The following is a 144,179-nucleotide window of genomic DNA, read 5'->3' as shown; positions in this document are numbered from 1 at the left end:
TATTCTAGAATCAGTTCCCCACTTCTCTTTGTTGGTGCAGTGGTAGGCTCTTTGCTTGGGCTGAGAGAAGTTGTGGGTTTGACTCTGAGGCAAGGCCCATGGACTTTGTATGGCTGCATGTAATTGCTTAGTCCAATGGACTGTGTTGCCTATGAGTTTGCATTGGATTGATAGTCCAGATACAGTCTTTTGCATTTGTTTGGCCATGTTGTGTGCGCAGTCACTAGGATTATGTGAATTAATGTAGAGATAGTTTGTTACTTCTCTGTGTTGGTGTAGTGGTAGGCTCTTTGCTTGGGCTGCGAGAGTTTGTGGGTTTGACTCTGAGGCAAGGCCCATGGACTTTGTATGACTACATGTAATTGTGTAGTCCAGTGGACTGTGTTCCCTATGAGTTTCCAATGGATTGAGAGGCCAGGTACTGTGTTTGGCCATGTTGTGTGCGCAGTTACTAGGATTATGTGAATTAATGTAGAATAAGATTCCCACTTCTCTGTGTTGGTGTAGTGGTAGGCTCTTTGCTTGGTCTACGAGAGGTTGGGAGTTCAAATCTGAGGCAAGGCCCATGGACTTTGTAGGGCTGCATGTAATTGCTTTGTCCAATGGACTGTGTTGCCTATGAGATTCCATTAGATTGATAGGCCAGATACAGTTTTTTGCTTTTGTTTGGCAATGTTGTGTGCGCAGTCACTAGAATTATGTGAATTAATGTAGAATCAGTTTCCCACTTCTCTGTGTTGGTGTAGTGGTAGGCTCTTTACTTGGGCTGTGAGAGGTTTTGGGTTTGACTCTGAGGCAAGGCGCATGGACTTTGTATGGCTGCATGTAATTGCTTAGTTCAATGGACTGTGTGGCAGTATTTTTTGGCTATCATTATAGCTTATTAAAAACAGAGCAGGAGGGTGTCCTGCACAGGTGCTAGAAATAGCTTGGCACCAGTGGGACACTAATGGAAGTCCAACAGCCACTTTTAGGATGCCATTAAGTTCACTCAGTGTTTGCTAGTATAATGGCTTAGTAACAATGAGTTTGAGTGTGCAATGCAGGTAGATGTGCTGCAAATATCTTTGCATTAGTGGTATAATACAGAAGTCCAACAGCCACTTTTAGGATGCCACTAAGTTCACTCAGTGTTTGCTAGTATAATGGCTTAGTAACAATGAGTTTGAGTGTGTAATGCAGGTAGACGTGCTGCAAATATCTTTGCACTAGTGGGACAATACAGAAGTCCAACAGCCACTTTTAGGATGCCACTAAGTTCACTCAGTGTTTGCTAGTATAATGGCTTAGTAACAATGAGTTTGAGTGTGCAATGCAGGCAGACGTGCTGCAAATATCTTTGCATTAGTGGGATAATACAGAAGTCCAACAGCCACTTTTAGGATGCCACTAAGTTCACTCAGTGTTTGCTAGTATAATGGCTTAGTAACAATGAGTTTGAGTGTGCAATGCAGGTAGACGTGCTGCAAATATCATTGCACTAGTGGGACAATACAGAAGTCTAACAGCCAAGTTTAGGATGCCACTAAGTTCACTCAGTGTTTGCTAGTATAATGGCTTAGTAACAATGAGTTTGAGTGTGCAATGCAGGCAGACGTGCTGCAAATATCTTTGCACTAGTGGGACAATACAGAAGTCCAACAGCCACGTTTAGGATGCCACTAAGTTCACTCAGTGTTTGCTATTATAATGGCTTAGTAACAATGAGCTTGAGTGTGCAAAGTGCAGGAGGGTACAGTGGCAGGGTTGTGGGTCTCTGGGTAGAGGAAAGAAAGCCTGCCTTTCTATCCCTCCTAATGGGGAAATGCAGCGAGGAAATCCCTGACCTTAGCTACACAGACGCTGTCATCTTGTGTAGCTGTTAAACTCTGTTTTCACGGACCTGTCACCTATGGCTCTAACCCTGCCGATATTAGCCCTTAAAAGGACTGATAGAAATTGCTATCCCTATTCTGTACAGCGCTGTGTATAGAGCGTACACAGCAGTATCGGAGATAGGAGCTGCTCCAGCGGTGTCTGACACCAAGCATGCAGAAGGCAGATAATGGCGTGCTGGAGGAAAATGTCCGTTTTTATAATGCAGGGACATGTGACATGGACATCCTATCACACATGCCATTGCTTCTCTGGCTAAAAGTCCACTTAGCTGTGTGTGTGTCTGGGATAGGCTGACATGCTGGCCCGCCCCACTACACGCGCGCGCTTAGGGAAGGAAGACAAGGAAAAGAAAAAAAAAAATGGCGATCGCCATTATACATACAGCAGTGATCTGAATGCGCTGTTCCCGCACACTATACACTGAAATTTCATAATAGTGTGAGTCACAGAGTGACTTACACTATTACAGCAGAAAGCCAGCTAGGAATTAGCTGGTCATTTTACTGCTAGAACCGTTCTCGAACGTATCTAGAACTATCGAGCTTTAGCAAAAAGCTCGAGTTCTAGTTCGATCTAGAACAGCCCCCAAAATCACTCGAGCCGCGAACTGGGGAACCTCGAACCGCGAACCGCGCTCAACTCTACTAGTGACGCCGCACACAACATGGCCAAACAAAAGCAAAAGACAGTACCTGGCCTTTCAATCCAATGGAAACTCATAGACAACACAGTCCATTGGACTGTTCAATTACGCGCAGCCATACAAAGTCCATTGGAGCTTGGATCAGAGTCGAACCCCCAACTTCTCACAGCCTAAGCAAAGAGCCTAAAACTACATCAACACAGAAAAGTAGGAAACTGACTTTACAATAATTCACATAATCCTCGTGACTGCGCACACAACATGGCCAAACAAAAGCAAAAGACAGTACCTGGCCTATCAATCCAATGGAAAATCATAGGCAACACAGTCCATTGGACTAGGCAATTACATGCAGCCATACAAAGTTTATGCGCCTTGCCTCAGAGTCATACCCACAACCTCTCGCAGCCCAAACAAAGAGCCTACCACAACACAAAAAACATAGAAGTGGGAAACTAATTCTACATTAATTCAGATAATCCTAGTGACTGCGCACACAAAATGGCCAAACAAAAGCAAAAAACAATACTTGGCCTCGCAATCCAATGGAAAATCAAAGGCAAAACAGTCCATTGGACTAGGCAATTACATGCAGCCATGCAAAGTCCATTGGCCTTGCCTTAAAGTCGAATCCACAACCTCTCGTAGCCCAAGCAAAGAGACTACCACTACACCAACACAGAGAAATGAGAAATTGATTTTACATTAATTCACATAATCCTAGTGACTGCGCACACAACATGGCCAAACAAAAGCAAAAGATAATACCTGGCCTATCAATCCAATGGAAACTCATAGGCAACACAGTCCATTGGACTAAACAATTACATGCAGCCATACTAAGTCCATAGGCCTTGCCTCAGATTCGAACCCACAACCTCTCGTAACCCAAGAAAAGAGCCAACCACTACACCAACACAGAGAAGAGGGAAACTTACTCTACATTAATTCACATAATCCTAGTGACTGCGCACACAACATGGCCAAAAAAAATGCAAAAGACAGTACCTAGCTTGTCAATCCAATGGAAACTCATAGGAAACACAGTCCATTGGACTAGGCAATTACATGCAACCATTCAAATTCCATGGGCATTGCCTCAGAGTCAAACCCACAACCTCTCGTAGCCCAAGCAAAGAGGCTACAACTACACCAACACAGAGAAGTGGGAAACTGATTCTACAATAATTCACATAGTCCTAGTGACTGCGCACTCAACATGGCCAAACAAAAGCAAAAAAAAGAACCTGGCCTATCAATCCAATGGAAACTCATCGGCAACACAGTCCATTGGACTAGGCAATTACATGCAGCCATACAAAGTCCATGGGCCTTGCCTCAGAGACAATCCCACAACCTCTCGTAGCCCCAAGCAAAGAGCCTACCTCTACACCAACACAGAGAAATGGCAAACTGGCTCTACATTAATTCACATAATCCTAGTGACTACGCACACAACATGGCCAAGCAAAAGACAGTACTTGGCCTATCAATCCAATGGAAACTTATAGGCAACACAGTCCATTGGACTAGGCAATTACATGCAGCCATATAAAGTCCATGGGCCTTGCCTCATTGTCGAACCCACAAACTCTCATAGCCCAAGCAAATAGCCTACCACTACGCCGACACAGAGAAGTGGGAAATTAAATATACAATAATTCACATAGTCCTAGTGACTGCACACACAACATGGCAAAACAAAAGCAAAAGACAGTACCTTGCCTATCAATCCAATGGAAACTCATAGGCAACACAGTCCATTGGACTAGGCAATTACATGCAGCCATACAAAGTCCATGGGCCTTTCCTCAGAGTCGAACCCACAACCTCTCGTAGCCCAAGCAAAGAGCCCACCACTACACAAACTCAGAGAATTGGGAAACTGATTCTACATTAACTGTTTCCCACTTCTCTGTGTTGGTGTAGTGGAAGGCTCTTTGCTTGTGCTACGAAGAGGTTGTGTGTTCGACTCTGAGACAAGGCCCTTGGACTTTGTATGGCTGCATGTAATTGCCTCGCCCAATGAAATGTGTTGCCTATGAGTTTCCATTGGTTTGATAGGACAGGTACTGTCTTTTGCTTTTGTTTGGCCATGTTGTGTGCGCAGTCACTAGGATTATGTGAATTATTGTAGAGTCAGTTTCACACTTCTCTGTGTTGGTGTAGGGGTAGGCTCTTTGCTTGGGCTGTGAGAGTTTGTGGGTTCCACTCTGAGGCAAGGCCAATGGACTTTGTATGGCTGCATGTAGTTGCTTAGTCCAGTGGACTGTGTTACCCATGAGTTACCATTGGATTAATAGGCCAGGTAATGTCTTTTGCTTTCGTTTGGCCATGTTGTGTGCGCAGTCACTAGGATTATGAGAATTACATTAATCATTATCCCACTTCTCTGTGTTGGTGTAGTGGTAGGCTCTTTGCTTGGGCTGTGAGAGTTTGTGGGTTCCACTCTGAGGCAAGGCCCATGGACTTGGTATGGCTGCATGTAATTGCTTAGTCCAGTGGACTGTGTTGCCTATGAGTTTCAATTGGATTGATAGGTTAGGTACAGTCTTTTGCTTTTGTTTGGCCATGTTGTGTGCGCAGTCACTAAGTATATGTGAATTATTGTAGAATCAGTTCCCCACTTCTCTTTGTTGGTGCAGTGGTAGGGTCTTTGCTTGGGCTGAGAGAAGTTGTGGGTTTGACTCTGAGGCAAGGCCCATGGACTTTGTATGGCTGCATGTAATTGCTTAGTCCAATGGACTGTGTTGCTTATGAGTTTGCATTGGATTGATAGTCCAGGTACAGTCTTTTGCATTTGTTTGGCCTTGTTGTGTGTGCAGCCACTGGGATTATGTGAATTATTGTAAAGTTAAATTCCCACTTCTCTTTGTTGGTGTAGTGGTAGGCTCTTTGCTTGTTCATCGAGAGGTTGTGGGTTGGACACTGAGGCAAGGCCCATGAACTTTGTATGGCTGCATGTAATTGCCTAGTCCAATGGACTGTGTTGCTTATGAGTTTTTATTTGATTGATAGGCTAGGTACTGTCTTTTGCTTTTGTTTGGCCATGTTGTGTGCGCAGTCACTAGGATTATGTGAATTAATGTAGAGATAGTTTGTTACTTCTCTGTGTTGGTGTAGTGGTAGGCTCTTTGCTTGGGCTGCGAGAGTTTGTGGGTTTGACTCTGAGGCAAGGCCCATGGTCTTTGTATGACTACATGTAATTGTGTAGTCCAGTGGACTGTGTTCCCTATGAGTTTCCATTGGATTGAGAGGCCAGGTACTGTGTTTGGCCATGTTGTGTGCGCAGTTACTAGGATTATGTGAATTAATGTAGAATAAGATTCCTACTTCTCTGTGTTGGTGTAGTGGTAGGCTCTTTCCTTGGTCTATGAGAGGTTGGGAGTTCGAATCTGAGGCAAGGCCCATGGACTTTGTAGGGCTGCATGTAATTGCTTTGTCCAATGGACTGTGTTGCCTATGAGTTTCCATTGGATTGTAAGGGCAGGTACTGTCTTTTGCTTTTGTTTGGCCATGTTGTGTGCGCAGTCACTAGGATTATGTGAATTAATGTAGCATTAGTTTCCTACTTGTGTTGGTGTAGTGGTAGGCTCTTTCCTTGGGCTTTGAGAGGTTGTGTGTTTGTCTCTGAGGCAAGGCCTATGAACTTTGTTTGGCTGCATGTAGTTGCATAGTCCAATGGACAGTGTTGGCTATGAGATTTTATTGGATTGATAGGCCAGGTACTGTCTTTTGCTTTTGTTTGGCCATGTTGTGTGCGCAGTCACTAGGATTATGTGAATTAATGAAGAATCAGTTTCCCACTTCTCTGTGTTGGTGTAGTGGTAGGCTCTTTGCTTGTGCTGTGAGAGGTTGTGGGTTTGACTCTGAGGCAAGGCCTATGGACTTTGTATGGCTGCAAGTAATTGACCTTCCTCTTGACCACTGAGGAAGGATTCTCCGGTCATGATGGTATACCATATCCCCCCCAACTTAACCTAATAAATAACACACCGACTGCACGCGACCTTGGTTAAACAAATTGGCCACAGCAGCCTTTATTACCTATTATTAACATTCTACCACCAGGGGGCGCCGTCCAACGGGCGACCCCAAACAAATAATAATAGGTAACACATAAATAATACACTGTACAAGTTCCCTATGTAGGCCCGGTCCAGAAACCCTTTCCTACACCAAATCCCTGGCTGCAACACTCCGACCCAGAGATGAGGAATTAATCACCCCACGGATTAATACCCCCCAAACTTTGCAGAACCCCGTGCCTGCAATTTACCGGAACCCGGAGACAGCATACCAAGACAGTACCTCTCGGTCCAACCACCAATCCCTTACAACCGCCTCTGGACCAGACCTACCCCCGCCACAGGACAGGACACGTGACACCTTACGTGGCCTGGACCTGCCACACACCCAAGGCTTGCTCCACACCCTCACACAAACCCAAGGCCCATAGATCTGAACCAATGTCATTAAGGTGAACCCCATCACCCCTCCTAAACTGCCACTTCGGCGACTCCAGATCTACATGCCATACCAGAACACCGCCGTTTCTTCTCACAAAACGAGCAATTACCCTGTTCACTTGAGCCCGGGCGCGATTTAGCTTCTCAACTGACCGCGCCTCCCTCCACACCAATCTGACCACACCACTATCAAACCCGGACACTTAGTCCATAAATGTAATAAATCAATCTTAATGTCCCGGGACGCCCGCGCACCCAAGTCATTCCCCCCCCTCGTGTAAAACCAACACGTTCGGAGGTCTATCTACCCTACAATAATACTCAAACTCCGGCACGACCCGGCTCCATTCCATGCCCCGCACGCCGATCCACTTGACCGACGCCACTGATCTTTCCAGGCTAGAGTTGAGCGCGGTTCGTGGTTCGAGGTTCTCCAGTTCTAGGCTCGAGTGATTTTGGGGCCTGTTCTAGATCGAACTAGAACTCGAGCTTTTTGCAAAAGCTCGATAGTTCTAGAAACGTTCGAGAACGATTCTAGCAGCAAAAAACCAGCTAAATCCTAGCTTGGTTTCTGCTGTAATAGTGTAAGTCACTCTGTGAATCACACTATTATGACATTTCAGTGTATAGTGTGCGAGAACAGCGCCTTCAGATCACTGCTGTTTCTATAATGGCGATCGCCATTTTTTTTTTTTTTTCCTTGTCCTCCTTCCCTAAGCGCGCGCGTGTAGTGGGGCGGGCCAGCATGTCAGCCAATCCCAGACACACACACAGCTAAGTGGACTTTTAGCCAGAGAAGCAACGGCATGTGTGATAGGATGTCCATGTCACATGTCCCTGCATTATAAAACCGGACATTTTCCTCCAGGACGCCATTATCTCTTCTGCGTCTTTGGTGTCAGACATCACTGTCGCAGCTCCATCCTCCTGAGTCCTATCGCCGATACAGCTGTATGCGCTGCATACACAGCGTTAGACAGAGCACTTTCTAGCAGTCCTTTCAAGGGCTCAAACCGGCAGGGTCAGAGAGCCATAGGTGACAGGTCCTGAAAACAGCAACAGCGTCTGTGTAGCCAAGGTCAGGGATTTCCTCCCTGCATTTCACCATTAGGAGGGAATAGAAAGGCAGGCTTCCATTCCTCTACCCATACCCACAATCCTGGCACTGTACCCTCCTGTCCTCTGCACACTCCAACTCATTATAACTAAGCCATTATACTGGCAAACACTCAGTGTACCTAGTGGCATCCTATCTGTGGCTATTGGACTTTGCTATAGTCCCACTAGTGCAAAGACATTTGCAGAGAACGTCTGCCTGCATTGCAGACTCCAACTCTTTTTAACTAAGCCATTATACTAGCAAACAGTCAGTGTACCTAGTGGCATCCTAAACGTGGCTATTGTACTTTTGTCTATTCACACTATTGTAAAGATATTTGCAGCACGTCTGCCTGCATTGCACACTCCAACTTTTTTAAACTAAGCCATTATACTAGCAAACAGTCAGTGTACCTACTGGCATCCTAAACGTGGCTATTGTACTTTTGTCTATTCACACTATTGTAAAGATATTTGCAGCACGTCTGCCTGCATTGCACACTCCAACTTTTTTAAACTAAGCCATTATACTAGCAAACAGTCAGTGTACCTACTGGCATCCTAAACGTGGCTATTGTACTTTTGTCTATTCACACTATTGTAAAGATATTTGCAGCACGTCTGCCTGCATTGCACACTCCAACTTTTTTAAACTAAGCCATTATACTAGCAAACACTCAGTGTACCTAGTGGCATCCTAAACGTGGCTATTGTACTTTTGTCTAGTCACACTACTGCAAATCTATGTGCAGCACCTCTGCATGACACCCTCCTGCTCTGTTTTTAATAAGCTATAATGATAGCACAAAATACTGCCATTTAGTGGCATCATAGAACTGGCTGTTGTATTCCATTAGTGCCCGACTGGTGACAAGCTATTTCTAGCACCTCTGCATGACACCCTCCTGCTCTGTTTTTAATAAGCTATAATGATAGCACAAAATACTGCCATTTAGTGGCATCATAGAACTGGCTGTTGTATTCCATTAGTGCCCCACTGGTGACAAGCTATTTATAGCACCTCTACATGACACCCTCATGCACATTTTGCTACGCTAATGTTATAGCAAACTCATGGAATTCATTGCTGCATTTGATAATTCGGAGGGATAGAAAGTCAGGCTTCCTTTAGCTTTTCCTTCTGTTCATAGACAGCATCTCCAAGATCAATTTCCCCTCCACGTCTAAGTGTGGAGAGGCAGCTAGTGCGCATGCGTGTGCCGATTTACCCCAGCTGCAGCATAATTACAGTGTTTCGCCTAGTGAGTATGCTCAGCCTGACTGTGTTATTCCTGACGCTAAGTCTTCTTTTCGGGATACAGCGCATGCTCCCACACTAAGTGTGAAAAGCCTCTTTGCACATGTTCTTGCATTCTGTGCCGGGTCTAAGTCCGGTTTTGTGCCTAGACACCATGCTAAAGCTGATAGTCTTTTTTCAGAGACTGTATTTCATGCTACTGAGCATGCTCAGGCACTTCCTGCATCAGAGACTAGGTCCGGTAATGAACTCTTTGGCCCTGGCCCTGATGTGGTGGTCCCATATAGACCACAGGGCATCAGGTGTCCTCCCAAATGGCTTGCAGAGGCCCACCCCTATGACTTGTAACCGCATTATTGATGGTCAGACGATGACTGGTGAGGTGTTTGGGTCATGGCAGCCATGAGGTCATCATTGAAGTTGCGGTTCCAAATAGGACGCTAGTTATGCCACTCATGACGTGTCACTCTACTTTTGTCTCCAGGAGGTGCATTGTGGTTCACCCTGGTTTGGGGCGGACCCAGGTTATAAAAGGGGCTGGAGCTAACAAGGAGGTGCGCAGTCTTCTATTATGCTCCGAAAGAGCACACCTCCATGTGTTGAGCCCATTGCGGCTTTAGGCCAGAGGTAGGCAGGGATAGGGTGTCGATGCAGGCCGCCACCTCAGTTGGTAACGCAGAACGGTTAAGACCAGCTCCTGTCCTACCAGTCCTGCTTGTGCAGCCCAGTGGCATTAACAGGCCTGCTGCTGCTGATGCGCCTGCTGTCCACAGGTGTGCCCCTACGCACACGGTCAGCGTACTCAATGGCCCCTGTGTTGTTAACAGGGAGTTCCTGGGCTGGGTGGGCATGTGGACCCTGTGACGCTAACAGGGCTCACAGTCTCCAGATCCGAATGGCGTCTAACTCGGTTCAGGCTACTATTAGTTTCATAGCCACACAGCTCTGTATCCTCCACCAAACCTTCCAGTTGCCATCCTCTCCTTTTCCAACTGGGAGCACGGTGCACACTGACTGCTGATGGGGATATATACCTTTCTCTTTCTTTTCTTATTAATTTTCGTTATATAGCGGTAACATAGTATATACCACTTTATCCAAATCTGCCAGTCCCACTGTAACAGATGGTGTTTCTTCAGCAAATGTTACTGTTGCTTAACCACCAAATCCACGGACCAAAACTTTTTTCCCCTTTCCAACACACCTGTTCCCCTTTCCACCAGCATCTGTCCTTTTTCAACTCATTTTGGTATATGACCAAAAGTGCAACTCTGCAGGGACACCGTACTCAACGCCATCTCAGCACAGCAGCCAGCCCTCGGTCCCTCAGATGTGGACAAGTAAAAGACCATTTCTTCCTATCCATGACAAAGCGTTGAGATTCACTCTGTGCAGCACTGGTGTTTAGTGGAAAAGCAGATCTAAGATTGCGTACCACATTGTGCAGATACTCCTGTATACGTGCGTCCATTTCTATGGCAGGAATTATTTCGCCAAATTTTGTCTTGTACCGGGGATCTAACAGTGTGGCAACCCAGTATTCTGGATTACTTTGAATTCGTACAATCCGAGGGTCATGTTGTAGGTAGTGCAGCAAGAAGGCGCTCATGTGCCTTGTGCATCCAGGAGGACCAAGTCCTTGGTGTGTTGGTGGCAGAGAGGTGAGAATCGTGCCTCCTTCCTCTGCCCTCTCCCCACAACCTCGCACAACCGAAATGTGAGCAAGCTCTCACTCATCTGCTGAGTCTTCCATGCCCATCGCCAGTTCCTCCTCCATTTCTTCATGGGCTCCTGCACTTTCATCAACACTTTTTGCTGATACTATGCGCCCTTGTTAATCCCTCTCCCTCACCATGAATGCCGCATAGGTGCCGCTGACCATCTGGACCTCGTAGATCTTGTTATCCCTTCTGCATATGACTCCTCCTGTACTTCCTCCCCTTCCTCTTGTCCCAACACCTGACTCCGAATAATAATTACAGTGTGCTCCATCATGTAGATGACCAGAATTGTCACGCTGAGAATGACATTGCCAGTGGTAAACATCTTCGTCGACATTTGTAAACTGTGTAGCAGGGTGCATAGGTCCTTGATCTGACACCACTCCAGCAGCGTGATCTGCACCACCTCTTGATCAAGTTATCCCAGGCTCTATGTCTTACCGTATTTCAGCAGGGCTCTGCGGTGCTGCCACACACGCTGCAACATGTGCAGATTCCAATTCCTGCGTGTCGGAACATCGCATTTCCGGCGTTTAACTGCCAGACCCTAAGACTTCCGGAGTGATGAAAGTTGTTGAGCTGCTGTGGGCGCACGATGGAAGTGAGCACATAGCGAGCGTGCCCGCTGCACAAGGCCATGTAGGCCGTGATGGTGTTTTAAAAATTGCTGGAGAATTCGGTTCAACACGTGAGCCATACAAGGCACGTGTGTCACATTGCCCTGAGGATGGCCCGCAGCCAGGTTTGCATCATTGCCGCACACGGCTGTTAAGTCACCAACGGAGTCCGCTCCGTCAATTTGTACTCCGGTCGCCAGGTGACAACGTGTTCCTTTCATGAATAGTGCTGATGATGGGAGAGGAGTCGATGCCAGCGGCGCAGGTGGACGCAGGTTATGCTCACCCACTGGGCTGCATTACCTTGACAGATGCAGAATCTCTGGCTGAATGTAGCTGGTGGGTATCTCACAGATGAAATACCATCATTCAGCTACAACCAATGGGAAGACACCACACCCTTTTTTATGCCCATCCTGTCTGCAGACCACTGCCAGACATAGCTATGACCTCAGGTTACTTTTACCCCCAGTTCAGTTTTATGATTTTGTGTGCTTGTTACCTGACTACTTTTCCTGCTTGCTGTTTATGTACCTTGTTGGCCGATATAGGCTCTGTTGCCCCTTTTTTGTAATATGATTTATTTTCCTGAGGAAGGAGACGGAGATGTCTCTGAAACGCGTAGAATTATGAAATAAAGGAAATCTTTTTCATCTACAACATCAGTGGTTTTTAGCGCGGCATTTAAACCGGTTTTCTCTTTACCTGACCTATATTTGTTTTCTGATTAAGTCCTGGCCGTCCCATTCTGTTCCTGTTCCTCAATTAATGTTTTGACCCTGCCTGACTACTATTCTCTGGAACTGCAGCCTTCCACAGGTATTAATCACCTTTGGCCCTGTGCAATTCCTAATCCCTGTATAGGGGTTAAAGGGTTTCAGGGTTCTAGGGGTCCTGCTTGGTGAGTGGCTTCCCTCTAGCCTATCATTAACAGCCCATCTGAGTGTGTGGATCAAGGAAGGCGTTACACCGTGCTCTCTGCAGAAGGCCATGTGGTCCAGGATAGTGCTTTAAAAATTGCTGGACAACCAGGTTCAACACGTGAAACACACAAGCCATGTGTGTCACATTGTCACAGCGAAGGGCCGCACCCATGTTTGCATCATTGTCGCACCCGGCCTTCCCTGGCTGCTGGTTGAGTGGAGACAATCTTTGATGAAACTCGGTATCCAGAGCTAACCGTCCACAACTTCTCAGCGGTGTGACTCACATTTCCCATACATTTCAAAGTAAAACTTTTACCGCCTGATGGCATTGAGCTCTGCTGCCAGCATAGTAAGGAGGTGTGTGGTAGTGCTTGTGCGCAGTTACAAGGAAGGGTGGCCTGACCACACCGGGTTTGCGCCAAGGTGGAGGACCCACACGAGGTTGAAGAGGCCGAAGCAGTGTATTAACTTCTACATACAGAAGAAGGATTGAAAAAACTCGTGGGGACGGCAAGACTTGGACAGCAGACCCTTCTCCATCTCTCACCATAGTTTGCCAGTGCCCAGTCAGTGACATGTAATGACCCTGTCTATGCTTACTGGTCCAAGTATCTGTGTTGAAATGCACCCTGTCGCACACAGAGTTTCTCAAGGAAGTGGTGATGTTGTGTGCGACATGCTGGTGTAGCGCGGGCATGCTGTTCTTGGAGAAGCAGTGGTGATTGGGCATCTTGTACTGGATCACAGCGACAGACATAAGGTCTCTAAAATCCTGTGTGTCCACTAGGCGGAAAGGCAGCATTTCGGTAGCCAACAGCTTACAGAGGGATAGAGTCAACCTCTTCGCTTTGTCATGGGTCGCAGGAAGTGGCCTTTTATTTGACCACATCTGAGGGACAGAGATCTGGCTGCTGTGTGTAGACGGTGTTGAGTAGGGTGTCCCTGGAAAAATGCAGGTTTGTGAGGAAAGTGCAGGCGGAGACATGATGTTGCCTTCATCCAAAGTTGGTGCTATCGATGTCTGAGAGAGCTGTACACACTCACTTGTTTCCCCTTCCAAAACAACTGACGACCTACCAAGCAAACTGCCTGTTGCGGTTACAGTGGTGGAAGTTGTGGGTGGAAAAACAGGTGTGACAGCTGTCCCCACAGTCCTAGAAGATGACGAGCGCGCGGATGCACTGGAAGGGGCAGGCGGTGGATGGTTCGCTCCGCTAGGCCGCATTGCAGCACGGTGAGCTTCCCACCGGGCCATATGATATTTATTCATGTGACGATTCATGGAAGAAGTTGTCAAACTGCTGAGGTTTTGACCTCTACTAAGAGAACCATGACAAATTTTACAGATCACATAATTTGGGCGATCTTTTTCTATGTCAAAAAAGGACCAGGCTAGGCAAGGCTTAGAGGCCATGCGACCTGTTGATCCACCCCGAATAATGCTCAGAGGCAGAGTGGTGGCTGAGGATGCAGTTGTAGACGTGCTACCAGTGGTCCGACTCTGTCCAGGAAGGCGCAAGGTAACTTCGTCGTCGGTTGCATCCTCCTCCACCGCCTCTGTTGACCTCCTCGAGTGTCTGACTGTGGGTTGACAGTAGGTGGGATCTAGAACTTCATCATCAATTGTTGTGTTTGCACTCCCCTCCCCCTCAGACCGAGCCTCTTCTTGCCCTGACCGAATATTTAAGTTGTCATCCCAATCGGGTATCTGCGTCTCATCTTCATCAGTATGTTCCTCATTGTCTATAACCACAGGTGTTGGAAAGGCAGCATTTTGGAAGGCAACAGTTTGCAGATGCTGAAAGTCAACCTCCAAGCCATGTCATGCCCTTCTAAAAGCATGTAAAACACAGCGAGGGGACTCCAACCACAGTCTCCCTCGTTGCCACTAATTGGGCCACACACACCCCACTTGACTGGCATCGGTTGAGCCCCCTTTTGAAAAAGAAAAAGATGCTTTGCATGAAGCACTCTCAAAAATACGCGTGCCTTTCCCGTCCCCTGGCTGACCCAGGGGAAGAAAAGTCCTCTGAGAGCCATGACTTGTTCATCTTGGTTCTTTTAGAAACACAGCGAGGGGACTCCAACCACAGTCTCCCTCGTTTCCACTAACTGGGCCACACACACCCCACTTGACTGGCATCAGTTGACCCAATTTTCAAGATGAAAAAGATGCTTTGCATGAAGCACTCTCAAAAATACGCGTGCCTTTCCCGTCCCCTGGCTGACCCAGGGGAAGAAAAGTCCTCTGAGAGCCATGACTTGTTCATCTTGGTTCTTTTAGAAACACAACGAGGGGACTCCAACCACAGTCTCCCTAGTTGCCACTAATTGGGCCACACACACCCCACTTGACTGGCATCAGTTGACCCCCCTTTTGAAAAAGAAAAAGATGCTTTGTATGAAGCACTCTCAAAAATACGCGTGCCTTTCCCGTCCCCTGGCTGACCCAGGGGAAGAAAAGTCCTCTGAGAGCCATGACTTGTTCATCTTGGTTCTTTTAGAAACACAGCGAGGGGACTCCAACCACAGTCTCCCTCGTTTCCACTAACTGGGCCACACACACCCCACTTGACTGGCATCGGTTGACCCCCCTTTTAAAAAAGAAAAAGATGCTTTGCATGAAGCACTCTCAAAAATACGCGTGCCTTTCCCGTCCCCTGGCTGACCCAGGGGAAGAAAAGTCCTCTGAGAGCCATGACTTGTTCATCTTGGTTCTTTTAGAAACACAGCGAGGGGACTCCAACCACAGTCTCCTTCGTTGCCACTAACTGGGCCACACACACCCCACTTGACTGGCATCGGTTGAGCCCCCTTTTGAAAAAGAAAAAGATGCTTTGCATGAAGCACTCTCAAAAATACGCGTGCCTTTCCCGTCCCCTGGCTGACCCAGGGGAAGAAAAGTCCTCTGAGAGCCATGACTTGTTCATCTTGGTTCGTTTAGAAACACAGCGAGGGGACTCCAACCACAGTCTCCCTCGTTTCCACTAACTGGGCCACACACACCCCACTTGACTGGCATCAGTTGACCCAATTTTCAAGATGAAAAAGATGCTTTGCATGAAGCACTCTCAAAAATACGCGTGCCTTTCCCGTCCCCTGGCTGACCCAGGGGAAGAAAAGTCCTCTGAGAGCCATGACTTGTTCATCTTGGTTCTTTTAGAAACACAGCGAGGGGACTCCAACCACAGTCTCCTTCGTTGCCACTAACTGGGCCACACACACCCCACTTGACTGGCATCGGTTGAGCCCCCTTTTGAAAAAGAAAAAGATGCTTTGCATGAAGCACTCTCAAAAATACGCGTGCCTTTCCCGTCCCCTGGCTGACCCAGGGGAAGAAAAGTCCTCTGAGAGCCATGTCCACATTGTCAGTGGACAGACATGTGTGCTTATCTGCCAGCAGACTCCCAGCAGCACTGAAGACAGGTTCTGAGAGAACGCTGGCTGCAGGACACGACAAGATCCCCAAGGCGTACGTGGCGAGCTCAGGCAATTTATCAAGATTGGAAGCCTAAAATGAGCAGGGCTCAAGTTGCACAATAATGGAATCGATGTTTCCTTGCATATACTCATATATCTGTGTGTCCTCCTCTTTTTCCTTGTCCAGCTCTTTTGTTTTCGCATGAGTATATGTCCTTGTCACTTTCCCATGTGTTGTGAGTTGTTTGTCACCTTTTGGACACCTTTGAGGGTGTTTTCTAGGTGTTTTTCTGTGTTTGTGGTTGCCTGCCATTGTTTCCTATGCAGTTCGAGTTCGGTTCGTCGAACGTTCGACGAGCCGAACTCGAACGGGACCTCCGTTCGGCGAACCGGCCTCGAGCCGAACCGGGACCGGTTCGCTCATCTCTAGTCCAGGCCCAGCTGCCGACCATTCGGGCGAGCGTCGGCCCGACGAGCCCCCCAGAACACGAAAGAGTGCCTTAGAATCCATATCAGGCAACTTCCTACAATAAAGGAAACAATTTTAATAAACAAAATATCACCACTCCCCAATACACGCAAAGGAACAATCAACCAACGGCAAACCAACCGACTCAATCACATCCCTCAACGAGACAACAACTGTGGGCGCACATAACCCTTAAAACGAGAGGACTCCCAACGACCAATCCGTCTCACCATGTCATCTCCCAGGCCCCAACGCGAAGCCTCCGTAGCTGCCCCGATCCTGAAGGAATGGGACCCAAAATCCTCCGGGCACTCCCCCGCCCAGCGCAAACAACTTCGCAACACTGCCACAAACTGGTAACGAGACAACCACCTACCATCCTCGTGCCGTAACAGCGGGCCCGGAAGACCGCCCAGCAAACTGCAAAACTTGCTCACCACCTGCACCGGGCACAACTCCTCCCCTGGCACCGCATACAGCACAACCAACCTGCCTCGACCAATCTGGTCCGTTTTTGACCGCCGAAGCCGACACTCCACTCTCTGTCCCACTACTGCCACGTCCTCAGACAGCAAACCACCCCCTTTTTCCCTGGATAGGCTTACCAATTCCCCGATTCTAAAAGCCCCAAAAAAGGCTAACACAAAAGCAGTTCCAAAAAGCACCCTCTCATACCCTGAGACACAAATTACCCTCAAACCATCCACCAACCGCTGTAACAACTCAAATGAAATGGGCCGCCTAGTGTCCCGTTCCTTCACCCCTTTTCGAAAACCTTTCAAGGCCTGACGCAACCGAAAATCCCGTGACACGTCTCGCTTGCCCCTGACCTTCAACCAAAAGGCAACAGCCGCCACCCTAAGGGCTACCGCCGATGCCGATCTCCCGGCCCTAAAATCCTCACTCACCAACGCCAGTAGTGCCAATAAATAATCCGCTCGCCCATTACCAAACATCTCACCTAACACTACCTGCCACTCAACCCACACTTTAGCATAACGGCACCAAGTCACCTCAGTCACCGAATTCCGAATCAAACCCATAATCACTGCCTCACCAGGCTCCACAAGTCCTCTGGGCACACCGCTCCGATCTCGTCCGCCCCCGGCATCAACTCCCGAAACCTGCGAAACTGAAAACGAGATAAAGCGTCAGCCACCCCATTGTCAACCCCCGGTACATGTTTTGCCACCACATGAATGTTCCACAGTAAGCATTTGAGCACCAAATGCCGCAGATACGCCACCACAGGCCCAGACTTTGCTGACAAGCTGTTAATTGCATGCACGACCACCTGATTGTCGCAATGAAAACACACTTTCCGTCCAGAAAATTGTGACCCCCACAACTCCACCGCCACCACGATTGGGAACAACTCCAGCAGAGCCAGATTTTTAACCAGGCCACCCCGCCGCCATTCCTCAGGCCACCTCCCGACACACCAGTGCCCTTGAAAAATTGCGCCGAAACCCACCGACCCGGCCGCATCCGTATACAGTTCCAGCGCACCGTTGGGCACCACCTTCTTCAACCACAAAGCTCGGCCGTTAAAACGCCGCAAAAAGACATCCCAAACCACCAAATCTTCCTTGATCTCCCGCGTGACCCGCACAAAGTGCCCTGGGGATCGTACACCCGCTGTAGCAGTAGCCAACCTCCTAGCGAACACACGCCCCATCGGCATAATCCTGCACGCAAAATTCAGCTTCCCCAGGAACGACTGCACCACCTTAAGCCGCACTTTCTTTGCCGCCAGCATTGCTGCTACTGCGCTCCGCAAATCCGCAATTTTTCCTTCCGGCAACCTACACTCCATCGCCAAAGAGTCAATTTCAATCCCCAGGAATCGCATAACCGGCGCCGGCCCCTCAGTTTTTTCCCGCGCCAAAGGTATCCCAAAACGATCAGCCACCTTCTGCAAGGTAAACAACAAACCAGCGCAAACCATGGAACCCGCTGGCCCAACACAAAGAAAGTCATCCAAGTAATGGATAATTGAGGACAAGCCGGACACGTCCCGCACCACCCACTCGACAAAGGAACTAAACGCCTCAAAATACGAACAAGAAATTGAACAACCCATAGGCAAACAACGATCAACATAAAACTTCCCCCCCCACCAGCAACCCAGAAGATGCTGGCTCTCCGGATGCACCGGCAACAAACGAAACGCCGATTCCACATCCGCCTTTGCCATCAACGCACCACGCCCCGCCGCCCGCACCAAGTCTAGCGCCTTGTCAAACGAGACGTAATACACTGCCGACAATGCCGGCTCAATGCCGTCATTCACAGACGGCCCTTCCGGAAATGAAAGATGGTGAATGAGCCGAAATTTGTTCGGCTCCTTCTTCGGCACCACCCCCAATGGAGATACCACCAGATTACTGCACGGCGGGCTCACAAATGGGCCCCCCATCCTACCCAGCTCAACCTCTTTTCCCAATTTTTCACCCACCACCTCAGGGTGGTCCCTCGCCGACCGCAAATTACGACACACCGGAGGCAGTGCCTCAACCGCTGACGGAATCTGAAAACCATACAAAAAACCACCAAGCAAAAGTGACGCCGCTGCCCCGTCCGGATACCTATTTAAAAACGGCGCCATCGCCTCTATTTTCACTGGCGTCCTCCCTTTTACCAGATCCGTCCCCGGCCTTGCACCTCCCTTTTTTAAAACACTTGGACAAACTATGTCCCCCCCCGCAGCCGGAGCACTCATGCTTAAACCTACACGCTGCACCAAATTTGCACTGGCCTTCATTAAATTGCCAGGCCTTCATTAAGTTCCCGTTCCCCCGACAGCGCCACGAAAGGGCTGACTCGGGGCCGCCATTAGACGCATCCACAAGGAAATATCCTTGTGGTCCCACCGCATATTTGGCCGCAACGCCTTCCTCTGCCTAAACTGCTCGTCATACCGCAGCCACGCCAAACCCCCGTACGTGCGATACGCCTCCCCAATAGCATCCATATAGCCGAAAAGGGCCGAGCAGTGCTCTGACTCCTTTTCCCCTATCACGCTAGCCAAAATTGCAAATGCCTGCAACCAATTAGAAAAGGAACGAGGGATGAGCCTATAACGGCGCTTTTCTTCCTCCTCCTTTTCTTTCTTGGAATCGCTCGGCCTGACCTTGTCCAGGTTAAATTTTTCCAGGGGTAGCAGGGAAAATATCTCCACATACTCCCCTTTCCAAATTTTGTCCCTCACTTCTTTTTTGAGGTGCGCCCCCCGCGGCCCCTCAAAGCACACATACACCTCGCTCTTAGCCCTGTCATCCAGCCGCACCACCTCATCCTCCTTTTCCTTCTCTACCACTTTCTCACCTACAGACTCAACTACTCCGCTAACTGCCGCTGCCCCCACCGGCGCGCGCCTCGCTGCCGACCGCCGCCGCGCTATCCGCCGCCGACCCCGTCCAGGCCGCCGCAGCCGCCGGTGCTCGCGCTAGTCCCTGCAGCAGCCCCAACAACTGACTAAGCAAAGCTGACCCCTCCGGCGCTGCCGTGCCCGCAGCCGCCTCCCCAACACCAGCGCCGTAATCAATGCCGAATCCACGGCCAGCTCACCTGACCGTGACGTAGAGATGGAAAACGGTTCCGCGATGTCAGCCGCCAGCTGCTCCTCTGATTCGTCACTTGACCGGATGGCTACCTCTTCTTCCTCGCTGTAGTCGTCCCTACCGGTCCCGCTCCAGAGGACGCAGCCGATGCGTCCCCTCCACCACGGCCACCCTCCTGGGCCGCCGCGTGGGCACTGGTGGTCGACATCCGTCGCTTGCTGTGCGGCGACAGCCCACGAGACCGTCCTGTCCCCTGGGCCGCCGCTGACCGAGGCCTCTTCCTGGAGGAGCCGCTCCCCGGACTCAGCGGGCTCCCCACAGTCGTTCCTCGCCCTCCAGGGCCTCTGACCGGAACCTCCCGCTGGGTCCACCCCCGCCCGGGGGAGACCGCGGCCGCCGGGCGCAGTGCAGCTGATCTGAGGGACCTGTCAGTCACCGCCGGGCTCCCGCCGTCCCCCCTACTCTCCCCAGCCTCGCAGGTATCCGGGTGGCGCCTGCCCACACCGGTCCCCCTGCTGGCTGCCTGCGCCCGGCTCCCCCACGGTCCTTGGTGGGTACTGCCGGCCTCATTTCTCTGCCGGGCACGGTCCTGTGTATTTGCTGCCGCCGGGACGTGCCCCACCGCCGGGGGCCTGGCGTCCAGAGCGGGCCCCAGGCTGGACACGCCCCCGATCCCGGGCTGCCGCCGGCCTGGAAAATTGAGCCCGAGGCCTGGGACCGGAAGTAGGCCCCAGGCCGGGCCCGCCTCCATCCTGGCCGCCGCTGGCCTCACATCGTCGCCGGGCTCGCTCCCGGCCGGGAAACGCCGCAGGGGTTCGGACTCCAGCCCGAGGCCGGAGAGCGGAAGAAGGCCCCGGGCTGGCTATGCCCCCTTCTCGGCCGCCGCGGCCTCGCCGGAGATTCCTCCCGGCGGTCGGGGCAGACGCTGGGAGCTGCCGCTGCCCGCCCCGCCGCGGAGGGTCCCGAGGGGGGCTCTCGCTGTGCCTCCTTGCCCCCCCTGCACCTGGAAAATATCGGAAGGGGGGCCTGGAACGCCGCCCGCGTCTAGGGGGGGAGCAAGGGGCAGGTGCCGACGGGGAAGCCCAGGCAGCCCTGACGTGGGACTGCACTGCCTGAGCCCCGTGCACCGCCATCGCCGCTCTGAGGAGCCTATCGAGCTCCTGGAGATCCGCCATTCTGGGTGCTGGGTCTGAATCCTTCGCCGTCCGGAATCACAGAGGAAGGTAAGACCCCTCCCCTATAGCTTATATACTCCCCCCCCTCCCCTATAGGGACCCTTTTCCACCAATCCCCTACGATGTCCCATAATCCCCTTATTTCACTTTATTAACCCCCTCACTCCCTCCCTTCCCGTTGGTCATGTCGCCCCTCCCCCCTATGGGGTCCATGGCTTTCTTTGCTTGGGCTGCGAGAGGTTGTGGGTTCGACTCTGAGGCACGGCCCATGAACTTTGTATGGCTGCATGTTATTGCCTAGTCCAATGGACTGTGTTACCTATGCGTTTCTATTGGATTGATAGGCCAGGTACTGTCTTTTGCATTTGTTTGGCAAAGGTTGTGTGCGCAGTCACTAGGATTATGTGAATTAATGTAGAGTCAGTTTCCTACTTCTCTGTGTTGGTGTAGTGGTAGGCTCTTTGCTTGGGCTGCGAGAGGTTGTGGGATTGACTCTGAGGCAAGGCCCACGGACTTTGTATGGCTGCATGTAATTGCCAAGTCCAATGGACTGTGTTACCTATAAGTTTCCATTGGCTTGATAAGCCAGGTACTGTCCTTTGCTTTTGTTTGGCCATGTTGTGTGCGCAGTCACTATGATTATGTGAATTAAAGTAGAGTGAGATTTCCACTTTTTTGTGTTGGTGTAGTGGTAGGCTCTTTGCTTGGGCTGCGGGAGGTTGTGGGTTCGACTCTGAGGCAAGGCCCATTGACTTTGTATGGCTGCATGTAATTGCCTAGTCCAATGGACTGTGTTGCCTATGAGTTTCCATTGGCTTGATAGGACAGGTAGTGCCTTTTGCTTTTGTTTGGCCATGTTGTGTGTGCAGTCACTAGGATTATGTGAATTATTGTAGAGTAATTTCCCACTTCTCTGTGTTGATGAAGTGGTAGGCTCTTTGCTTGGGTTACGGTAGGTTGAGAGTTCGTCTCTGAGGCAAGGCCCATGGACTTTGTGTAGCTGCATGTAATTTCCAAGTTCAATGGACTATGTTGCCAATGAATTTCCATTGGATTGATAGGCCAGATACTGTCTTTTGCTTTTGTTTGGCCATGTTGTGTGCGCAGTCACTAGGATTATGTGAATTAATGTAGAGCCAGCTTCCCATTTCTCTGTGTTGGTGTAGTGGAAGGCTCTTTGCTTAGGCTACGAGAGGTTATGGGTTCGACTCTGAGGCAAGGCCTATGGACTTTGTATGGCTGCATGTAATTGCCTAGTCCAATGGACTGTGTTACCTATGAGTGCCCATTGGATTGGTAGGCCAGGTACTGTCTTTTGCTTTTGTTTGGCCACATTGTGTGCGCAGTCATTAGGATTATGTGAATTAATGTAGAATCAGTCTTCCACTTCTTTGTGTTGGTGTAGTGGTAGGCTCTTTGCTTTGGCTGGCAGAGTTTCTGGGTTTGACTCTGAGGCAAGGCCCCAGGACTTTGTATGGCTGTCCAATGGACTGTGTTGCCTAGAAATTTCCATTGGATTGATAGGCCAGAGCCAGTCTTTTGTTTGGCCATGTTGTGTGCGCAGTCACTAGGAATATATGAATTAATGTAGAGTCATTTTCCCACTTCTCTGTGTCGGTGTAGTGGTAGGCTCTTTGCTTGGGCTACTAGAGGTTGTAGGGTCGAATCTGAGGCAATGCCTATGGACTTTGTATGGCTGCATGTAATTGCCTAGTCCAATGGACTATGTTGCCTATGAAAATCCATTGGATTGATAGGCCAGGTCCTGGCTTTGGCTTTTGTTTAGCCATATTGTGTGCGCAGTCACTAGGATTATGTGAATTAATGTAGAATCAGTTTACCACTTCTCTGTGCTGGTGTAGTGGTAGGCTGTTTGCTTGGGCTGTGAGAGGATGTGGGTTTGACTCTGTGGCAAGGCCCATGGATTTTGTATGGTTGCATGTAATTGTCTAGTCCAATGGACTGCGTTGCCTATGAGTTTCCATTGGATTGATAGGCCAGGTCCTGGCTTTGGCTTTTGTTTAGCCATATTGTGTGCGCAGTCACTAGGATTATGTGAATTAATGTAGAGTCAGTTTACCACTTCTCTATGTTGGTGTAGTGGTAGGCTCTTTGCTTGGGCTATGAGAGGTTTTAGGTTTGACTCTGAGGCAATGCCAATGGACTTTGTATGGCTGCATGTAATTGCCTAGTCCAATGGACTGTGTTGCCTATGAGTTTTCAATGGATTGATGTTAAAAAATATACTCTTAAATATATTTTTCTTCAAAAACGTAAAAGCGCATGAAAGAAATAACTTCAAAAATGTAAAAAATAAATGTATTTTATCTATTTAAAATGGTTGCCAGGGTTCAGTTACAGAAAGGAAAAAAAATATACTTCATTAGCTTACGGAAAAGAGTTCGATTAGTCCATACTGATCAATAGAAAATCTTCATCCTTCTCTCCTTGGATTCTGAATGGTAAGGCAGGGGTGATATATATTGTAGCTTTTCAGCATGTGTTCATTTTGCAGCCTGGAAGGCTTCTGGGACAGTAGGCGACGTGCAGGAGCAGGAGTAGCCCCCTCCATCGTGTGTTATATGACAACTGTCCAATACATATAGGGTGTTTCAACTGAACACAGTTCCATATGACATAATCACTAGAAGCTTCCAGAAGGAAGAATATATATATAACTAGGTACCATGCTTATGTCAGCATCTATTCATACTTAATACAGATACCTTATTATTTATTTCTTATAAAAACTTTATCAATAAACTATGCCCTCCAACATAAACAGAACTGTGAACATATATGTCCGACTATAAAATATTTGATAACTAGATGTATTAATTTTAATGTTTTTACAATTCCCCCTTAAAGCGGGTGAATTATTAATTATTATTAATGAAACCCCGAAAATTAATTAATACATCATTAAAATAACAAATCTTCTTTCCTTATTTGGCGATAAAGGATTAATATCAATAATAATGATGAATAATAATCAATTTGCATTATTCATGTTGTAAGTTCAATAATATAATAATGTGGATTCATGTTATGGTAGGCCGTGACTGATTAATCATATAAAAAATATATAATTATACTTCGCTAGACCTAAAAAGATGCAAAACAAATCTTGTCACCATATGATGTCCTCTGGCTTGATGTCTTCTTATCTCCGATGTAATCTGGCATAAACACAGTCTCTTAGAAATAAATCCTTTGATAAAAGATGAATGGTTACCAATTTAATACAGTACCGTATTGCGTTTATCATCGTTAGATCAAGTCCATAAACTTTATTCTTTATTACAAAGTCCATAGCCAATGTTGATAAACCACAGTTCATGAGTGTAGCAGAATAGCATCAGTCTTTGTTGTCTGTGCAGGGTAATTTACATTAGTCACCTTTATCCTTCGTGCTGCCTGTTGTCAAATCCTGGAACAGATGTTAAGAGGTTCTTGGTCAGCACGACAGGGGTTAACTTTAACATGTCATTGCTCTCCTTAGTAACTGTAGTGAGGTCTTAAGGCACAGACCATGTGTCAGGGTTATCCATCCTGGAACCATAAGATCACTGTGTTTCTGAGGTCCCGCAGTGGTAAGTGTATTGTTTGTAACACTGTCTTATTTAAGACGTTACCTTTTGGACCGTTAAGTTTCAGCCTTTTAAACCGTTTTGTAGAATTCCTTTTAGCTTTAGAAAAATTAATAAAAGTCTTTTATCTTCTGTAATCTTGATTGAAGACTGATTCATTCCCTAAACTAGATACCAAATATGGCAATAACTATCACTAATAATGTCACAGCGTATCATAACTCTAATACTATAATACCATGTCATTATTATTATCGTAGAAGTATTAATATAATTGATACTTAGAATGATAAAATAATACTGCATAATGGTATAGACAATAGTATTCTCATGTAATAACCTTTTTTGTCATTGGTGTAATTACCTTTCCAAACCCAGAGGTAGCAATGTGTTGAATGTAACCAAAATGTAATATAAAATATGAAATAATATAATGTGTACCTATAACGTGTACCATATTATAAATATGAAAGGCAACAATGTGGCTTATTTAGTTAGATCATTTGTAAAATTATAAACCAAAGCAAATAACCTTTTAGGAAAAACTGGATGATACCATCAAAACACAATAATACCCATTATAAATTATTATTGATTAAAAATATAATATATATATTATTTGTAAATATATATATGAAGGTAAACCTAGATATACCTCGATCTTCCATCTTTATTACTCTAATTTAATTTATTTGATTTGTCTATTATTTATTAAATAACCTACTATATAAGAAAATGTGTAACTATAAGTAATATTTCATCCTTATTGTGTTAACATACTAATATAAGAATAATGTATTACTAGGAAGTAAATAATTGTATATATTGATGAAGGAAGTATTCTTTTCTTCCAAAAAAGTGGAACTTTCCCTTTTAATATGATTCATATTTAATAAAGTAATATTCTTATATTAGATATTACTTAACTAAATATTGAAGTGTTTTCTCAATTGAGATATTTAACATTTTGAAGGAAAAATTTGAATATTAAATAAAAATAATTAATATAAAAAATAGGAATAAAAGGAAAAATGAAAATTGGAATAAAAATAAAAATTGAAATAAAAATAAGGTCTTCTATGTATATAACACCTGTCTTTAATAATACATAACCTTAATATTACCAGTATCTTATAGGATTTCCATACCTATCATATCAGTAACCTATAAAAATAATTAAGTCATGTAACTTTGCAAATAATACTCTTCTCTTAGTATATAAATGCATTATGATATACTTCAAATATATATTTTTTTTATTCCCAATTTTTCCTTTGTACTTGAAATATTAATTATTAAAGTATTCTGTAGACACATATATTAATCAAATATAAATGTGTGATTGAGACCAAACCTTTTTCTTTTAATATCATCAATATGATGTTATAAAAAATTAATATGTCAAGATTAAATTAAATTAAAATTTATGTTGTATATCTTCAAGACCATATTATAAATATCACTTCCATATTTGAAAAGAAAAATGATTACCAATCTGTGTATCAATAAAAAGAAGTAAGTAACACAAACCTGTATAAAAATGAAAACGTTAAAACCTTATTCTAGAATGTAATTCTTCAGAATAAACCCTTTAATAAGGATCCTAACATCTCTATACTAAAGAAATATGTCTATGAATAAGATATATTCTGTATAAATTCCTTCATTATTTATACTTATGTACTATAACTTATTTATTCTAATAATATACATACATATTATAACCTCGAAGTTAAAACAAAAATTCCTTTTTTTTTTCTTTTGGAAGCTTCAAAGACCTCTTAACTAAGTAATTGACATCGGCAGCTGCTCAGACAATCAATCATTCATAGACACATCTATGCCCACAAGACTGTCATGGTTCTTTTAACATATACTTCTACATAGAAACAGTGAAAGACACAAATCCCTGTTTTTCCAATTTTCCTATGCGCATTTCAAAATATGATACTAATATGAATAATTGTATTCATTCCATATACTCATGAGTGACAGGTACCTTTGATAGTCACATACTATACATGTGACCATAGGACAGACATTTATTATTATTACCTTTAGTAATTCAAGTGTCACATGCTTTGGTTACGTGCAAAGAACATTCCATTCCAAAACAGCAAGCAGTTTTACTCCACTCCAAAACTCAGATTACATTTCTAATAACTCTAAAGAAAATATATATTCATAAAAGAAATGTTAAACTAATGGTCCTCTGGCAATTTGTACCTGAGAAAATAATAATTCTTCTTCTTCTTATTATTATTATTATTATTATTATTAATCATGCTTTCGCGATTAACCTTACACAATAAGATACAGGTTACCTGATTGAGGACAAGAACAAATGTATAAATAAAAAGTTAATACTTCATCAATCTGCTTTACTGATAAATTCTGAGGGAAATAAAAGAATAAAATTATTATCATATTTATGATACAAATGAAACACTTAAAATCAGTTACTTTCTCTTATTATTAGATTTTAAATATTATTATTCATATACAGAGATCAAATTATTAATTTATAACATTAAACTATCATTTAACTAAATGAAAATATGAATTTGATTATAATATCACTACTTTTAATATATATATATGTAATGCATAGATTCACTGTATATGAATAATCATGATTATCAAATAGCAAAATTACTTTATCTAGAAAACCCCTTTTATCAAGCTAAAACCCAAACCTCAATTTTTTCAAGATCCGATCTATTACAGTAATTTCCAGAAAATTGGAATGGAAATTATTTTGTAACCCAATTTTTCTCCTTAAATGAGAAAGAATGTCTCTCTCTGAAAAACCACCCAGCTGTCGCTGGCTGTCAAATTCTCTGGACAACATTTTTTCTTCTTTCAATAGTAACCCGGGGAGAGAATCTGCACAAGACACCTGTTTCTGTCTTTCAAAACTTTTACTCATCATTTGTCTGGGATCATCAATATCTGATCCTGTGACCAATCCCTTCACTGGAGACAAGGGAACCAAAGGTTTTTCCTGTGGAAAAAGATTTTTAGATGATAATAATTGTGATGGATTGTATGGTTTGTAACACGTATGCAATTTCCTGCGAATTTCATACATTCTGTCACAGAAATATCTGGATCTGGGGGACACTGTTGGCTTTTCACAGAATCTCTCCCTTTTTTGTGTTGGTTTTTCAGAATTAATTAATTTCTGTTTTGATTGACTTTGGTGATTGCTAACAAAATCGATAAATGTGGTACATTCGAATAGGGACTTTTTATTTAATGCCACCATACAGGCTGCATTATCAAAGAAATTAAATTTCCTTATGAATGTGGAAATTAAAGATTTTAATCTGACATTTGGAATGACCGCCCTATATAATTGTTCAAAAACGGACATAAATGAGAATGTACTTTCATTCTCTTCAATTTGTAATTCCTTTAACATCTCATAATCTCGATTCGCATCATTTCTTTCACAAAAGATGAGATTTTTCAGTCTTATGATATCGTTATCATTTGAACAATCAAATGTCTCATTGTCAGAAGACTTTTTTAATGCCAATTGTCTGAAAAAATCCTGAGGTATCCATATACGGAGTAACTGAGTCTTCTCACTATTGGTTCAATTCAATTTTTCAACGGAGCTTTCAAATATCTCTGAATTTCTGCAAACATGTATTTTAGGATTATATGCGGGAATTAATTTGCATAAGTCCAATAGACTCTTTCTAAGTTTAATCCCTAACTTAGTCTGTTCTATTTTTAGAAACTGATCGTCGCCATTTTCTCTCTGCACGTGTCTTTCTCTGTCAACTTTCTGCACGTCTCCCACTCTGGCTCCTCCCCCTTCTGGCTTCTCTACGTCATTTCCTGCTTCTTTCCCAGTGTCCTGAAAATCACCTTGAATACACGGCACATGTCTGCCGCCATTGTCAAGATTCTGATTTGCAAAATTACAGTCTAAATCTGACTTTTCATTTGCAACATTACAGTCAGAATTCACAATATCACTGACTGACATTCCAGGTTCTAAGCAGTCTTTGGATTTCTCTATCACTGACTTTCCTGACAATTCAGGTTGTCTATTTCCACCATTTTTACATTTTTCTATGATTAACTTGTGAAATTCATAGACTAAATCACAGACATTTCTGATTTTCTGTTTCTCTCTATTAAAAGACCTTGCACATTCTATACGTGAATTCTCAAGTTCACACTCCCCATAAAGGCTTACCCATAACTCTTCCACATTAGAAATATCTGAATAAGTGAACTGAAGTTTACTTTGCTTAACATATGAAAAGATAAAATCCATTTTCTTACCTGAAATGATCAGATGATCTTATGGATGATCCTCTAAGACTTGATTCACCTTGTTCAGCACGTCCAATACTTCTTTTGGACTGACTTATTCTTTCTTGCTCAAAGATACGTCAAAAGTTAACTTCTGTGGCTTTATAAAGTCTTTAAAGTTCATTTAAAAAAACATTCATGCAACTTGACTTATACGTATTTCCTAGGTTCTGCGTGATTTTTATAAATTGTCAATTCCCTGTCACTTTGCAGGAGGCATATGTCTCTGTCCTCCCTTATGCAAAGTGAAGGAAGAAATACAAAAATTAAAAAACACGAATGGCTGGCTCACCAAAATGTTAAAAAATATACTCTTAAATATATTTTTCTTCAAATACGTAAAAGCGCATGAAAGAAAGAACTTCAAAAATGTAAAAAATAAATGTATTTTATCTATTTAAAATGGTTGCCAGGGTTCAGTTACAGAAAGGAAAAATAATATACTATAATAATAATATTAGCTTACGGAAAAGAGTTCGATTAGTCCATAATGATAAAAAGAAAATCTTCATCCATCTCTCCTTGGATTCTGAATGGTAAGGCAGGGGAGATATACCGTAACTTTTCAGCATGTCTTCATTTTGCAGCCTGGAAGGCGTCTGGGACAGTAGGCGACGTGCAGGAGCAGGAGCAGCCCCCTCCATCGTGTGTTATATGACAACTGTCCAATCCACCATATAGGGTGTTTCAACTGAACACAGTTCCATATGACATAATCACTAGAAGCTTCCAGAAGGAAGAATATATATATAACTAGGTACCATGCTTATGTCAGCATCTATCCATACTTAATACAGATACCTTATTATTTATTTCTTATAAAAACTTTATCAATAAACTATGCCCTCCAACATAAACAGAACTGTGAACATATATGTCCTACTATAAAATATTTGATAACTAGATGTATTAAATTTTATGTTTTTACAATTGATAAGCCAGGTACTGTCTTTTGCTTTTGTTTGGCCATGTTGTGTGCGCAGTCACTTGGATTATGTGAATTAATGTAGAGATAGTTTCCCACTTCTCTGTGTTGGTGTAGTGGTAGGCTCTTTGCTTGGGCAACGAGAGGTTGTGGGTTCAACACTGAGGCAAAGCCAAAGGACTTTGTATGGCTGCATGTAATTGCCTAGTTCAATGGATTGTGTTAGCTATGAGTTTTCATTGGATTGATAGGCCAGGTACTGTGTTTTGTTTTTTGTTTGGCCATGTTGTTTGAGCAGTCACTAGGATTATGTGAATTAATGTAGAGTCAGTTTCCAACTTCTCTGTGTTGGTGTAGTGGTAGGCTCTTTGCTTAGGCTGCGAAAGATTGAGGGTTAGACTCTGAGGCAAGGCCCTTGGACTTTGTATGGCTGCATGTAATTACCTAGTCCAATGGATTGTGTTGGCTATGAGATTTTATTGGATTGATAGGCCAGGTACTGTCTTTTGCTTTTGTTTGGCCATGTTGTGTGCGCAGTCACTAGGATTATGTGAATTAATGTAGAGTCAGTTTCCAACTTCTCTGTGTTGGTGTAGTGGTAGGCTCTTTGCTTGCGCTGCGGGAGGTTGTGGGTTTGACTTTGAGGCAAGGCCCATGGACTTTGTATGGCTCCATGTAATTGCATAGTCCAATTGGCTGTGTTGCATATGAGTTTCCATTGGATTGATAGGCCAGGTACTGTCTTTTGCTTTTGTTTGGCCATGTTGTGTGCGCAGTCACTTGTATTATGTGAATTAATGTAGAGATAGTTCCCCACTTCTCTGTGTTGGTGTAGTTGTAGGCTTTTTGCTTGGGCTGCAATAGGTTGTGGGTTTGACTCTGAGCCAAGGCCCATTGACTTTGCATGGCTGCATGTAATTTTCTGGTCCAATGGACTGTGTTGCCCATGAGTTTCTGATGGATTGATAGGCCAAGTACTGTCTTTTGCTTTTGTTTGGCCATGTTGTGTGCGCAGTCACCAGGATTATGTGAATTAATGTAGAATCATTTTCCCATTTCTCTGTGTTGGTGTAGTGGTAGGCTCTTTGCTTGAGCTACGAGAGGTTGTAGGTTTGGCTCTGAGGCAAGGCCTATGGACTTTGTATGGCTGCATGTAATTGCCTATTCCAATGGACTGTGTTGCATATGAGTTTCCATTGGATTGATAGGCCAGGTTCTGTCATTTGCTTTTGTTTGGCCATGTTGTGTGCGCAGTCACCAGGATTATGTGAATTATTTTAGAGTCAGTTTCCCACTTCTCTGTGTTGGTGTAGTGGTAGGCTCTTTCCTTGGGCTGTGAGAGGTTGTGGGTTTGACTCTGAGGCAAGGCCTATGGATTTTGTATGGTTGCATATAATTGCCTAGTCCAATGGACATTGTTACTTATGAGTTTCCATTGGATTGATAGGCCAGGTTCTGTCTTTTGCTTTTGTTTGGCCATGTTGTGTGCGCAGTCACTAGGATTATGTGAATTAATGTCGAATCAGTTACCCACTTCTCTGTGTTGGTGTAGAGGTAGGCTCTTTGCTTGGTCTACGAGAGGTTGTGGGTTTGACTCTGAGGCAAGGCCCATGGACTTTGTATGGCTGCATGTAATTGCCTAGTCCAATGGACTGGGTTGCCTGTAAGTTTCCATTGGATAAATAGGCCAGGTACTGTCTTTTGCTTTCGTTTGGCCATGTTGTGTGCGCAGTCACTAGGATTATGTGAATTAATGTAGAGTCAGTTTCCCACTTATCTGTGTTGGTGTAGTGGTAGGCTCTTTGCTTAAGCTGTGAGAGGTTGTGGGTTCGACTCTGAGGCAAGGCCCATGGACTTTGTATGGCTGCATGTAAATGCTTAGTCCAAATGTCTGTGTTGCCTATGAGTTTCCATTGGATTGATAGGCCAGGGACAGCATTTTGCTTTTGTTTGGCCATGTTGTGTGCGCAGTCCCTAGGACCACTACACCAACACAGAGACTTTTAGTCAGAGAAGCAACGGCATGTGTGATAGGATGTCCATGTCACATGTCCCTGCATTATAAAACCGGACATTTTCCTCCAGCACGCCATTATCTGCCTTCTGCGTCCTTGGTGTCAGTCATCACTGGCGCAGCTCCTATCGCCGATAGTGCTGTGTACGCTCCATACACAGCGCTGTACAGCATAGGGATAGCACTTTCTATCAGTCCTTTTAAGGGCTCATACCGGCAGGGTCAGAGCCATAGGTGACAGGTCCGTGAAAACAGAGTTTAACAGCTACACAAGATGACAGCGTCTGTGTAGCTAAGGTCAGGGATTTCCTCGCTGCATTTCCCCATTAGGAGGGATAGAAATGCAGGCTTCCTTTCCTCTACCCAGAGACCCACAACCCTGCCACTGTACCCTCCTGCCCTTTGCCCACTCAAACTCATTGTAACTAAGCCATTATACTAGCAAACACTGAGTGAACTTAGTGGCATCCTAAACGTGGCTATTGGACTTCTGTATAGTCCCACTGGTGCAAAGATATTTGCAGCACGTCTGCCTGCATTGCACACTCAAACTCATTGTTACTAAGCCATTACACTAGCAAACACTGAGTGAACTTAGTGGCATCCTAAACGTGGCTATTGGACTTCTGTATTGTCCCACTAGTGCAAAGATATTTGCAGCACGTCTGCCTGCATTGCACACTCAAACTCATTGTTACTAAGCCATTATAGTAGCAAACACTGAGTGAACTTAGTGGCATCCTAAACGTGGCTATTGGACTTCTGTATTGTCCCACTAGTGCAAAGATATTTGCAGCACGTCTGCCTGCATTGCAGACTCAAACTCATTGTTACTAAGCCATTATACTAGCAAGTTATGCTGCCAGTTTAAGGGCCGTAGTTGCATTGTCAGGGATAATTATTGTTGTTTATTCTGCTGTTAATAAAGCTAGACCACCGCTGCAAACTACACCACCTCTCAATTTTTACTACCACATTTTAAGTGCACAATCTTGTCGCAATAAACATGAGTGGCAAAATGACAGATGCTGGTGGAATGGGGAAGAGGCGTGTTGTAAAAGGAAAAAAAGGGTTTGTCCGTGGGGAAGGTGGCAAAGCTCCATTAACATCTGCTGAAGATAGACCATCTACCAGCAAAAGTAAGATGTCTACTACTTACCGTGGAAAATCCGATGTGCTCCCTTTTTTACGGACACGAAGAACAGGAACAAAGGTAGATGATGGCCAAAAAAGGAAAATGCTTGAATGGATCTCAAGTGGTCCAACAAGTGCCCTCTCAGCCACCTCAACTACCGCAACCAAAAAACACCAGTCCTCTGAGTTGTCATCCCAATCAAACTTGCTTTCTCCCAGCTCTAAAGTCTCCATCAGCCCTGCACAGTATGGTGGAACTGAGATGGCTGAGTCTGCAGAGCTGTTCAGTCACACTATAGCCTGGGAATCAGAGGTCTGCTCCCAAGCTACAGTGAGTACAGACCAGGAAATGGTCTGCAGTGATGCCGAGAACCTTTGTGACTCTGATTCAGGCCGTGAGGACCAAGTTTCTGAGCATAATGTTGACCCTTTGTCACAAACTGTAACACCTGTGGTTATAGACAATGAGGAACATACTCATAGTATCATCATAGTTTTTAAGGTTGAAGGGAGACTCTAAGTCCATCTAGTTCAACCCGTAGCCTAACATGTTGATCCAGAGGAAGGCAAAAAAAACCCCAATGTGGCAAACAAGTTCCAATGGGGAAAAAATTTCCTTCCTGACTCCACATCCGGCAATCAGACTAGTTCCCTGGATCAATACCCTGTCATAAAATCTAATATACATAACTGGTAATATTAAATTTTTCAAGAAAGGCGTCCAGGCTCTGCTTAAATGTTAGTAGTGAATCACTCATTACAATATCATGCGGCAGAGAGTTCCATAGTCTCACTGCTCGTACAGTAAACAATCCTCGTCTGTGATTATGATTAAACCTTCTTTCCTCAAGACGTAGCGGATGCCCCCGTGTTCCAGTCGCAGGCCTAGGTGTAAAAAGATCTTTGGAAAGGTCTCTGTACTGTCCCCTCATATAATTATACATTGTGATTAGATCCCCCCTAAGCCTTCGTTTTTCCAAACGAAATAACCCCAAGTTTAATAACCTGTCTTCGTATTGCAGCCCACCCATTCCTCTAATAATCTTGGTCGCTCTTCTCTGCACCCTCTCCAGTTCAGCTATGTCCTTATATATCGGTGACCAGAATTGTACACAGTATTCTAAGTGCGGTCGCACTAGTGACTTGTACAGAGGTAGAACTATATTTTTTTCATGAACACTTATACCTCTTTTAATACATCCCATTATTTTATTAGCCCTGGCAGCAGCTGCCTGACACTGTCCACTAAAGTGAAGTTTACCATCCACCCATACACCCAAGTCTTTTTCTGTGTCTGTTTTACCGATTGTTCTACATTTAAGTACATAATCATAAATGTTATTTCCTCTACCCAAGTGCATGACCTTACATTTATCTACATTAAACTTCAATTGCCACTTCTCAGCCCAATCCTCCAATTTACATAAATCTCCCTGTAATATAAAATTATCCTCCTCTGTATTGATTACCCTGCAGAGTTTAGTATCATCTGCAAATATTGAAATTCTACTCCGCATGCCCCCAACAAGCTCATTTATAAATATGTTGAAAAGAAGCGGGCCCAATACTGACCCCTGTGGTACCCCACTATGAACTGAGACCCAGTCCGAGTACGTACCATTAATAACCACCCTTTGTTTCCTATCACTGAGCCAGTTTTTAACCCAGTTACACATATTTTCCCCTATCCCCATTATTCTCATTTTATGTACCAACCTTTTGTGTGGCACCGTATCAAAAGCTTTTGAAAAGTCCATATACACAACATCCACTGCATTTCCCTGGTCCAGACTTGAACTTACTTCTTCATAGAAGCTGATCAAATTAGTTTGACAGGATCGATCCCTCATAAACCCATGTTGATACTCTGTCATAAGGTTTTTTTTTCTTGAGATACTCCAGTATAGAAACCCTCAAGGATTTTACCAACCATAGAGGTTAAACTTACCGGCCTATAATTTCCCGGCTCAGTTTTTGTCCCCTTTTTGAATATTGGCACCACATTTGCTATGCGCCAGTCCTGCGGTACCGACCCTGTTATTAAGGAATCTGAGAAGATTAAAAATAATGGTCTATCTATCACAGAACTCAATTCCTGTAGTACTCTGGGGTGTATGCCATCCGGGCCCGGAGATTTGTCAACCTTAGTGATTTCGAGGCGGCGGCGTACTTCCTGCTGGGTTAAGCAGGTAATATTCAAGGGTGAATTTATGGTATCACTGGTCATGTCATCTGCCATGGCATTTTCTTGTATAAAAACCGTAGAAAAAAAGTCATTCAGCAGGTTGGCTTTACCCTCATCCCCTTCCACCATTTCACCAAGACTATTTTTAAGGGGACCAACACTATCGCTTTTCAGTTTTTTACTGTTTATGTAGTTGAAGAATATTTTAGGATTATTTTTACTTTCTCTTGCAATGAGTCTCTCTGTCTCAAACTTAGCTAACTTAATTTGCTTTTTACATATTTTATTTAATTTTCTATAATTATATAATGCCTCATCACTACCTACCCTCTTTCATTCTTTTAAGGCTTTCTGTTTTTCTTTTATTGCTTCCCTTACAGCTCTATTTAGCCATAGGGGTTTCCTCCTATTTCTAGCATGTTTGTTCCCATAGGGTATATTTTCTGCACAAGCCCTATTCAGGATGCTCATAAAAGTCTCCCATTTGCTTTGTGTACTTTTATTACTTAGTACATCATCCCAGTTTATTGCACTAAGATCATCTCTTAACCGTTTAAAATTTGCTTTCCTGAAGTTTAGTGTCCTTGTAGCCCCTCTACTAGACATCTTACTAAAGAATACATGAAACTTATTATTTTGTGATCACTATTCCCCAAGTAACCCCCAACTTGTATATTTGATATGCAGTCTGGCCTATTGGTTAGTACAAGGTCTAGTAGTGCTCCCCCTCTTGTGGGGTCCTGTACCATTTGTGAAAGGTAATTATCTTTCATTGTTATCAAAAATCTATTTCCTTTGCTGGAACTGCAAGTTTCTGTTCCCCAATTTATATCAGGATAGTTAAAGTCCCCCATAATAATTACCTCTCCAAGACTCGCTGCTTTATCAATTTGCTTTATGAGGAGATTCTCTACCTCTGCCATAATATTCGGCGTCTTATAACACACCCCTATCAGTATTTTATTATTCATTCTCCCCCCCTTATCTCCACCCATAGGGACTCTACATTCTCAGTACCCTCACATATGTTGTCACGCAGGATGGGTTTTAAGGATGATTTTACATATAGACACACACCTCCCCCTCGCTTATTTGTACGGTCATTCCTGAATAGGCTATAACCCTGTAAATTAACAGCCCAGTCATAGCTCTCATCCAGCCATGTCTCTGATATCCCCACTATATCATAATTTTCTTCCAACAATATTAATTCTAATTCCTCCACCTTATTTGTGAGGCTTCGGGCATTAGTGTACATGCACGTTACGTATGACTCTGTACCTGTATTCCTGCTTACTGTATTAACTGTCCTAACCCTTCCCCCCGTACCACCCCCAATTTCATTACTTGTGCCCTGGTCACTATCTGCACTACATTCCCCTTCTATAAAGTGAATACCCTCGCTCCCCATTCCTAGTTTAAACACTCTCCAACCTTCCAGCCATTTTCTGCCCCAGCAGAGCTGCACCTTCCCCATTAAGATGCAGCCCATCCCTAGCATAGAATCTGTAGCCAACTGAAAAGTCAGCCCAATTCTCCAGGAACCCAAAACCCTCTTTCCTACACCAATTCCTGAGCCACCTGTAAACCTCCCTGATCTCTCTTTGCCTCTCTGGTGTGGCTCGTGGCACAGGTAGTATTTCCGAAAATGCCACCTTTGAGGTCCATGCTTTAAGCTTACAACCTAATTCCCTGAAATCATCTTTAAGGACCTTCCACCTACCTCTAACTTTGTCATTTGTGCCAATGTGTACAATGACCGCTGGGTCCTCCCCAGCCCCTCCCAGTAATCTGTCAACCCGATCAGCGATGTGCCGAACTCGAGCGCCAGGAAGACAACACACTGTTCGGCGATCCCTGTCTTTGTGACAGATTGCCCTATCTGTCCCCCTAATAATTGAGTCCCCCACTACCAGTACCTGTCTTGCCTGCCCTGCACTCCTATTCCCCCCCTTACTGGAGCAGACACTCCTCTGGCGTTCAGAGGTCATGCCTTGCTGCAGCAATGCTACCCCTGTAATGACATCCCCCTCATCTGCCAAGTTTGCAAACCTATTGGGGTGTGTCAGTTCAGGACTAGCCTTCCTAGCACTTTTCCCTTTACCCCCCTTTCTAACTGTCACCCAGCTACCTACCTCACCGTCCTGCTGCTCCCTACTACGATCCTCCCCCACATCTGACCCAGCAAGCTACTGCTCAGTGAGCAGCACACTCCTTTCCATATTGCTAATGCATCTCAGAGTTGCCAGCTGCTCATTTAGATCCAGTATCTGGGCTTCCAAATGTGCAACTTGCTCACATCTCGAACAACAGTATGCACCCTCGAACGGCTTTTCAAGGACTGCATACATGAGACAAGATGTACACTGGATCGCATTAGCAATAGTGGAGCACATTTGTTAAGTAATTAAACAACTAAATACAAACAATTCTACTCACACTTACTTTTGCTCACACTTTGCTCACTCACGCTCACAATGAAGAAGACAGGCTAAAATTCGCGCGCCGCTAGTCACGCGGCTTTCAGAAGTCTTCCTTCCGGCTGTAACGGCCAAAACCCGGTTCTCCTTGAGCTCGCGGTGACTCTTCACTTATCCCAGAAGGCACTGGGAACATGCAAATTATCCTCGCAAGACTCCTTCCCTGGCTTTCAGAAGTCTTCCTTCCGGCTGTAACGGCCAAAACCCGGCTCTCCTTGAGCTCGCGGTGACTCTTCACTTATCCCAGAAGGCACTGGGAATATGCAAATTATCCTCGCAAGACTCCTTCCCTGGCTTTCAGAAGTCTTCCTTCCGGCTGTAACGGCCAAAACCCGGCTCTCCTTGAGCTCGCGGTGACTCTTCACTTATCCCAGAAGGCACTGGGAATATGCAAATTATCCTCGCAAGACTCATTCCCTGGCTTTCAGAAGTCTTCCTTCCGGCTGTAACGGCCAAAACCCGGCTCTCCTTGAGCTCGCGGTGACTCTTCACTTATCCCAGAAGGCACTGGGAATATGCAAATTATCCTCGCAAGGCTCCTTCCCTGGCTTTCAGAAGTCTTCCTTCCGGCTGTAACGGCCAAAACCCGGTTCTCCTTGAGCTCGCGGTGACTCTTCACTTATCCCAGAAGGCACTGGGAATATGCAAATTATCCTCGCAAGGCTCCTTCCCTGGCTTTCAGAAGTCTTCCTTCCGGCTGTAACGGCCAAAACCCGGTTCTCCTTGAGCTCGCGGTGACTCTTCACTTATCCCAGAAGGCACTGGGAATATGCAAATTATCCTCGCAAGGCTCCTTCCCTGGCTTTCAGAAGTCTTCCTTCCGGCTGTAACGGCCAAAACCCGGCTCTCCTTGAGCTCGCGGTGACTCTTCACTTATCCCAGAAGGCACTGGGAATATGCAAATTATCCTCGCAAGACTCCTTCCCTGGCTTTCAGAAGTCTTCCTTCCGGCTGTAACGGCCAAAACCCGGTTCTCCTTGAGCTCGCGGTGACTCTTCACTTATCCCAGAAGGCACTGGGAATATGCAAATTATCCTCGCAAGACTCCTTCCCTGGCTTTCAGAAGTCTTCCTTCCGGCTGTAACGGCCAAAACCCGGTTCTCCTTGAGCTCGCGGTGACTCTTCACTTATCCCAGAAGGCACTGGGAATATGCAAATTAGCCTCGCAAGACTCCTTCCCTGGCTTTCAGAAGTCTTCCTTCCGGCTGTAACGGCCAAAACCCAGTTCTCCTTGAGCTCGCGGTGACTCTTCACTTATCCCAGAAGGCACTGGGAATATGCAAATTAGCCTTGCAAGACTCCTTCCCTGGCTTTCAGAAGTCTTCCTTCTGGCTGTAACGGCCAAAACCCGGTTCTCCTTGAGCTCGCGGTGACTCTTCACTTATCCCAGAAGGCACTGGGAATATGCAAATTAGCCTCACAAGACTCCTTCCCTGGCTTTCAGAAGTCTTCCTTCCGGCTGTAATGGCCAAAACCCGGTTCTCCTTGAGCTCGCGGTGATCTTCACTTATCCCAGAAGGTACTGGGAATATGCAAATTATCCTCGCAAGACTCCTTCCCTGGCTTTCAGAAGTCTTTCTTCCGGCTGTAACGGCCAAATTCCGGTTCTCCTTGAGCTCGCGGTGACTCTTCACTTATCCCAGAAGGCACTGGGAATATGCAAATTATCCTCGCAAGGCTCCTTCCCTGGCTTTCAGAAGTCTTCCTTCCGGCTGTAACGGCCAAAACCCGGCTCTCCTTGAGCTCGCGGTGACTCTTCACTTATCCCAGAAGGCACTGGGACTATGCAAATTATCCTCGCAAGACTCCTTCCCTGGCTTTCAGAAGTCTTCCTTCCGGCTGTAACGGCCAAAACCCGGTTCTCCTTGAGCTCGCGGTGACTCTTCACTTATCCCAGAAGGCACTGGGAATATGCAAATTAGCCTCGCAAGACACTCCTTCCCTGGCTTTCAGAAGTCTTCCTTCCGGCTGTAACGGCCAAAACCCAGTTCTCCTTGAGCTCGCGGTGACTCTTCACTTATCCCAGAAGGCACTGGGAATATGCAAATTAGCCTCGCAAGACTCCTTCCCTACTTCCCTACTGATGACGTTGAGACGCAGATACCAGATTGGGATGACAGCTTACATATTCGGTCAGGGCAAAAAGAGGCTCGGTCTGAGGGTGAGGGGAGTGCAAACACAACAATTGATGATAAAGTTCTAGATCCTACCTACTGTCAACCCACAGTCAGGCACTCGAGGAGGTCAACAGAGGCGGTGGAGGAGGATGCAACCGACGACGAAGTTACCTTGCGCCTTCCTGGACAGAGTCGGAGCACTGGTAGCACGTCTACAACTGCATCATCAGCCACCACTCTGCCTCTGAGCACTAGTCGGGGGGCTCAGCAGGTCGCATGCCCTCTAAGCCTTGCCTAGCCTGGTCCTTTTTTGACATAGAAAAAGATCGCCCAAATTATGTGATCTGTAAAATTTGTCGTGATTCTGTTAGTAGAGGTCAATACCTCAGCAGTTTGACAACTCCTTCCATGAATCGTCACATGAATAAATATCATATGTCCCAGTGGGAAGCTCACCGTGCTGCAATGCGGCCTAGCGGAGCGAACCATCCACGGCCTGCCCCTTCCAGTGCATCCGCGCACTCTTCATCTTCTAGGACTGTGGGGAAAGCTGTCACACCTGGTTTTCCACGCACAACTTCCACCACTGTAACCGCAACAGGCAGTTTGCTTGGTAGGTCGTCAGTTGGTTTGGAAGGGGAAACAAGTGCGTGTGTACAGCTCTCTCAGACATCGATAGCACCAACGTTGGATGAAGGCAACATCATGTCTCCGCCTGCACTTTCCTCACAAACCTGCATTTTTCCAGGGACACCCTACTCAACACCGTCTACACACAGCAGCCAGATCTCTGTCCCTCAGTTGTGGACAAATAAAAGGCCATTTCCTGCGACCCATGACAAAGCTAAGAGGTTGACTTTATCCCTCTGTAAGCTCTTGGCTACCGAAATGCTGCCTTTCCGCCTAGTGGACACACAGGATTTTAGAGACCTTATGTCTGTCGCTGTGCCCCAGTACCAGATGCCCAGTCGCCACTACTTCTCTAAGAAAGGTGTGCCCGCGCTACACCAGCATGTCGCACACAACATCACCGCTTCTTTGAGAAACTCTGTGTGTGAACGGGTGCATTTCACCACCGATACTTGGACCAGTAAGCATGGACAGGGACGTTACATGTCACTGACTGGGCACTGGGTAACTATGGTGATAGATGGTGAAGGGTCTGCTGCACAAGTCTTGCCGTCCCCACGACTTGTGTGTCAATCCTCTGTCTGTCCAAGTTCCGCCACTGCTTCTGCCTCCTCCACCTCATCTGTGTCCTCCACCTCTGCCCCAAGCCTGCCTGGTCAGGCCACCAGCGTTCTCACTGCGCAGAAGGAATCACGCACCCCTCATTACTATGCTGGCAGCAGAGCGCAACGGCATCAGGCGGTCTTTAGCTTGACATGTCTTGGGAATAGGAGTCACTGAGCTGAGGAGTTGTGGTCAGCTCTGCGGTTCGAGTTTAATAAATGGTTGTCTCCACTCAACCTGCAGCCTGGTAAGGCCATGTGCGACAATGCTGCAAACCTGGGTGCGGCCCTTCGCCTGGGCAAGGTGACACACGTGCCTTGTATGGCTCACGTGTTGAACCTTGTTGTCCAGCAATTTTTAACACACTATCCCGGCCTAGATGGCCTTCTGACCAGGGCACGAAAACTGTCTGCTCACTTCCGCCGTTCAACCGCCGCAGCTGAGTGACTTGCATCGCTCCAGAAGTCTTTCGGCCTGCCGGTTCATCGCCTGAAATTCGATGTGCCGACACGCTGGAATTCGACTCTCCACTTGTTACAGCGACTGTGGCAGCACCGCCGAGCCCTGGTGGAATACGTCATGACGTATAGCCTGGGCCAACGAGATGCAGAGGTGGGGCAGATCACCCTGATGGAGTGGTCTCAGATCAAGGACCTATGCACCCTTCTGCACAGTTTCGACATGGCGACGAATATGTTTAGCGCTGACAATGCCATTTTCAGCATGACAATTCCAGTCATTAACATGCTGGAGCACACGCTAAACACTATTCGGAGTCAGGGGGTGGGACAACAGGAGGGGGAGGAACTACAGGAGGATTCATATGCGCAAGACACAACAACATCACCAAGGTCCAGATGTTCATCATCACCAACGCGGCAGGCATGGGACCATGGGGGACAGGGATCAACAAGGGCGCATGGTAGCAGGCGAAATGTTAAGGAAGGTGCAGGAGAACATGAAGAAATGGAGGACGAACTGTCCATTGACATGGAAGACTCAGCGGATGAGGGAGACTCAGCGGATGAGGGAGACCTTGGTCAAATTTCAGTTGAAAGAGGTTGGGGGGAGATGTCAGAGGAAGAAAGAACAGTTAGCACCTCTATGCCACAAACACAGCGTGGACTTGGTCCGCATGGCTGCGCAAGACACATGAGTGCTTTCTTGCTGCACTACCTCCAACATGACCCTCGTATTGTCAAAATTAGAAGTGATGATGACTACTGGCTTGCCACACTATTAGATCCCCGGTACAAGTCCAAATTTTGTGACATAATTCCAGCCATAGAAAGGGACGCACGTATGCAGGAGTATCAGCAGAAGCTGTTACTCGATCTTAGCTCGGCTTTTCCACCAAACAACCGTGCAGGTGCAGGGAGTGAATCTCCCAGTTGTAACTTGACAAACATGGGACGGTCTCGTCATCTTCAACAGTCTACCCGTACCAGTAGCACCCTATCTAGTGCTACTGGTAACAGCAATTTTTGGAATCTTTTCATAATTTTTTTAGACCCTCCTTTGCAAGGCCAACAGAGGCAACAAGTCTGACACATAGTCAACGGCTGGAGAGGATGATACAGGAGTATCTGCAAATGAACATCGATGCCATGACTTTGCAAATGGAGCCTTGCTCATTTTGGGCTTCAAATCTTGAAAAATGGCCAGAGCTCTCCACTTACGCCTTGGAGATTTTGTCGTGTCCAGCTGCCAGCGTTGTCTCTGAACGTGTCTTCAGTGCTGCTGGGTGTGTGCTGACAGATAAGCGCACGCGTCTGTCCAGTGACAATGTGGACAGACTAACGTTCATCAAAATAAACAAGTCATGGATCCACAAGGAATTTACTACCCCTGTGTCATCCTGGGGAGAGTAAATGCTTGTGGATTTGGAATGTCCTTGATGCAAATCAAAACATCCTGTTTGCAACTAGGGCAAAAGTGCTGCCACTGATGGGGTGTCTGTGTGGCCCAATTTTTGGAAAAAAGGGAGACTCCTTTTGGAGTAACCCTTGCTTACATTGTTTTTAAAAATGATCCAAGATGAACAGAGCTGGGATCAGGAAAGACTTACCTACCTTGGGGTCATCCTGGGGACGGTTAATTATGGTGTATTTTTAAATGTGCTTGATGCAAATCTAGCTGTGAAGTGTACAACTGGGGCACAAGTGCTGCCACTGAAGGGGTGGGTGTGTGTGGGGCACAATTTTTGGAAAAAAGGGAGACTCCGCTTGGAGTAACCCTTGTTTACATTGTTTTTAAAAATGATCGAAGATGAACAGAGCTGGGATCAGGAAAGACTTTGCTACCTACCCTGGTGTAATCCTGGGGACGGTTAAGAATGTCGTATTTTTGAATGTGATTGATGCAAATTTAGCTGTGAAGTGTACAACTAGGGCACAAGTGCTGCCACTGAAGGGGTGGGTGTCTGTGGGCCCCAATTTTTGGAAAAAAGGGAGACTCCGCTTGGAGTAACCCTTGCTTATATTGTTTTTAAAAATGATCCAAGATGAACAGAGCTGGGATCAGGAAAGACTTTGCTACCTACCCCGGTGTCATCCTGGGGCCGGTTAAGTATGGCGTATTTTGAATGTGCTTGATGCAAATCTAGCTGTGAAGTGTACAACTGGGGCACAAGTGCTGCCACTGAATGGGTGCGTGTGTGTAGGGCCCAATTTTTGGAAAAAAGGGAGACTCCGCTTGGAGTCACCTTACGGTGTTTTACATGATTTTAGAAGGGCGTGCCATGCCTATATCTGTGTCTCCTCCTCATTTTCCTTGTCAAGCTCTTTTGTTTTCGCATGAGTATATGTCCTTGTCACTTTCCCATGTGTTTGTCACCTTTAAGGGTGTTGTCTAGGTGTTTTTATGTGTTTGTGAATGCCTGCCATTGTTTCCTATGCTGTCCGAGTTCGATTTGTCGTACGTTCGACAAACCGAACTCGAACGGGACCTCCGTTCGGCAAACCGAACTCAAGCCAAACCACGACCGGTTTGCTCATCTCTGCCCACAACCTCTCGCAGCCTGAGCTAAGAGCCTACCACTACACCAACACAGAGAAGTGGGAAACTGACTCTACATTACTTAACATAATCCTAGTGACAGCGCACACAACATGGCCAAATACAGTACCTGGCCCATCAATCCAATGGAAACTCATAGGCAACACAATCCATTGGACTATGCAATTACATACAGCCATACAAAGTCCATGGGCCTTGCCTCTGAGTCAAACCCTTAACCTCTCACAGCCCAAGCAAAGAGCCTACCACTACACCAATACAGAGAAGTGGGAAACTGACTCTACATTAATTCACATAATCCTAGTGACTGCGCATACAACATGGCCAAATAAAAGCAAAAGACAGTACCTGGCCTATCAATCCAATAGAAACTCATAAGCACCACAGTTCATTGGACTAGGCAATTAAATGCAGCCATACAAAGTCCTTGGGCCTTGCCTCTGAGTCAAACCCACAACCTTTCGCAGCCCAAGCGAAGAGCCTACCACTACACCAACACAAAGAAGTGGGAGATTGACTCTAAAATAATTCCCATAATCCTACCGTCTGCACACACAACATGGTTAAACAAAAGCAAATACAGTAACTGGCCTATAAATCCATTGGAATCTCAAAGGCAACACAGTCCATTGGACTAGGCAATTACCTGCAGCCATTCATAGTCCATGGGCATTGCCTCAGAGTCGAACCCACAACCTCTCGTAGCCCAAGCAAAGAGCCTACCACTACACCAACACAGAGAATTGGGAAACTGACACTACATTAATTCACATAACCCTAGTAACTGCGCACAAAACCTGGCCAAACCTGGTACCTGGCCTATCAATCCAAAGGAAACTCATAGGCAACACAGTCCATTGGACTAAGCTGTTACATGCAGCCATACAAAATCCATTGGCCTTGCCTCAGAATCGAACCCACAACCTCTCGTAACCTAAGCAAAGAGCCTTCCACTACACCAACACATAGCAGTGGGAAACTGACTCTACATTAATTCACATAATCCTAGTGACTGCGCACACAACATGGCCAAATAAAAGCAAAAGACAGTACCTGGCCTATCAATACAATGGAAACTCATAGGCAACTCATAGGCAACACAGTTCATTGGACTAGAGAATTACATGCAGCCATACAAAATCCTTGGGCCTTGCCTCAGAGTCAAACCCACAACCTCTCGCAGCCCAAGCAAAGAGCCTACCACTACACCAACACAAAGAAGGGGGAAACTGACTCTACGATAATTCCCATAATCCTACTGTCTGCACACACAACATGGCCAAACAAAAGGAAATACAGTAACTGGCCTATAAATCCATTAGAATCTCATGGGCAACACAGTCCATTGGACTAGCCAATTACATGCAGCCATACAAAGTACATGGGCCTTGCCTCAGAGTCGAACTCACAACCTCTCGTAGCCCAAGCAATGAGCCTACCACTACACCAACACAGAGAAGTGGAAAACTGCCTCTACAATAATTCACATAATCCTAGTGACTGCGCAAACAACATCGCCAAACAAAAGCAAAAGACAGTACCTGGCCTACCAATCCAATGAAAACTCATAGGCAACACAGTGTTTTGGACTAGGCAATTACATGCAGCCATGCAAAGTCCATGGGCATTGCCTCAAAGTCGAACCCACAACCTCTCGTAGCCCAAGCAAATAGCCTACCACTACACCAACACAGAGAAGTGGGAAACTGACTCTACAATAATTTACATAATCCTAGTGACTGCGCACACAACATGGCCAAACAAAAGCAAATACAATACCTGGCCTATCAATCCATTGGAATCTCATAGGCAACACAGTTAGTGATGAGCGAGTACTAAAAAGCTCGGGTGCTCGAGGCTCAGGCCGAGCATCCCAAGATACTCGTGTACTCGGCCCGAGCACCGAGCCCAATGTTATCCTATGGGAGACCCGAGTATTTTTGTGAAATGACCACCGGCAGCATGTAGAAACCCTAAAAATGGCACAAAAGTCTCAGAAGAGTGCTCAAATGACATGGCAACAGCATGGGGAAGACCCCTTGAAGCATTTATCACTCAAAAGTCACAGCTGTGAACAATTTTGTCCGCGTTTTACGCCATTTTTACGGACTCACCAGAAAACCTTCCAAAATGACACCAAAATGAATTTTCATGGCAGAAATGTTAAGGGCACATACCCAATAGTGATATAGAGCTAATGTATGTTACTTTTTGAGATCAATACATGAAAGATTTTACGTAAAACATTGTGTGGCACTCCGATGTCCCTGAGAAGAGACGTACATAAAGGCCTCTGAGTCTAATGTGCCCATTTTGAGGAACTGAGTCTTTGTAGTATTTTCCTTTGCCAGGGCAGTCCAAAATTGGGAGGTTCACCAATGACCCTGCATACAGACGTGCATGAGGGCCTGTAAACCTGAAATGCCTATTGGAAGGAAGTGGGTCTATTGTAGTATAGCCCTTAGGCAGGGCAGCCAAAAATTGGGAGGCTCCACGTTGTCCCTGGATAGAGACGTGCATGAGGGCCTGTAAACCTGAAGTGCCCATTGGAAGGAAGTGGGTCTATTGTAGTATAGCCCTTAGGCAGGGCAGCCAAAAATTGGGAGGCTCCACGTTGTCCCTGGATAGAGACGTGCATGAGGGCCTGTAAACCTGAAGTGCCCATTGGAAGGAAGTGGGTCTATTGTAGTATAGCCCTTAGGCAGGGCAGACAAAAATTGGGAGGCTCCACGTTGTTTGTATACCAATATGGATGACGTAAAGTAGAGATTATAGCAAAACCGGAGTGTAACTACTTTATATAAAAATATTTTATTTATCAAAAATCACTTACAAACACGTACAATTAAAATAAGGGTGTTTGAGAAAGGGAGGAAACACTTTCCCTTGCCTAGCCCTTCCTCAAAGACGGGGGTCGGCGTCCTAAGGTGAAGACGCCCCCGTTCCTCGACGGCTTAACCCTGATCAGTCCCTCCCTCAAGGGTAAGAGATATCCCCTAAAAGATGGAATCAACCCCAACACTGGTAACACCAAAGTGAGGAAGAGGTGCTCAGTCCACAGTAGCTAATTTGTCTGTATCACTACTTGGGTGAGTGAGGGCAGGGTCCAGTGATGTCGTCATGTATTAGGAGTCCATGTGCTCAGTATAAAGGATAGAAATGAGAGTCACATAGATAGAGACCATAGTATACTTTTGTCAATTATAGACACAGTTCATATGTAATTGATACAACAGATGCCCATTAAGGACATGAATCATATTGGATATATGAAGGTTCAAGAAATGCCCGACGCGTTTCGCCCTTGTCAATGTTCGGGGGCTCATCAGGGGCTTTCCAACATATTCTTGAACGAGGTGTCCACTTTTGAACAATTCTATGACAAACATAACAAATCTATATTAGTGACAATGTCCAATGATCAAACACCGCAATCCATATGGGGACTGAACAACAATACTAACCAGTAGTGGTACAGATTGTTCACTTCAGGCGGGTATAATAAGATAATACACTGTCTACCCAGCTGGTCAATCATGAGGTTAGTCAGGATAACTTGTGCACCTATGTGGATAGACACATTATCAATTACGGCCAGGCCAGTTTTATAAATGTGTGATGCCACAAGCTTGCATGCTGCAGACAGTACCTTTATCTTAGTGCAGGTGCCTGTCTCACACTGTTAAAGCGTCTGCGTAGTCACAACTGGACCCTGATAAAGGGTTAAAACAAGGTTTTGTATACTACATTAGGCTTTCCAAAGCACACATGGGTTCAAAGCATCAGTGTAAATACCTGGAATATCAGATCCATCACAGAATGTACGCTATGTTCTCAGGATAAGGGCTGTGGCATAAGGCTGAATACCTCTAGTCCAAAATACAGCCAGTTCCACTGCATAAAATATACAATAGTATAGGAAATTCCAATTAGTCTCAAAAAAGAGAGGAACCTGCTTGACATATCATAGTATTTGCAAACATGCAGCAGTACCTTAAATGTATCAGTCAGAGTAATTGTCCTCCACTGGTCACCAATGTTGCCGACAGCCTTGATAGGCCTATACCGTCACCAATATCAAGATGAATACCCAGAAAGGTCCCTGCATTGGAGAGGGGGGTATTTAGACAATATGTCTCACTGTACATCCCTCCTCGTTCCTATACATAACGAGACACATACCTATTAGCTGTCTCCCCGTGTAGCCAGGAGTCACCGTAATAGATGAAAGCCAATCTACAAGCAAATATATACATATCAGCCTCCATTCGGCACATGTAACCGCAGTTACTTGTCAGAGGATGTAGCGTTCCTACCTTACAGCGGGTCCATCTGGGGAGGACCAATGTGGCATCCAGTGATCGCTGCCCTGGTGAGGCAATGCCTGCTATTTAAACACATTTTGGCGCCATCAAGACGGAAACCGGAAGTGACGTCGCGCAACTTATCCCGGCCTCCCAGGGCGTGTGGAAGTGCTCGCGTAACGTCCGGTCAGGTGATCGGAAGGCGTGCGTCCGGGATTCACCTCCCCAAGGCCAACAAACATAAGTTCCTAGATGTTAAGATAGAAGTTACACTTAGTGTGTACGCATGCGCAATCGTATGCTGACGAAATATACTGTCAGCACATCACAGCGCGTGCGCTGCTATACGATATGATAAGGCTATATGGGCTAAACTTGCCAGACGCACACGTAAGGGGTAACAGAGCATAATATGGGGGACCAATGGAATCTTGATGTGACAAATTATTGCCAATAGAACAATCAAGGGGGCGAGGCCTATATCTGAAAGTAGAGGGGAGGTTTCTCAAACCAGTGTTAGAACATGCCTGGTGCTCACAGTAATGACCCCATATATGTAATGGATTATAAGAACATTGGACATAGTTATTGTCACCCAATAACGGATGAATAGTATAGAATAATATAGAATATAATTTGCTATTGCTCAAAGATGGCACATAGCGGACCTATGTATGTAATACAATGATATGATATATACATTGCCAGTAAAGTCATTACCGCAACTAGTGACCCCTCTTAAGTTTTTGTGGGTCGAAATATTTATCTGGAAGGTCTACTACAGACACAGTATTCCTAGAAGTAATGGCTAGGTAACAATTTATTACTGGATAAAGGGCGTAAAGCTTATTGTTTCATTTAGGCCATCAGGATGTACAGAGTCCATCCAAAAAATCCATCTCGCCTCTCTTTGCAACAACAGAGCATCCCAGTCGCCTTTCCTCTCAGGTTAGGGTACCGTTTCTATGGATTTAAAGAGGGCACCTTCTAATTTACCTGCATGATACTGGTTGATATGCCGTGCTATTGGTGTATCACGTTGGTTACGAACATCACCAACGTGTTCACCAATGCGTACTCGAAATTGTCTCTTGGTTTTGCCAATATAATTTTTTGGACAACCACAGCTAAAGAGATAGATAACGCCTTGGGTCCGACAATTGGCAAAATTTCTGTTGGAATATGTTCTTCCAGTTTTAGCACTTTGAAATGTGTTGGATGGGGAGATAAATTTGCAGAACTTGCAGGCCCCACAACGAAAGGTGCCATTACTACGTGACCTAAGCCATGCGCTACCAGACATCTCTGGTGGCACATAATGGCTTTTGACCACACAATCCCTCAGGTTGCGGCCTTTGCGGAAGGTAACTGATGGGTAGGGGAGAATGTTATCCTTCAAGTCCGGATCTTGTTTTAAAATGCCCCAGTATTTTCTGAGGATTTTCATTACTTGGTTGTTTTGGTCGTCAAAAGTACCCACTAATCTAGTTATCCCTTTTGTTTCCTTCGATGTCTTGCTATTTAACAATTCATGTCTATCCCTAGCTGCTGCAAAATTAAAAGCCTTATGGACAACATTTCTGGGGTATCCCCTATCGAGAAACCGTTTAGTCAGTTGTCCGGCCTGTCGTCTAAATTCCTGGTTGTCTGAGCAATTCCTACGAATCCGTAGGAATTGACCCTTGGGAATGCCTCTCTTTAAATTTTCAGGATGGTGACTGTCCCAGTGAAGAAAACTATTGGTGGCACTGGGTTTTCTATACAGAGTAGTCTGCAGAGTCCCATCTGCATCCTTTTTGATAAAAATATCCAAAAATGCCAGTTTGTCGCCCCCTATTTCATAAGTGAACTTGAGACCTATTTGATTCGTATTAAGATCTTCCACAAATTCTCTAAAGGATTGAACACTGCCGTCCCAGATAACCAGTATGTCATCTATATACCTCCCCCAGAAAAAAATCCGGGAGCAGTGGCTATCCCCATCATCTTTGAAGACGACAGTGTTCTCCCACCAGCCCAGGAGCAAGTTGGCATATGTGGGGGCACAAGGGCTCCCCATAGCTGTGCCCCTGAGCTGGTGGTAGAATCTAGAATTAAACAAAAAGGCGTTTTTGGTAAGGATAAATTGCAGAAGTTCTCCAATAAATTTATTATGTGCCACCATTTGGTTCCCACGCATACTGAGGGGAGGTATATAGATGACATACTGGTTATCTGGGACAGCAGTGTTCAATCCTTTAGAGAATTTGTGGAAGATCTTAATACGAATCAAATAGGTCTCAAGTTCACTTATGAAATAGGGGGCGACAAACTGGCATTTTTGGATATTTTTATCAAAAAGGATGCAGATGGGACTCTGCAGACTACTCTGTATAGAAAACCCAGTGCCACCAATAGTTTTCTTCACTGGGACAGTCACCATCCTGAAAATTTAAAGAGAGGCATTCCCAAGGGTCAATTCCTACGGATTCGTAGGAATTGCTCAGACAACCAGGAATTTAGACGACAGGCCGGACAACTGACTAAACGGTTTCTCGATAGGGGATACCCCAGAAATGTTGTCCATAAGGCTTTTAATTTTGCAGCAGCTAGGGATAGACATGAATTGTTAAATAGCAAGACATCGAAGGAAACAAAAGGGATAACTAGATTAGTGGGTACTTTTGACGACCAAAACAACCAAGTAATGAAAATCCTCAGAAAATACTGGGGCATTTTAAAACAAGATCCGGACTTGAAGGATAACATTCTCCCCTACCCATCAGTTACCTTCCGCAAAGGCCGCAACCTGAGGGATTGTGTGGTCAAAAGCCATTATGTGCCACCAGAGATGTCTGGTAGCGCATGGCTTAGGTCACGTAGTAATGGCACCTTTCGTTGTGGGGCCTGCAAGTTCTGCAAATTTATCTCCCCATCCAACACATTTCAAAGTGCTAAAACTGGAAGAACATATTCCAACAGAAATTTTGCCAATTGTCGGACCCAAGGCGTTATCTATCTCTTTAGCTGTGGTTGTCCAAAAAATTATATTGGCAAAACCAAGAGACAATTTCGAGTACGCATTGGTGAACACGTTGGTGATGTTCGTAACCAACGTGATACACCAATAGCACGGCATATCAACCAGTATCATGCAGGTAAATTAGAAGGTGCCCTCTTTAAATCCATAGAAACGGTACCGGAACCTGAGAGGAAAGGCGACTGGGATGCTCTGTTGTTGCAAAGAGAGGCGAGATGGATTTTTTGGATAGACTCTGTACATCCTGATGGCCTAAATGAAACAATAAGCTTTACGCCCTTTATCCAGTAATAAATTGTTACCTAGCCATTACTTCTAGGAATACTGTGTCTGTAGTAGACCTTCCAGATAAATATTTCGACCCACAAAAACTTAAGAGGGGTCACTAGTTGCGGTAATGACTTTACTGGCAATGTATATATCATATCATTGTATTACATACATAGGTCCGCTATGTGCCATCTTTGAGCAATAGCAAATTATATACTATATTTTTCTATACTATTCATCCGTTATTGGGTGACAATAACTATGTCCAATGTTCTTATAATCCATTACATATATGGGGTCATTACTGTGAGCACCAGGCATGTTCTAACACTGGTTTGAGAAACCTCCTGTAATACTATTGTATGTTCTGAGGATTTCGATAGCGTTAGGGCAATGACAACCAGAGACGAGTTTGTGGTACAAGATGTTTATAATATGTAACCACGGTAGATACACAACGGAATAACAAACACATGAAAATACCTTTCCGAAACGGAGCGAAGGGGATTCCCGGGGCCACGCACCGGACTCCCCCAGGGAGACCACCAGAGCGAACCCCTATACAGGGACTGTCCGGCAATCAACCCCGGAAGGCCTAAATGCGCCGCAGCCGGGACACAAGGGGCAAGTGGTAAAGTCCAGAAGTGTCCGTACGGGATGAAAGTCCAGAATGGTTATGGGCCGGAAGAAACCGGGCAGACGTGCTGACCAAAGACGGCAGACGGAGTCCGGGCACAGCTTGAAGAAACCGGGTATGGTCCAGAGTCGGTCGGTAGACTTTCAGGAGGATCCAAAGGTAATCAAGAAGTAGCAGCAGCAGCAAGGCAGGAGCACACAGCAAGCAGTTTACTCAGGCACTGGACTAGGCTTAGAGGCGGCCTTTTAAGCAGCTGGACAGGAAGTAGGGCAACAGAACATAAAACTCCATGTTAACCGAGGGCAAGCTCATGCAAAAGAGAACTGGAAAACCCGGAAACCTGACACCTCCCCTCTACTTTCAGATATAGGCCTCGCCCCCTTGATTGTTCTATTGGCAATAATTTGTCACATCAAGATTCCATTGGTCCCCCATATTATGCTCTGTTACCCCTTACGTGTGCGTCTGGCAAGTTTAGCCCATATAGCCTTATCATATCGTATAGCAGCGCACGCGCTGTGATGTGCTGACAGTATATTTCGTCAGCATACGATTGCGCATGCGTACACACTAAGTGTAACTTCTTAACATCTAGGAACTTATGTTTGTTGGCCTTGGGGAGGTGAATCCCGGACGCACGCCTTCCGATCACCTGACCGGACGTTACGCGAGCACTTCCACACGCCCTGGGAGGCCGGGATAAGTTGTGCGACGTCACTTCCGGTTTCCGTCTTGATGGCGCCAAAATGTGTTTAAATAGCAGGCATTGCCTCACCAGGGCAGCGATCACTGGATGCCACATTGGTCCTCCCCAGATGGACCCGCTGTAAGGTAGGAACGCTACATCCTCTGACAAGTAACTGCGGTTACATGTGCCGAATGGAGGCTGATATGTATATATTTGCTTGTAGATTGGCTTTCATCTATTACGGTGACTCCTGGCTACACGGGGAGACAGCTAATAGGTATGTGTCTCGTTATGTATAGGAACGAGGAGGGATGTACAGTGAGACATATTGTCTAAATACCCCCCTCTCCAATGCAGGGACCTTTCTGGGTATTCATCTTGATATTGGTGACGGTATAGGCCTATCAAGGCTGTCGGCAACATTGGTGACCAGTGGAGGACAATTACTCTGACTGATACATTTAAGGTACTGCTGCATGTTTGCAAATACTATGATATGTCAAGCAGGTTCCTCTCTTTTTTGAGACTAATTGGAGTTTCCTATACTATTGTATATTTTATGCAGTGGAACTGGCTGTATTTTGGACTAGAGGTATTCAGCCTTATGCCACAGCCCTTATCCTGAGCACATAGCGTACATTCTTTGATGGATCTGATATTCCAGGTATTTACACTGATGCTTTGAACCCATGTGTGCTTTGGAAAGAATAATGTAGTATACAAAACCTTGTTTTAACCCTTTATCAGGGTCCAGTTGTGACTACGCAGATGCTTTAACAGTGTGAGACAGGCACCTGCACTAAGATAAAGGTACTGTCTGCAGCATGCAAGCTTGTGGCATCACACATTTATAAAACTGGCCTGACCGTAATTGATAATGTGTCTATCCACATAGGTGCACAAGTTATCCTGACTAACCTCATGATTGACCAGCTGGGTAGACAGTGTATTATCTTATTATACCCGCCTGAAGTGAACAATCTGTACCACTACTGGTTAGTATTGTTGTTCAGTCCCCATATGGATTGCGGTGTTTGATCATTGGACATTGTCACTAATATAGATTTGTTATGTTTGTCATAGAATTGTTCAAAAGTGGACACCTCGTTCAAGAATATGTTGGAAAGCCCCTGATGAGCCCCCGAACATTGACAAGGGCGAAACGCGTCGGGCATTTCTTGAACCTTCATATATCCAATATGATTCATGTCCTTAATGGGCATCTGTTGTATCAATTACATATGAACTGTGTCTATAATTGACAAAAGTATACTATGGTCTCTATCTATGTGACTCTCATTTCTATCCTTTATACTGAGCACATGGACTCCTAATACATGACGACATCCCTGGACCCTGCCCTCACTCACCCAAGTAGTGATACAGACAAATTAGCTACTGTGGACTGAGCACCTCTTCCTCACTTTGGTGTTACCAGTGTTGGGGTTGATTCCATCTTTTAGGGGATATCTCTTACCCTTGAGGGAGGGACTGATCAGGGTTAAGCCGTCGAGGAACGGGGGCGTCTTCACCTTAGGACGCCGACCCCCGTCTTTGAGGAAGGGCTAGGCAAGGGAAAGTGTTTCCTCCCTTTCTCAAACACCCTTATTTTAATTGTACGTGTTTGTAAGTGATTTTTGATAAATAAAATATTTTTATATAAAGTAGTTACACTCCGGTTTTGCGAGGCTCCACGTTGTCCCTGGATAGAGACGTGCATGAGGGCCTGTAAACCTGAAGTGCCCATTGGAAGGAAGTGGGTCTATTGTAGTATAGCCCTTAGGCAGGGCAGCCAAAAATTGGGAGGCTCCACGTTGTCCCTGGATAGAGACGTGCATGAGGGCCTCAAAACATTAAGTGTCCATTGTCAGGAAGTGGGTGTATTATAGTATAGCCCTTTGGCAGGGCAGCCAAAAATTGGGAGGCTCCACGTTGTCCCTGGATAGAGACGTGCATGAGGGCCTCAAAACATTCAGTGTCCATTGTCAGGAAGTGGGTGTATTATAGTATAGCCCTTTGGCAGGGCAGCCAAAAATTGGGAGGCTCCATGTTGTCCCTGGATAGAGACGTGCATGAGGGCCTCAAAACATTGTTCCCATTGCAAAGGAGCGGGTCTCCTGTCGTTGTAATGTCCATTCTGCAAAGAATGGGCGAAAAAATTTACCACTGGGGGTATACCTGAAACAAAGGCCTAACTCTTGCAACGGTCATCATGGTGGCGCATGAGGAGAAGGAGGAGCAGTCCAGCGATTATCCAAAGTCCAGAAGTGTGTACCCATGGGTGACTGGAGGTACATGGCAAATTCCCGTTACAAACTTTAAATTCCGCTCTCATTTGCTGATGGTGTGGTGAAGTCTGGCCCAATCCAACCCTTGTTCATCTTGATCAGAGTCAGCCTATCAGCATTTTCAGTTGACAGGCGGGTGCGTTTATCTGTAATGATTCCACCTACGGCACTAAAAACACGCTCTGACAAAACGCTAGCGGCAGGGCAGGCCAGGACTTCCAAGGCATAGAGAGCCAATTCATGCCACGTGTCCACCTTGGATACCCAATAATTGTAAGGCACAGAGGAATGTCGGAGTACAGTTGTTCGATCTGCAAGGTACTCCTTGAGCATCTGGGCAAACTTAGGATTTCTTGTGGCACTACCCCGCACCTCAGGGGCTGTGGTACGTGAGGGGCTGAGAAAACTGTCCCACATCTTAAAGACTGTTCCCCTACCTCTGGCGGATTGGACTTGTGCCTCTCTCGGCTGTACGCCTTGGTTGTCCACTGATTCCTGACCTATGCCGCTAGCGTTTTGTGAGGGGAATGCTTTGCCTACTTCCGTGACTATGGCCTTCCGGAACTGCTGCATTTTGGTTGACCTCTCCGCCTCGGGAATAAGAGACATAAAGTTCTCCTTGTAGCGTGGGTCTAACAGTGTTACCAACCAGTAATGATTGTCGGCCAAGATGTTCTTAACGCGAGGGTCACGAGACAGGCAGCTTACCATAAAGTCAGCCATGTGCGCCAGACTCTTAACAGCCAGGACTTCAGTATCCTGACCAACACGATGACTGAACATGCTGTCCTCCTCCTCCTCCTCCTCCTCATCTACCCTGTCCTCTGGCCAGCCACGCTGAACCGAGGATATGACTGGTGTGAATGTCATATCCTCAATTTGGCCGGAGATTTGCTCCATGTCTTCATCCTCCTCCTCGTCATAGTCCTCCACTGCACGTTGTGATGAGACGAGGCTGGGCTGTGTGTTATCACCCACACCCACTACTGTTTCTTGCTGCAACTCATCGCGCTCCGCCTGCAATGCATCATGTTTGGTTTTGAGCAGAGACCGTTTTAGAAGGCAGAGTAGCGATATGGTGACGCTAATAATGGCGTCATCACCACTCACCATCTTGGTGGAGTCCTCAAAGTTTTGGAGGATGGTACATAGGTCGGACATCCATCTCCACTCCTCAGGTGTTATGTGTGGAGTTTGACCCATTTCCCGATGGCTTAGGTGATGCAGGTACTCAACAACTGCCCTCTTCTGCTCACATATCCTGACCAACATGTGCAGAGTTGAATTCCAACGCGTGGGGACATCACACACCAGTCTGTGAGCCGGAAGATGCAAACGGCGCTGAAAGCCGGCAAGGCCGGCTGAAGCAGTAGGTGACTTTCGAAAATGTGCAGACAGGCGGCGAACTTTTACCAGCAGATCAGACAGCTCTGGGTATGACTTTAGAAACCGCTGAACCACGAGGTTGAGCACATGGGCCACGCATGGAACATGTGTCAGCTGGCCTCGCCTCAAAGCCGCCACCAGGTTCCGGCCATTGTCACACACGACCTTTCCTGGCTTTAGGTTCAGAGGTGTGAGCAAGTGATCTGCCTGCTGTTTCAGAGCTGTCCACACCTCTTCTGCATTGTGGGGTTTGTCACCTATGCAGATTAGCTTCAGCACAGCCTGTTGCCGCTTCACCGAGGCAGTGCTGCAGTGCTTCCAGCTTGGGACTGGTGTGGAGGGTACAGTGGATGAGGATGCGCAGGAGGAGGAGGAGGCTGAAGAGCATGACATTCCGGAGCTGTAGAGTGTGGGTGAAACACTGACTGAGGTAGGGCCTGCAAACCTTGGTGTGGGAAGGACGTGTTCCGTCCCTCGCTCAGACTGGGTCCCAGCTTCCACAATATTAACCCAGTGTGCCGTCAACGAGATGTAGCGGCCTTGCCCACAAGCACTTGTCCACGTGTCTGTGGTTAGGTGGACTTTGGGTGAAACAGCGTTGTTCAGGGCACGTGTGATGTTTTGTGACACGTGGTTATGCAACGCGGGGACGGCACACCGGGAGAAATAGTGGCAGCTGGGGACCGAGTAACGTGGGACAGCTTCCGCCATCAGGTCGCGGAATGCTTCTGTCTCCACCAGCCTAAAAGGCAAGATTTCCAGCGCAAGCAGTCGCGAAATGTTACCATTTAGAACTGTGGCATGTGGGGTGTTGGCAGTGTATTTGCGCCTGCGTTCAAAGGTTTGCTGAATGGATAACTGAACGCTGCGCTGGGACAAGGACGTGCTTGATGATGGTGTTATTTCTGCGTAGGCAACTGCAGGTGCAGGACCGGAGGAGGCTTGTTCGCAGGCAGCATGGACAGGGGATTGGCTCGCATGCACAACCAGCGAAGACGTAGCAGTGACATCAGCAAGCACTGCTCCTCGACTCTGTTGTACTTCCCACAAAGTCGGGTGCTTGGCTGACATGTGCCTGATCATGCTGGTGGTGGTCAGGCTGCTAGTTTTGGTACCCCTGCTGATGCTGGCACGGCAGGTGTTGCAAATGGCCTTTTTAGAATCATCTGGAGCCAACTTAAAAAACTGCCAGACTCGGGAAGACCTAACATTTGTACAGGCACCTTGTGTCGTGTTGTTGTTCCGGGGAACGGTTGCCTGACTTCTGCCTGGAGCCACCACCCTGCTTCTTACTGCCTGTTGGGATGATACGCCTCCCTCCCCCTGTGCACTGCTGTCCTCGCTCTGCATATCCTCCTGCCAGGTTGGGTCAGTTACTGGATCATCCACCACGTCGTCTTCCTCTTCCACACCCTGATCCTCCTCCTGACTTCCTGACAATTGTGTCTCATCATCGTCCACCCCTTGTTGAGACACGTTGCCAACTTCGTGAGAACGTGGCTGCTCAAATATTTGGCCATCTGTACATACGATCTCCTCATGACCCACTTCAACATTAGCTGGCGAGAGGCCAGAATGTGCGAATGGAAACGTGAACAGCTCTTCCGAGTGTCCAAGTGTGGGATCATTAATGTCCGAGGACGTGTACTCAGCCTTGTGGTATGAAGGAGGATCAGGTTCTGAAATGTGCGGTGCAGTATCACGGCTACTGACACTTGACCGTGTGGAAGACAGAGTGTTTGTGGTGGTGCCAATCTGACTGGAAGCATTATCCGCTATCCAACTAACAACCTGTTGATACTGGTCTTGGTTCAAGAGCGGTGTACTGCTGCGGTCCCCAAGAATTTGGGACAGGACGTGCGAGCGACTAGATGTGGCCTTTTGTTGTGGCGAAATTAGAGCTTGCCCACGACCTCGGCCTCTGCCTGCACCACCATCACGTCCACTTCCTTGTTCCTTGCCAACGCCCTTGCGCATTTTGCAATGCTGTGCTGACGTGTATTCACTAGACTTGGGCGTTATATCCAAGTTTGTGCAAATCGTGCACCTGTACGCTGCCACCGACAGGCACACACGTGCGGTTTTTAAAGGCAAGCACGGACGCACTAAGAACCTAACAGGTTTTAGGAGCAAAAATTAATGAGAACTCTGACACTATCAGCCACTGCTGACTGACGTGTATTATACACTACACTTGTGCGTTATATAATAGTTTGGTAAAAACGCACACAAGTGCACCTGTACGCTGCCACCGACAGGCACACACGTGCGGTTTTTAAAGGCAAGCACAGATGCACTAAGAACCTAACAGGTTTTAGGAGCAAAAATTAATGAGAACTCTGACACTATCAGCCACTGCTGACTGACGTGTATTATACACTACACTTGTGCGTTATATAATAGTTTGGTAAAAACGCACACTAGTGCACCTGTACGCTGCCACCGACAGGCACACACGTGCGGTTTTGAAATGCAAGCACGGACGCACTAAGAACCTAACAGGTTTTAGGAGCAAAAATTAATGAGAACTCTGACACTATCAGCCACTGCTGACTGACGTGTATTATACACTACACTTGTGCGTTATATAATAGTTTGGTAAAAACGCACACAAGTGCACCTGTACGCTGCCACCGACAGGCACACACGTGCGGTTTTTAAATGCAAGCACGGACGCACTAAGAAGCTAACAGGTTTTAGGAGCAAAAATTAATGAGAACTCTGACACTATCAGCCACTGCTGACTGACGTGTATTATACACTACACTTGTGCGTTATATAATAGTTTGGTAAAAACGCACACTAGTGCACCTGTACGCTGCCACCGACAGGCACACACGTGCGATTTTTAAAGGCAAGCACGGACGCATTAAGAACCTAACAGGTTTTTAGGAGCGACAATTACTGAGAAGTCTGACACTATCTGGACTGTTTTAGACTGTGTACACCAGCCCCAGATATGATGAAGGCTGGTATACGGTCACCACTAGGAATGGCTATATACCCTGCCTGCCTGCCTGTATACTGCTACAATAGTCCTGACAAGGACTCTTCTGGTCACTAGCCTGTATTCCGACCTGGCTATACCCTGCCTGTATACAGCAATAATAGTCCTGAGAAGGACTCTGCTACTGTACTCCGACCTGGCTATACCCTGCCTGCCTGTATACAACTAGAATAGTCCTGAGAAGGACTTTTGGTCACACTGTTTGCAGCCCTGCTACGGAAATAGCTATAAAGGGCCGCAAACCTTTCCCTGAAGCAGCGACACTCTCCCTGCACTGACTGTCTGGATGGCTGTGAGCAGAGCACAGCGCGCCGGCCGGTATAAAGGCTCGGTCACGCTGTGCGGGCCGGCCAATCACTGCAATTCCACAACTAACAGGGCTGTGGCATTGCAGTTGTCTGCCAGCCAATCCCTGCATGAGGGCTGGCAAAAGAGCGCCAACATGCAGAAATGAAGACCACGAGTACAGCACGAGTATCGCGAGATTACTCGGTCCCCACCAAGTAGCCCGAGTACAGTGATACTCGTGCGAGTACCAAGTAGTAACAAGCATACTCGCTCATCACTAAACACAGTCCATTGGACTAGGCAATTACACGCAGCGATACAAAGTCCAAGGGCATTGCCTCAGAGTCTAACCCACAACCTCTCGCAGACCAAGCAAAGAGCCTAACACTACACCAACACAGAGAAGTGGGTAACTGACTCTACATTAATTCACATAATACTAGTGACTGCGCACACAACATGGCCAAACAAAAGCAAAAGACAGTACCTGGCCTATCATTTCAATGGAAACTCATAAGCAACACAGTCCATTGGACTAGGCAATTACATGCAGCCATACAAAGTCTTTGGGCCTTGCTACAGAGTCAAACCCACAACCTCTCGTAGCCCAAGCAAAGAGCCTACCACTACACCAACACAGAGAAATGGGAAACTGACTCTACAATAATTCACATAATCCTAGTGACTGCGCAAACAACATGGCCAAACAAAAGCAAAAGACAGTACCTGGCCTATCAATTTAAAGGAAACTCATAAGCAACACAGTCCATTGGACTAGGCAATTACATGCAGCCATACAAAGTCCTTTTGCCTTGCCTCAGAGTCGAACCCACAACCTCTCGTAGCCCAAGCAAAGAGCCTACCACTACACCAACACAGAGAAGTGGGAAACTGACTGTACCTTAATTCAAGTAATCATAGTGACTGCGCATATAACATGGCCAAACAAAAACAAAAGACAGTACCTGGCCTATTAATCCAATGGAAACTCATAAGCAACACAGTCCATTGGACTAGGCGATTACATGCAGCCATACAAAGTTTTTCTGCCTTGCCTCAGAGACGAACCCACAACCTCTCGTAGCCCAAGCAAAGAGCCCACCACTACTCCAACACAGAAAAGTTAGAAGTTGACTCTACAATGATTCACATAATCCTACCGCCAGCAAACACAATATGGCCAAACAAAAACAAAATACAATACCTGGCCTATCAATCCAATGGAAACACATAGGTAACACCGTCCATTGGACTAGGCAATTGCATGCAGCCATACAAAGTCCTTGGGCCTTGCCTCAGAGTCAAACTCACAACCTCTCGCAGCCCAAGCAAAGAGCCTACCACTACACCAATACAGATAAGTGGGAAACTGACTCTACGATAATTCCCATAATACTACTGTCTGCACACACAACATGGCCAAATAAAAGCAAAAGACAGTACCTGGCCTATCAATCCAATAAGAACTCATAGTCAACACTGTCCATTGGACTAGGCAATTACATGCAGCCATACAAGGTCCAAGGGCCTTGACTCAGAGTCAAACCCACAACCTCTCGCAGCCCAAGCAAAGAGCCTACCACTACACCAACACAAAGAAGGGGGAAACTGACTCTACGATAATTCCCATAATCCTACTGTCTGCACACACAACATGGCCAAACAAAAGGAAATACAGTAACTGGCCTATAAATCAATTGGAATCTCATGGGCAACACAGTCCATTGGACTAGGCAATTACATGCAGTCATACAAAGTCCATGGGCCTTGCTTCAAAGTCAAACTCACAGCCTCTCGTAGCCCAAGCAAAGAGCCTACCACTACACCAACACAGAGAAGTGGGAAACCGATTCTACAATAATTCACATAATCCTAGTGACTGCGCAAACAACATGGCCAAACAAAAGCAAAAGACAGTACCTGGCCTATCAATCCAATGGAAAATCATAGGTAACACATTTCATTGGACTAGGCAATTACAAGTCCATTGGCCTTGCCTCAGAGTCAAAACCACAACCTCTCGGAGCCTGAGTAAAAAGCCTACCACTACTCCAACACAGAGAAGTTGGAAACTGCCTCTACATTAATTCACATAATCCTAGTGACTGCGCACACAACATGGCCAAACAAAAGCAAAAGACAGTACCTGGCCTATCAATCCAATAAAAACTCATAGCCAACACTGTCCATTGGACTAGGCAATTATATGCAGTCATACAAGGTCCAAGGGCCTTGCCTCAGAGTCAAATCCACAACCTCTTGCAGCCCAAGCAAAGAGCCTACCACTACACCAACACAGAGAAGTGGGAAACAGATTCTACATTAACTCACATAATCCTAGTGACTGCGCACACAACATGGCCAAACAAAAGCAAAATAAAGTACCTGGCCTACCAATCCAATGAAAATTCATAGGCAACACAGTGTTTTGGACTAGGCAATTACATGCAGCCAAGCAAAGTCCATGGGAATTGCCTCAAAGTCGAACCCACAACCTCTCGTAGCCCAAGCAAATAGCCTACCACTACAGCAATACAGAGAAGTGGGAAACTGATTCTACATTAACTCACATAATCCTAGTGACTGCGCACACAACATGGCCAAACAAAAGCAAAATACAGTACCTGGCCTACCAATCCAATGAAAACTCATAGGCAACACAGTACATTGGACTAGGCAATTACAAGACTATTGGCCTTGCCTCAGAGTCAAACCCACAACCTCCTCGCAGCCCAAGCAAAGAGCCTACCACAATACCAACACAGAGAATTAGGAAACTGACTCTACATTAATTCACATAATCCTAGTGACTGCGCACACAACATGGCCAAACAAAAGCAAACGACAGTACCTGGCCTATCAATCCAATGGAAACTCATAGGCAACACAGTGTTTTGGACTAGGCAATTACATGCAGCCATGCAAAGTCGAACCCACAACCTCTCGTAGCCCAAGTAAATAGCCTACCAATACAGCAATACAGAGAGGTGGGAATCTGATTCTACATTAACTCATATAATCCTAGTGACTGCGCACACAACATGGCCAAACAAAAGCAAAATACAGTACCTGGCCTACAAATCCAATGAAAACTCATAGGCAACACAGTCCATTGGACTAGGCGATTACAAGACTATTGGCCTTGCCTCAGAGTCAAACCCACAAACTCCCGCAGCGCAAGCAAAGAGCCTACCACTACACCAACACAGAGAAGTTGGAAAATATCTCTACATTAATTCCCATAATCCTAGTGACTGCGCATACAACATGGCCAAATAAAAGCAAAAGACGGTACCTGGCCTATCAATCCAATGGAAACTCATAAGCACCACAGTTCATTGAACTAGGCAATTAAATGCAGCCATACAAAGTCCTTGGGCCTTGCCTCAGAGTCGAAACCACAACCTCTCGCAGCCCAAGCAAAGAGCCTTACTCTACACCAACACAGAGAAGTGGTAAACTGACTCTACATTAATTCACATAATCCTAGTGACTGCGCACACAACATGGCCAAACAAAAGCAAAAGACAGTACCTGGCCTATCAATCCAATGGAAACACATAGGTAACACAGTCCATTGGACTAGGTAATTACATGCAGCCATACATAGTCCATGGGCATTGCCTCAGAGTTGAACCCACAACCTCTCGTAGCCCAAGCAAAGAGCCTACCACTACACCAACACAGAGAATTGGGAAACTGACACTACATTAATTCACATAGCACTAGTAACTGCGCACAAAACCTGGCCAAACACAGTACCTGGCCTATCAATCCAAAGGAAACTCATGGGCAACACAGTCCATTGGATTAAGCAGTTACATGCAGCCATACAAAATCCATTGGCCTTGCCTCAGAATCGAACCCACAACCTCTCGTAACCTAAGCAAAGAGCCTTCCACTACACCAACACAGAGAAGTTGGAAACTGACTCTTCAATAATTCACATAATCCTAGTGACTGCGCACACAACATGGCCAAACAAAAGCAAAAGACATTACCTGGAACCTCATTGGCAACACAGTCCATTGGACTATGCAATTACATGCAGCCATACAAAGTACATGGGCCTTGCCTTAGACTCGAACCCACAACCTCTCGTAGCCCAAGCAAAGAGCCTACCACTACACCAACACAGAGAAGGGGAAAACAGTTAATGTAGAATTAGTTTCCCACTTCTCTGAGTTGGTATAGTGGTAGGCTCTTTGCTTGGGCTACGAGAGGTTGTGGGTTTGACTCTGAGGCAAGGCCAATGGACTTTGCATGGCTGCATGTAATTGCCTAGTCCAATGGACTGTGTTGCCTATGAGTTTCTATTGGATTGATAGGCCAGGTACTAACTTTTGCTTTTGTTTGGCCATGTTGTGCACGCAGTCACTAGGATTATGTGAATTAATGTAGAGTCAGTTTCCCACTTCTCTGTGTTGGTGTAGTGGTAGACTCTTTGCTTGGTCATCGAGAGGTTGTGGGTTTGACTCTGAGGCAAGGCCCATGGATTTTGTATGGCTGCATGTAATTGCAAAGTCCAATGTACTGTGTTACCTATGCGTTACCATTGGATTGATAGGCCAGGTACTGTATTTTGCTTTTGTTTGGCCATGTTGTGTGCGCAGTCACTAGGATTATGTGAATTAATGTAGAGTCAGTTTCCCTCTTCTCTGAGTTGGTGTAGTGGTAGGCTCTTTGCTTTGGTTGCGAGATATTGTGAGTTAGACTCTGAGGCAAGGCCCATGGACTTCTTATGGCTGCATGTAATTGCCGAGTCCAATGGACTGTGTTGCCTATGAGTTTCCAATGGATTGATAGGCCAGGTACTGTCTTTTGCTTTTGTATGGCCATGTTGTGTCCGCAGTCACTAGAATTATGTGATTTAATGTAGACTCAGTTTCCCACTTCTCTGTGTTGGTGTAGTGGTAGGGTCTTTTCTTGGGCTACGAGAGGTTGCGTGTTTGACTCTGAGGCAAGGCCCATGGAAATCGTATGGCTGCATGTAATTGCCTAGCCCAATGGACTGTGTTACCTATGCGTTTCCATTGGATTAATAGGCCAGGTACTGTCTTTTGCTTTTGTTTGGCCATGTTGTGTGCGCAGTCACTAGGATTATGTGAATTACTGTAGAGTAAGTTTCCCACTTCTCTGTGTTGGTGTAGTGGTAGGCTCTTTGCTTGGCCTGCGAGAGGTTGTGCGTTCATCTCTGAGGCAAGGCCCATGGACTTTGTATGGCTGCATGTAATTGCCTAGTCCAATGGACTGTGTTGCCTATGAGTTTCCATTGGATTGATAGGCCAGGTATTGTCTTTTTCTTTTGTTTGGCCATGTTGTGTGCGCAGTCACTAGGATTATGTGAATTAATGTAGAGTCAGTTTCCCACTTCTCTGTGATTGTGTAGTGGTAGGCTCTTTGCTTGGGCTACGAGAGGTTGTGGGTTTGATGCTGAGGCAAGGCCCATGGACTTTTTATGGCTGATTGTAATTGCCTAGTCCAATGAACTGTGTTGCCTATGAGTTTTCATTGGATTGATAGGCCAGGTACTGTGTTTTGCTTTTGTTTGGCCATGTTGTGTGCACAGTCACTAGGATGATGTGAATTAATGTAGCGTCAGTTTTTCACTTCTCTGTGTTGGTGTAGTGGTAGGCTCTTTGCTTGGGCTGTGAGAGGTTGTGGGTTTGACTCTGAGGCAAGGCCCATGGACTTTGTATGGCTGCATGTAGTTGACTAGTCCAATGACATTGGTTACCTATGACTTTCCATTGGATTGGTAGGCCAGGTACTGTCTTTTGCTTTTGTTTGGCCATGTTGTGTGCGCAGTCACTAGGATTATGTGAATTAATGTAGAGGCAGTTTCCCACTTCTCTGTGTTGGTGTTGTGGTAGGCTCTTTCTTTGGCTACGAGAGGTTGTGGGTTCGACTCTGAGGCAAGGCCCACGGACCTTGTATGGCTGCATGTAATTGCCTAGTCCAATGGACTGTGTTGCCTATGAGTTTCCATTGGATTGATAGGCCAGGTACTGTGTTTTGCTTTTGTTTGGCCATGTTGTGTGCGCAAGTCACTAGGATTATGTGAATTAATGTAGAATCAGTTTCTCACTTCTCTGTGTTGGTGTAGTTATAGGCTCTTTGCTTGGGCTGCGAGAGGTTGTGGGATCGACTCTGAGGCAAGGCCCATGGATTTTGTATGGCTGCATGTAAATGTCTAGTCCAATGGACTGTGTTGTCTATGAGTTTCCTTTGGATTGATAGGCCAGGTACTGTATTTTGCTTTTGTTTGGCCATGTTGTGTGCGCAGTCACTAGGATTATGTGAATTAATGTAGAGTCAGTTTCCTACTTCTCTGTGTTGGTGTAGTGGTAGGCTCTTTGCTTGGGCTGCGAGAGGTAGTGGGTTTGATTCTGAGGAAAGGCCTATGGACTTTGTATGGCTGCATGAAGCTGCTTAGTCCAATGGACTGTGTTGCCTATGTGTTTCCATTGGATTGATAGGCCAGGTACTGTCTTTTGCTTTTGTTTGGCCATGTTGTATGCGCAGTCACTAGGATTATGTGAATTAATGTAGAGTCAGTTTCCCACTTCTCTGTGTTGGTGTACTGGTAAGCTCTTTGCTTGTGCTACGAGAGGAAGTGGGTTCGACTCAGAGACAAGGCCCATGGACTTTGTATGGCTGCATGTAATTGCCTAGTCCAATGGACTGTGTTGCCTATCAATTTCCGTTGGCTTGATAGGCCAGTTACTGCCTTTTGCTTTTGTTTGGCAATGTTGTGTGCACAGACACTAGGATTATGTGAATGAATGTAGAGTCAGTTTCCCACTTCTCTGTGTTGGTGTAGTGGTAGGCTCTTTGTTTGGGCTGAGAGAGGTTGTGGGTTTGACTCTGAGGCAAGGCCCATGGACTTTGTATGGCTGCATGTAATTGCCTAGTCTAATGGACTTTGTTGCCTATGAGTTTCCATTGGATTGATAGGCCAGGTCCTGTCTTTTGCTTTTGTTTGGCCATGTTGTTTGCGCAGTCACAAGGATTATTTGAATTAATGTAGAGTCGGTTCCCTACATCTCTGTGTTGGTGTAGTGGTAGGCTCTTTGCTTGGGCTGAGAGAGGTTGTGGGTTTGACTTTGAGGAAAGGCCCATGGACGTTGTATGGCTGCATGTAACTACTTAGTACAATGGACTGTGTTGCCTATGTGTTTCCATTGTCTTGTTAGGCCAGGAAGTACCTTTTGCTTTTGTTTGGCCTTGTTGTGTGCGCAGTCACTAGGATTATGTGAATTATTGTAGAGTCAGTTTCACGCTTCTTTGTCTTGGTGTAGTAGTAGGCTCTTTGCTTGGGCTGCGAGAGGTTGTGGGTTTGACTCTGAGACAAGGCCCATGGACTTTGTAGGGCTGCATGTAATTGCCTAGTCTAATTAACTTTGTTGCATATTAGTTTCCATTGGATTGATAGGCCAGGTACTGACTATTGCTTTTGTTTGGCCATGTTGTGTGCGCAGTCACTATGATTATGTGAATTAATGTAGAATCAGTTTCCCACTTCTCTGTGTTGGTGTAGTAGTAGGCTCTTTGCTTGGGCTGCGAGAGGATGTGGGTTTGACTCTGAGGCAAGGCCCATGAACTTTGTATAGATGCATGTAATTGCTTAGTCCAATGGACTGTGTTGCCTATGAGTTTCCATTGGATTGATAGGCGAGGTGTAGTCTTTTCCTTTTTTTTGGCCATGTTGTGTGCACAGTCACTAGGATTATGTGAATTAATGTAGGATCAGTTTCTCACTTCTCTGTGTTGGTGTAGTGGTAGGCTCTTTGCTTAGGCTGAGAGAGGTTGTGGTTTTGACTCTGAGACAAGGCCCATGGACTTTGTATAGATGCATGTAATTGCCTAGTCTAATGGACTGTGTTGCCTATGAGTTTCCATTGGATTGATAGGCGAGGTGTAGTCTTTTGCTTTTGTTTGGCCATGTTGTGTCCGCAGTCACTAGGATTATGTGAATTATTGTAGAATCAGTCTCCCACTTCTCTGTGTTGGTGTCGGGGTATCCTCTTTGCGTGGTGATACGAGAGGATGTGGGTTTGACTCTGAGGCAAGGCCCATGGACTTTGTATGGCTGCATGAAATTGCCTAGTCTAATAGGGTTTGTTGCCTCTGAGTTTCCATTGGATTGATAGGCCAGGTATTGTCTTTTGCTTTTGTTTGGCCATGTTGTTTGCGCAGTCACTAGGATTATGTGAATTATTGTAGAGTTGGTTTCCCACTTCTCTGTGTTGGTGTAGTGGTAGGCTCTTTGCTTGGGCTACGAGAGGTTGTGGGTTTGACTCCTAGGCAAGTCCCAAGGACTTTGTATGGCTGCATGTAATTGCCTAGTCCAATGAACTGTGTTGCATATGAGTTTCTATTGGATTGATAGGCCAGGAACTGTCTTTTGCTTTTGTTTGGCCATGTTGTGTGCGCAGTCACTAGGATTATGTGAATTAATGTAGACTCATCTTCACACTTCTTTGTGTTGGTGTAGTAGTAGGCGCTTTGCTGGAACTGCGAGAGGTTGTGGGTTTGACTCTGAGGCAAGGTCCATGGACTTTGTATGGCTGCATGTAACTGCTTAGTCCAATGGACTGTGTTGCCTATGTGTTTCCATTGTCTTGATAGGCCAGGTACTGCCTTTTGCTTTTGTTTGGCCATGTTGTGCGCGCAGTCACTAGGATTATGTGAATTAATGTAGAGTCAGATTACCACTTCTCTGTGTTGGTGTAATGGTAGGCTCTTTGCTTGCGCTGCGAGAGGTTGTGGGTTTGACTCTGAGGCAAGGCCCATGGACTTTATATGGCTGCATGTAATTGCCTAGTCGAATGGATTTTGTTGCCAATTAGTTTCCATTGGATTGATAGCCCAGGTAATGTCTTTTGCTTTTGTTTTGCCATGTTGTGTGCGCAGTAACTAGGATTATGTGAATTAATGTAGAGTCAGTTTCCCAATTCTCTGAGTATGTGTAGTGGTAGGCTCTTTGCTTGGACTATGAGAGGTTGTGGGTTCGACTCTGAGGCAAGGCCCACGGACCTTGTATGGCTGCATGTAATTGACTAGTCCAATGGCATTGGTTACCTATGACTTTCCATTGCATTGGTTACCTATGACTTTCCATTGGATTGGTAGGCCAGGTACTGTCTTTTGCTTTTGTTTGGCCATGTTGTGTGCGCAGTCACTAGGATTATGTGAATTATTGTAGAGGCAGTTTCCCACTTCTCTGTGTTGGTGTTGTGGTAGGCTCTTTCTTTGGCTACGAGAGGTTGTGGGTTCGACTCTGAGGCAAGGCCCACGGACCTTGTATGGCTTTATGTAATTGCCTAGTCCAATGGACTGTGTTGCCTATGAGTTTCCATTGGATTGATAGGCCAGGTACTGTCTTTTGCTTTTGTTTTGCCATGTTGTGTGCGCAGTAACTAGGATTATGTGAATTAATGTAGAGTCAGTTTCCCAATTCTCTGAGTATGTGTAGTGGTAGGCTCTTTGCTTGGACTATGAGAGGTTGTGGGTTCGACTCTGAAGCAATGCCCATAGAACTTGAACGGCTGCATATAATTGCCTAGTCCAATGGACAGTGTTACTTATGAGTTTTCATTGGATTGAAAGGCCATTTACTGTCTTTTGCTTTTGTTTGGCCATGTTGTGTGCGCAGTCACTAGGATGATGTGAATTATTGTAGACTTTATTTCCCACTTCTCTGTGTTGGTGTAGTGGTAGGCTCTTTGCTTGGGCTATAAGAGGTTGTGGGTTTGACTCTAAGGCAAGGCCCATGGACTTTGTATGGCTGCATGTAATTACCTAGTCTAATGGACTGTGTTGCCTATGAGTTTAAATTGGATTGATAGGCATGGTACTATCTTTTGCTTTTGTTTGGCCATGTTGTGTGCGCAGTCACTAAGATTATGTGAATTAATGTAGAGTCAATTTCCCACTTCTCTCTGTTGGTGTAGTGGTAGGCTCTTTGCTTGGGCTGCGAGAGGTTGTGGGTTCGACTCTGAGGGAAGGCCCATGGAGTTTGTATGGCTGCATTTAATTGCCTAGTCCAATGGTCTGTCTTGCCTATGAGTGTCCATTGGATTGATAGGCCAGGTACTGTAATTTGCTTTTGTTTGGCCATGCTGTGTACGCAGTCACTAGGATTATGTGAATTAATGTAGAGTCATTTTCCTACGTTTCTGTGTTGGTGTAGTAGTAGGCTCTTTGCTTGGGCTGAGAGAGGTTGTGGGTTTGTCTCTGAGGCAAAGTCCATGCACTTTGCATGGCTGCATGTAATTGCCTAGTCAAATGGACTGTGTTACTTATGAGTTTCCATTGGATTGATAGGCCAGGTACTGCCTTTTGCTTTTGTTTGGCCATGTTGTGAGCGCAGTCACTAGGATTATGTGAATTAATGTTGAGTCAGTTTCCTACTTCTCTGTGTTGGTGTAGTGGAATTTTCATTACAAATAAGCTGAGCAGCAGCACTCAATGTCAAGCAGCAGCTGCAAAAGCAAACAAGGTTCTAGGGTGTATAAAAAGAGAGATTAGATCCCGCAATCCCAATGTATTGTTACCTCTCTATAAATCACTTGTTAGGCCACATCTGGAATATGGGGTCCAGTTTTGGACTCCACATTTTAAAAAGGACATTCAGAAGTTAGAGTCAGTTCAAAGGCAGGCAACTAGACTACTACAAGGAATGTAAGGCCTCCCATATGATGACAGGTTGAAAAAAGTTAGATATGTTTAGCTTAGAAAAAAGACGTCTCAGAGGAGATCTCATTTATATGTATAAATATATGTGTGGTCAATATAAAGGACTGGCACATGACTTATTTCTTCCGAAAACAATACTAAGGACCAGGGGGCACTCACTGCGAGTTGAAGAAAAGAGATTCCGGCAGCTAAATAGGAAAGGGTTCTTTACAGTTAGAGCAGTCAGACTGTGGAATACACTACCACAAGAGGTAGTAATGGCAGATACTATAACAGCTTTCAAAAAAGGGCTGGATGATTTCCTCAGTACACACAACATTGTTGGTTATAAATGACAAAGTGACCAAATGTAGAACTGGTGGAGGAAGGTTGAACTAGATTGACCTAGGTCTTTTTTCAACCTTAGTAACTATGTAACTATATCCATTGGACTAATCAATTACATGCAACCATACAAAGCCCATGGGCCTTGCCTCAGAGTCGAACCCACAACCTCTTATAGCCCAAGCAAAGAGCCTACCACTACACCAACACAGAGGAGTGAAAGACTGATTCTACATTAATTCACATAATCCTAGTGACTGCGCACACAACATGGCCAAACAAAAGCAAACGATAGTACCTGGAAATCAATCCAATGGAAACTCATAGGCAACACAGTCCATTAGACTAAGCAACTACATGCAGCCACACAAAGTCCATGGGCCTTGCCTCAGAGTCAAACCCACAACGTTTTGCAGAACAAGCAAAGAGATTACCACTACAACAACGCAAAGAAGTGGGAAGCTGAGTCTACATTAATTCACAAAATCCTAGTGACTGCGCACACAACATGGCCAAAAAAAAGCAAAAGACAGTACCTGGCCTATCAATCCAATGGAAACTCATAGGCAACATAGTCCATTGGACTAGGCAATTACATGCAGCCTAGTCCACTGATTGTAGAATCAGTTTTCCCACTTCTCTGTGTTGGTGTAGTGGTAGGCTCTTTGCTTGGGGTTCAAGAGAATGTGGGTTTGACTCTGAGGCAAGGCCCGTGGTCTTTGTATGGCTGCATATAATTGCCTAGTCCAATAGACTGTGTTGCCTATGATATTCCAATGGATTGATAGGGCAGGTACTGTATTTGCTTTTGTTTGGCCATGTTGTGTGCGCAGTCACTAGGATTATGTGAATTAATGTAGAATCAGTTTCCCACTTCTCTGTGTTGGTGTAGTGGTAGGCTCTTTGCTTGGGTTACGAGAGGTTGTGGGTTAGACTCTGAGGCAAGGCACATGGACTTTGGATGGCAGCATATAATTGCCTAGTCAAATGGACTGTGTTACATATGAGTTTCTATTGGATTGATAGGCCATGTGCTTTATTTTGCTTTTGTTTGCCCATGTTGTGTGCGCAGTCACTAGGATTATGTGAGTTAATGTAGAATCAGATTTCCACTTCTCTGTGATTTTGTAGTGGTAGGCTCTTTGCTTGGGCTATGAGAGGTTTTAGGTTTGACTCTGAGGCAAGGCCCAAGGACTTTGCATGGCTGCATGTAATTGCCTAGTTCAATGGACTGTGTTGCCTATGAGTTTCCATTGGATTGATAGGCCAGGTACTGTCTTTTGCTTTTGTTTGGCCATGTTGTGTGCGCAGTCACTAGGATTATGTGAATTAATGTAGAGGCAATTTCCCCCTCCTCTGTGTTGGTGTAGTGGAAAGCTCTTTGTTTGGGTTGAGAAAGGTTGTGGGTACGACGCTGAGGCAATGCCCATGGACTTTGAATGGCTGCATGTAATTGCCTTGTCCAATGGCTGTGTTACATATGAGTTTACATTGGATTGATAGGCCAGGTACTGTCTTTTGCTTTTGTTTGGCCATGTTGTGTGCGCAGTCACTAGGATTATGTGAATTAATGTAAAGTCAGTTTCTCACTTCTATGTTTTGGTGTAGTGGTAGGCTCTTTGCTTGGGCTGCGAGAGGTTGTGGGTTTGACGCTGACGCAATGCCCATGGACTTTGTATAGCTGCATGTAATTGAATAATCCAATAGACTGTGTTGCATATGAGGTTCAATTGGATTGATAGGCCAGGTACTGTCTCTTGCTTTTGTTTGGCCATGTTGTGTGCGTAGTCACTAGTAGAGTTGAGCGCGGTTCGCGGTTCAAGGTTCTCCAGTTCGCGGCTCGAGTGATTTTGGGGGCTGTTCTAGATCGAACTAGAACTCGAGCTTTTTGCTAAAGCTCGATAGTTCTAGATACGTTCGAGAACGGTTCTAGCAGCAAAAAGACCAGCTAATTACTAGCTGGCTTTCTGCTGTAATAGTGTAAGTCACTCTGTGACTCACACCATTATGAAATTTCAGTGTATAGTGTGCGGGAACAGCGCATTCAAATCACTGCTGTATGTATAATGGCGATTGCTATTTTTTTTTTTTCCCTTGTCTTCCTTCCATAAGCGCGCGCGTGTAGTGGGGCGGGCCAGCATGTCAGCCTATCCCAGACACACACACAGCTAAGTGGACTTTTAGCCAGAGAAGCAACGGCATGTGTGATAGGATGTCCATGTCACATGTCCCTGCATTATAAAACCGGACATTTTCCCCCAGCACGCCATTATCTGCCTTCTGCGTCCTTGGTGTCAGACACCGCTAGCGCAGCTCCTATCTCCGATACTGCTGTGTACGCTCTATATACTGTGCTGTACAGAATAGGAATAGACGTTTCTATCAGTCCTTTTAAGGGCTCATACCGGCAGGGTCAGAGCCATAGGTGACAGGTCCGTGAAAACAGAGTTTAACAGCTACACAAGATGACAGCGTCTGTGTAGCTAAGGTCAGGGATTTCCTCGCTGCATTTCCCCATTAGGAGGGATAGAAAGGCAGGCTTCCTTTCCTCTACCCAGACCCACAACTCTGCCACTGTACCCTCCTGCCCTTTGCACACTCAAGCTCATTGTTACTAAGCTATTATACTAGCAAACACTGAGTGAACTTAGTGGCATCCTAAACGTGGTAGTTGGACTTCTGTATTGTCCCACGAGTGCAAAGATATTTGCAGCACGTCTGCCTGCATTGCACAATCAAACTCATTGTTACTAAGCCATTATACTAGCAAACACTGAGTGAACTTAGTGGTATCCTAAAAGTGGCTGTTGGACTTCTGTATTGTTCCACTAGTGCAAAGATATTTGCAGCACTACACCAACACAGAGAAGTGGGAAACTGATTCTACATTAATTCACATAATCCTAGTGACTGCGCAACAACATGGCCAAACAAAAGCAAAAGCCAGTACCTGGCCTATCAATCCATTGGAAACGCATAGGCAACACAGTCCATTAGACTAGGCATTTACATGCAGCCATACAAAGTCCATGAGCCTTGCCTCAAAGTCGAAACTCACTATCTCTCGCAGCCCAAGCAAAGAGCCTACCACTACACCAACACAGAGAAGTGGGAAACTGATTCTTGAATAATTCACATAATTCTAGTGACTGCGCACACAACATGGCCAAACAAAAGCAGGAGACAGTACCTGGCCTATCAATCCAATGGAAACTCATAGGCAACACAGTCCATTGGACTAGGCAATTACATGCAGCCATACAAAATCCATGGGCCTTGCCTCAGAGTCAAACCCACAACCTCTCGCAGCCCAAGAAAAGAGCCTACTACTACACCAACACAGAGAAATGGGAAACTGTTTCTACATTAATTCACATAATTCTACCGACTGCGCACACAACATGGACAAACAAAAGTGTGTCTCCCCAGTACCTGGTCGCCACAACAGCATTGCCCCTCCAAAGGGTTAATGCTGAGCTTGGAGGTAATTGGGAGGTCTATTGGCCAGTAAGTTTAACATCCAACGCAGTTCCTCTCTCAGGCCAGCAGGGGGAGCTCTGAACCTGGAATTCCAGGGAGCATTCCTTAAGCCTGACCTGAGGGAGGGGTTAGTATTCAGTTGGTAGGAGAAAGTAGAGAGTGCAGACGCAGAGTAGTGCTGTCCTGTGGAACTGGGGCCTAGAGCTGCAGCAGCTTGGCCCAGGGAAGCAGGAGGAGCAGAGAGGCACAGAAGAGACTCGGACATCAGAGTCTGTGGCCACCAGGGCCTAAAATTCTCCCTGGTAGCCGAATCCGAAGGGCAGGAGAGCTGCAAGCACCTGGCCCATAAACAGCCCAAAGGTACAGCTGCATCATCAGGGCCCGACACAGAGGGAGAGCAGGTGGCTGTAGTAGCTCAAGACGCAGCAGCACCGGCCGATGTAATCCCAGTCGCCGTCGCCCCAGCCCCCGCTGTAGCGCCGGTAATGCCGATCACAATGCCGTACATCCCGGGAGCAGAATGGCTGCCGCAGTACTCCGGGGAGTCCCATACCTTGAGCGACTTCAGAGAAAGGCTGCACAGCTTGTTCTGGGTGTATCCTCTGACTGAGAGCCAGAAGGTGGGCATATTAATGGGGCAGCTAGCCGGCGCGGCCCAGCGTGAAGTGAAGTCCTGGCCTGATACAGATAAAGGGACAGCAACCCAGATACTGGCCAAGCTAAAGAGTACTTTTGACACCCGCACCGCAGCAGAAATAAAGATGAGATTCTTTGGGTGCAAACAACGGGCCACAGACAGCATACGGGACTATGCCTTAAACTTGCAGGAGGCCCTGAAAGCAATTAAACAGGTGGAGCCAGAGAATGTACGTGAAGAAGACAAACTCCTAACTGAGCAGTTCATAGAAGGGCTCCTTTCAGATGCCCACAGGACCCAGCTGCGTATCATGGTCCTGCAGAACCCTGCTCTGGGCTTTGCAAAGTTTAAGGATCAGGCTATCCGGGTACTGAGAGAATCTACACCGAATGACCCAGTACCCCTCCGGCCTCTTGCTATCACGTACCCAGGGTGGTGCCTGCAACACGAGCCGCTGCAGGGGCTGAGCTGCAGTCCCTGGATAAGGATCCCGCTGCAGAGCTCAGACAGCAGGTCCAGGAGCTGACCAAGACTGTTGCTGCCCTTGCCAAGACCGTGCAGTCTCTACAAGTAACCCCATCGCCTGCAAGAATCGAGTTGGCCTCCAGCCCAGATGACGTCCCATGGATGCGACAGAGAAGGATTCCGCCGACCCGAGGAAAAGACACAGACCGGTATGATTTAACGGGACAACCGATCTGCCGCCGCTGCAGCTAGGCGGGCCATATTGCAAGACACTGTCCTTTAAACGGGCCGAACCTGGGGCCAGGAGCCAACCCCCATGTGTAAGGAAGCCCGGCTCAAACCCCAGTCGCAGCAAGTATGTGGGAGGACGCCCGGTCCTTCCTATTGTGCTGGATGGGATCCCTTTGAATGCCCTCCTGGATACGGGGTCCCAGGTAATAGCCATCCCTTATAAACTGTACAAAAGATATTGGGCTGATTCAGACATTGACCATGGCCCAGATGATGATTTAACAATTGTGGCCAGTAATGGTCAGCCCTTGCCTCAAATTGGGTACAAGGAAGTAACCATTAAAGTGGGGCGGGTAGAATTGCCATGTCAGGGGATGATAATTGTAGATATTGATCGCAAGGAATCTAACCCACTGCTAACCATTGGTACAAATGTGATGGAAAATTGTATTGCCGAAGTGATAATTTTGTTGCAGCAGGCGTCTGAAACTGCCAGCACCGGGCAGCAGCGTGCCCTACAGAGGGAAATCCGAGCCCTGATGAGGAGGCAGCAGGTAGAGCTGGCCGGAGGAGAAATTGGCAGTGTGAGGCTAAGTGACCCCCTCCCCATTGCAATACCCCCAAGAAGTGAAATGTTGATATGGTGTCGGGCAGCAATAGGCCTCAAGGGTCAAGATTACCAGGCCTTGGTAGAACCGGTGTATTCAGACAGCAGGCCTGGAGTCCTGATAGCCAGAGGGGTAGCAGACGTCCGCAAGGGAAGAGTGCCCGTCCGTGTCCTGAATTGTGGGGAGGAGGAAGCCAAATTGCCCCGATACGCCACTGTAGCAAAACTGTACACTGTCAGTAACAATACCATCAAAGCAGTGGAACCCTTGATCCCGTCCGACCAGGCGGAAGACAATAGCTCCAAGGGACAGCTGGAAGACTGGTGCCAAAAATTACATGTGGGCACCGACTCCACCCCCTCACACCAAAAGCATGGGGTTTACCGGGTGGTACAGGAGTACGAGCGGGTCTTCAGCAAACACCCCCTAGATTTTGGGCAGGTAAAAGGGGTTAAACATCAAATCCCCACGGGTGATCATCATCCCATTAAAGAGAGATACCGCCCTGTACCCCCAGTACAGTATCAGCGTGCCAAAGAAATGTTACGGGAAATGAAGGAGGCAGCTCCACTAGTGCTCGTAAAGTAAAAAGATGGTATAATGAGAATGTGTGAAGATTACAGACAAATTAACCGCATTACACATAAAGATGCTTATCCATTACCCAGAATAGAAGAGTCACTAACAGCCTTAAAATCAGCTAATTATTTCTCCACCCTGGATCTCACCAGTGGGTATTGGCAGGTTCCCGTGGCAGAGGCGGACAAGGAGAAGACTGCATTCACGACACCAATGGGTCTCTGCGAGTTCAATTGTATGCCGTTCGGGCTCTGCAATGCCCCAGGGACATTTCAGAGATTGATGGAGTGCTGCTTGGGCCATCACAACTTTGAAACCGTGCTATTGTACCTGGATGACGTCATAGTCTACTCCAAGACCTACGAAGACCACCTGAGGCACTTAGCAGAAGTGTTTGAGTCCTTGTCGGAGTATGGCCTGAAGATAAAGCCGTCCAAATGTCACCTCTTGAAGCCAAAGGTACAGTACCTGGGTCATGTGGTCAGCGCAGAAGGTGTGGCACCTGATCCGGAGAAAGTCACCGTAATCAAGGACTGGCCAAGACCCACCACGGTAAAGGAGGTGCGGCAGTTCCTTGGGCTGGTGGGCTACTACCGAAGATTCATTGATGGTTTCACCAAGATAGCAGCGCCTCTTCAAGATCTCTTGGTGGGGCAGCCAAAGAAGGCTAAGAAGCAAAGCCCTCCATTTGAATGGAACAGTCAAATAGAAACATCTTTTGTCCGGCTGAAAGGGGCTCTCACGGGAGAAGAAATTCTGGCCTACCCTGACTACAGCCAGCCGTTTGTACTGTACACAGACGCCAGCAACGTGGAACTGGGAGCAGTTCTGTCCCAGGTGCAGGGAGGCCGGGAGAAGGTGATAAATTACGCCAGTAGGAAGCTTCGTCCCACAGAAAGGAATCCAGAAAACTACAGTTCCTACAAGCTGGAGTTCCTCGCTATTGTTTGGGCAGTGACTGAACGCTTCAAGCACTATCTGGCATCGGCCAAGTTCACCATCTTCACGGACAACAACCCATTGACACATCTGGCAACAGCCAAGTTAGGTACGTTGGAGCAGCGATGGATGGCCCGGCTGTCTAACTTTGACTTTACCATCAAGTATCGGGCTGGCAAGAAGAATAACAATGCTGATGTGCTGTCCAGAATGCCTCACTTACCCGAGTCTGGAGAAGACCTGGATGAACTCGAAGAGATAGAGTTACCGGCTTTCCATCACCAAGGTGTTTCCCAGTGTAAGCATGCTGTAGGAGTGAAGCGCTCGAGCCAGCACGAGGTCTCGGTCAACCCATTACTCCACCATAATTGAGAAGAGACAGAGAACGGTGACCCGGCCGTGCGATTGGTCAAAGAAAATCTAGCACAAGCTGAGACCCATCTTGGTCCAGACGCTCCACAAGAAGCCCAGCAGTTGTGGAAGGAGAGGGGACGACTGTTCACCTACCAAGGCAAGCTCTGCAAGAGATATGTCAACTGGCGAACGAATGAACTCGTCTGGCAGATAGTGGTCCCACAGAGGGATGCTCCAATGGTCCTAGCAGCTTACCATGATAAAGCAGGACACTTCGGGTGAAAGAAGTTGGAGACCCTACTCCGCGATCGGTTCTACTGGGTGCACATGAGAAAGACAGTCGAGAAGTGGTGCCGAGACTGTGGTCCGTGTAACCTGAGGCGGAAGGATGATGCCAGCCAGAGGTCTCCCCTACAGCCAATTGTCACGAAGCAGCCCTTGGAGTTGGTGGCCCTGGACCACGTGAAGTTAACACCAAGCCGGTCAGGCTATGTGTACGCCCTCACCATTGTGGACCATTATTCTCGTTTCCTGGTAGTAGTGCCTGGGAAGGACCAGACAGCCAGAACAGCAGCTAGAGCATTTCAGGCATACTTTTGTCAACCTCACGGTTATCCGGAAAGGGTACTGACTGATCAAGGTCCTGCATTCGAGGCAGAAGTGTTCCAAGAGTTCTGTAACATGTACGGCTGTAAGAAAATCAGAACAACACCGTACCACCCCCAAACCAATGGATTGTGCGAGAAGATGAACCATGTGGTTATTGATATGCTCAAGACTCTACCTCTGGAAGAAAGAAACCAATGGCCAGAGAAGTTACCAGATCTGGTAGACCTGTATAACCATATCCCAGTAAACTCGACCAACTGCAGCCCTGCTTACTTGATGCGAGCAAGACCTGGCAAGTTACCTGTAGACTTTGAGATGGGAACTGTGTCACCTGAAGCGGTTCAAGAGATAGAAGATTGGGATACAGAGCGACAACAGCAGTACCGCAAAGTCCAGGAATGCGTAGAAAAGAGCCTGTCCCAAACAAGAACGAGACAAGAGCAGAACTACAATCAAACAGCCCCAGCAACTCCCTTAGCACCTGGAGAACAGGTCCTCAAGAAAAAGCGTAGGGCGCATAAATTAGATGATCAGTGGGAGAATGAACCCTACACCATTATTCCCTCCAACTTTGACAATAGTAAGGTATGCCTCATAAGCAAAGATTAAGGAAAGACTTATCAAACAGTGTCCAGAGACCGCCTTTAAGCGTGCCCTGAGCGGTGCAAAATCCAAAAAGAAGTGGAAGAAATTCAAGAAAAAGAGGAAGAGATGATACAAACAATCCTTGGCAAATTCCCCAAAACTTGGACCCGAATAAATAATGCCATAGTGGTACCAGTCTTGACGTTCCCGCAGTTGGTCGAGCCAGAGACAGAAGAGGTTCCAGATCCATCTAAGGAACTGTCCGCCCCAGCACAAGATGACACGCCAGCAGTAGAACAGGAGAATCAACCCCCTGCCAGTGGTGAACCTGTCGTACCCTTGGCGAATCTGAGACCCCGTAGGCAACAAACACGCATACCTGTCAGGGTTAGGCCTACCAGTAACACAGAGGGGGCAGACACTCCAAGTAGTCAGGGACAAACCCCAGAGCTACGCCGGTCCCAACGTAGCACTCGGGGACAGCCCCCTCCAAGGTATAGAACATAAAAAGAAAAAGTACCTATTAGAATGTATATAGTTATGTGAAAATGTCTTGTATGTAATGTTTTGTTTTAGTTGATTAAGTAAATGGACAATTGGGCCACTGGACTATGTATGGGTGGCCAACACTCTAATTGTACATAGTTAGCACCAGTGTGCTCAGCACCCCTGAAGAAAAACCCGTCCGGCGTACATAGAGTGGGGTCATCAATGCTCTGACGCACGCCCAGAGCCTACGTTGGGGGTTTTATCGCGGCGGGTCCCCCATGGAGCAGTGTAATGGACACCCGGCAGGGAGCCACACTGGACTCTTATAGTTGTTTAACCCCTTAAGGACGAAGCCAGTTTTGTCCTTAATGCCCAGGCCATTTTTTGCAATTCTGACCAGTGTCCCTTTATGAGGTTATAACTCTGGAACGCTTCAACGGATCCCAATGATTCTGACATTGTTTTTTCATGACATATTGGACTTCATGATAGTTATAAATTTAGAACGATATTTTTTGCTTTTATTTGTGAAAAAATCGGAAATTTGATGAAAATTTTGAAAATTTTGCAATTTTCAAACTTTTAATTTTTATGCCCTTAACCCAGAGAGATATGTCACACAAAATAGTTAATAAATAACATTTCCCACTTGTCTACTTTACATCAGCGCAATTTCTGAAACAAAATTTTTTGGGGTTAGGAAGTTAGAAGGGGTCAAAGTTCATCTGCAATTTCTCATTTTTTCAACAAAATTCACAAAACCATTTTTTAGGGACCAAATCACATTTGAAGTGACTTTGAGAGGCCTAAGTGACAGAAAATACCTAAAAATGACACCATTCTCAAAACAGCACCCCTCAAAGTACTCAAAACCACATCCAAGAAGTTTATTAACCCTTCAGGTGCTTCACAGGAACTAAAGCAAAGTGGAATGAAAAAAAGCAAAAAATAAAATTTTACCTAAAATGTTGCTCTACCCCAAATTTATTCACTTTTAGAAGAAATAACACAACAAAATGAACCCCAAAACTTGTTACCCACTTTCTTATGAGCGCGCCGATACCCCACTTGTGGTCAGAAACCTTTGTTTGGACAAATGGGAGGGCTCGGAACAGAAGGAGCAATATTTGAATTTTGGAAAGCAAATTTGGCTGAAATAGATTGCGGGCACCATGTTGCATTTACAGGTCCGCTAAGGTACCTAAGCAGCAGAAACCCCTCACAAGTGACACCATTTTGGAAACTAGACCCCTCAAGGCTTCTACCTAGGGGTATAGTGAGCATTTTGGACCCACAGGTACTTCACAGATTTTGATAACGTTACATTGTCACATTGAAAATGTTCATTTTTTTCTCAAAAATGTTGCTTTAGCATCAATTTTTTCACTTTTTCAAGAGGTAATTCCAAAAATTTGACCCCAATGTTTGTTACCCACTTTTTTATGAGCGTGGTGATACCTCACTTGTGGTCTGAAACCTTTGTTTGGAGAAATGAGAGGGCTTGGAACGAAAGGAGCAATATTTGAATTTTGGAAAGCAAATTTGGCTGAAATAGATTGCGGGCACCATGTTGCATTTACAGGTCCGCTAAGGTACCTAAGCAGCAGAAACCCCTCACAAGTGACACCATTTTGGAAACTAGACCCCTCAAGGCTTCTATCTAGGGGTATAGTGAGCATTTTGGACCCACAGGTACTTCACAGATTTTGATAACGTTACATTGTCACATTGAAAATGTTCATTTTTTTCTCACAAATGTTGCTTTAGCATCAATTTTTTCACTTTTTCAAGAGGTAATTCCAAAAATTTGACCCCAATGTTTGTTACCCACTTTTTTATGAGCGTGGTGATACCTCACTTGTGGTCTGAAACCTTTGTTTGGAGAAATGGGAGGGCTTGGAACGAAAGGAGCAATATTTGAATTTTGGAAAGGAAATTTTGCTGAAAAAGATTGTGGGCACCATGTTGCATTTGGAGGACCCCTAAGGTACGTAAACAGCAAAAAAAGCCCCACAAGTGACCCCATATTGGAAACTAGGCCCCTCAAGGAATTTATCTAGATGTTTGGTGAGTACCCTAAACCTCCAGGTGCTTTACAGAAGTTTATAATGTTGAGCCATGAAAATAAAAAAATTAAATTTTACCACAAAATTGTTACTTCAACCAGGTAGCTTTTTTCACAAGGGTAACAGGAAAAACATCACCATGAAATTTATTGCGCAATTTCTCCTGAGTTTGGTGATATCTTTACATGGTGGAAATCAACTGTTTGGGCACACTGCAGGGCTCGGAAGAGAAGGAGTGCAACTTGACTGCAAAATTGGCTGGAATCAATAGCGGACGCCATGTTACATTAGGAGAGCCCCTAAGGTGCCTAAACAGTGGAGGTCCCCCACAAGTGACCCCATTCTGGAAAATAGACCCCTCAAGGAATTTATCTAGATGTTTGGTGAGTACCCTGAACCCCCAGGTGCTTCACAGAAGTTTATAATGTTGAGCTGTGAAAATAAAAAAAATATATTTTTACCACAAAATTGTTACTTCAACCAGATAGCTTTTTTTTTAACAAGAGTACACGGAAAAATATCAGCATAAAATTTATTGTGCAATTTCTCCTGAGTATGCTGATACCTTATGTGTGGTGGAAATCAACTGTTTGGATGCACAGCAGGGCTCGGTAAGGGAAAAAGTGCCATTTGACTAAACAATTGGCTGGAATAATTAGCGGACGCTATGTCGCATTTGGAAAGCCCCTAAGGTGCCTAAACAGTGGAGGTCCCCCACAAGTGACCCCATTCTGGAAACAAGACACCTCAAGGCTTTTATCTAGGTGTATATTGAGCATTTTGAATCCACGAATACTTCACAGAATTTGATAAGCTTAGGTTGCCATATTGAAATTTTCATTTTTTTCACAGAAATGTTGATTTAGCGACATATTTCTCACTTTTTCAAGAGGCAACAACAAAACGTGTACCCCACAGGTTGTTATCTAATTTCTTGTGAGTGCAGGGATACCCCACATGTGGCCATAAACCTTTGTTTGGATAAATGGGAGGGCTTGGAATGGAAGGAGCACCATTTGAATTTTGGAAAAGTTGAAGTAAATTGCATGCACCATGTCACATTAGCAGGGCCCCTTGGGTACCTATACATCAGAAACCCCCCACAAGTGACCTCATTTTGGAAACTGGACCCCTCAAGGATTTTATTCAGGAGTATAGTAAGCATTTTGAATCCACAGGTACTTCACAAAAATGTTGCTGTAGCAACAAATTTCTCATTTTTAGGCTATGTGGATATGATCCAGCGACACGGCATCTAGTACACAGTGTCAGCCTTCCTGCAGAGATGTGAGTGTTGTCCACGGGAGAACGCAGCTGCCCATGCCCACGATTTGGGTTCAGGCTGCTGTGGACTTTAGTTCTATTCTACCTGCAGAGAACACTCTTGTCTCCGCAGCATAAATTGACATTCTGAGGTTCGGGAAGCTGCGCCACAGGTCAGTGTATGCTGCGGAGAAAAGAAACACAGTGGGCATGGGATTTCTATAACTCCTTCTACTGCACAATGCAGCGCTATGGATGCAGGCAAAACACTCTGCGCCCAAAACGCTGCAAACTCTGATTGTGGGCACATAGCCTAAAATGCTACAGTGGATGATTGGATAGATGTCAAACATATATAACGTCCCACCCCCTGCATATTCTAAGCTGGCGCCCTTTAGTGCCTTTCATGTGGCACTAAAGGATGCCTAGCCTTGTATTTAGCCCAAAAAAAAAAAAATTAAAATAAATGACGTGGGGTCCCCCCTATTTTTGATAGCCAGCTAGGGTAAAGCAGACAGCTGTAGCCTGCAAACCACAGCTGACAGCTTCATCTTGTCTGGTGATTAATTTGGAGGGCTCCCCAAGCTGTTTTTTTTTTTAATTATTTATAAATAAATAATTAAAAAAAACCAAAACAAACATGGGGTCCCCCCAAATTAGATCACCAGCCAAGGTGAAGCTGACAGCTGGGGTCTGGTATTCTCAGGGTGGGAAGAGCCATGGTTATTGGACTCTTCCCAGCCTAAAAATAGCAGGCCGCAGCCGCCCCAGAAGTGGCGCATCCATTAGATGCGCCAATCCTGGCGCTTCGCCCCAGCTCATCCCGCGCCCTGGTGCGTTGGCAAACGGGGTAATAAATGGGGTTGATACCAGATGTGAAATGTCAACTGGCATCAAGCCCAGCAATTAGTTATGTCACGGCATCTATTTGATACCAGACATAACTAATTGACAGTAATAAAAAAAAAAAAATGACAACAAAAAATAAATTTATTTGAAAAAACACTCCCCAAAAACATTCCCTGATTCACCAGTTTATTGAAAAGAAAAAAAAAATCCGCTGTAATCCATTTGGACGTCCCACGTCGCCTCTGGACCTTCTAGAATATGGGGGACACGTTCAGGGAACGTATCCCCCATTTTCTAGGAGTGCAGACCCTCCATTTGAGGAGAGTGGGTGCAAAGAATCTGCACCCACTCTCCCTGGGTCACAGCTGCACAGTGCCGAGCAGCAGCAGCAGCCAGTGTCCTGAACACAGGAAGCTGACAGCCGCACTCTGCACATGTGACCGGCGTCTACTGTGAAGGAGCCGGAGGAGGGGGCCGCGGGGGATCAGCGCTCCGACAGGTATGTAGGACACCGGGGAACACCGGGGTGGGGATAGGGGGTGACTTGGCAGGGCCTGGGGAGCAGGTTTCAGAAACCATAGGAACAGTGTGAATGTGACCGGCGCGCTGCTGTGCTCGCCGGTGCGCGCGGCCATCTTGGATTTTCGGGAGGGGGTTGGGGGTCGGGGGGGGCACTTTGGGGACACCGGGGGACCGGAGGGAACCAGGAAAGAGATTTATCTCCCATCTGACATGTTTGATCATGCCAGATGGGAGATAAATCATTTTTTACCGGCGTGGTCATTTACTATAACTTGATGATCGGTATACGGTGTATACCGGTCATCACGTGACTGGGGACCGGAAAAACCGGCCCGAATCATGATCTCCAGGGTCTCAGCTACCCCCGGTAGCTGAAAACCCGGAGATTTTCTGACGCTGGGGGGCGCTATACACTTATTTCTGCCCGCCGTTTTAAAACGGCAGAAAGGAATAAGTACCCTTTTTTGGTGCCGTTTTAAAACGTAACGCGGTCGTAATGGGGTTAAGGTTGTAACATGTTTTGTTTTGTTTTCTTCAGTCCAGGAGAACTGAGTTTAACTAAGGGGGAGTGTGGTGCCCCAGGACCTGGTCGCCACAACAGCATTGCCCCTCAAAAGGGTTAATGCTGAACTTGGAGGTAATTGGGAGGTCTATTGGCCAGTAAGTTTAACATCCAACGCAGTTCCTCCCTCAGGCCAGCAGGGGGAGCTCTGAACCTGGAATTCCAGGGAGCATTCCTTAAGCCTGACCTGAGGGAGGGGTTAGTGTTCAGTTGGTAGGAGAAAGCAGAGAGTACAGACGCAGAGTGTGCTGTCCTGTGGAACTGGGGCCTAGAGCTGGAGCAGCTTGGCCCAGGGAAGGAGGAGGAGCAGAGAGGCACAGAAGAGACTCGGACATCAAAGTCTGTGGCCACCAGGGCCTAAAATACTCCCTGATAGCCGAATCCGAAGGGCAGGAGAGCTGCAAGCACCTGGCCCATAAACAGCCCGAAGGTACAGCTGCATCATCACCGGCGCCCGGTGTGGACTCCAGCAGAGAAGCAGCAGAGAGGGCCTGCGCAGCCTACCACACAGGGAGAGGGACGTACCACCAGTCCCCGCAGCAAGAGGGCCATTGCTAAATTCAGAGAGCAGGGTCCTATCACAGTAAGGAAAAGAACAGGAGTAGGCCTCATACTCATCTGGCCAAAACGACATCTCAGTTACTTCCAGGCCGGCCGGAGCCCTCTACCACCTGTAATGGTCTCCCAGGACTAACCGTTTGTGAAGTAAAAGAGGAGAAGGTAAAGAGACTGTTGTTTGTGCCTGTTTCTTTCATTGCCTGTCGGCCCTGCACCGTGTTATCCACACAACACCATAGACTCTCACGAGCACCAACAGTGTCCCCAGGGCACCGCTCCACCTGTGGGGAGCAGTACCACCATTGCTGGCATATCATCACCCCGGAGGCCTCACACAGCAGCGGCGGCTTAATAGCCGCAAACCACAGGTGGCATCACGAAATAAAGACTTTAATTACTCCCAAGTCACCAGCCATATTAATTGACACCCACCAGGGCCACGGAGCCGGGCCCCGCCACCACTGACGACCCCCGGACTAGTCTGGCCCGGCACCGGGTGTCCCATAGCCCTGGGATGGGCAAGTCAAAAGCAAAAGACAGTACCGGGCCTATCAATCCAATGGAAACTCATAGGTAACACAGTCCATTTGACTAGGCAATTTATATGCAGCCATACAATGTCCATGGGCCTTGCCCCAGAGTCAAACCAACAACCTCTCTCTGCCCAAGCAAAGAGCCTACCACTACACCAACAAAGAGAACTGGGAAACTGATTCTACATTAATTCACATAATCCTACCGACTGCGCACACGACATGGCCAAACAAAAGCAAGAGACAATACCTGGCCTATCAATCCAATGGAAACACATAGGTAACACAGTCCATTGGACTAGGCAATTACATGGGACCATACAAAGTCTATAGGCCTTGCCTCAGAGTCAAACCCACAACCTTTCGCAGCCCAAGCAAAGAGCCTACCACTGCACGAACATAGAGAAGTAGGAAATTGCCTCTTCATTAATTCACATAATCCTACCGACTGCGCACACAACATGGCCAAAAAAAAGCAAAAGAAAGTACCTGGCTTATCAATCCAATGGAAACTCATAGGCAACACAGTCCATTGAACTAAACAATTACATGCATCCATACAAAGTCCATGGGCCTTGCCTCAGAGTCGAACCCACAACCTCTTGTAGCCAAAGCAAAGAGCCTACCACCACACCAACACAGAGAAGTGGGAGAAGGACTCTACATTAATTAACATAATCCTAGTGACTGTGCACACAACATGGCCAAACAAAAGCAAAAGACAGTACCTGGCTTAACAATCCAATGGAAACTCATAGGCAATATAGTTCATTTGACTAGGCATTTACATGCAGCCATAGAAAGTCCATGAGCCTTGCCTCAGAGTTGAACCTACAACTTCTTGTAGCCCAAGGAAAGAGCCTACAACTACACCAACACAGAGAAGTGGGAAACTGACTCTACATTAATTCACATAATCCTAGTGACTGCGCACACAACATGGCCAAACAAAAGAAAAAGACTGTACCTGGCCTATCAATCCAATGGAAACTCAAATGCAACACAGTTCATAGGATTAGGCAATTTCATGCAGCCATTCAAAGTACATGGGCCTTGCCTCAGAGTCGAACCCCCAACTTCTCGTAGCCCAAGCAAAGAGCCTACCACTACACCAACACAGAGAAGTGGGAAACTGACTCTACATTAATTCACATAATCCTAGTGACTGCGCACACAACATGGCCAAACAAAAGCAAAAGACTGTACCTGGCCTATCAATCCAATGGAAACTCAAAGGCAACACAGTTCATAGGATTAGGCAATTACATGCAGCCATACAAAGTCCATAGGCCTTGCCTCAAAGTCGAACTCACAACCTCTCGCAGCCCAAGCAAAGAACCTACCACTACACCAACACAGAGAAGTGGGAAACTAACTCTACATTAATTCACATAATCCTAGTGACTGCGCACACAACATGGCCAAACGAAAGGCAGTACCTGGCCTATCAATCCAATGGAAACACGGTCCATTGGACTAGGCAATTACATGCAACCATACAAAGTCCATGGGCCTTACCTCAGAGTCGAACCCACAACCTCTCGTAGCAAAAGCCAAGAGCCTACCACTACACCAACACAGAGAATTGGGAACCTGACTCTACATTAATTCACATAATCCTAGTGACAGCGCTCACAACATGGCCAAACAAAAGCAAAAGACAGTACCTGGTCTATCTATCCAATGGGCACTCATAGGTAACACAGTCCATTGAACTTGGCAATTACATGCAGCCATACAAAGTCCATGGGTATTGCCACAGAGTCGAACCCATAACCACTCGTAGCCCAAGCAAATAGCCTTCCACTACACCAACACAGAGAAGTGGGAAGCTGACTCTACATTAATTCACATAATCCTAGTGACTGCGCACACAACATAGTTACATAGTTTTACATAGTTACATAGTTACTAAGGTTGAAAAAAGACCTAGGTCCATCTAGTTCAACCTTCCTACATTTGGTCACTAAGTCATTTATAACCAACAATGTTGTGTGTACTGAGGAAATCATCCAGCCCTTTTTTGAAAGCTGTTATAGTATCTGCCATAACTACCTCTTGTGGTAGGGTATTCCACAGTCTGGCTGCTCTAACTGTAAAGAACCCTTTCCTATTTAGCTGTCGGAATCGCTTTTCTTCCACTCGCAGTGAGTGCCCCCTGGTCCTTAGTAATGTCTTCCGAAGAAATAAGTCATGTGCCAGTCCTTTATATTGACCACACATATATTTATACATATAAATGAGATCTCCTCTGAGAAGTCTTTTTTCTAAGCTAAACATATCTAACTTTTTCAACCTTTCATCATATCGGAGGCCTTCCATTCCTTGTAGTAGTCTAGTTGCCTGCCTTTGAACTGACTCTAAGTTCTGAATGTCCTTTTTAAAATGTGGAGTCCAAACCTGGATCCCATATTCCAGATGTGGCCTTACAAGTGATTTATAGAGGGGTAATAATACGTTGGGATTGCGGGATCTAATCTCTCATTTTATACACCCTAGAATCTTGTTTGCTTTTGCAGCTGCTGCTTGACATTGAGCGCTGCTGCTCAGCTTATTTGTAATGAGAATACCCAAGTCCTTCTCCTGTTCTGTAGTCCCGAGTTTACTTCCATTTAATGTATTCGCAGTTATAGGATTACTCCGTCCTAGGTGCATTACTTTACATTTATTAACATTAAATCTCATTTGCCAAGTATCTGCCCATTCTGACATCTTATCCAGATCTTTTTGTAATATTATACTATCAAGGTCAGTTTTTAATATCCTACATAGTTTGGTGTCATCAGCAAAGACTGACACTTTACTATCAATCCCATCCACAAGGTCATTAATAAAGAGATTAAATAGAATTGGTCCTAGCACAGATCCCTGCGGCACCCCACTGCTGACTATGGCCCATTTAGAGAATGTTCCATTTATGACTACACTTTGTATCCTATCTTTTAGCCAATTCCTTACCCAGTTGCATATAGTTTCCCCCAGTCCTTGCTTCTGGAGCTTTAGTATAAGCCTATTATGTGGTACAGTATCAAATGCCTTTGCAAAGTCCAAATAAATCACATCAGCTGCATTACCAATATCCAGGTTTGCACTTACCCCCTCATAGAACCCCAACAGGTTGGTTAGACACGACTTATCTTTCATGAATCCATGCTGTCTGTCAGTTATTATATTATTTTCTGCAACATATTTTTGCATGTCATCCCTTAAAATGCCCTCAAAAACTTTGCATACTACTGATGTCAGGCTTACTGGACGGTAGTTGCCTGGATCTACCCTCTTACCTTTCTTAAATATCGGTACCACATCAGCAATCCTCCAATCCTGAGGCACCAACCCTGTTACAAGCGAGTCTAAAAAGATCAGATACAGCGGTCTGTCAATTACGGAGCTCAATTCCCTCAATATTTGTGGATGAATGCCATCTGGGCCTGGGGATTTGTCAATGTTTAATTTACTCAGACGTAGGCGTACTTCTTCTTGTGTTAAACTAATTATATCGGGTGGTGAACTTTGATTTTTCACTTGTTGAATGATGCCTGGTACAGTCAGTTCCTTGGTGAACACAGATGAGAAATGCCTATTTAATATCTCAGTCTTTTGTTTGTCCTCTATAACTAACTTGTTATTATATTTTAAGGGGCCAATACTATCCTTTGTTTTCCTTTTGGCATTAATGTATTTATAAAAGATATTGGGATTTATTTTAATGTCATTGGCGATTTTTGTTTCAGTAGCTAGTTTTGCTTGTTTGATTTCTTTTTTGCATTGCCTATTGATATCTTTATACTCCTGCAATGCTATTTCTGTATTCTCAGCCTTCAAGATTTTAAACGCCCTTTGTTTTTGTTTTATTATACTTTGTACAGTCTTATTTATCCATAGTGGTTTCTTTTTATTCCGGGACGTTTTATTACCAGAGGGTATAAGTTTTTTACAGGACTCTAGCAATATATCCTTAAACTTTTCCCATTTATGTTCAGTATCCCCAGCTACCATGACTTTGTCCCAATCTACACATTTAAGCTCTTCCCTTAATTTATTGAAATCAGCTATCCTAAAATTCCAGGTTTTAGCATTTCCCCTTTGAAATGTTCTATTGAATATTATGTTGAAGCTTACCATATTATGATCGCTGGTGCCCAAGTGCTCCCGGACCTGTAGATCTGAAATTATATCCGGTCTATTTGACAGAACCAAATCTAACAAATTATCTCCCCTCGTCGGTTCATCTACCATCTGAGAGAGGAAATGGTCTTGAATGGTAGATAAGAATTTACAGCTTTTAGCACAACCAGAAGATTCCATGTCCCACTGTATGTCTGGATAGTTGAAATCCCCCATAATAAGAACCCGATTATTATTATTATTAGCTGACTTTTCAATTTGTTCCAGTATTTCACCCTCTATTTGTTCAAGTATGTTAGGAGGCTTTTAGCAAACTCCAATTAGCATTTTTCCATTATTCTCCTCCCCATGTACATTTACCTATACTGACTCTACATTGTTGCAGTTCCCCCCAATGTCATCATTCAACACAGGTTTTAGGTTAGATTTGATAAATATACACACCCCAGCACCTTTTTTTGTCTTTCCTGTCCCTCCTAAATGTACGATAACCCTGTATGTTTGTCACCCAGTCATGGCTTTCATCCAGCCGGTTTCCGTAATGCCCACCACATCATAATCCATGGTTAACATAAGAGTCTCCAATTCATTCATTTTGTTTGCAAGACTTCTTGCATTTGCTGGTAGACATTTAATCCTATTAACACCTTTATTACTCCTAGCCTCCCTACGTTCCTTGCATGTCCCCCTAATCCTTCATTGACCCCTACCATCTCACTGTCTCTATCTGCTCTATCTATCCCCTTTTTTGCTCCACTAACCTCTCTCCCCCCCAGATCCTAGTTTAAAAGCTCCTCCATCCGTCTGACCATTTTCTCCCCCAGCACAGCTGCACCTTCCCCATTGAGGTGCAGCCCGTCCCTACCGTAGAGCCTGTAGTCGACTAAGAAGTCAGCCCAGCTCTCCATGAACCCGAACCCTTCCTTCCTGCACCAATTTCTAAGCCACGTGTTTATCTCCCTAAGCTCCCGCTGTCTTTCTAGTGACGCTCGTGGCATCGGTAGTATTTCTGAAAACACCACCTTGGAGGTCCTGGACTTCAGCTTCTCTCCAAGTTCCCTGTAATCATTTTTAAGGACCTTCCACCTGCCTCTAACTTTGTCATTAGTACCAATGTGCACCATGACCGCTGGGTTTTCCCCAGCCCCACCCAGCAATCTGTCTATCCGATCCACAATATGCCGAACCCGAGCACCCGGCAGACAACACACTCTTCGGCATTCATGGTCTCGGCGAAAGATGACCCTGTCTGTCCGCCTAATTATAGAGTGGTACGGCCAAACAAAAGCAAAAGACAGTACCTGGCCTATCAATCCAATGGAAACTCATAGGTATCACAGTCCATTGGACTAGGCAATTACATGCAGCCATACAAAGTCCATGGGCCTTGCCTCAGAGTCAAACCCACAACCGCTCATAGCCCAAGCAAAGAGCCTACCACTACACCAACACAGAGAAGTGGGAAACTGACTCTACATTAATACACATAATCCTAGTGACTGCGCACACAACATGGCCAAACAAAAGCAAAAAACAGTATCTGGCCTACCAATCCAATGGAATCTCATAGGCAACACAGTCCATTGGACTAAAAAGTTACATGCAGCCATACAAAGACCATGGGCATTGCCTCAGGATCGACCCCACAACCTCTCGTAGCCTAAGCAAAGAGCCTACCACGACACCAACACAGAGAAGTGGGAAACTGACTGTACATTACTTCACATAATCCTGGTGACTGCGCACACAACATGGCCAAACAAAAGCAAAAGACAGTATCTAGCCTATCAATCCAATGGAAACATATAGGCAACACAGTCCATTGGACTAGGCAATTACATTACATGCAGCCATACAAAGTCCATTGGCCTTGCCTCAGAATCGAACCCACAACCTCTCGTAGCCCAAGCAAGAAGCCTACCACTACACCAACACAAGGTAGTAGGAAACTGACTCTACATTAATTCACATCATCCTAGTGACTGCGCACACAACATGGCCAAACTAAAGCAAAAGACAGTACCTGGCCTAGCAATCTAATGGGAACTCATACGCAACACAGTCCATTAGCCAAGGGAATTTCATGCAGCCATACAAAGCCCATAGGCCTTCCCTCGGAGTCAATCCCACAATCTCTCGCAGCCTAAGCAAAGAGCCTACCACTACACCAACACAAAGAAGTGGGAGATTGAATCTACATTAATTCACATAATCCTAGTGACTGCGCACACAACATGGCCAAACGAAAGCAAAAGACAGTACCTGGCCTATCAATCCAATGGAAACTCATAAGCAACACAATCCATTGGACTAGGCAATTACATGCAGCCATACAAAGTCCATGGGCCTTGCCTCAGAGTCAAACTCACAATCTCAAGCAGCCTAAGCAAAGAACCTACCACTACACCAACACAGAGAAGTGGGAAACCAACTCTACATTTATTCACATAATCCTAGTGACTGCGCACACAACATGGCAAAACGAAAGCAAAAGACAGTACATGGCCTATCAATCCAATGAAAACTCATTGGCAACATAGTCCTTTGGACTAGGAAATTACATCCAGCCATACAGAGTCAAACCCACAACCTGTCGTAGCCCAATCAAAGAACCTACCACTACACCAACACAGAGAAGTGGGAGAAAGACTCTACATTAATTCACATAATCCTAGTGACTGTGCACACAACATGGCCAAACAAAAGCAAAAGACAGTACCAATCCAATGGAAATTCATAGGCAATATAGTTCATTGGACTAGGCAATTACATGCAGCCATACAAAGTCCATGAGCCTTGCCTCAGAGTCGAACCCACAACTTCTTGTAGCCCAAGGAAAGAGCCTACAACTACACCAACACAGAGAAGTGGTAAACTGATTCTACATTAATTCACATCATCCTAGTGATTGCGCACACAACATGGCCAAACAAAAGCAAAAGACAGTACCTGGCCTAGCAATCCAATGGGAACTCATAGGCAACACAGTCCATTAGCCAAGGGAATTTCATGCAGCCATACAAAGTCCATAGGCCTTGCCTCAGAGTCAATCCCACAATCTCTCGCAGCCAAAGAAAAGAGCCTACCACTACACCAACACAAAGAAGTGGGAGATTGAATCTACATTAATTCACATAATCCTAGTGACTGCGCACTCAACATGGCCAAACGAAAGCAAAAGACAGTACCTGGCCTATCAATCCAATGGAAACTCATAAGCAACACAATCCATTGGACTAGGCAATTACATGCAGCCATACAAAGTCCATGGGCCTTGCCTCAGAGTCGAACTCACAACCTCAAGCAGCCCAAGCAAAGAACCTACCACTACACCAACACAGAGAAGTGGGAAACTGACTCTAGATTAATTCACATAATCCTAGTGACTGCGCACACAACATGGCCAAACAAAAGCAAAAAACAGTACCTGGTTTATCAATCCAATGGAAACTCATAGGTAACACAGTTCATTGGACTAGGCAATTACACGCAGCCATACAAAGTCCATGGGCCTTGCCTCAGAGGCTAACCCACAACCTCTCGCAGCCCAAGCAAAGAGCCTACCTCTACACCAACACAGAGAAGTGTAAATCTGATTCTACATTAAGTCACATAATCCTAGTGACTGCGCACACAACAAGGCCAAACAAAAGCAAAAGACAGTACAAGGCCTATCAGTCCAATGGAAACTCATAGGCAACACAGACCATTGGACTCGGCAATTACACGCAGCCATACAAAGTCCATGGGCCTTGCCTCAGAGTCGAACCCACAACCTCGCGTAGCCCAAGCAAAGAGCCTACCACGACACCAACACAGAGAAGTGGGAAACTGGTTCTATATTAATGTACATAATCCTAGTGACTGCGCACACAACATGGCCAAACAAAAGCAAAAGACAGAAAATGGCCTATCAATCCAATAGAAACTCATATGTAACAAAGTCCATTGGACTAGGAAATTACATGTAGCCATACAAAGTACATGGACCTTGCCTCAGAGTCGAACACACAACCTCTCGCAGGACAAGCAAAGAGCCTACCACCACACCAACACAGAGAAGTGGAAAACTGACTCTACATTAATTCACATAATCCTAGTGACTGCGCACACAACATGGCCAAACTAAAGCAAAAGACACTACCTGGCCTATCAATCCAATAGAAACTCATATGTAACAAAGTCCATTGGACTAGGCAAGTACATGTAGCCATACAAAGTACATGGACCTTGCCTCAGAGTCGAACCCATAACCTCTCGCAGGACAAGCAAAGAGCCCACCACTACACCAACACAGAGAAGTGGGAAATTGTCTCCACAATAATTCACATAATCCTAATGACTGTGCACACAATATGGACAAACAAAAGCAAAAGACAGTACCTGGCCTATCAATCCAATTGAAACTCATTGGCAACACAGTCCAGTGGACTAAGCAATTACATGCAGCCATACAAAATCCATGGGCCCTGCCTCAGAGTCAAACCCACAATCTCTCTCAGCCTAATCAAAGAGTCTACCACTACACCAACACAGAGAAGTAGGAAGATGACTCTACATTAATTCTCATAATCCTGGTGACTGCGCACACAACATGGCAAAAGAAAAGCAAAAGACAGTACCTGGCCTATCAATCCAATGGAAACTCATAGGCAACACAGTCCATTGGACTAGGTAATTACATGCAGCCATGCAAAGTCCATGGGCCTTGCCTCAGAGTCATACCCACAACCACTCGTAGCCCAAGAAAAGAGCCTTCCACTACACCAACACAGAGAAGTGGGAAAGTGATTCTACAATAATTCACATCATCCTAGTGACTGCGCACACAACATGGCCAAACAAAAGCAAAAGACAATACCTGGCCTATCAATCTAATGAAAACCCTTAGGCAACACAGTCCATCAGACTAGGGAATTACATTACGTGCAGCCATACAACGTCCATTGGCCTTGCCTCAGAGTCGAAATCACAATCTCTCGCAGCCCAAGCAAAGAGCCTTCCACTACACTAACACAGAGAAGTGGGAAGTTGAGTCTACATTAATTCACATAATCCTAGTGACTGCGCACACAACATGGCCAAACAAAAGCAAAAGACTGTACCTGGCCTATCAATCCAATGGAAACTCATAGGCAACACAGTCCATTGGACAAAGCAATTATAGGCAACCATACAAAGTCCATGGGCCTTGCCTCAGAGTCAAACCCACAATCTCTCGCAGCCCAAGCAAAGAGCCTACAACTACACTAACACAGAGAAGTAAGAAGCTGACTCTACATTAATTCACATAATCCTAGTGACTGCACACACAACATGGCCAAAGAAAAGCAAAAGACAGTACCTGGCCTATCAATCCAATGGAAACTCATAGGCAACACAGTCCATTGGACTAGGCCTCAAAATGCAGCCATGCAAAGTCCATGGGCCTTGCCTCAGATTCAAACCAACAACCTCTCGTAGCCCAAGCAAAGAGCCTACCACTACACCAACACAGAGAAGTGAGAAAGTGATTCTACATTAACTCACATAATCCTAGTGACTGCGCTCACAAAATGGCCAAACAAAAGCAGAATGCAGTACCTGGCCTATCAATCCAATGGAAACTCATAGGCAACACAGTCCATTGGATTAGACAATTACATGCAGCCATACAAAGTTCATTGACTTTGCCTCAGAGTCAAACCCACAACCTCGCGCAACCCAAGCAAAGAGCCTACCACTACACCAACACAGAGAAGTGGGAAACTGACTCTACATTAATTCACATAATCCTAGTGACTGCGCACACAACATTGCCAAACAAAAGCAAAAGACAGTATCTGGCCTATCAATCCAATGGAAACTCATAGGCAACACAGTCCATTGGACTAGGCAATTACATGTGTGGCGCCCCAGGACCTGGTCGCCACAACAGTATTGCCTTTCCAAAGGGTTAATGCTGAGCCTGGAGGTAATTGGGAGGTCCATTGGCCAGCAAGTTTTAACACCCAACGCAGTTCTCCCTCCGGCCAGCAGGGGGAGCTCTGAACCTGGAATTCCAGGGAGCCTTCCCCAAGTCTGACCTGAGGGAGGAAGTAGCAGTCAGTCTGTAGAGAGAAGTGATAGTGAGCAGACGCATAGTGTGCTGTCCTGTGGATCTGGGGCCTAGAGCTAGAGTAGCTTGGCCCAGGGAAGCAGGAGGAGCAGAGAGGCAGCGAAGAGACTCGGACATCGGTGTCTGTGGCCACCAGGGCTTAAAATACTCCCTGGTAGCAGAATCCGAAGGGCAGGAGAGCTGCAAGCACCTGGCCCATATACATCCCGAAGATACAGCTGCAGCATCAGGGCCCGGTGTGGACTCCAGCAGAGAAGCACCAGAGAGGGCCTGCGCAGCCTGCTACAGAGGGAAAGGGACGTACCATCGGTCCCAGCAGCAAAGAGGGCCATTGCTGGATTCAGAGAAGCAGGGTCTTATCATAACAAAGAAAAGCACAGGAGTAGGCCTCATACTCAGCTGGCCAGAAAGATCACCCCAAGTACTTCCAGGCCGACCGTATCCCCATCACCACCTGTAACGGTCTCCCAGGGCTGGACTGTTTCCAAAGTAAAAGAGGAAAAGGTAAAGAGACTGTTGTTTGTGCCTGGTTCTTTCATTGCCTGTCGGCCCTGCACCGTGTTAGCCACACAACACCATAGACTTTCACGAGCACTAACAGTGTCCCCAGGGCTCCGCTCCACCTGTGGGGAGCAGTACCACCATCGCTGCTATATCATCACCCCGGAGACCTCACACAGCAGCGGCTGCTTATTAGCCGCAGACCACAGGTGGCGTCACGAACACAAACTTTATTCATCAAGCCACATATTCTACTGACACCCACCAGGGCCACGGAGCCAGGCCCAGCCACCACCGACTACCCCCGGACTAGTCCGGCCCGGCACCGGGTGTCCCATAGCCCTGGGGTGGGAGAGTCAACTTTGGCGTCACGAACAGGATTTCGTGCCCGGTCCCACCGGGTACTGTGCGCCTGCAGAAATTGTGCTTAAAAGACTGTGTTACTGTTTGCAAACTGCCGCCGCCATTAGCCTCGCCGAGCGCAGGAGGAAAGGGGGCGTGCCTGACAAAGAGCGCGAAGGGAGCGCGCCATCAGAGCAGAGCGCTGTTAACCCCGCGCGACCCAGAAGGGAATTTGAAAAGTGAACGGAACCTGGTAAGGTTCACTAAGGGGGAGGAAGATGTCCGACTCAGAGGGAGAGCAGGTGGCTGCCATAGCCCGAGGCGCCGCAGCACCGGCCGAAGCAATCCCAGTCGCCGCCGCCCCAACCCCCGCTGTAGCGCCGGTAATGCCGATCACAATGCCGTACATCCCGGGAGCAGAATGGCTGCCGCAGTACTCCGGGGAGTCCCATACCTTGAGCGACTTCAGAGAAAGCCTGCACAGCTTGTTCCGGGTGTATCCGCTGACTGAGAGCCAGAAGGTGGGCATGTTAATGGGGCAGCTAGCCGGCGCAGCCCAGCGTGAAGTGAAGTCCTGGCCTGATACAGATAAAGGGACAGTAACCCAGATACTGGCCAAGCTAAAGAGTACTTTTGACACCCGCACCGCAGCGGAAATAAAGATGAGATTCTTTGGGTGCAAGCAGCGGGCCACAGACAGCATACGGGACTATGCCTTAAACTTGCAGGAGGCCCTGAAAGCAGTTAAACAGGTGGACCCAGAGAGTGTACGAGAAGGAGACAAACTCCTAACTGAGCAGTTCATAGAGGGGCTCCTGTCAGATGACCACAGGACACAGCTGCGTATCATGGTTCTACAGAACCCTGCTCTGGACTTTGCAAAGTTTAAGGACCAGGCCATCCGGGTACTGAGAGAATCTACACCGAATGACCCAGTACCCCTCCGGCCTCTTGCTATCACGTACCCCGGGGTGGTGCCTGCAACACGAGCTGCTGCAGGGGCCGAGGCGCAGTCCCTGGATAAGGATCCCACTGCAGAGCTCAGACAGCAGGTCCAGGAGCTGACCAAGACTGTAGCTGCCCTTGCCAAGACTGTGCAGTCTCTACAAGTGACCCCATCGCCTGCAAGAATCGAGTTGGCCTCCAGTCCAGATGACGTCCCATGGATGCGACAGAGGAGGATTCCGCCGACCCGAGGAAAAGACACAGACCGGTATGATTCAACAGGACAACCGATCTGCCGCCGCTGCAGCCAGGCGGGCCACATTGCACGACACTGTCCTTTAAATGGGCCGAGCCTGGGGCCAGGAGCCAACCCCCAGGTGTAAGGAAGCCCGGCTCAACCCCCAGCCGCAGCAAGTATGTGGGAGGACGACCGGTCCTTCCTATTGTGCTGGATGGGATCCCTTTGAATGCCCTCCTGGATACGGGGTCCCAGGTAACAACCATCCCTTATAAACTAGTCCTTATTTGGAGAAAGTTATCCTGGCCGGACGTCTGATTCTGGCCGATGGAACTCCGGACATATGGAGGACTTTGCTAGTGTATGATTGGCATCCGAATACAGCTTTATTCTGCTATGCTTTGGAGGGAAGAAAACAACTTTTTGTGCCTTTTTTGCGGATTATGGACTCAGTGGGGGTGGGGGGAGCCCTTTGCTCCTTGTTACGTTTCAAAAAAAGTTGTCTCTCCTACTATGCTGTTTATTTATAGTGGGGGCATCTGCATAATACGTGCTATATGTTAGATGCTACATGTTATAGCTCAAATGCAGGTGCTCTATGTATGGAGGGATGTCGGTTTCGTTTTTTTCCCCATCTGTCCAGTATATTTACATTATTAGTAACTGTATGGGTATTTATATTAAGATGTCATGCGTTATATTACAGAGACAGCTGCCATGTATAGGGATGGACGGATTTACTCATTAGCATGCGTTCCCTGTGTATTCCCACTGAGTCCGCCCATGGCACAGACCTTCTCTCCTCTAAAAGGAAGATTTGCCCTCTTTCTTGCCCTTCACAGCAATGGCCGCCGCAGTGGTACGCGTGTGCGGCGCCACTCCCACCATGCCAGCGTCGGCCGGCCTCCATACGTCGTGACGCGCGCATCCTGTGTGACGACACGGGGAGTGTGCGCGTCACTTCCGGGAGTGCCCGATGACGCGGTCTCTGGCCGGAGTCCCGCCTCACACGCGTCCAATAGCTGCGTAGCGGCCTGGGCAGCGGGTTATTTAAAGACAGAATTGTGCCTGTATCACACCACGTCACGGCCCCCCGAAGAAGTTATCGAAACGTGCGCGTCGGGGCACGTTTTACTCGGTCACGGCTACTAATGGGTGAGTGCTTTGAGGGGATTGTTTTCAGCCCACGTGTATCTTTTCCTGGGCTGGCTCCCCCCTGCCATTGGGTGTTTTTTGGCCCCTCGGAGTGATGAGTGACCATATGTTATTACACCTATTAGTTTAGTTAGGGTTTTTATGTCCCTAACTCTGTATATGACTTGTGTAAATGCATAAATAGGTTATACTGGTCCTACTATTAACTCTGTGAGGCCCCCCTACTGTGAGGATATGGATATACTGCACTCCCCATATGATCTGGTGATCTGTTTTTCATCTATGACTCTGCCTTAGCCTGATCATTGTTTACTACTTTTCTCTAATATGTATTTTATACTATTCCCTTTGCTAAGCACTAAAATGAATAAATATTTTTGATATTTTTGCAAAGGTTGGTATATTGATTATTGACTCAATCTATGACTGCGTTACCCCTGTTCTCTTTGTGTGTGCTCATGTATTTTGGGTGCAGTCCTTATAATATGATAAGATTGGTCACACATCTTGTCCCTATCCGCTTGATTCATCCCTTATAAACTGTACAAAAGATATTGGGCTGATTCAGACATTGACCATGGCCCAGATGATGATTTAACAATTGTGGCCAGTAATGGTCAGCCCTTACCTCAAATTGGGTACAAAGAAGTAACCATTAAAGTGGGGCGGGTAGAATTGCCATGTCAGGGGATGATAATTGTAGATATTGATCGCAAAGAATCTGCCCCACTGCTAACCATTGGTACAAATGTGATAGAAAATTGTCTTGCCGAGGTGATAATTTTGTTGCAGCAGGCGGCTGAAACTGCCAGCTCTGGGCAGCAGCGTGCCCTACAGAGGGAAATCAGAGCCCTGATGAGGAGGCAGCAGGTAGAGCTGGCCGGAGGAGAAATTGGCAGTGTGAGGGTAAGTGACCCCCTCCCCATCGCAATACCCCCAAGAAATGAAATGTTGATATGGTGTCGGGCAGCAATAGGCCTCAAGGGTCAGGATTACCATGGCTTGGTAGAACCGGTGTATTCAGACAGTAGGCCTGGAGTCCTGGTAGCCAGAGGGGTAGCAGACGTCCGCAAGGGGAGAGTGCCCGTCCGTGTCCTGAATTGTGGGGAGGAGGAGGCCAAATTGCCCCGGTACGCCACTGTAGCAAAACTGTACACTGTCAGCAACAATACCATCAAAGCAGTGGAACCCTTGATCCCGTCTGACCAGGCGGAAGACAATGGCTCCAAGGGGCAGCTGGAAGAATAACAATGCTGATGCGCTGTCCAGAATGCCTCACTTACCCGAGTCTGGAGAAGACCTGGATGAACTCGAAGAGATAGAGTTACCGGCTTTCCATCACCAAGGTGTTTCCCAGTGTGAGCATGCTGTAGGAGTGAAGCGCTCGAGCCAGCACGAGGTCTCGGTCAACCCATTACTCCACCATAATTGGGAAGAGACACAGAACGGTGACCCGGCCGTGCGATTGGTCAAAGAAAAGCTAGCACAAGCTGAGACCCATCTTGGCCCAGATGCTCCAGAAGAAGCCCAGCAGCTGTGGAAGGAGAGGGGACGACTGTTCACCTACCAAGGCAAGCTCTGCAAGAGATATGTCAACTGGCGAACGAATGAACTCGTCTGGCAGATAGTGGTCCCGCAGAGGGATGCGCCAATGGTCCTAGCAGCTTATCATGATAACGCAGGACACTTCGGGTGGAAGAAGTTGGAGACCCTACTCCGTGATCGGTTCTACTGGGTGCACATGAGAAAGACAGTCGAGAAGTGGTGCCGAGACTGTGGTCCGTGTAACCTGAGGCGGAAAGATGATGCCAGCCAGAGGTCTCCCCTACAGCCAATTGTCACGAAGCAGCCCCTGGAGTTGGTGGCCCTGGACCACGTGAAGTTAACACCAAGCCGGTCAGGCTATGTGTACGCCCTCACCATTGTGGACCATTACTCTCGTTTCCTGGTAGTAGTGCCCGTGAAGGACCAGACAGCCAGAACAGCAGCAAGAGCATTTCAGGCATACTTTTGTCGACCTCACGGTTACCCTGAAAGGGTACTGACTGATCAGGGTCCTGCATTCGAGGCAGAAGTGTTCCAAGAGTTCTGTAACATGTACGGTTGTAAGAAAATCAGAACCACACCGTACCACCCCCAAACCAATGGATTGTGCGAGAAGATGAACCATGTGGTTATTGATATGCTCAAGACTCTACCTTTGGAAGAAAGAAACCAATAGCCAGAGAAGTTACCAGATCTGGTAGACTTGTACAACCATATCCCGGTAAATTTGACCAACTGCAGCCCTGCTTACTTGATGCGAGCCAGACCTGGCAAGTTACCTGTAGACTTTGAGATGGGGACTGTGTCACCTGAGGCGGTTCAGGAAATAGAGGATTGGGATACAGAGCGGCAGCAGCAGTACCGTAAGGTCCAGGAATGCGTAGAAAGGAGCCTGTCTCAAGCAAGAACGAGACAAGAGCAGCATTACAATCAAACAGCCCCGGCAACTCAATTAGCACCTGGAGAACAAGTCCTCAAGAAGAAGCGGAGGGCGCATAAATTGGATGATAAGTGGGAGAATGAACCCTACACCATTATCCCCTCCAACTTTGACAATAGTAAGGTATGCCTCATAAGCAAGGATGAAGGCAAGACCTATCAAGCAGTTTCTCGAGACCGCCTGAAAGCGTGCCCTGAACGGTGCAGGATTCAAAGGGAAGTGGAAGAAGTACAAGAAAGTCCCCAAAGTCAAGAAAAAGAGGAGGAGATGATCCAAACAATCCTTGGAAAATTCCCCAAAACTTGGACCCAAATAAACAATGCCATAGTGGTACCAGTTTTGACGTTCCCACAGTTGGTCGAGCCAGAAACAGAAGAGGTTCCAGATCCACCTAAAGAACCGTCCGCTCCAACACAAGATGACATGCCAGCAGTAGAACAGGAGGTTCAACCCCCTGCCAGTGGCGAACCTGCCGTACCCTTGGCGAATCTGAGATCCCGTAGGCAACCAACGTGCATCCCTGTCAGGGTTAGGCCTACCAATAACACGGGGGGGGGCAGACACTCCAAGTAGTCAGGGACAAACCCCAGAGCTACGCCGGTCCCAACGTAGCACTCGGGGACAGCCCCCTCCAAGGTATAGAACATAGAAAATAAAATACCTAACAGAATGTAAATAGTTATGTGAAATGTCTGTCATGTTGTGTATAAAATGCTTTTTGTCTTAGGTGATTAAGTAAATGGACAATTGGGCCACTGGACTATGGGTGGCCAACACCTAAATTGTTCATAGTTAGCACCAGTGTGCTCAACACCCCTGAAGAAAAACCCGTCCGGCGTGCATAGAGTGGGGTCATCAATGCTCTGACGCATGCCCAGAGCCTACGTTGGGGGTTTGATCGCGGCGGGTCCCCCATGGAGCAGTGTAATGGACACCCGGCAGGGAGCCACACTGGACTCTATAGTAGTGTTTAAGTTGTAACGTTTAAGTAATGCGCCTCCCACAATGGGATGAAATGTTGTAACCTGTTTTGTTTTGTTTCTACAGTCCGGGAGTACTGAATTTAACTAAAGGGGAGTGTGGCGCCCCAGGACCTGGTCGCCACAACAGCATTGCCTTTCCAAAGGGTTAATGCTGAGCCTGGAGGTAATTGGGAGGTCCATTGGCCAGCAAGTTTTAACACCCAACGCAGTTCTCCCTCCGGCCAGCAGGGGGAGCTCTGAACCTGGAATTCCAGGGAGCCTTCCCCAAGTCTGACCTGAGGGAGGAAGTAGCAGTCAGTCTGTAGAGAGAAGTGATAGTGAGCAGACGCAGAGTGTGCTGTCCTGTGGATCTGGGGCCTAGAGCTAGAGTAGCTTGGCCCAGGGAAGCAGGAGGAGCAGAGAGGCAGCGAAGAGACTCGGACATCGGAGTCTGTGGCCACCAGGGCTTAAAATACTCCCTGGTAGCCGAATCCGAAGGGCAGGAGAGCTGGAAGCACCTGGCCCATACACATCCCGAAGATACAGCTGCAGCATCAGGGCCCGGTGTGGACTCCAGCAGAGAAGCACCAGAGAGGGCCTGCGCAGCCTGCTACAGAGGGAAAGGGACGTACCATCGGTCCCAGCAGCAAAGAGGGCCATTGCTGGATTCAGAGAAGCAGGGTCCTATCATAACAAAGAAAAGCACAGGAGTAGGCCTCATACTCAGCTGGCCAGAAAGATCACCCCAAGTACTTCCAGGCCGACCGGATCCATATCACTACCTGTAACGGTCTCCCAGGGCTGGACTGTTTCCAAAGTAAAAGAGGAAAAGGTAAAGAGACTGTTGTTTGTGCCTGGTTCTTTCATTGCCTGTCGGCCCTGCACCGTGTTAGCCACACAATACCATAGACTTTCACGAGCACTAACAGTGTCCCCGGGGCTCCGCTCCACCTGTGGGGAGCAGTACCACCATCGCTGCTATATCATCACCCCGGAGACCTCACACAGCAGCGGCGGCTTATTAGCCGCAGACCACAGGTGGCGCCACGAACACAAACTTTTTTCATCAAGCCACATATTCTACTGACACCCACCAGGGCCACGGAGCCGGGCCCAGCCACCACCGACTACCCCGACCCGGCACCGGGTGTCCCATAGCCCTGGGGTGGGCGAGTCACATGCAGCAAAATAAAGTCCATGGGCCTTGCCTCAGAGTCAAATCCACAACCTCGCGCAGCCCAAGCAAAGCGCCTACCACTACACCAACACAGAGAAGCGGGAAACTGATTCTACATTAATTCACATAATCCTAGTGACTGCGCACACAACATGGCCAAACAAAAGCAAAAGACAGTACCTGGCCTATCAATCCATTGGAAACTCATAGGCAACACAGTCCATCGGACTAGACAGTTACATGCAGCCATACAAAGTCCATGGGCCTTGCCTCAGAGTCGAACCCACAACCTCTCGTAGCCCAAGCAAAGAGCCTACCGCTACACCAACACAGAGAAGTGGGAAACTGGTTCTACATTAATTCACATAATCTTAGTGACTGCGCACACAAGATGGCCAAACAAAAGCAAAATACATTACCTGGCCTATCAATCCAATAGAATCTCATAGGCAACACAGTCATTTGGACTAAGCAATTACATGCAGCCATACAAAGTACATGGGCGTTGCCTCAGAGTCGAACTCACAACCTCTCAGAGCCCAAGCAAAGAGCCTACCACTACACCAACACAGAGTAGTGGAAAGCTGACTCTACATTAATTCACATAATTCAAGTGACTGCGCACACAACATGGCCAAACGAAAGGAAAAGACTAGTGATGAGCGAGCATGCTTGTTACTACTCGGTACTCGCACGAGTATCACTGTACTCGGGCTAGTCGGCGGGGACCGAGTAATCTCGCGATACTCGTGCTGTACTCGTTGTCTTCATTTCTGCATGTTGGCGCTCTTTTGAGAGCCAGCCCTCATGCAGGGATTGGCTGGCAGACCACTGCAATGCCACAGCCCTGTTAGTTGTGGAATTGCAGTGATTGGCCGGCCCGCACAGCGTGACCGAGCCTTTATACCGGCCGGCGCGCTGTGCTCTGCTCACAGCCATCCAGACAGTCCGTGCAGGGAGAGTGTCGCTGCTTCAGGGAAAGGTTTGCGGCCCTTTATAGCTAGTTCCGGAGCAGGGCTGCAAACAGTGTGACCAGAAGTCCTTCTCAGGACTATTCTAGTTGTATACAGGCAGGCAGGGTATAGCCAGGTCGGAGTACAGTAGCAGAGTCGTTCTCAGGACTATTGTTGCTATATACAGGCAGGGTATAGCCAGGTCGGAATACAGGCTAGTGACCAGAAGAGTCCTTGTCAGGACTATTGTAGCAGTATACAGGCAGGCAGGCAGGCAGGCAGGGTATATAGCCATTCCTAGTGGTGACCGTATACCAGCCTTCATCATATCTGTGGCTGGTGTACACAGTCTAAAACAGTCCAGATAGTGTCAGACTTCTCAGTAATTGTCGCTCCTAAAAACCTGTTAGGTTCTTATTGCGTCCGTGCTTGCATTTAAAAACCGCACATGTGTGCCTGTCGGTGGCAGCGTACAGGTGCACGTTTTTCACAAACTATTATATAACGCACAAGTCTAGTGAATAATACACGTCAGTCAGCAGTGTCTGATAGTGTCAGACTTCTCAGTAATTGTCGCTCCTAAAAACCTGTTAGGTTCTTATTGCGTCCGTGCTTGCATTTAAAAACCGCACGTGTGTGCCTGTCGGTGGCAGCATACAGGTGCACGTTTTTCACAAACTATTATATAATGCACAAGTCTAGTGAATAATACACGTCAGTCAGCAGTGTCTGATAGTGTCAGACTTCTCAGTAATTGTCACTCCTAAAAACCTGTTAGGTTCTTATTGCGTCCGTGCTTGCATTTAAAAACCGCACGTGTGTGCCTGTCGGTGGCAGCGTACAGGTGCACGTTTTTCACAAACTATTATATAACGCACAAGTCTAGTGAATAATACACGTCAGTCAGCAGTGTCTGATAGTGTCAGACTTCTCAGTAATTGTCGCTCCTAAAAACCTGTTAGGTTCTTATTGCGTCCGTGCTTGCATTTAAAAACCGCACGTGTGTGCCTGTCGGTGGCAGCATACAGGTGCACTTGTGTGCGTTTTTCACAAACTATTATATAACGCACAAGTGTAGTGTATAATACACGTCAGTCAGCAGTGGCTGATAGTGTCAGACTTCTCAGTAATTGTCGCTCCTAAAAACCTGTTAGGTTCTTATTGCGTCCGTGCTTGCATTTAAAAACCGCACGTGTGTGCCTGTCGGTGGCAGCGTCAGGCTCCATATTGTCCCTGGATAGAGATGTGCATGAGGGCCTCAAAACATTGTTCCCATTGCAAAGGAGCGGGTCTCCTGTCGTAATGCCCATTCTGAAAGAATGGGCGAAAAAATTTACCACTGGGGTATACCTGAAACAACGGCCTAACTATTGTAACGGTCATCATGATGGCGCATGAGGAGAAGGAGGAGCAGTCCAGCGATTAGCCAAAGTCCAGAAGTGTGTTACCATGGGTGAGTGGAGGTACATGGCAAAATCCCGTTACAAACTTTAAATTCCGCTGTCATTTGCTGGTGGTGTGGTGAAGTCTGGCCCAATCCAACCCTTGTTCATCTTGATCAGAGTCAGCCTGTCAGCATTTACAGTTGACAGGCGGGTGCGTTTATCTGTAATGATTCCACCTGCGGCACTAAAAACACGCTCTGACAAAACGCTAGTGTTAGAGAAGCCATTTTGTATCTTTTTTCCTGTTTATAGAAGTTAGACAAAAGTTCATTATATTCTAATATAATTATGCAGTCAGTTACGCAATCCGTTATGTAATCTTGGAATGAGTAATTGATGTTCTATTCCACATCTGCTATTCTTTTTGTTTATACGGTCATCTTGACCTGGAGCTTGTTTTTATAGTTTTAATCAAGGTTTTTATAGTTTTAATCACATCTCTTGAAACACTTTTTATTACATATCTCTTTGGCATTGAAACATTAATCCTTTCCTTATGTGATGATATCATGCTTATATTCCTCATGACTATATTTGGTAAAATCTAAAGTTGTATAACTATATCACATGTCTCATATTGCGTAATCAGCTTGAAAAGTATAAAAGAAACCTTCAGATCCAATAAAGGAGCAGAGCTGATTGAACCACTATATACTTGAGTCTGTCATATGGTGATTTAACTATACTCTCACAACCGGCCGATCCATCATCTACCTGAGAAGGTATAGAGCAGACGGCTCTAACAGCTTGGAGGCCCCAGCGAGAGTCGCATTTTCCCCTTTATCACCTTCCGGGACTGAACATATTTCTCTCTCCCCTCGCTTTGAACTGACTTCATTCCCGGGTAAGTTGAGCCTTTGTTCTCAATCTGTTGTCTCTTCCAAGAGGGGGTAGGAGGCACGGATCAGTCCTGGGGGGTCAGCAACAGGAAAATAATCATTCCTCAGGTAGTTTATGTTGTTTGTCTTGTCTGTTCTTGTCCGTTTATCTGTTTTTGTCTGTTTTATTTGTTTGTATGTTTAAGTTTTGATTAAGTACTGTATTTGCGTTAATGCTATTTCTTTTAATGCTTATTTTCCATTCGCCCTCTTTGACCTTTGCTTGCTTTATTGCCTTGCTATTGGGATCCCGTCTAATAATTGCTGCTGTATTACTGTAAGCTGCTAATAACTTTTGTCTTTCTGCTGCGTATATAGTTCCTTTCTCTGTTCTGCTGTGAGACAGAAAAACAGAGGAAGGAGGGGGTGGACTGGAGTGAGTGAAGTGAGACAGGAGAGCTGCGTGCTTTCATGTGACAATCCATGCAGTTGAAACTACAGCCTTGTGTGAAGTTACAATAGTGATCCATGCATTGGGTATGACGTGTATAGATTGTGTAGGCAGTATTTCACTTTTCTTGGATGTAAATAAATTGTTGTCAGAAATAAGTACCGAATTTACATATTTACTGTCCGGTCAGGCAATAATTGATGATAGTGGGTGGGCATTAACATACACACACCAAGGAGGTAAAAGGTATATAACTGTAAAGATTAATGCACATTTTTGCCCAGCGGAGGAAAGTTCAGGACTTGGTTTGTCTCAGATATATCTTAAACAATCTAGTCTTGAGGAAGAAACAGTGTTAATCTGTCCTACGGCATTTTATAATTTTAGCGTCTCTACTATATATATTGACAACGCTTGTTTTTCATCTTTGATGCTTGAGGATACTGCTATAGGATTGCATTTGAATGAAGTACCGGCGCTAGATGACTTGTGAAAATTGTCTTTGTTCAGTTACATTGTTAAAGAGAGGAAGGACACAAGGAGGGTGGATTTTGGAGAGAGTTCATCTGTCACCAATTCCAGCATATAGCTATACAAAGAGAGGAAAGGCATACAGGGTATTACCTATTCATGTTGTTCCCCACCCACATGCGGTTGGTACAAGCTGGAGTCATATAGCACGGAGTAGATGGTATATACCGTGTACTCGGGTACAAGTTACTCATAACTACAGGTATAGAGAAGGTGGTGTGGATTCAGGAATAGAAGTGTCAGCATCAGATGATTCTGATGCATGAGGAATATATAGCTATTGTGATTGGAATTGTGTTGTATTTGTTTGTGTGTCTTTACTTGCTTTGGCAATGGTATACTAGAACTCAAATAGAAAAGAAAGAAAAAGCTGGTTTGATTACCTTGAAAGATTGGGGTTCCTCGTTGACTGCTAGTGGATAAATACTAGATTCTAGAGGGGAATTTGTAGCTAGCGGAAAGGAATTAGTAGCTAGTGGGCATAAGTCAACATCTGAACTGCTAGCCAAGGGATCGCTACCCTTTGGGCGGTTCAGGGGATAGTGTGAGGTGGAGGGCCGCTACCTTTTAACTACCACACTATGGGAAACAGTCTTACCAGACATTCTACTAAGTCAAACAGTATGGATCAAAGATTCAAGATGATTGACTTGGTCAGAATGGAGAATGGAGAGAAAGCAGTTAAGAACAGTGCTAAAATATTGAAGAAGGCGGGGATGCCTAAAACAGGTTGTTTAGATTATCATCGATGGAGGCAGTTTGCCCGAGAAAATGACCAATGGGTTCAGAAGCACGGATACCATGCTCAAGTAGCAGCATGGCTCCGGACTTCTGAGCGCCATCATCCCCTTATGAATGACGATGACGAAGAGTTTAAGATAAGACATAGAATGAACAATGTTCAGATTGGGACACACAGTCATGGGGTTGCAGCATCACCATCTGCACCATCACAAGCAACAACCAGCGGAGACACTAGCACTGCCAGTATAAGCACAGTATGCTATACACCTCCCCCTCACACACAGCCAGCACCTCAATTCTCAGCAGATTACGCACATTACCCCAACTTTCCAGGGTCCCCTCCCGACTATAGTACACACATGCCTGGATTGCCAGAGGATTCATCCTCATTTGATAGCCCTCGTTCTTGCAGCTCTCCCACACCACAAGGAAGCATTACCCGTGAGGTGATTGACATAGCACAGTCTCCCCTTCAGTTGCAACTATCACCCTCACCACCAAGGCACATCTCTACTCATCCACCAACACGCATACAGACCAGAAGTCAAACTAAGATGCAAAATGAAATGCAGGAGACAGCTTCTGTCCCCAATGGTGGAAACACTACATCAGTACAGTATAACACCATCACACCAGGAACTCAGCCAGTCTGTATTGATCCTCCACATACATGGGTGTGTAACGAGTGTGCTACCATGAATGACTCAAAAGACCAGAAATGTGGAGTGTGTAAAACAAATAGACCTTGGAAAAAGGGACAGACAGGTCAGACCACCATATTGCCAGTTACCACGCAGTATACTAGGGGAAAGGAGGAAGACGAACCAACAGAAATAACTGAATGGTTTAAACCTTGGTCTAAAATTGAGCAGATTGGTATGGTGGCTTCTTTTCCTGATGTATATAAGCATCCAATAGGCTATCAAAAAGCTATGAGGTCAATAGCCCAGAGTTTTGATGCAACTTGGAGTGACCTGTATGGTCTGTGTGTGCTGTCTGCTGGTGGCCCATTTGCATTTAAAGTAAAAGAACTTACAGGAGAGGGTGTAGATGATGTGCCAGAAGATAAGCATACTAAGCGATCAGGATTGGATTTTATGGCAAGATTTGACATGGTAATTAAGAAAATTACGGATGAATTATGCTCAGAGTTGCCTGAAGTATTACAAGAGCAGGATGAGACAGTAGATAAATATCATGCCAGATGTGTAGCAGCCTTTACAGATCATGATTATGATTTAAAGAATCCTAGGGAATTGAAGTTTCTTAAAGCAATGTTCTTGAAAGGATTGAGAGAGGATCTCAGGTCAGAAGTAGTAAAAACACGAGTTGAATGTCTGTATGCAACCTTAGAACAAGCATTGCCTATAATAAGGGCTACAGAGGACCAGATGTTGCAAAAGAAACAGAAAAAACACCAAAAATCATCCTCTGTAATGGTTAACATACACCCAGGAGCATTTGATAATGCGATAAAAAGATCAGCAGAAGGGTTACGGGCAGAGCGTAGAGAGGATGCAAGATCAGGCATTGACAACTATAAAGAACAAGGACTGTGCTTTGGGTGTGGAAAAAGGGGACACTATAAACGGGACTGTCGTAAGATAAGGAGAGAAGGTCAGCAACGGGGATCACAGAGAAGGGAAGATCAGACCCAGGTCAGGACAATGAGAACAAATGACTGGGAAAGAAATTCGGATTAGGAAACAGGCAGCCCCCAAGGGAAGCAGGTGATTATGGTTAAATCTGTAGACGGCCCTTCAGCCACTGCACAGTTAACCCTTCCCACTGGCCAAGACATAAATTGTATAATAGATACGGGGGCAAGCCGTACAGTAATTAGAAAACAGGAAATGCCAGAACAGTTCATGACAGAAAAAACAATCATGGGAATGGGAGCAGGAGGGAAACTTAACCCGTTAAAAGAAACCAAACCATTGCAAATAAGGATAGCTCACACTACAGATCTTTGTGCACGATTATTAGTCTCGGAAAGCTGTCCTGTAAATTTGATAGGGGCTGACATACTAAATGCTATGCAGGCAATCATTAAATTTGGAAAAAATGGAATCACTGTTACAGGGCCAATGTCGGAACCTATGCTTGCTGTAATGATGTCTTTAATCCAAATAGATGAAAACAAGATGGATGTGGACCTTGATGAGCAAGCAAGGGAGATGTTACAAGAAGTGCCATCCGAGTTATGGGTAAAAAATAAAACTGATGTTGGTTTATTGAAAGTAACTCCTTTGAAAATTAAATTGAAACCAGGAGTAACACCGGTATGTATTAGACAATATCCCCTGAGCAAAGAGCAGAATGAAGCCATTTCAAAACAGGTAGATGATTATGTGAAGGTAGGAGTTATAAGGAAATGTCGATCCCCTTATAATACACCACTTTTTCCGGTAAAGAAAAAACAATTACCTGGTCAACCTGTTGTGTATAGAATGGTTCATGATTTGTGAGAAATAAATAAACAAATGATCATTGATACACCCATAGTACCTAATCCACATACCCTGCTTAATCAGATTCCAAAAGAAGCAAAAATTTTTACTGTAATTGACTTGAGCAATGCATTCTTTTCAGTGCCAATCGATGAGGAAAGCCAGCTGCTGTTTGCATTCACGCACGGAGGCAGCCAATACTGTTGGACCAGATTGCCTCAAGGGGGGGCCACATCCCCATCCATGTTCTCGGAAGCAATGGCAGCAATCCTCCTCTCTTGGCACCCCGAGAATGAGCATGTTCAATTGATTCAGTATGTTGATGATTTACTGTTATGTGCTCCGGACAAACATATCTGTCTACAAGAAACACTGTCTTTGTTGAAATTTTTGTACAGTGAAGGATGTAAGGTGGCAAAAGACAAAATACAGGTTGCCAAAGAGAAGGTAATTTTCTTGGGCCACTGTATTTCTGCACAATCAAAACACATTACATCAGATAGGAAAAAAGCAATCAATGAAGCAAAAGAGCCCTCCTCAGAACGCTCTTTAAGGACATTCCTAGGACTGGTCAGCTATTGTCGAGAGTGGATTCCCTCAGCATCTGAAAAAATGCAGCCACTATTCGATGTATTAGCGGCATGCAACAAAGGACAACCTTATCAGCTCACTCCTGAAGCAAAAGAGGGGTTTGAGATGCTGAGGAAAGAAATTCTCTCTGCACCGGCTCTGGGAATCCCAAACTATGATCTCCCATTCTGTTTGTTCTGTTATGAACTGGGGGGGGCATGCAAAAGGAGTATTAACACAGAAACATGGAGGGAAACACAGACCATTGGGCTATTACTCTACCCACCTTGACACTGTGATAAAAGGTGCTCCCTCATGTATCAGGGCAGTGGCTGCCTGTGCCATATTAAAAGAAAAGGTTGCTGATTTGGTATTGGATAATGCCTTAGAAATACAGGCACCACACTCTGTACAGGAACTGTTACTCCAAGCGCGTACAAAACATTTGTCAATGAGTCGACTGACAAAATATGAGGTAGCCTTGCTTTCACCTCCAAACATCACTATTAAAAGGTGTACAGTGTTAAATCCAGCTACCCTGTTGCCTGAAATAGATGATGATTATCCAACTGAGGATGGGCACAATTGCTTTGAGCTGATGGACATGGAAACACAGCCCTTGGTAAATGTCCAAGAGACACCAATTGATAATGCGGACCTGGAACTTTATGTTGATGGGTCTCGATTTTATCAAGATGGAGTGCCACATACTGGTTACGCTGTAGTGAGCCAGCATGAGGTTCTCAAAAGTGAAGCACTACCAGCTAGGATGTCTGCACAGGAGGCTGAATTAAAGGCTTTGGCAGAAGCATGCATTCTCTCTGAGGATCTTGGTGTGAACATTTTTACTGATAGCCGTTACGCTTTTGGGGTATGTCATGACTATGGCCCAATATGGAAAAGCAGACAGTTTGTGGGTGCCTCGGGTAAGCCCATCAAAAATGCAGATCTAATAGCTCAACTCTTTAGGGCACTAGAGCTGCCAAACAAGGTGGCTGTAATGAAGGTACAAGCTCACACCAAAGAGCGTACCAAAGAAGCTGAAGGTAACAGCCGTGCGGATGCAGCAGCTAAAGCAGCTGCCTTGCTTCCCCTCCCGGCAGAAATATACACAGTGCTAGTGTTCTCCGGGAGGGTAGAGCCTGAACTTTTATCCCAACTACAAAAACAGGTCTCCAAGCAGGAGAAAGAAGAATGGATGCGAGCAGGAGCCCAGGAGAAGGATGGTCTATGGGTAGAGGGTACAAAGTGCTGCCTTCCTAAAGCACTGTACTCAATGATGTGCGGTCTTTCCCATGGGCCAACCCACCAATCAAAAGACGCAATGGCAGATCAGGTAAGACAACACTGGGTGGCACCAGGGTTCCACTATGCTGCTGCTAGATACGTACAGAGTTGCATGGTCTGCACATGTCACAATGTGGGAAAAACGGTGAAGGTACCAATGAAATGTACACCAAGACCATTGTATCCCTTTCAGAGACTGCAAATAGACTTCATTCAGCTTCCAAGGGTAGGCACCTATGAGTATGTGCTAGTCTGTGTGAACATATTCTCTTCCTGGCCCGAAGCCTGGCCCACAGCCAAGGCTACTGCGCGAACAGTTGCAAAGAAACTGATCTCTGAGGTGGTATGCAGGTATGGAGTACCAGAGGTCATAGAAAGTGACAGAGGCAGTCACTTCACCTCACAGGTCTGTCAAGAGGTTATGCAAGCTCTAAGAATAGAGCAGGCCTTTCATGATCCTTACCATCCACAGAGCAGTGGAAAAGTTGAAAGGTTAAATGGGACACTGAAATCAAAAATCCGGAAGGCCATGGCAGAAACAGGAAAGCCATGGACAGAATGTCTTCCATTAGCATTGTACTCAGTCAGGGTCACCCCAAACAAAAAGACTGGGTTGAGTCCATACGAGGTATTGTTTGGAGGACCACCAAAAACTGGTTTATATTTTCCTCAACAACTGCAAGCATTGCATTCTGACATGACAACATATGTACAATCTTTGCAAAATGTATTGCATCAAATTCATAAGTGTGTTTTCAGTTCCATTCCAGATCCCTCCTCCTTGGAAGGTACACATTCCCTTAAGCCAGGAGATTGGGTGGTAATCCGGAAGCACGTGAGGAAAAGCTTGGATCCTAGATTTGAGGGACCATACCAAGTCCAACTCACTACCCCAACTTCAGTAAAAGTCGAGGGGAAAGACATTTGGATCCATGCATCCCACTGCAAGAGGGTTTACAAAGATTAAAGAAATGACATTAGGGAAGTATCGTGTACTGCTTCTCTTTCTATATGTTGTTTTCTTTTCAGGAATAAGTAGTGATGATACCCCTAAGGTATGGGAAAAGGCTGTAATACAGCAAAAAGAAGTAATGAAACAAAGTGCCTCACAGTGGGATGAGCCACTTAAACAATGGGATAATAAATTTGTAATGTATCATGATTATATATCAAGAGCTCGTAATCTGTCAAACTGTTGGTTATGCTCACATGCACCTATTGCAGCAAAAACAATGCCTTATTTTGTAACCCCCATATCGGAAGATGAATTAATGGGTTCAAGGTGTTGGAGGATGCATGCCTTAGCATTAAATGATCAACAAAGTAAAACTTCTGCACCTCTACCTATAACCGGGTGGACAAAGCAACCCTGGTTTCAGGTAAATTTGTCGAAATCAGAGAGCAAAGGTAAAAATAAAGATGAAATTTTTGAATTTACAGACAATGATGGGTCCTGGATGAGTAGAGAAACAACTCAAAGGGATCTGGGGCAGGTACCCAATCAAATGTTAAAAGTTAGTTTTGGAATAAGGGGTTATGCCCCAAACCAAAATCCATATTGTACCAGACCTCCTTGTATATCCCTACAAAGATACATACATGAAACTAACTGGACCAGAGCCTATAGGTTCGAACATGGTGACACTGATACTTGTGCAAATCGCAGTGCAATACACATGAGTGAAGAAGTTGAAGGGCAGTTGGGTGAAGGAGCAGCATATATGTCAATAGCTAATGATAAAGAATAGTGATGAGCGAGTACTAAAAAGCTCGGGTGCTCGAAGCTCGGGCCGAGCCTCCCAAGATACTCGTGTACTCGGCCCGAGCAACGAGCCCAATGTTATCCTATGGGAGACCCGAGTATTTTTGTGAAATGACCTCCCGGCAGCATGGAGAAACCCTAAAAATGGCACAAAAGTCTCAGAAGAGTGCTCAAATGACATGGCAACAGCATGGGGAAGACCCCTTGAAGCATTTATCACTCAAAAGTCACAGCTGTGAACAATTTTGTCCGCGTTTTACGCCATTTTTACGGACTCACCAGAAAACCTTCCAAAATGACCCCAAAATGATTTTTCATGGCAGAAATGTTAAGGGCACATACCCAATAGTGAGATAGAGCTGGTGTATGTTACTTTTTGAGATTAATACATGAAAGATTTTACGTGAAAACATTGTGTGGCACTCCGATGTCCCTGAGAAGAGACGTACATGAAGGCCTCTTGAGTCTAATGTGCCCATTTTGAGGAAGTGAGTCTTTGTAGTATTTTCCTTTGCCAGGGCAGTCCAAAATTGTGAGGTTCACCAATGTCCCTGGATAGAGACGTGCATGATGGCCTGTAAACCTGAAGTGCCCATTGTAAGGAAGTGGGTCTATTTTAGTATAGCCCTTTGCCAGGGCAGCCAAAAATTGGGAGGCTCCACATTGTCCCTGGATAGAGACGTGCATGATGGCCTGTAAACCTGAAGTGCCCATTGTAAGGAAGTGGGTCTATTTCAGTATAGCCCTTTGCCAGGGCAGCCAAAAATTGGGAGGCTCCACATTGTCCCTGGATAGAGACGTGCATGATGGCCTGTAAACCTGAAGTGCCCATTGTAAGGAAGTGGGTCTATTTCAGTATAGCCCTTTGCCAGGGCAGCCAAAAATTGGGAGGCTCCACATTGTCCCTGGATAGAGACGTGCATGATGGCCTGTAAACCTGAAGTGCCCATTGTAAGGAAGTGGGTCTATTTTAGTATAGCCCTTTGCCAGGGCAGCCAAAAATTGGGAGGCTCCACATTGTCCCTGGATAGAGACGTGCATGATGGCCTGTAAACCTGAAGTGCCCATTGTAAGGAAGTGGGTCTATTTCAGTATAGCCCTTTGCCAGGGCAGCCAAAAATTGGGAGGCTCCACATTGTCCCTGGATAGAGACGTGCATGATGGCCTGTAAACCTGAAGTGCCCATTGTAAGGAAGTGGGTCTATTTTAGTATAGCCCTTTGCCAGGGCAGCCAAAAATTGGGAGGCTCCACATTGTCCCTGGATAGAGACGTGCATGATGGCCTGTAAACCTGAAGTGCCCATTGTAAGGAAGTGGGTCTATTTTAGTATAGCCCTTTGCCAGGGCAGCCAAAAATTGGGAGGCTCCACATTGTCCCTGGATAGAGACGTGCATGATGGCCTGTAAACCTGAAGTGCCCATTGTAAGGAAGTGGGTCTATTTCAGTATAGCCCTTTGCCAGGGCAGCCAAAAATTGGGAGGCTCCACATTGTCCCTGGATAGAGACGTGCATGATGGCCTGTAAACCTGAAGTGCCCATTGTAAGGAAGTGGGTCTATTTTAGTATAGCCCTTTGCCAGGGCAGCCAAAAATTGGGAGGCTCCACATTGTCCCTGGATAGAGACGTGCATGATGGCCTGTAAACCTGAAGTGCCCATTGTAAGGAAGTGGGTGTATTTCAGTATAGCCCTTAGGCAGGGCAGCCAAAAATTGGGAGGCTCCACGTTGTCCCTGGGTAGAGACGTGCATGAGGGCCTCAAAACATTGTTCCCATTGCAAAGGAGCGGGTCTCCTGTCGTTGTAATGTCCATTCTGCAAAGAATGGGCGAAAAAATTTACCACTGGGGGTATACCTGAAACAAAGACCTAACTATTGTAACGGTCATCATGATGGCGCATGAGGAGAAGGAGGAGCAGTCCAGCGATTATCCAAAGTCGAGAAGTGTACCCATGGGTGAGTGGAGGTACATGGCAAACTTTAAACTCCGCTCTCATTTGCTGGTGGTGTGGTGAAGTCTGGCCCAATCCAACCCTTGTTCATCTTTATCAGAGTCAGCCTGTCAGCATTTTCAGTTGACAGGCGGGTGCGTTTATCTGTAATGATTCCACCTGCGGCACTAAAAACACGCTCTGACAAAACGCTAGCAGCAGGGCAGGCCAGGACTTCCAAGGCGTAGAGAGCCAATTCATGCCACGTGTCCAGCTTGGATACCCAATAATTGTAAGGCACAGAGGAATGTCGGAGTACAGTTGTTCGATCTGCAAGGTACTCCTTCAGCATCTGGGCAAACTTAGGATTTCTTGTGGCACTACCCCGCACCTCAGGGGCTGTGGTACGTGAGGGGCTGAGAAAACTGTCCCACATCTTAAAGACTGTTCCCCTACCTCTGGCGGATTGGACTTGTGCCTCTCTCGGCTGTACGCCTCGGTTGTCCACTGATTCCTGACCTATGCCGCTAGCGTTTTGTGAGGGGAATGCTTTGCCTACTTCCGTGAGTATGGCCTTCCGAAACTGCTGCATTTTGGTTGACCTCTCCTCCACGGGAATAAGAGACAAAAAGTTCTCCTTGTAGCGTGGGTCTAACAGTGTTACCAACCAGTAATGATTGTCGGCCAAGATGTTCTTAACGCGAGGGTCACGAGACAGGCAGCTTACCATAAAGTCAGCCATGTGCGCCAGACTCTTAACAGCCAGGACTTCAGTAGCCTGACCAACAAGATGACTGAACATGCTGTCCTCCTCCTCCTCCTCCTCCTCCTCCTCCTCCTCATCTACCCTGTCCTCTGGCCAGCCACGCTGAATCGAGGATATGACTGGTGTGCATGTCATATCCTCAATTTGGCCGGAGAGTTGCTCCATGTCTTCATCCTCCTCCTCGTCATAGTCCTCCACTGCACGTTGTGATGAGACGAGGCTGGGCTGTGTGTTATCACCCACACCCACTACTGTTTCTTGCTGCAACTCATCGCGCTCCGCCTGCAATGCATCATGTTTGTTTTTCAGCAGGGACCGTTTTAGAAGGCAGAGTAGCGGTATGGTGACGCTAATAATGGCGTCATCACCACTCACCATCTTGGTGGAGTCCTCAAAGTTTTGGAGGATGGTACATAGGTCTGACATCCATCTCCACTCCTCAGGTGTTATGTGTGGAGTTTGACCCATTTCCCGACGGCTTAGGTGATGCAGGTACTCAACAACTGCCCTCTTCTGCTCACATATCCTGACCAACATGTGCAGAGTTGAATTCCAACGCGTGGGGACATCACACACCAGTCTGTGAGCCGGAAGATGCAAACTGCGCTGAAAGCCGGCAAGGCCGGCTGAAGCAGTAGGTGACTTTCGAAAATGTGCAGACAGGCGGCGAACTTTTACCAGCAGATCAGACAGCTCTGGGTATGACTTTATAAACCGCTGAACCACGAGGTTGAGCACATGGGCCACGCATGGAACATGTGTCAGCTGGCCTCGCCTCAAAGCCGCCACCAGGTTCCGGCCATTGTCACAAATGACCTTTCCTGGCTTTAGGTTCAGAGGTGTGAGCCAGTGATCTGCCTGCTGTTTCAGAGCTGTCCACAGCTCTTCTGCATTGTGGGGTTTGTCACCTATGCAGATTAGCTTCAGCACAGCCTGTTGCCGCTTCGCCGAGGCAGTGCTGCAGTGCTTCCAGCTTGTGACTGGTGTGGAGGGCACAGTGGATGAGGATGCGCAGGAGGAGGAGGAGGCTGAAGAGCATGACATTCCGGAGCTGTAGAGTGTGGGTGAAACACTGACTGAGGTAGGGCCTGCAAACCTTGGTGTGGGAAGGACGTGTTCCGTCCCTCGCTCAGACTGGGTCCCAGCTTCCACAATATTAACCCAGTGTGCCGTCAACGAGATGTAGCGGCCTTGCCCACAAGCACTTGTCCACGTGTCTGTGGTTAGGTGGACCTTGGGTGAAACAGCGTTGTTCAGGGCACGTGTGATGTTTTGTGACACGTGGTTATGCAACGCGGGGACGGCACACCGGGAGAAATAGTGGCGGCTGGGGACCGAGTAACGTGGGACAGCTGCCGCCATCAGGTCACGGAATGCTTCTGTCTCCACCAGCCTAAAAGGCAACATTTCCAGCGCAAGCAGTCGCGAAATGTTAGCATTTAGAACTGTGGCATGTGGGGTGTTGGCAGTGTATTTGCGCCTGCGTTCAAAGGTTTGCTGAATGGATAACTGAACGCTGCGCTGGGACAAGGACGTGCTTGATGATGGTGTTCTTTCTGCGTAGGCAACTGCAGGTGCAGGAGTGGAGGAGGCTTGTTCGCAGGCAGCATGGACAGAGGATTGGCTCGCATGCACAACCAGCGAAGACGTAGCAGTGACATCAGCAAGCACTGCTCCTCGACTCTGTTGTACTTCCCACAAAGTCGGGTGCTTGGCTGACATGTGCCTGATCATGCTGGTGGTGGTCAGGCTGCTAGTTTTGGTACCCCTGCTGATGCTGGCACGGCAGGTGTTGCAAATGGCCTTTTTTGAATCATCTGGATCCAACTTAAAAAACTGCCAGACTCGTGAAGACCTAACATTTGTACAGGCACCTTGTGTCGTCGTGTTGTTCCGGGGAACGGTTGCCTGACTTCTGCCTGGGGCCACCACCCTGCTTCTTACTGCCTGTTGTGATGCTACGCCTCCCTCCCCCTGTGCACTGCTGTCCTCGCTCTGCATATCCTCCTGCCAGGTTGGGTCAGTTACTGGATACTCCACCACGTCGTCTTCCTCTTCCGCACCCTGCTCCTCCTCCTGACTTGCTGACAATTGTGTCTCATCATCGTCCACCACTTGTTGAGACACGTTGCCAACTTCGTGAGAACGTGGCTGCTCAAATATTTGGCCATCTGTACAGACGATCTCCTCATGACCCACTTCAATATGAGCTGGCGAGAGGCCAGAATGTGTGAATGGAAACGTGAACAGCTCTTCCGAGTGTCCAAGTGTGGGATCATTAATGTCCGAGGAGGACGTGTACTCAGCCTGGTGGTAGGAAGGAGGATCAGGTTCAGAAATGTGCGGTGCAGTATCACGGCTACTGACACTTGACCGTGTGGAAGACAGAGTGTTTGTGGTGGTGCCAATCTGACTGGAAGCATTATCCGCTATCCAACTAACAACCTGTTGACACTGGTCTTGGTTCAAGAGCGGTGTACTGCTGCGGTCCCCAAGAATTTGGGACAGGACGTGCGAGCGACTAGATGTGGCCCTTTGTTGTGGCGAAATTAGAGCTTGCCCACGACCTCGGCCTCTGCCTGCACCACCATCACGTCCACTTCCTTGTTCCTTGCCAATGCCCTTGCGCATTTTGCAATGCTGTGCACTGCTGACGTGTATATTCACTACTTGTGCGTTATATCAAAGTTTCTGGAAATTGCACACAAGTGCACCTGTACGCTGCCACCGACAGGCACACACGTGCGGTTTTTAAATGCAAGCACGGACGCACTAAGAACCTAACACAGGTTTTAGGAGCAAAAATTAAGAACTCTGACACTATCAGCCACTGCTGACTGACGTGTATTATACACTACACTTGTGCGTTATATAATAGTTTGGTAAACGCACACCAGTGCACCTGTACGCTGCCACCAACAGGCACACACGTGCGGTTTTAAAAACCAAGCACGGACGCAATAATAACCTAACACAGGTTTTAGGAGCAAAAATTAAGAACTCTGACACTATCAGCCACTGCTGACTGACGTGTATTATACACTACACTTGTGCGTTATATAATAGTTTGGTAAAAACGCACACCAGTGCACCTGTACGCTGCCACCAACAGGCACACACGTGCGGTTTTAAAAACCAAGCACGGACGCAATAATAACCTAACACAGGTTTTAGGAGCAAAAATTAAGAACTCTGACACTATCAGCCACTGCTGACTGACGTGTATTATACACTACACTTGTGCGTTATATAATAGTTTGGTAAACGCACACCAGTGCACCTGTACGCTGCCACCAACAGGCACACACGTGCGGTTTTAAAAACCAAGCACGGACGCAATAATAACCTAACACAGGTTTTAGGAGCAAAAATTAAGAACTCTGACACTATCAGCCACTGCTGACTGACGTGTATTATACACTACACTTGTGCGTTATATAATAGTTTGGTAAACGCACACCAGTGCACCTGTACGCTGCCACCAACAGGCACACACGTGCGGTTTTAAAAACCAAGCACGGACGCAATAATAACCTAACACAGGTTTTAGGAGCAAAAATTAAGAACTCTGACACTATCAGCCACTGCTGACTGACGTGTATTATACACTACACTTGTGCGTTATATAATAGTTTGGTAAACGCACACCAGTGCACCTGTACGCTGCCACCAACAGGCACACACGTGCGGTTTTAAAAACCAAGCACGGACGCAATAATAACCTAACACAGGTTTTAGGAGCAAAAATTAAGAACTCTGACACTATCAGCCACTGCTGACTGACGTGTATTATACACTACACTTGTGCGTTATATAATAGTTTGGTAAACGCACACCAGTGCACCTGTACGCTGCCACCAACAGGCACACACGTGCGGTTTTAAAAACCAAGCACGGACGCAATAATAACCTAACACAGGTTTTAGGAGCAAAAATTAAGAACTCTGACACTATCAGCCACTGCTGACTGACGTGTATTATACACTACACTTGTGCGTTATATAATAGTTTGGTAAACGCACACCAGTGCACCTGTACGCTGCCACCAACAGGCACACACGTGCGGTTTTAAAAACCAAGCACGGACGCAATAATAACCTAACAGGTTTTTTTGGGGAGCGACAATTACAGTACAGACAAGTCAGACACTATCTGGACTGTTTTACACTGTGTACACCAGCCCCAGATATGAAGGCTGGTATACGGTCACCACTACCCTGCCTGCCTGCCTGCCTGTATACTGCTACAATAGTCCTGACAAGGACTCTTTTGGTCACTAGCCTGTATTCAGACCTGGCTATACCCTGCCTGTATATAGCAACAATAGTCCTGAGAAGGACTCTGCTACTGTACGCCGACCTGGCTATACCCTGCCTGCCTGTATACAACTAGAATAGTCCTGAGAAGGACTTTTGGTCACACTGTTTGCAGCCCTGCAACTGAAAAAGCTATAAAGGGCCGCAAAGCTTTCCCTGAATCAGCGACACTCTCCCTACACTCACTGTCAGAATAGCTGTGAGCAGAGCACAGCGCGCCGGCCTATATAAAGGCTCGGTGACGCTGTGCAGGCCGGCCAATCACTGCAATTCCACAACTAACAGGGCTGTGGCATTGCAGTGGTCTGCCAGCCAATCCCTGCATGAGGGCTGGCTCTCAAAAGAGCGCCAACATGCAGAAATGAAGACCACGAGTAAAGCACGAGTATCGCGAGATCACTCGGTCCCCGCCGAGCAGCCCGAGTACAGTGATACTCGTGCGAGTACCGAGTAGTGACAAGCATGCTCGCTCATCACTAATAAAGAACCATACTGTGTGCCCTTTCAATTTTATAGAGTAGTTACCACTGACTTAGAAGATTCTTGGTGTTTGTATGATGAGACCTTGCGATTTGTATCAGTAGTAATGGCGTTACTAAGTGAATATCAGTTTGAACTTCCAAAAGGTATTTACATTGTTTGTGGGGAAAAAGCTTATAGATGGATTCCAAAGGGAGCGGAGGGAACCTGTACATTGGCTAGATTGGAACCTGCAACATGGGTATGGAGTGAGGATGATTTCCCATACAAAAACATTCCTCAACACATGCTTGCAAAACGTGATACTGACACAAAATCTAGCAAACAGACACAGAAGCATTTGTTTAGTACACCATGGTACATGCAGGCAGGAATGGTACTGACAGGTCCATTAGGAGTAATGTTGGGGAATATGAGAAATGCCCAAATGATTCAAGAACTAGGAGATATTTTTGATAATGTGACTGATCTATTGTTTGATGCTATAAATATAGAATCAGCTTACACAGAACAGCTCATCATCATTACCAATCAACATTCAATGGTACTTGATTATCTCACTGCTTCTAGTGGAGATTTCTGTCAGGTGGTGGGACCTTCATGTTGTCACTTCATAAATCCTGAAGGACTGATGCAGGTTACACATGATATAAACCAAGCAGAAAGACTTAAAAAGGGATTTAAAGAAGCCAATGCATTGAGTGAACTACCCTTCCCTGAGTGGCTTTCCTGGTTAAACCCACTGAATTTATTCAAAGGTGTGGGTGGATGGATCACAGGGATAATACATTATGTCATTCAAGGAGCGTTTATAATATTAGTAATTGCAGTATTAGTAAAATTGTTTGTAATGCTTGTAAAGAAAATTCTAGGAGCTAATTGTAGCTGTTTTTCAGGAACATACAAACCCCAAAAGAGAGAAGTTATTGATACTGAATCCCTCCAAACTCAAGTAATGATGACCATAACAACCACAAAGAGATGCAGATGTACGATATGTGACAAAGATACCCTGGCGGACTTAACCGACTGTGCCTACTGTGGAAGTCCTATGGAATCGTTTGACCACAAGATGCAAGAACATCAGCATGAAAAGAACTTTAATATTGTGTAAAACACCATAAAGTGTGTGATATATAAACACACTACAAGGACTATACATATTGTGTAAAACACCATAAAGTGTGTGATATATAAACACACTACAAGGACTATACAAACATATATCACATTTATATAATGAATAAACTGGTAGAACATATATATATTATACTACATATATAGCCTTATATAGCCTTAAGTATATGTTCCCCTCTAGGAACAGTAGATAGGATGGGTATAGGGACATGTAGGCCGATCCCACAGAGCACGTTTGAATGGCAGGGCCCCATAATGCGCGTAGGGAAAGCCTAGTGTATTGTGAAAGTAGGACAAGTCTCTGCGGTCTACCCTATAGGAAGGGACAGATGAGATAGAACATAATTAATCAAAAGAGGGGAATTGTTAGAGAAGCCATTTTGTATCTTTTTTCCTGTTTATAGAAGTTAGACAAAAGTTCATTATATTCTAATATAATTATGCAGTCAGTTACGCAATCCGTTATGTAATCTTGGAATGAGTAATTGATGTTCTATTCCACATCTGCTATTCTTTTTGTTTATACGGTCATCTTGACCTGGAGCTTGTTTTTATAGTTTTAATCAAGGTTTTTATAGTTTTAATCACATCTCTTGAAACACTTTTTATTACATATCTCTTTGGCATTGAAACATTAATCCTTTCCTTATGTGATGATATCATGCTTATATTCCTCATGACTATATTTGGTAAAATCTAAAGTTGTATAACTATATCACATGTCTCATATTGCGTAATCAGCTTGAAAAGTATAAAAGAAACCTTCAGATCCAATAAAGGAGCAGAGCTGATTGAACCACTATATACTTGAGTCTGTCATATGGTGATTTAACTATACTCTCACAACCGGCCGATCCATCATCTACCTGAGAAGGTATAGAGCAGACGGCTCTAACACTAGCGGCAGGGCAGGCCAGGACTTCCAAAACGTAGAGAGCCAATTCATGCCACGTGTCCAGCTTGGATACCCATTAATTGTAAGGCACAGAGGAATGTCGGAGTACAGTTGTTTGATCTGCAAGGTACTCCTTGAGCATCTGGGCAAACTTAGGATTTCTTGTGGCACTACCCCGCACCTCAGGGGCTGTGGTATGTGAGGGGCTGAGAAAACTGTCCCACATCTTAAAGACTGTTCCCCTACCTCTGGCGGATTGGACTTGTGCCCCTCTCGGCTGTACGCCTTGGTTGTCCACTGATTCCTGACCTATGCCGCTAGCGTTTTGTGAGGGGAATGCTTTGCCTACTTCCGTGACTATGGCCTTCTGGAACTGCTGCATTTTTCCTGACCTCTCCGCCTTGGGAATAAGAGACATAAAGTTCTCCTTTTAGCGTGGGTCTAACAGTGTTACCAACCAGTAATGATTGTCGGCCAAGATGTTCTTAACGCGAGGGTCACGAGACAGGCAGCTTACCATAAAGTCAGCCATGTGTGCCAGACTCTTAACAGCCATCACTTCAGTATCCTGACCAACACGATGACTGAACATGCTGTCCTCCTCCTCCTCCTCCTCCTCCTCATCATCTACCCTGTCCTCTGGCCAGCCACGCTGAACCGAGGATATGACTGCATGTCATATCCTCAATTTGGCCAGAGAGTTGCTACATGTCTTCATCCTCCTCCTCGTCATAGTCCTCCACTGCACGTTGTGATGAGACGAGGCTGGGCTGTGTGTTATCACCCACACCCACTACTGTTTCTTGCTCAAACTCATCGCGCTCCGCCTGCAATGCATCATGGTTGTTTTTTGAGCAGAGACCATTTTAGAAGGCAGAGAAGCGGTATGGTGATGCTAATAATGTCGTCATCGCCGCTCACCATCTTGGTGGAGTCCTCAAAGTTTTGGCGGATGGTACATAGGTCGGACATCCATCTCCACTCCTCAGGTGTTATGTGTGGAGTTTGACCCATTTCCTGACGGCTTAGGTGATGCAGGTACTCAACAACTGCCCTCTTCTGCTCACATATCCTGACCAACATGTGCAGAGTTGAATTCCAACGCGTGGGGACATCACACACCAGTCTGTGAGCCGGAAGATGCAAATGGCGCTGAAAGCCGGCAAGGCCGGCTGAAGCAGTAGGTGACTTTTGAAAATGTGCAGACAGGCGGCGAACGTTTACCAGCAGATCAGACAGCTCTGGGTATGACTTTAGAAACCGCTGAACCACGAGGTTGAGCACATGGGCCACGCATGGAACATGTGTCAGCTGGCCTCGCCTCAAAGCCGCCACCAGGTTCCGGCCATTGTCACACACGACCTTTCCTGGCTTTAGGTTCAGAGGTGTGAGCCAGTGATCTGCCTGCTGTTTCAGAGCTGTCCATACCTCTTCTGCATTGTAGGGTTTGTCACTTATGCAGATTAGCTTCAGCACAGCCTGTTGCCGCTTCGCCGAGGCAGTGCTGCAGTGCTTCTGTGTCGCCCTGGACAAGCCAGGGGCCACAGAGCACAACACTTACACACCCCACACTCCCTGCAGGCATATCATAGTCAAAACACAAAATCCTTGTTGCCTTCCCCAGGGGCTGTTGTCCACACCAGGGGGTGGAGCCAGGCAGTTGGTCTCCACCCACCAAGGAGGAGGGAAAACACAGGCAGTGAGAGTTAAGCTAAGGAAGTGGAAGGAGGAAAGTAGTAGAGAGGAGAAAAGTGACAGCAAAGAGCCTGAAGTTGGTCCGGGTGTGTGGCCCGGACAGGACAGCAAGGTTGGCAGGATGTGGTGACCGTCTGCAGTGGAGGCCGATTGGAGTCTGCCGTAAGGACCGTGGACGGGTGGTGACCCGGCCGTACCGGACCGGTATACAAAGAGAAGCCAGCACCATTGGCAGGGGCCTTTCGGATCCCGGCAAGGTTTGGTGTCGCCGTGAATTTGCCAAATCCGTTAGTGAAGGGGACCTCAGGGTTTCCAAACAGCCAAGTCACGATAGAAGGCAACCGTCCAACCGTGAAGGGGAGACACCGCCACCGCCAAGGGCAACCGTCTCCCAGGGCCAGCGCCTGTGGGCAAAAGGGGCTCCTCCGGCCCATATCCAGGTCGGGGAGCGGGTTACCGGTGGGAAACCATCACTACCAACACTGAACTTAGGTGCAGGGAGAGACAGTCATCACTAACCTGCAGGGAGGAACAACCGCAGCCGTCCGAGGGACCCGTCCATCCAGCCACTTGTTTTACCGTGAACTGTGTCATCATCATTGGGCTGAGTGAGTACCTCCGTGCCGTGCGGCACAGCGCTGCCCCTGCGACCCTGCACCTCATCAGGCCCCGCAACTCGCCTGTCATCCATCTCTACCCCATCACCGGGCCCTGGGACAACCAACCCCCCTACCTACGGAGGGGAGAAATAACAACAAAGCTGCTCCCTGTCACAGGCTCCCGGGATCCCCGTCCAAAGCAGCGGTGGTGTCCACACAATCACCACAACCGTGGGTGGCGTCACGGACAATATCCCCAAAACCCAAACGACCCCTTTTCACTCACGGGCGATGAGCGCCGCTCGGGTCCCCGGGATCCGGCCATCGCTCGAGCCACCGAGCAGCAGCAGCCGTAGAGCAGCGGCAGCCGGACCCGAGCAGTGGTAGAGCGCAGCGTCCCCTCCTCCGCCCGCGACACTTCCAGCTTGGGACTGGTGTGTAGGGTAAAGTGGATGAGGATGCGCAGGAGGAGGAGGAGGCTGAGGAGCATGACATTCCGGAGCTGTAGAGTGTGGGTGAAACCCTGACTGAGGTAGGGCCTGCAAAACTTGGTGTGTGAAGGACGTGTTCCGTCCCTCGCTCAGACTGGGTCCCAGCTTCCACAATATTAACCCAGTGTGACGTCAACGAGATGTAGCGGCCTTGCCCACATGCACTTGTCCACGTGTCTGTGGTTAGGTGGACTTTGGCTGAAACAGCGTTGTTCACGGCACGTGTGATGTTTTGTGACACGTGGTTATGCAATGCGGGGACGGCACACCGGGAGAAATAGTGGCGGCTGGGGACCGAGTAATGTGGGACAGCTGCCACCATCAGGTCGCGGAATGCTTCTGTCTCAACCAGCCTAAAAGGCAACATTTCCAGGGCAAGCAGTCGTGAAATGTTAGCATTTAGAAGTGTGGCATGTGGGGCGTTGGCAGTGTATTTGCGCCTGCGTTCAAAGGTTTGCTGAATGGATAACTGAACGCTGCGCTGGGACAAGGACGTGCTTGATGATGGTGTTATTTTTGCGTGGGCAACTGCAGGTGCAGGGCCGGAGGAGGCTTGTTCGCGGGCAGCATGGACAGGGGATTGGCTCGCATGCACAACAAGCGAAGACGTAGCAGTGACATCAGCAAGAACTGCTCCTCGACTCTGTTGTACATCCCACAAAGTCGGGTGCTTGGCTGACATGTGCCTGATCATGCTGGTGGTGGTCAGGCTGCTAGTTTTGGTACCCCTGCTGATGCTGGCACAGCAGGTGTTGCAAATGGCCTTTTTAGAATCATCTGGAGCCAACTTAAAAAACTGCCAGACTCGGGAAGACCTAACATTTGTACAGGCACCTTGTGTCGTGTTGTTCCGGGGAACAGTTGCCTGACGTCTGCCTGGGGCCACCACCCTGCTTCTTACTGCCTGTTGGGATGCTACGCCTCCCTCCCCCTGTGAACTGCTGTCCTCGCTCTGCATAGCCTCCTGCCAGGTTGGGTCAGTTACTGGATCATCCACCACGTCGTCTTCCTCTTCCGCACCCTGCTCCAACTCCTGACTTCCTGACAATTGTGTCTCATCATCGTCCACCCCTTGTTGAGACACGTTGCTAACTTCGTGAGAACGTGGCTGCTCAAATATTTGGGCATCTGTACATACGATCTCCTCATGACCCACTTCAACATGAGCTGGCGAGAGGCCAGAATGTGCGAATTGAAACGTGAACAGCTCTTCCGAGTGTCCAAGTGTGGGATCATTAATGTCCGAGGACGTGTACTCCGCCTTGTGGTAGGAAGGAGGATCAGGTTCTGAAATGTGCGGTGCAGTATCACGGCTACTGACACTTGACCGTGTGGAAGACAGACTGTTTGTGGTGGTGCCAATCTGACTGGAAGCATTATCCGCTATCCAACTAACAACCTGTTGACACTGGTCTTGGTTCAAGAGCGGTGTACTGCTGCGATCCCCAAGAATTTGGGACAGGACGTGCGAGCGACTAGATGTGGCCCTTTGTTGTGGCGAAATTAGAGCTTGCCCACGACCTCGGCCTCTGCCTGCACCACCATCACGTCCACTTCCTTGTTCCTTGCCAATGCCCTTGCGCATTTTGCAATGCTGTGCTGACGTGTATTCACTAGACTTGTGCGTTATATAATTGTGCTTCTTACTGCCTGTTGGGATGCTACGCCTCCCTCCCCCTGTGCACTGCTGTCCTCGCTCTGCATAGCCTCCTGCCAGGTTGGGTCAGTTACTGGATCATCCACCATGTCGTCTTCCTCTTCCGCACCCTGCTCCTCCTCCTGACTTCCTGACAATTGTGTCTCATCATCGTCCACCCCTTGTTGAGACACGTTGCCAACTTTGTGAGAACGTGGCTGCTCAAATATTTGGGCATCTGTACATACAATCTCGTCATGGCCCACTTCAACAGGAGCTGGCGAGAGGCCAGAATGTGTGAATGGAAACGTGAACGAACAGCTCTTCCGAGTGTCCAAGTGTGGGATCAGTAATGTCCGTGGACGTGTACTCGGCCTGGTGGTAGGAAGGAGGATCAGGTTCTGAAATGTGCGGTGCAGTATCACGGCTACTGACACTTGACCGTGTGGAAGACAGAGTGTTTGTGGTGGTGCCAATCTGACTGGAAGCATTATCCGCTATCCAACTAACAACCTGTTGACACTGGTCTTGGTTCAAGAGCGGTGTACTGCTGCGGTCCCCAAGAATTTGGGACAGGACGTGCGAGCGACTAGATGTGGCCCTTTGTTGTGGCGAAATTAGAGCTTGCACACGACCTCGGTCTCTGCCTGCACCACCATCACGTCCACTTACTTGTTCGTTGACAACGCCCTTGCGCATTTTGCAATGCTGTGCTGATGTGTATTCACTAGACTTGTGCGTTATATCCAAGTTTTTGCAAAACGCACACAAGTGCAGCGGAAAGATGCCACCAACAGGCACACACGTGCGGTTTTTAAATGCAAGCACGGAGGCACTAAGAACCTAACAGGTCTCTATCCAGGGACAACGTGGAGCCTCCCAATTTTTGGCTGCCCTGCCAAAGGGCTATACTACAATAGACCCACTTCCTTACAATGGGCACTTCAGGTTTACAGGCCCTCATGCACGTCTCTATCCAGGGACAACGTGGAGCCTCCCAATTTTTGGCTGCCCTGCCAAAGGGCTATACTACAATAGACCCACTTCCTTACAATGGGCACTTCAGGTTTACAGGCCCTCATGCACGTCTCTATCCAGGGACAACGTGGAGCCTCCCAATTTTTGGCTGCCCTGCCTAAGGGCTATACTACAATAGACCCACTTCCTTACAATGGGCACTTCAGGTTTACAGGCCCTCATGCACGTCTCTATCCAGGGACAACGTGGAGCCTCCCAATTTTTGGCTGCCCTGCCAAAGGGCTATACTACAATAGACCCACTTCCTTACAATGGGCACTTCAGGTTTACAGGCCCTCATGCACGTCTCTATCCAGGGACAACGTGGAGCCTCCCAATTTTTGGCTGCCCTGCAAAAGGGCTATACTACAATAGACCCACTTCCTTACAATGGGCACTTCAGGTTTACAGGCCCTCATGCACGTCTTTATCCAGGGACAACGTGGAGCCTCCCAATTTTTGGCTGCCCTGCCAAAGGGCTATACTACAATAGACCCACTTCCTTACAATGGGCACTTCAGGTTTACAGGCCCTCATGCACGTCTCTATCCAGGGACAACGTGGAGCCTCCCAATTTTTGGCTGCCCTGCCTAAGGGCTATACTATAATACACCCACTTCCTGACAATGGGCACTTCAGGTTTACAGGCCATCATGCACGTCTCTATCCAGGGACAACGTGGAGCGTCCCAATTTTTGGCTGCCCTGCCTAAGGGCTATACTATAATACACCCACTTCCTGACAATGGGCACTTCAGGTTTACAGGCCATCATGCACGTCTCTATCCAGGGACAACGTGGAGCCTCCCAATTTTTGGCTGCCCTGCCTAAGGGCTATACTATAATACACCCAATTCCTGACAATGGACACTTAATGTTTTGAGGCCCTCATGCACGTCTGTATGCAGGGGCATTGGTGAACCTCCCAATTTTGGACTGCCCTGGCAAAGGAAAATACTACAAAGACTCACTTCCTCAAAATGGGCGCATTAGACTCAGAGGCCTTTATGTGCGTCTCTTCTCAGGGACATCGGAGTGCCACACAATGTTTTACGTAAAATCTTTCATGTATTGATCTCAAAAAGTAACATACATTAGCTCTATCTCACTATTGGGTATGTGCCCTTAACATTTCCACCATGAAAATTCATTTTGATGTCATTTTGGAAGGTTTTCTGGTGAGTCCGTAAAAATGGCGTAAAACGCGGACAAAATTGTTCACAGCTGTGACTTTTGAGTGATAAATGCTTCAAGGGGTCTTCCCCATGCTGTTGCCATGTCATTTGAGCACTCTTCTGAGACTTTTGTGCCATTTTTAGGGTTTCTACATGCTGCCGGTGGTCATTTCACAAAAATACTCGGGTCTCCCATAGGATAACATTGGGCTCGGTGCTCGGGCCGAGTACACGAGTATCTTGGGATGCTCGGCCCGAGCCTCGAGCACCCGAGCTTTTTAGTACTCGCTCATCACTAGAAAAGACAGTACCTGGCCTATCAATCCAATGGAAACTCATAGGCAACACAGTCCATTGGACTAGGCAATTACATGCAGCCATAAAAAGCCCATGGGCTTTGCCTCAGAGTCTAACCCACAACCTCTCGCAGCCCAAGCAAAGAGCCTACCACTACACCAACACAGAGAAGCAGGAAACTGACTCTACATTAATTCACATAATCCTAGTGACTGCGCACACAACATGGCCAAACAAAAGCAAAAGACAGTACCTGGCCCATCAATCCAATGGAAACTCATAGGCAACACAGTGCATCGGACTAGACAATTACATGCAGCCATACAAAGTCCATGGGCCTTGCCTCAGAGTCAAACCCACAACCTCTCGTAGCCCAAGCAAAGAGCCTACCAATATACCAACACAGAGAAGTGGGAAACTGATTCTACAATAATTCACATAATCCTAGTGACTGCGCACACCACATGGCCAAACAAAAGCAAGAGACTGTACCTGGCCTATCAATCCAATGGAAACACATTAGCAACACAGTCCATTGGACTAAGCAATTACATGCAGCCATACAAAGTCCATGGGCCTTGCCTCAGAGTCAAACCCACAAACTCTCTCAGCCCAAACCAACAGCCTACCACTACACCAACACAGAGAAGCGGGAAACTTATTCTACATTAATTCACATAATCCTAGTGACTGCACACACAACATGGCCAAAAAAAAGCAAAAGACAGTACATGGTCTAGCAATCCATTGGAAACTCAGTCCATTGGACTAGACAATTACATGCAGCCATACAAAGTCCATGAGCCTTGCCTCAGAGTCAAACCCACATCCTCTCGCAGCCCAAGCAAAGAGCCTACCACTACACCAACACAGAGAAGTGGGAAACTGACTCTACATTAATTCACATAATCCTAGTGAATGCCACACAAAAGCAAAAGATAGCACCAATCCAATGGAAGCTCATAGGCAACACAGTCCATTGGACTAAGCAATTACATGCAGCCATACAACGTCCATGGGCTTTGCCTCAGAGTCAAACCCACAACCTCACTCAGCCCAAGCAAAGAGCCTACCACTACACCAACACAGAGAAGGGGGAAACGGGTTCTACATTAATTCACATAATCCTAGTGACTGCGCACACAAGATGGCCAAGCAAAAGGCAGTACCTGGCCTATCAATCCAATGGAAACACATAGGAAACACGGTCCATTGGACTAGGCAATTACATGCAATCATACAAAGTCCATGGGCCTTGCCTCAGAGTCGAACCCACAACCTCTCGTAGCAAAAGCCTAGAGCCTACCACTTCACCAACACAGAGAAGTGGTAAACTGATTCTACAATAATTCTCATAATCCTAGTGACTGCGCACACAACATGGCCAAACACAGTACCTGGTCTATCAATCCATTCATAGGAAACACAGTCCATTGGACTAGACAATTACATGCAGCCATACAAAGTCCATGAGCCTTGCCTCAGAGTCAAACCCACATCCTCTCGCAGCCCAAGCAAAGAGCCTACCATTACACCAACACAGAGAAGTGGGAAACTGACTCTACATTAATTCACATAATCCTAGTGACTGCCACACAAAAGCAAAAGATAGCACCAGGCCAATCAATCCAATGGAAACTCATAGGCAACTCAGTCCATTGGACTAAGCAATTACATGCAGCCATACTACGTCCATGGGCTTTGTCTCAGAATCAAACCCACAATTTCACTCAGCCCATGCAAAGAGCCTACCACTAAACCAACACAAAGAAGTGGGAAACTGATTCTACATTAATTCACATAATCCTAGTGACTGCGCACACAACGTGGCCAAACAAAAGCAAAAGACAGTACCTGGTCTATCAATCCAATGGGCACTCATAAGTAACACAGTCCATTGGACTAGGCAATTACATGCAGCCATACAAAGTCCATGGGCCTTGACACAGAGTCGAACCCATAACCACTCGTAGCCCAAGCAAAGAGCCTTCCACTACACCAACACAGAGAAGTGGGAAGCTGGCTCTACATTAATTCACATAATCCTAGTGACTGCGCACACAACATAGTTACATAGTTTTACATAGTTACATAGTTACTAAGGTTGAAAAAAGACCTAGGTCCATCTAGTTCAACCTTCCTACATTTGGTCACTAAGTCATTTATAACCAACAATGTTGTGTGTATTTTGGAAATCATCCAGCCCTTTTTTGAAAGCGGTTATAGTATCTGCCATAACTACCTCTTGTGGTAGGTTATTCCACAGTCTGACTGCTCTAACTGTAAAGAACCCCTTCCTATTTAGCTGTCGGAATCGCTTTTCTTCCACTCGCAGTGAGTGCCCCCTGGTCCTTAGTATTGTCTTCGGAAGAAATAAGTCATGTGCCAGTCCTTTATATTGACCCCACATATATTTATACATATATATGAGATCTCCTCTGAGAAGTCTTTTTTCTAAGCTAAACATATCTAACTTTTTCAACCTTTCATCATATCGGAGGCCTTCCATTCCTTGTAGTAGTCTAGTTGCCTGCCTTTGAACTGACTCTAACTTCTGAATGTCCTTTTTAAAATGTGGAGTCCAAAACCGGATCCCATATTCCAGATGTGGACTTACAAGTGATTTATAGAGGGGTAATAATACGTTGGGATTGCAGGATCTAATCTCTCTTTTTATACACCCTAGAATCTTGTTTGCTTTTGCAGCTGCTGCTTGACATTGAGTGCTGCTGCTCAGCTTATTTGTAATGAGAATACCCAAGTCCTTCTCCTGTTCTGTAGTCCCGAGTTTACTTCCATTTAATGTATACGCAGTTATAGGATTACTCCGTCCTAGGTGCATTACTTTACATTTATTAACATTAAATCTCATTTGCCAAGTATCTGCCCATTCTGACATCTTATCCAGATCTTTTTGTAATATTATACTATCAAGGTCAGTTTTTAATATCCTACATAGTTTGGTGTCATCAGCAAAGACTGACACTTTACTATCAATCCCATCCACAAGGTAATTAATAAAGAGATTAAAAAGAATTGGTCCTAGCACAGATCCCTGCGGCACCCCACTGCTGACTATGGCCCATTTAGAGAATGTTCTATTTATGACTACTCTTTGTTTCCTATCTTTTAGCCAATTCCTTACCCAGTTGCATATAGTTTCCCCCAGTCCTTGCTTCTGGAGCTTTAGTATAAGCCTATTATGTGGTACAGTATCAAATGCCTTTGCAAAGTCCAAATAAATCACATCAGCTGCATTACCAATATCCAGGTTTGCACTTACCCCCTCATAGAACCCCAACAGGTTGGTTAGACACGACTTATCTTTCATGAATCCATGCTGTCTGTCAGTTATTATAATATTTTCTGCAACATATTTTTGCATGTCATCCCTTAAAATGCCCTCAAAAACTTTGCATACTGCTGATGTCAGGCTTACTGGACGGTAGTTGCCTGGATCTACCCTCTTACCTTTCTTAAATATCGGTACCACATCAGCAATCCTCCAATCCTGAGGCACCAACCCTGTTACAAGCGAGTCTACAAGGATGAGATACAGCGGTCTGTCAATTACGGAGCTCAATTCCCTCAATATTCGTGGATGAATGCCATCTGGCCCTGGGGATTTATCAATGTTTAATTTACTCAGACGTAGGCGTACTTCTTCTTGTGTTAAATTAATTATATCGGGTGGTGAACTTTGATTTTTCCCTTGTTGAATGATGCCTGGTGAACACAGATGAGAAATGCCTATTTAATATCTCAGTCTTTTGTTTGTCCTCTATAACTGACTTGTTATTATATTTTAAAGGGCCAATACTATTCTTTGTTTTCCTTTTGGCATTAATGTATTTATAAAAGATTTTGGGATTTATTTTAATGTCATTGGCGATTTTTGTTTCAGTAGCTAGTTTTGCTTGTTTGATTTCTTTTTTGCATTGCCTATTGATATCTTTATACTCCTGCAATGCTATTTCTGTATTCTCAGCCTTCAAGATTTTAAACGCCCTTTGTTTTTGTTTTATTATACTTTGTACAGTCTTATTTATCCATAGTGGTTTCTTTTTATTCCAGGACGTTTTATTACCAGAGGGTATAAGTTTTTTACAGGACTCTAGCAATATATCCTTAAACTTTCCCCATTTATGTTCAGTATCCCCAGTTACCATGACTTTGTCCCAATCTACACATTTAAGCTCTTCCCTTAATTTATTGAAATCAGCTATCCTAAAATTCCAGGTTTTAGCATTTCCCCTTTGAAATGTTCTATTGAATATTACGTTGAAGCTTACCATATTATGATCGCTGGTGCCCAAGTGCTCCCGGACCTGTAGATCTGAAATTATATCCGGTCTATTTGACAGGACCAAATCTAGCAAATTTTCGGTTCATCTACCATCTGAGAGAGGAAATGGTTTTCAATGGTAGATAAGAATTTACAGCTTTTAGCACAACCAGAAGATTCTATATCCCACTGTATGTCTGGATAGTTGAAATCCCCCATAATAAGAACCCGATTATTATTATTATTAGCTGCCTTTTCAATTTGTTCCAGTATGTCACCCTCTATTTGTTCAAGTATGTTAGGAGGCTTATAGCAAACTCCAATTATCATTTTTCCATTATTCTCCTCCCCATGTACATTTACCCATACTGACTCTACATTGTTGCAGTTCCCCCCAATGTCATCATTCAACACAGGTTTTAGGTTAGATTTGATAAATATACACACCCCAGCACCTTTTTTGTCTTTCCTGTCCCTCCTAAATGTACTATAACCCTGTATGTTTGTCACCCAGTCATGGCTTTCATCCAGCCGGTTTCCGTAATGCCCACCACATCATAATCCATGGTTAACATAAGAGTCTCCAATTTATTCATTTTGTTTGCAAGACTTCTTGCATTTGCCGGTAGACATTTAATCCTATTAACACCTTTATTACTCCTAGCCTCCCTATGTTCCTTGCATGTCCCCCTAATCCTTCATTGACCCCTACCATCTCACTGTCTTTATCTGCTCTATCTATCCCCTTTTTTGCTCCACTACCCTCCCTCCCCCCAGATCCTAGTTTAAAAGCTCCTCCATCCGTCTGACCATTTTCTCCCCCAGCACAGCTGCACCTTCCCCATTGAGGTGCAGCCCATCCCTACCGTAGAGCCTGTAGTCGACTGAGAAGTCAGCCCAGTTCTCCATGAACCCGAACCCTTCCTTCCTGCACCAATTTCTAAGCCACATGTTTATCTCCCTAAGCTCCCGCTGTCTTTCTAGTGACGCTCGTGGCACCGGTAGTATTTCTGAAAACACCACCTTGGAGGTCCTGGACTTCAGCTTCTCTCCAAGTTCCCTGTAATCATTTTTAAGGACCTTCCACCTGCCTCTAACTTTGTCATTAGTACCAATGTGCACCATGACCGCTGGGTTTTCCCCAGCCCCACCCAGCAATCTGTCTTTCCGATCCACAATATGCCGAATCCGAGCACCCAGCAGACAACACACTCTTCGGCATTTATGGTCTCGGCGACAGATGACCCTGTCTGTCCGCCTAATTATAGAGTGGTATGGCCAAACAAAAGCAAAAGACCGTACCTGGCCTATCAATCCAATGGAAACTCATAGGTATCACAGTCCATTGGACTAGGCAATCACATGCAGCCATACAAAGTCCATGGGCCTTGCCTCAGAGTCGAACCCACAACCTCTCGTAGCCCAAGCAAAAAGCCTACCACTACACCAACACAGAGAAGTGGGAAACTGACTCTACATTAATGCACATAATCCTAGTGACTGCGCACACAACATTGCCAAACAAAAGCAAAAACCAGTAACTGGCCTATCAATCCAATGGAAATTCATAGGCAATATAGTCCATTGGACTAGGAATCTACATGCAGCCATACAAAGTCCATGAGCGTTGCCTCAGAGTCAAACCCACAACTTCTTATAGGCCAAGGAAAGAGCCTACAACTACACCAACACAGAGAAGTTGGTAACTGATTCTACATTAATTCACATAATCCTAGTGACTGCGCACACAACATGGCCAAACAAAAGCAAAAGACAGTACCTGGCCTATCAATCCAATGGAAACTCAAAGGCAACACAGTCCATTGGAATAAGCAATTACGTGCAGCCATACAAAGTCCATGGGCCTTGCATCAGAGTCAAACTCACAACCTCTCGCAGCCCAAGCATAGAACCTACCACTACACCAACACAGAGAAGCGGGAAATTGACTCTACATTAATTCACATAATCCTAGTGACTGCGCACACAACATGGCCAAACGAAAGCAAAAGACAGTACATGGCCTATCAATCCAATGAAAACTCATAGGCAACATAGTCCTTTGGACTAGGAAATTACATGCAGCCATACAAAGTCCATGGGCCTTGCCTCAGAGTCGAACCCACAACCTCTCGTAGCCCAAACAAAGAGCCTACCACTACACCAACACAGAGAAGTGTAAAATTGACTCTACATTAATTCACATAATCCTAGTGACTGCGCACACAACATGGCCAAACAAAAGCAAAAGACAGTACCTTGCCTATCTATCCAATGAAAACTCATAGGTAACATAGTCCATAGGATTAGGCAATTTCATGCAGCCATACAAATTCCATGTGCCTTGCTTCAGAGTCGAACTTACAACCTCTCGCAGCCAAGTAAAGTTGCTACCACTACACCAACACAGACAAGTGTGAAATTGACACTACATTAATTCACATAATCCTAGTGACTGTGCACACAACATGGCCAAATGATAGCAAAATACAGTACCTGGCCTATCAATGCAATGGAAACTCATAGGCAACACAGTCCATTGGGCTATGCAATTACATGCAGCCATACAAAGTCCATGGGCCTTGCCTCAGACTTGAACCCACAACACCTCGTAGCCCAAGCAAAGAAACTACCAGTACACCAACACAGAGAAGTGGAAAACTGGTTCTACATTAATTCACATAATCCTAGTGACTGTGCACACAAGATGGCCAAACAAAAGCAAAATTCAGTACCTGGCCTATCAATCCAATAGAATCTCATAGGCAACACAGTCCATTGGACTAGGCAATTACATGCAGTCTTACAAAGTCCATGGGCCTTGCCTCAGAGATGAACTCACAACCTCTTGGAGCCCAAGCAAAGAGCCTACCACTACACCAATACGGAGTAGTGGGACACTGCTTCTACATTAATGCACATAATCCTAGTGACTGCGCACACAACATGGCCAAGCAAAAGCAGAAGACAGTACCTGGCCTATCAATCCAATGGAAACTCATAGGTAACACAGTCCCTTGGACTAGGCATTTACATGCAGCCATACAAAGTCCATGGGCCTTGCTTCAGAGTCAAACTCACAACCTCTCACAGCCCTAGCAAAGAGCCTACCACTACACCAACACAGAGAAGTTGGAAACTGACTCTACATTAATTTACATAATCCTAGTGACTGCGCACACAACATGGCAAAACGAAAACAAAAGACAGTACCTGGCCTACCAATCTAATGGGAACTCATAGGCAACACAGTCCATTAACCAAGGGAATTTCATGCAGCCATACAAAGTCCATAGGCCTTGCCTCAGAGTCGATCCCACAATCTCTCGCAGCCTAAGCAAAGAGCCTACCACTACACCAACACAAAGAAGTGGGAGTTTGATTCTACATTAATTCACATAATCCTAGTGACTGCGCACACAACATGGCCAAACGAAAGCAAAAGACAGTACATGGCCTATCAATCCAATGAAAACTCATAGGCAACATAGTCCATTGGACTAGGCAATTACATGCAGCCATACAAAGTCCATGAGCCTTGCCTCAGAGTCTAACCCACAACCTCTCGCAGCCCAAGCAAAGAACCTACCACTACACCAACAGAGAAAAGCAAGAAATTGACTCTACATTAATTCACATAATCCTAGTGACTGCGCACACAACATGGCCAAACAAAAGCAAAAGACAGTACCTGGCCCTTCAATCCAACGGAAACTCATAGGCAACACAGTCCATCGGACTAGACAATTACATGCAGCCATACAAAGTACATGGGCCTTGCATCAGAGTCAAACCCACAACCTCTCGTAGCCCAAGCAAAGAGCCTACCACTATACCAACACAGAGAAGTGGGAAAGCTGATTCCACAATAATTCACATAATCCTAGTGACTGCGCACACAACATGGCCAAACAAAAGCAAAAGACTGTACCTCGCCTATCAATCCAATGGAAACTCATTGGCAACACAGTCCATTGTACTAAGCAATTACATGCAGGCATACAAAGTCCATGGGCCTTGCCTCAGAGTCAAACCACAACCTCTCTTAGCCCAAACAAAGAGCCTACCACTACACCAACACAGAGAAGTGGGAAACTGATTCTACATTAATTCACATAATCCTAGTGACTGCACACACAACATGGCCAAACAAAAGGAAAAGACAGTACCTGGTCTATCAATCCATTGGAAACACAGTCCATTGGACTAGCAATTACATGCAGCCATACAAAGTCCATGGGCCGTGCCTTGGAGTCAAACCCACATCCTCTCGCCAGCCAAAGCAAAGAGCCAACTACCACACCAACACAGAGAAGTGGGAGAAGGACTCTACATTAATTCACATAATCCTAGTGACTGTGCACACAACATGGCCAAACAAAAGCAAAAGACAGTACCTGGCCTATCAATCCAATGGAAACTCATAGGCAATATAGTCCATTGGACTAGGCAATTACATGCAGCCATACAAAGTTCATGAGCCTTGCCTCAGAGTCGAACCCACAACTTCTTGCAGCCCAAGGAAAGAGCCTACCACTACACCAACACAAAGAAGTGGGAGATTGAATCTACATTAATTTACATAATCCTAGTGACTGCACACACAACATGGCCAATCGAAAGCAAAAGACAGTACCTGGTCCATCAATTCAATGGAAACTCATAGGCAACACAGTCCATCGGACTAGACAATTACATTACATGCAGCTATACAAATTCCTGGGCCTTGCCTCAGAATCGAACCCACAATCTCTCGTAGCCCAAGCAAAAAGCCTACCACTACACCAACACAAGGAAGTAGGAAACTGACTCTACATTAATTCACATAATCCTAGTGACTGCGCACACAACATGGCCAAACAAAAGCAAAAGACAGTACCTGGCCCTTCAACCCAATGGAAACTCATAGGCGACACAGTTCATCGGACTAGACAATTACATGCAGCCATACAAAGTCCATGGGCCTTGCCTCAGAGTCAAACCCACAACCTCTCTTAGCCCAAACTAAGAGCCTACCACTACACCAACACAGAGAAGTGGGAAACTGATTCTACATTAATTCACATAATCCTAGTGACTGCCAAACAAAAGCAAAAGATAGCACCAGGCCAATCAATCCAATGGAAACTCATAGGCAACACAGTTCATTGGACTATGCAATTACATGCAGCCATACAAAGTCCATGGGCCTTGCTTCAGAGTCGAACCCACAACCGCTCGTAGACCAAGCAAATAGCCTACCACTACACCAACACAAAGAATCAGGAAACTGACTCTACATTAATTCACATAATCCTAGTGACTGCGCACACAACATGGCCAAACAAAAGCAAAAGACTGTACCTGGCCTTTCAATCCAATGGAAACTCATTGGCAACACAGTCCATTGGACTAAGCAATTACATGCAGCCATACAAAGTCCATGGGCCTTGCCTCAGAGTCAAACCCACAATCTCTCGTAGCCGAAGCAAAGAGCCTACCATTATACCAACACAGAGAAATGGGAAACTGATTCCACAATAATTCACATAATCCTAGTGACTGCGCACACAACATGGCCAAACAAAAGCAAAAGACTGTACCTGGCCTTTCAATCCAATGGAAACTCATTGGCAACACAGTCCATTGGACTAAGCAATTACATGCAGCCATACAAAGTCCATGGGCCTTGCCTCAGAGTCAAACCCACAACCTCTCTTAGCCCAAACTAAGAGCCTACCACTACACCAACACAGAGAAGTGGGAAACTGATTCTACATTAATTCACATAATCCTAGTGACTGCCACACAAAAGCAAAAGATAGCACCAGGCCAATCAATCCAATGGAAACTCATAGGCAACACAGTCCATTGGACTATGCAATTACATGCAGCCATACAAAGTCCATGGGCCTTGCCTCAGACTCGAACCCACAACATCTCGTAGCCCAAGCAAAGAGCCTACTTGTACACCAACACAGAGAAGTGGAAAACTGGTTCTACATTAATTCACATAGTCCTAGTGATTGTGCACACAAGATGGCCAAACAAAAGCAAAATTCAGTACCTGGCCTATCAATCCAATAGAATCTCATAGGCAACACAGTCCATTGGACTAGGCAATTACTTACAGTCTTACAAAGTCCATGGGCCTTGCCTCAGGGTCGAACTCACAACCTCTCGGAGCCCAAGCAAAGAGCCTACCACTACACCAATACGGAGTAGTGGGACACTGATTCTACATTAATGCACATAATCCTAGTGACTGCGCACACAACATGGCCAAGCAAAAGCAGAAGACAGTACCCGGCCTATCAATCCAATGGAAACTCATAGGTAACACAGTCCCTTGGACTAGGCATTTACATGCAGCCATACAAAGTCCATGGGCCTTGCTTCAGAGTCAAACTCACAACCTCTCACAGCCCTAGCAAAGAGCCTACCACTACACCAACACAGAGAAGTGGGAAACTGACTCTACATTAATTTACATAATCCTAGTGACTGCGCACACAACATGGCAAAACGAAAGCAAAACACAGTACCTGGCCTCCCAATCTAATGGGAACTCATAGGCAACACAGTCCATTAGCCAAGGGAATTTCATGCAGCCATACAAAGTCCATAGGCCTTGCCTCAGAGTCGATCCCACAATCTCTCGCAGCCTAAGCAAAGAGCCTACCACTACACCAACACAAAGAAGTGGGAGATTGATTCTACATTAATTCACATAATCCTAGTGACTGCGCACACAACATGGCCAAACGAAAGCAAAAGACAGTACATGGCCTATCAATCCAATGAAAACTCGTAGGCAACATAGTCCATTGGACTAGGCAATTACATGCAGCCATACAAAGTCCATGAGCCTTGCCTCAGAGTCTAACCCACAAACTCTCGCAGCCCAAGCAAAGAACCTACCACTACACCAACAGAGAAAAGCAAGAAACTGACTCTACATTAATTCACATAATCCTAGTGACTGCGCACACAACATGGCCAAACAAAAGCAAAAGACAGTACCTGGCCCTTCAATCCAATGGAAACTCATAGGCAACACAGTCCATCGGACTAGACAATTACATGCAGCCATACAAAGTACATGGGCCTTGCATCAGAGTCAAACCCACAACCTCTCGTAGCCCAAGCAAAGAGCCTACCACTATACCAACACAGAGAAGTGGGAAAGCTGATTCCACAATAATTCACATAATCCTAGTGACTGCGCACACAACATGGCCAAACAAAAGCAAAAGACTGTACCTCGCCTATCAATCCAATGGAAACTCATTGGCAACACAGTCCATTGTACTAAGCAATTACATGCAGGCATACAAAGTCCATGGGCCTTGCCTCAGAGTCAAACCACAACCTCTCTAAGCCCAAACAAAGAGCCTACCACTACACCAACACAGAGAAGTGGGAAACTGATTCTACATTAATTCACATAATCCTAGTGACTGCACACACAACATGGCCAAACAAACGGAAAAGACAGTACCTGGTCTATCAATCCATTGGAAACTCATAGGAAACACAGTCCATTGGACTAGCAATTACATGCAGCCATACAAAGTCCATGGGCCGTGCCTTGGAGTCAAACCCACTTCCTCTCGCCAGCCAAAGCAAAGAGCCAACTACCACACCAACACAGAGAAGTGGGAGAAGGACTCTACATTAATTCACATAATCCTAGTGACTGTGCACACAACATGGCCAAACAAAAGCAAAAGACAGTACCTGGCCTATCAATCCAATGGAAACTCATAGGCAATATTGTCCATTGGACTAGGCAATTACATGCAGCCATACAAAGTCCATGAGCCTTGCCTCAGAGTCGAACCCACAACTTCTTGCAGCCCAAGGAAAGAGCCTACCACTACACCAACACAAAGAAGTGGGAGACTGAATCTACATTAATTTACATAATCCTAGT

Source organism: Anomaloglossus baeobatrachus, chromosome 1 (genome assembly GCF_048569485.1).
Source record: "Anomaloglossus baeobatrachus isolate aAnoBae1 chromosome 1, aAnoBae1.hap1, whole genome shotgun sequence".
NCBI classification, from domain to species: Eukaryota; Metazoa; Chordata; class Amphibia; order Anura; family Aromobatidae; genus Anomaloglossus; species Anomaloglossus baeobatrachus.
The sequence above is the reverse complement of the archived record's forward strand: the minus strand, read 5'-3'. Positions refer to the sequence as shown.